The sequence below is a fragment of the Canis lupus genome, chromosome 10 (genome assembly GCF_048164855.1).
Source record: "Canis lupus baileyi chromosome 10, mCanLup2.hap1, whole genome shotgun sequence".
NCBI lineage: Eukaryota > Metazoa > Chordata > Mammalia > Carnivora > Canidae > Canis > Canis lupus.
Genome location: NC_132847.1, coordinates 2,049,253 through 2,193,431, shown reverse-complemented (window position 1 = coordinate 2,193,431; position 144,179 = coordinate 2,049,253). Strand labels below are relative to the sequence as shown.

Here is a 144,179-nt window from a genome sequence, read left to right as displayed (position 1 = left end):
TGGTTTTCAAGGAAATCTGTGCATTTCATCAAAATTTTCAAACTTATGAACAAAGTTTTTCAGAATATTCTTCTATTATTTTTCAAATATCTGTAGATATCTGTAGTGATGTCACTGTTCTCATTTCTGTTGTTGGTAATTTGTGTTCTCCTAAATTTCAGTGTGGCTAGACATTTATCAGTTTTATTTGTCTTCTCTATTGTTCTTTCTGGTTTTGGTTTGGTCATAGAACATGATTTATATGACTTAAATCTTTTAAAATTTATTAAAGACATGAATCTCAAAGCCATTGTGCTGAATGAAGAAGCCAGACTCTAGAAGCTTCAATGATTTCATTTACATGACATTTTGGAAAAAAGGGAACTATAGGAAGAAAGAACAGATCAGTGGTGGTCAGGAGTTAAGTATAGGGACTGGGTTTCTACAAAGGGGTGACATGAGGGAATTCTTCGGGGATGATGAAACTGTTCTGTATTCTAATTATAATTGTAGCCAGACTTTTCCAAAGCTGGACTCCTTCCTCCAATTACCTAGCCATTAAATATACCTTTATTTGGCTCCTATAATGTGCAGGGACTCTGGGCTGGGTAGAATGGGACACAAGGGAGTTCTACACCTTACCCCTGTGGAACATCAGACATGAGCAAATGGAGTAGCAAAGCATAAACTCCATAGTACCCAAGTGAGATGTGCCAAAGCCATGATTCCACTTTCTATTGTACCCATGAGGACCACTAGCCATGGGGAGAGAGTGTCATTCAGAGCCACAGGTTCCAGCTCAAACATGTAAGATGCTCCTGGAGACCACCAAAATGCAGAGGGCCAGGGTTGGAATTTCCATACATGGGAACCTGGCTTTCTTGACAGGGTAATGGGAAGGCTAACAGGCAGCCTTAGTATGAGCAGGGGGTAGGCACCAAAGCTGAACAAGAACAGGAGCCAGGCCAGCTCAAGCAGGAGCTGGGAGGTGGTACCACGGGCTGCCTCATTTGGGGGACTGGGCTACTTGTCCTCTATACCCGCAGGATTCACAGTCCAGAAGGGCTGTTCTGGTTGGCTTTGCTTGGGTCTTGCTCCTCCCAATCAGAGAGGCCTGAGTCCCGGAATCAAAGGTACCACTAAGACTGACCATGGGGGAGGAGTGCCTGGGGGGCACAATCGGTTAAGCATCTGACTCTTGGTTTCAGTTCAGGTCATGATCTCAGGGTGGTGAGATCGAGCTCCGCATTGCCCTCTGGGCTCAGTACAGAGTCTGCTTGAGATTCTCTCTGTCCCTCTGTATCTCCCACTCATGCTCTCTCTCAAATAAATGAATAAATCTTAAAAAGAAAAAAAACTAACCATGGGGCAAATGAAAGTGGAATGCTGTGACTGAAGCAGGATGAATCGACACTGGGGAACTAGTACTCACAATTGTACCCACTTTACAGATGAGGATAGGGCATTGAGTGAGGGAAGTCACTTGCCAAATGCTGCTATCTTGTTTGGGTTCTCCAGAAACAGAACCTGAGACAAGGATTTGTGTTCAAGCAGTGAAGCAGGTGCTACAGTAGGTTAGTTGGGTTCAAGTTCCCAGGAAGCATGGTGAGAGAGCAGGGAAGGGACATGGGAAGGAAGGCAAGCCCATTAAGGAAGGTGTTAGTGGGCAGGTTGCCAATGGAGCTCAGTCCCCCATAGGACCTCCTGAGAAACTTAGAAGCACACACCTTGTGGCATCCTGCTGAGAGGCAAGGGGGCTGATGTACTGACACGGCCGTTCCCATCCTGAAGCATCAGTCCCCAGCACCTTGGGCCTGCCTTGCTCAGAGGCAGAGATATGCCTGGAGTAACTGAATGACCATGGGGAGAGAGACCCAGGAGTGCCAAGTGACCTTACACAGGTCTGGTTAGGGCAACCACTGGCCACATCTGTATCATTTCACAACCAGAAAGTGGTGGGCAAGGGACCTAAGCAAGGTGATTGGCCTTTTTCCAATATCACATCACCTTCCCATCTTTATGGCAAAGCTGTCAAGTATCTTAGAGCACATGGCTGCTGATGGAGTTTGGCTTGCATCCCTCTCTGCAGAGCAGTTTGGCAATGGGCTGCTTTCACTGTAAGGAACAGATGCGCCCCCAAAACCAACACTCAAACCACAGTGGGATGGAATTTCAGTGTTAGGGCAGTCAGAGGCCACAAGATGCTGCTAAGGACCCCCAGACTCACTCTTCTCTCTATCTTTGCAGCTCCATTTGGTCCCCAGCCTTCCAGAGGCTCAGGGGCAGCCTTCCAAGCCAGGGCTCAGGGTTCAGAGCATGACTCGGGAGGGAGGCGCCTCTTATGTCCCCTTGGACAGATCTGGGTCTGTTCTGACTGAGCTAGGGATATTAGCACCCCTTCATCTTCTGGCTGCCACCTGGAGGGGTTCTGGACCTGAGGGAGTGACCACAGATGGGGCCTGGGTGACCACAGACTTCCTCTTTATCAGCCGATGCACCAAAGAGCCCCACCCAAGGCCAGTCTCACCTCTAGGCCTCTCCAGGTCGCAGGTGGACCAGGAATCCTTTCTCAGTACACACTCAGTCAGTCTCAACCTCTAGTTTCCCTGTAGGTCCCTCTCCCATTTTCAGGAAGAAACCAGGGAGAGAGTGCCCAGGACAACAGTACCTGCCGCCTGGCAGGAGGGCCTGCTGCAGGCCTGGCTAGATGCCAGGAGCCTGGCACACGTCCCTTCCTGCATTTGCCAGTGCCTGGGAGTAGCCAGGGGCTGGGCCTCAGGGAGCTGTCTATTTTGCCTTACCCTGGAGCGTCCCCAGCTTTGGCAGCCTCCAGGCTGGATAACACCCAACACCACAAAGTCTCTGAACGGCTTTTCACTTAAACTGTTAAGTTAATTTTAAATACTCAAGTGACAAGTGAGTACATTTTTCTTATGCAAATGAAATTATTTCAATAAAACCAAGGATTCCTTGACTGCTTGGCCCTCAGCGAATCCCAGGCCCAAGTGAATATTGTTTGGATTTGCTGACTCTCCTTGTGGACCTTCTCTATGTATTTATGGCACACATGTCCATCTGTAGTGTATATAAAGCATTTGTGTGTATGGGTGTGTAATAAATAGCATAATCAGTCCATGTAGTTCTATAACTTGATTTTCTCATCATCAACTGTCTTATTGGGTAGAACATATGTCAGTGCATGGCCCTGTATCATCCTTTTAATGTGCTTCCCAGGATGACTAGATTGGCTGGTATAGTTTCATTCCTACTGATGGGATATTTAGGATCTGGGAAAGATTTTGCAGTTCCCTTCCTTGGGTAGATGATTTCTCCTCCATTAATATGCAGTATCTCCAAGCCTATTTACCCCCGTACTCTTCATGTGCTCTATGGCTGTCTCCTCCACTACCTTGCCTTAGCTTTTATCTCTTGCCAGTTACCCGACATCTTCATCTCCAGTGTGAATTTCATCTGGCCACCTTTACTGAATAGCCCACAGGCATGACCACCAACAGACTGACCTCTATGTTTCACAAGAGCAGGGACTATGGCCAGTAAATATCTGTTAAGCCAGACAGTGTTGGTCATGCTTGAGTCCTTCTAGAAGAATTCTAGGATTCTAGAAGCCCTAGGTGGGCATGCTTACACACCGACCATTTCCCCAATTACCACTGCTTGAAAGCAGCCAATGCCAAGGTGAACTGGGATCCATGACCCCACCTGAACTGCAAGGAGGAGCCTTGCAGAAGGCAAGAAGCTGGGTTCACATCTCACCCTGCCACTCCCTGGCTCTGTGCTCTTGGGCCAATGAAGACCACCTCTGAGCATCACTGGTAACAGAGTGTACCTCAAAGGTAGGATTGAATAAAATGAGGCATCCCAAATGCTACTGAATGTTATTTCTGGTATGATCACATCAGTTTTCTTCCTCACCATGTTGTTGCCAAGATTAAATACAACAGAGCACAGCTAGGCACCAAGCACTGTGCCAGCACAATAGTAGGTGCTTACTGAATGCTGGCTTCCTTTATCTATTTACACATTTATCTTCAAATATACAAAGAATTAATTAGGGAATGATCGAATGGCCATCCCCTGTGACACCAAGCTAAAGAGTGGATCCTTGCTGACTGATAATCAATAGGCATCAATCAATGCCTGAAAGGTTGATGAGACATTTATCTTGCAGAGATCAATGTTGGAGTTACTAAGAAAGGAGCATCCAGATGTCCTGTGCCTCCAAGTGGGATGGGCTAGGAAGCCCCCAGCCCCGCCTCTGAGCTTCTGCCCCAAAACTGAGCCTGAATCCAGAGAACATCTTTAGAATTAACTTCTAGATGTGAGGATGAAGAGAAGATAGAAGATCCAGTTAAAGGACACCACAAGGCAGCCTGGACAAATTGGAGAGGTGGGACACTCTACAGGATGATGGATCAGGCTTATGCAGCAAATCAATGGCAAGAAAGGAAAGGTGTATGTGTGGACCCACTAGATTAAAAGAGAATTAAGAAACATAATATCCACATAACATGTATGGCTGTTGTATGGATCCTCTGTGAACAAGATAAGTGAGAAGAGGCCTTATTTTTGAGGCAATGGGGGGAAATGTGACTATGGAGTATACTTTTGATAACACCAAAGACTCCTTGGTCATCTAGTGTCACGATGACATTATGATTATGTAGGGAAATGTGCTTATGAGATATGGAGGGACAAAATAGAATTCACTTTTTAAGTAAAGCTATAATGATGGCACATCAAAACTTTAGTTATTTTGTGAAATATATCTGATTACCAGTGACCTCTCTGTCTAAAGTATAAGAATCTTACGACAAGCAATTTGTATTTCTAAAAATGAAAGAATAAAGTATTCGCAAAAATTTTGAAAAGTTAAGGATAAGAATCAGTGCCAATAACACTGTAATGAAACCAGTATATTCTCTTACTGATAGTGTATATAAGCACTGGAAGATAATTTGGCAATGAGCAGCAAAAACCCTAAAAATGTTCATATTATCTAGCCCAATCATCTCACTGCTGGGAATTTACTCTGATGAAATAATCTGCAGGGGTGGGGGTGGGGGGGACCTCTCACAACAAGGGCCTGGCTCTGTGACTTACATACTTTGGCTTGAGAGCTTGGAAAGCAGAGTGCTGAGAGCTGTCGCAACTTGGAGGCCCAAGCAGTGCTTTGGGGATGACAGTGGGATTACAGGCAAGTGGAGGCATGTGTGCCTGGCCCCTGGCCTGCAGGGAGCCTTGGAGAGGTGAGCTCTGCCCTTGGCCACATTTGGGGAAGGCACAGCTGCACTGGACAGGAAGTGGGGGGCCAGGGGTATATCCAAGCTGGTACCATGCTGTTTTGGCCACAGACATAATGTCTTGGGGAAAGGATTGTGAGCCTGGAGTGGACTGTGTTCACTGGTGAAAACTCAGTACTGTGGCTTTCTATGGGGCAAAAGGGCGGCTTTCAGGGCTCCTAAAAAGACCCCGTCCTTGCCCCATTTCTCCCAGGAGCCCCTCTCTGCAGTACTGGGACTCTGTGCTCTTACACCCAAAATCTCGGGTGGAAAAGGGGTGAGGATATGAAGGCAGGGTATCTGAGGAGGAAGGAGGGCCTGTGGAGAGGAGAGGGCATAGGGTTAATGAAGCTCATTGGCGCTCTTTGGTACACATTATCATACTGCCTCAAAACCTTCTTAGAACAAGACACTGTATAAAATGTTTCATCACTGTCTCTTCACCATAGTCCCAGTAGAAATTCTGTCTGCATTTCACAGATGAAGACACTGAGGCTCTGAGGGGCTGGCTTGAGGTGTAAAGTTGAGATATCAACCTTCATGCTAAGCGGGTTGTCTCTCTCTCTCTCTATGGTGTCCCCTCTGACTTCTCAGGAAACCAAGGCTGACACTTACAGGCTTTCACAGGTGAGCTCACTGCCAGCCTCCTTGATTCTTACCTCAGGATCTGATTTCATCCTCTACTCCCAAGTCCCATTTAAGTATGGCCTTAAGGCTGACCAAGTTTTCTGCCAGTTGCATTGGATCCAGACAGGAGACTCACAGGTGGGACATGCCCAGAGTCTCTCTCCAGGAAAAGGAACCATGACTTGAGCCCAGGCCATTAGAACAGGTATATCACATGGTAGATATGCATTTTACCATTTTTCTTATTGTGGTGAAATACACATGATGAAATTTGCTATTTAAATCACTTTTAATGCATACAGTTCAGTGGCAGTATGTACATTTATTTATATTGTTGCTCAAGCATCCCCACTATCATCTCAAATGAAAACCTATACCTGTTAATAGTCACTCCCCGTTCCTCCCTACCCCCAACCCCTGGCAACCAATCTATTTCTATAGATCTGCCTTATTCTGGATGTTTCATGTCAGTGGGATCTTGTGATATGTGTGCTTTGTGTCTGGCATGTTTCCCCCAGTCAACCAAGCTGTAGCATGGATCAGCAAGTCATTCCTTTTTTTAGCCAAATAATATTTAATTGTACAGTTGACCTTTGAACAACTCAGAGGTTAGGGCCTCAACTCCTTATGTAGTCAAAAACTTGTGTATAGCTTTTGACTCCCCCAAACTTAACTACTAATAGCCTCGTGTTAACCGAACACCTCATCGATAATATAAAGTTGATTAACACATATTTTGTATGGTATACGTATTATATACTGTATTCTTACAATAAAGTAATCCAGAGAAAAGAAAATCATAAAGAAGAGAAAATGCATTTACAGGACTGTACTGTATATAAATAGATCTGTGTGGTTCAAACCTGTGCTGTTCAAGGGCCAACTGTGTTCATACACCACCTTTTGTTTTCACATTTGGGCTATTATGAATAATGCTGCTATAAACATGTACAAGTGTTTATTTGAGTTTTCAATTCTTTCAGGTATTTACCTAGCAGTGGAATAACTGGGTCATCTTGTAATTCTGTGTTTAACTTACTGAGGAACCACCAAACTTTTCCATAGTGACTGCACTCTTTCACATTCCCACCAGCAACTTGCAAGGGTTCCAAATTCACAGCCTTGTTGTTATTGCCATTCTGGGGGCTTTCAAGTGGTATCTCACTGTGATTTTCATTTGCATTTCCCTGATGAAGAGTGACAGTGAGTATATTTTCATGTGTTCGTTGGCCGATTGTGTATCTTCTTTGGAGAGATGTCTATCTAAGTCATTCATCCATTTTGTAACTGGACTGTCTTTTCTGCTGATGAGTTGTGAGAATTCTATATATATTCTGATAGTAGAACCTTATCAAATATATGATTTGTAAATATTTTCTCCCATTATGTCAGGTGTCTTTTTACTCTCTTAAAAACTTAGCTAATTAATTTTTAAATTGAAGTATATTTGACAATTAAGAATTTTCTATATTTAAGATAATAAATTTAAATACAATTTGATTCTTTGAAATATGTTGCAAAATAATCACCACATTCAAGCTAATTAACATATCCATGTCTTCAGATAGCTACTACTTTGTGTGTGTGTGCATGGGCGCATGCATGGTAGGAACACGTATGATCTACCCTCTTAGCCAATTTCAAGTATTCAATTGAGTATTGTTAACTATACTCACATTGTTGTGTCTTAGATCTTCAACACTTATGCATCTTGCATAACCAAAACCTTATACTTTACAGATCTTGGAAACTAACCCTTTATCTGATACGTCCTTTGCAAATATCTTCTCCCATTCTGTAGGTTGTCTTTGAGTTTTGTTGACTGTATCCTTTGCTGTGCAAAAGCTTCTTATCTTGATGAAGTCCCAATAGTTCATTTTTGCTTTTGTTTCTTTTGCCTTCGTGGATGAATCTTGCAAGAAGTTACTGTGGCCGAGTTCAAAATGGGTGTTGCCTGTGTTCTCCTCTAGGATTTTTTTTTTTTAATTTATGATAGTCACAGAGAGAGAGAGAGAGAGCCAGGCAAAGACATAGGCAGAGGAAGAAGCAGGCTCCATGCACCGGGAACCTGATGTGGGATTCGATCCCGGGTCTCCAGGATCACGCCCTGGGCCAAAGGCAGGCGCCAAACCGCTGCGCCACCCAGGGATCCCTCCTCTAGGATTTTGATGGAATCTTGTCTCACATTTAGATCTTTCATCCATTTTGAGTTTATCTTTGTGTCTGGTGAAAGAGAGTGGTCTAGTTTCATTCTTCTGCATGTGGATGTCCAATTTTCCCAGCACCATTTATTGACGAGACTGTCTTTTTTTCCAGTGGATAGTCTTTCCTCCTTTGTCGAATATTAGTTTACCATTAAGTTGAGGGTCCACTTCTGGGTTCTCTATTCTGTTCCATGGATCTATGTGTCTGTTTTTGTGCCAGTATCACACTGTCTTGATGACCACAGCTTTGTAGTACAACCTGAAATCTGGCATTGTGATGCCCCCAGCTATGGTTTTCTTTTTTAAAATTCCCCTGGCTATTCGGGGTCTTTTCTGATTCCACACAAATCTTAAAATAATTTGTTCCAACTCTCTGAAGAAAGTCCATGGTATTTTGATAGGGATTGCATTAAAAGTGTAAATTGCCCTGGATAACATAGTAAACTCAACAGCAAAGAAACAAACAATCCAATCATGAAATGGGCAAAAGACATGAATAGAAATCTCACAGATGAAGACATAGACATGGCCAACATGCACATGAGAAAATGCTCTGCATCACTTGCCATCAGAGAAATACAAATCAAAACCACAATGAGATACCACCTCACACCAGTGAGAATGGGGAAAATTAACAAGGCAGGAAACCACAAATGTTGGAGAGGATGCGGAGAAAGGGGAACCCTCTTGTACTGTTGGTGGGAATGTGAACTGGTGCAGCCACTCTGGAAAACTGTGTGGAGGTTCCTCAAAGAGTTAAAAATAGACCTGCCCTATGACCCAGCAATTGCACTGTTGGGGATTTACCCCAAAGATACAGATGCAATGAAACGCCGGGACACCTGCACCCCGATGTTTCTAGCAGCAATGTCCACAATAGCCAAACTGTGGAAGGAGCCTCGGTGTCCATCGAAAGATGAATGGATAAAGAAGCTGTGGTCTATGTATACAATGGAATATTCCTCAGCCATTAGAAACGACAAATACCCACCATTTGCTTCGATGTGGATGAACTGGAGGGTATTATGCTGAGTGAAATAAGTCAATCAGAGAAGGACAAACATATGATATCATTTATTTGGGGAATATAAATAATAGTGAAAGGGAATATAAGGGAAGGGAGAAGAAATGTGTGGGAAATATCAGAAAGGGAGATAGAACATGAAAGACTCCTAACTCTGGGAAACGAAGTAGGGGTGGTGGAAGGGGAGGTGGGTGGGGGGTGGGGGTGACTGGGTGACGGGCACTGAGGTGGGCACTTGATGGGATGAGCACTGGGTGTTATTCTATATGTTGACAAATTGAACACCAATAAAAATAAATTTATAAAAAACAAAACAAAACAAAACATACTCCTTGACATCTCTCCATCTCTACCATTTTACTCACTGTTTCTATGAATTCTACTGTTTTATTTTATTTTTATTTATTTATTTATTTATTTTTTAATTCTACTGTTTTAGATTCCACATATAAGTGAGATCATACAGTATTTGTCTTTCTGTGTCTGACTTGTTTCCTCAGCATAATGTCCTCCAGGTTCACCTATGTTGTCACGATGTTTTCAAGATTCTGTTTTTATCTTCAATAGTTTAATTTTAATGTGTGTGTGTCAGTGTAGATCCTGAGTTTATCCCACTTGGAACTTACTGAGCTTCTTGGATGTGTGCATTAATGTATTTTATCAAATTTGGGAAGTTTCTGACCATTATTTCTTCAAATATTTTTTTGCCCCCTTTTCTCTCTTTTTCTGGGACTTCTGTGATGCATATGTTGGCATGTTCAATGGTGTCCCATGGGAAAAAAGAAAACATTCTTTTTTCTTTCTACTTGTGAGACTGGATCATTTAATTTGACCTATTTTTAAGTTCCCTGATTATTCTTCTGACAGTTCAAATTCACATTGATCCCTGCTAGTGAATTTTTTGTTTTAGGTATTGGATTTTTCATGTCTTAGTCCATTAGGGCTGCTGTAACAGAATAGCACAGGTTGAAGGCACCTGGGTGGCTCAGTCAGTTAAGCATCTGCCTTAGGCTCAGGTCATGATCCCCACATGGGGTTCCCTGCTCCACAGGGAGTCTGCTTCTCCCTCTTTTCTCCATTCATGCTCTTTCTTGCTATTTCTCTCTCTCTCTCTCTCTCTCTCTCTCTCTCTTAAATAAGTAAAATCTGGGGCACCTGGGTGGCTCAGTGGTTGAGCATCAGGGCATGATCTTGGGATCCTGGGATTGAGTCCTGCATCAGGCTCCCTGCAGGGGGTCTTTTTCTCCCTCTGCCTTTGTCTCTGCCTCTCTCTCCCCGTGTCTCATGAATAAATAAATAAAATAATAAAAAATACATAAAATCTAAAAAGGAAAATAGAATACAACAGGCTGGGTGGCTTATAAACAACAGTAATATATTTCATACAATTTTGTAGGCTGGAAGTCTGAGATCAGGATATTGGCAGATTTGGTGTCTGTGGAGAGCCCACTTTCTGGCTCATAGACTGCAGTTTTTCACTATAGCCTCTCATGGTGGAAGGGGCAAGCAAACTCCCTGGGTCTCTTTACAGACACTAATCCTTATTCATGAGAGGCCTCCTCCTTCAAATATTCTCCTCAAAGGCCCACCCTCCAAATATCACCACATTGGTGATTTGATTTCAACATGAATTTGGGGAGGAAAGGGACACAAAGACATTCTCTAGCCATCTTCAAATTTTCTGTTTGGCTCCTCTTTACAGTTTCTATTTCCTGACTGATGTTCTCTATCTGTTGAGACATCCTTCTGGTTTCCTTTCATCTTCTGTCCATGGTTCACTTTTTTCCCTTGAGTGTGGTTAAGACAATTAAGTTATGTCTGGTAATTCTAATGTCAGGGACACTTTCTGTTAATTGTTTTTTCTTGTGAAGAGGCCATAACTTTTTGTTTTGTTGCCCACCTAATATTTCGTTGTTGCTCAACACTGGGCATTTTGACTATTACACTATTGTAACCTGGATTCTGTCATCTCCTCAAGATGTGTTCTGCTTGCTGTGAGTTGCAGTTGCTTGTTTGGTGACTTTTAAAAACAATTTTGTAAAGACTATACTTTGATATAGGTGGCCCCTAATGACTCTGTTTTTTAGCATAGTCGGCAGTAAAAGCTAAATAGGGATTTCTTGAGATACCATGAACCGAGAGAGAGAGAGACAGAGAGAGACAGAGAGAGAGAGAGAGACAGAGAGAGAGACAGAGACAGAAAACACAAGCAAAAAGGAAAAGAATACTCTTGCGGATTTTTGCAGGTTGTCTCTGTGTTGGGACACACCTTTGGTGCTCAGCCAGGCCATTTTCAACTCTGCCTGAGACTTCACTTTCTGCTGTTTGAAACCTACAGGACAGCAAAAGGTAAAAGCTCTTCTGAGCACATGCCCTTGGCTGGCATGCACAAGACTTTCTAGATCCTTCATTACATGTGGGAGCTTTTCAAAGCATTTAGTCCCCAGCGTATCTCAACCTCTAACTTTTCCTTCTTTCTTTTTTTTTTTTTTTTTTTTTTTTGGTTACCTCTAACTTTTCTTCCCAAGCTTCTGGCATGTTTACTTTTTCCTCCAATTGTTATTCCCTCCCCCTTCCCCAAACCCAGGTGGCAGCTGCTTGTTCATTTGCCTTTCAATGTCTTTGAGCAATATCCTCTGCATAGCCACTTCTCCATCCTGAAAGAGTTCCAAGTTGGCAAAACCCTCACCTGGATCCTTCAGGGAACCTCAGACAGGACAAAACAAACACAGGTTCTTGAGAACAAAGTCCACTCTGCTCCCAAGTACCCACTCTGCTCCCAAGCTCCCAGTACGTGGACTGGGAAAGGGTAAGTTAGCTGCCAAAAAGCCCTCCTATCATATTTCAGTGGCCTTTCTTCTGGTTAAGCTCTTGCTTGCTAGAAATCTTTGATTATTTTCTAGAGTTCTGATAAGATTGCCTCTGACAATTTTTGCCAAGGTTTTTCAGTGTTTTTAGAGAGAGATAAGCCCCTGGAATTCCCCACTCCACTATTTTCAGTAACATTACCCATATTTTACTTCTTCTTCTTCTTCTTTTTTTTTTTTTTTTTAATTCATGAGAGACAGCGAGAGAGAGGCAGAGGGAGTAGCAGGCTCTACGCTGGGAGCCCAATGTGGGACTTGATCCCGGGACTCCAGGATCACGCCCTTGGCTGAAGGCAGACACTAAACCACTGAGCCACCCAGGCGTCCCCATATTTTACTTCTTAAGAAACTGTCAAATTGTTTTCCGAAATCACTGTGCCTTTTTAAATTTCTACCAACGGTTTTGAGAGTGCCACATATTTATTAAAACTTGGTATGGTCAGTCTTTCACTCTAGCCATTTGGTCTGATGGCCTCTTACCCTTTGTTGAGGGAGGAATAGTATGAGATGGCTGAACATACAACAGCTGACACTGGACAGACGAGATAGCCATTTGTTAGTTACATATACTCACAGCCCAGGGGAAGAGGACACTATACGCCATGCAAGGCCACAGGAAGACTGCACTCGGGAGCAGAAGGAAGCAGCAGGGGCTGTAAGAATGTGGACTGACCCTTCGTTCCTCTAGGAGGATATGTTGGTTTGAGCATTTCCATGGGCTAGCAGAGAAATGAACCTGTTAGATCAAGAACTGGGTGAGGTGTCTCAGGTCCAGTTAATAGGGGAGCTCCTGGGTAATGTGCCTTTCCCTCTGGATGGGGTAATATCTGGCAAGAGCAGGGAAATTTGTTGTTAGGCCTTGGGGCCCTGATTGAATCGATCATCTTGAGGAAAATCGACATCTTCATGACACTGACTCTTCCAATGAACAAACCAGGTATGTCTTTCCATTTGTTTGGGTCTTCAAAAATTTCTCTCAGCAATGTATTGTTATTTTCATTGTATAGATATTGTGCATTTTTTGTTTTACTTATTTATATTTCGTATTTTTGTTATCACTAAAAATGCTAGTTTTTAAATATTGTTTTCTTTTTATGGAGCTTCTAGCAAGTTCAATAAAGCAAGAAAAGGAAATGAAATCAATCCAGATTGGAAAAGAAGAAAAGCCCTTCATTCATAGACCGCATGATGGTCTATGTAAAAATCTGGTGGAATCTACAAAAAGCTACTGGAACTAATAAATGAATTTAACCAGAATTCAAGATACAAGATCAAAGTACAAAAGTCAATTTTATTTCTGTATATTAGCAATGAATTATTTCAAATTAATATAGTAATTTTCCTCAAATTAAACTATAGATTCAGTGTAATCCCAATTAAAATCCAATAGGCTTTTTTGTAGGAATGAAAACCAATTTTTGACAAATATGTAAAGGCAATTCAGTAAAAAGTGGATAAATTCTTTTAACAAATGTTGCTGGTGGGCAGCCCTGGTGGCGCAGCAGTTTAGCGCCGCCTGCGGCCTGGGGTGTGATCCTGGAGACCTGGGATCGAGTCTCATGTCGGGCTCCCTGCATGGAGCCTGCTTCGCCCTCTGCCTGTGTCTCTACCTCTCTCTCTCTCCCTCTGAATAAATAAATAAGTAAAAATTTATTTTGTCCAATGAATATTTGGACACATGTATGGAAAAGCAAAAACCCCAACATATACCTCATATCTTATACATCAATTAATGAAAAATGGATCAGAGACCTAAATGTAAAATGCAAAACTGTAAAACTTCTAGATGAAAACATAGGAGAAAATATCTGTGACCTTGAGTTAGGCCTAAGACTGAGTCATCAGGTATTTCCCAGTATTATATATAAGTATATATTATTTCTTCTGGGTTTTTAGTTAACGATGGTAGATTGAATACACACAATGGACCTCTGCTCCATATAGGCATCTCACTGAAATTAAAATAAGTATGACTTTAAAAATGCAAAACACAGCAAATTAAACTCAAATAAAATAGAAGGAAGGAAATTATACAGATAAGTACAAAAATGTGTGTAAAAGAAACATACACATAGTGAGAATTTGAAAACTTGAAATAGAGCTATTTGAAGATTAAGACATTGATAAACCTCTAATGAGATTAAGGGAGGAAAAGGGAGGAGACACAAATAACCAGTAATGAAAAAAAAAATGTCACTGCATGTTCTTTTACTGAAATAAAAATTGTGTATGCTTACAGAGAACAATATGACATTTTGATATGCATATACATAGTAAAAGGATTACTAGTCAAGCTCATTAACATATGCATCTTCTCTCATGGCTACCATTTTGTAAGTGTGGTGAGAGCAGATGATATCTACTCTCAGCAATTTTCCAGTATCCAACACAATGTTATTAACCATGATCACTGTGCTGTACATTAGCTCTCTAGACTCATCATACATAACTGTAACTTTGTACCTCTTAACTAATGTCTCCTCATTTTGTCCCACTTCCTTGTCCCTGGTAACTATCATTCTACTCTGTGTCTATGTATTCAACTTCTTTAGATTCCACATATCCATGAGATCATGCAGTATTTTTCTCTGTCTGACTTACTTCACTTAGCATGATGTCCTCTAATGCATCCACATTGTCACAAATGGCAGGATCTGGGATCCCTGGGTGGCGCAGCGGTTTGGCGCCTGCCTTTGGCCCAGGGCGCGATCCTGGAGACCCAGGATCGAATCCCACGTCGGGCTTCCGGTGCATGGAGCCTGCTTCTCCCTCTGCCTATGTCTCTGCCTCTCTCTCTTTCTCTCTCTGTGACTATCATAAATAAATAAAAATTTAAAAAAAAATGGCAGGATCTCATATTCTTTGGACATTAAAAATGTAAAATGTTATATAAAAGGTCATGATGATAAATTTGAAAATGGAAACATAATAGATTCCTGGGGAAAAACTTAGCAAAATAGGATGAGGAAGGCAGAAAATCTGATATTAAAGCAATTTAACCCATAATTTAAGACCTTCCTACAAAATACTGAAAGTCTAGATGGCTTTGCTGATGAATTGTCCTAAACATTTAAGGAAGACATTGAAACCATCTCACTAACTCTTCCAGAGAATATGAAAAGCGGGAACACATTCATGAGAAAAGGTAACAGCCTGGACCATTTCTTCACAGAAGTAAGCCTGACTGGAAAAATGACCTGGAGTTGTCTTCCTTGGAACAGTGTTTCCTTGGAAGATATGAAATCAAGATACAAGTGGAATGCAGTGCATGGGGAATTGGTGATGGACCCTTTTTATTATGAATCCCCCAGTCTGTGTGACTGTGCCAGGACCCAGAGAGCTGTGAATTGCCATGAAGGCCAAGACCCCAAGTGCCTGGAGGGAAACCAAGTTGAAGTGTGGTAGATTTTCACTGTGTCAAGTTAGCTGAGCTAGAACTATTTCCCAGAATTCCTGTCCCTGCATAGTTCCAGATCCACATGGACCAGAGACATCTCACATGAGATTATGGAGGTGGAAGTGAAGCTGCTGCATATTCCTTAATGCAGAGCCCCATTGGGGCTTACACAGCACACTTACCTGCTGGTTCAGTTGGTTGGTGTAGACAGCTGCTGCCAGATCCTCTTTTGGCTTCTCAGGCTCCTGGGCCAAGTACATGTTTAGCATCATGATGAAGGGTGCCAGCTTCTTCAGCAGGTCACTTTCATCATCAAAACTGAAGACTTGAAGACAGTGATTGTTCAGCATAGGTTCCAGTCCATTCTTATAGGCTCCAGTTCATGCCTACACGTCCCAGCTTGTCCTTGTTTCCCTCTCTTCACATCTAAATCTCTTCTGATTTCCTGGTCTGCTGACTTTAGGCTCCAGTACCAGGCACAGAAGCAAGAATTCACAGAGATTATTTAACCAGCTCCCACATCACCTAAGGTCCAACTCCTCTAATAAGTCCCTATAATCATCTGCAAGTTCTGCTTCTCTGATCAGATCTGGACTGATACACAGAGTCACCTTGACGTCCTCTCTCACAACCACAAATACTTCCATGCAAGTGGGAGTGGGTGGTCAAGAAGCTGCATGCACAAGCAGGTGCCATGTCCTTCCCAGTGCAGCATACCAGGCAGTACACGCTGTTGACCTGTCTCATCAATGCTAATGTCAGCCTTGGTCAGTTTGTTAAGGTGGTGTCTGCCAATTTTCCCCACTATAAAGTTACTATTTTCCTCTTTGTATTTAATGGGCAGCCTGTTGGGGGAGACTTCCAGATTACTAATTTTTAGCAGCAATTAATATTTCCTTGCCTGTGACAATTATTACAGTGGTGCTTGCCAAGTAATGATTTTCTATTTCCATCATCCCTTCTACACTTATGAATTAGAACACTGCTATAAGAAAGAGCGTTTGTCCCTCATTTAATTATATATTTAAATATTTATATCAGATTCATGGATATTTATTTTACCATGTGAGTTATAACCTATTATTTATTTTGTGTCCCAAATAGTCACATTTGGTCATTGAGATCTCTTCAAGCTGACTCCTCTGTCAAAGAACCATCTTCTGATCTGTTGATTTCCTCTATTGTTTACATATTTGCTGTTTTATTGGATTCTGGGCCAGTGATGAGATCCTTTACCTTTTAACTTATTGCTTTCCCTCATGACTTTTGCAGGCAGAAACTTACAAAATTGATTTTAAGCTTTCACTCTTGTATAATATAATAATTTAAAGTGTTGGGGAGCAGGCCTCCTGGGTGGCTCAGTTGGTTGTACGTCTGACTCTTGATTTCAGCTCAGGTCTTGATCTCAGAGTCTTGAGTCAAGCCCCACATTGGGCTCCATTGTAGCCTACTTTAAGTGTTGGGAAGCAAGAATTCCTGTTCCCCTAAAGGTCCTTCCAACTGGACTAAGAAACAAATTACAGTGTGAGTTAGACTAACAGGAGAAAACCAAATGTAATAGGCGTACATACATGGAATCTACAAAGACATAGAAATTTCAAAGACAGGCAAAATGAGGTATATACATGATTCAAAACTAAGGAGAAAGGGATAGGAATCTGGGATTTAGATGGGAAAATAATGTACTTTATAGGATGATAAGAAGAGCAGATTTTTGGTAATTAAATTTTGCCTTACCATAGAGATGGGTCACTCAGATAATATTTATCTCTGTTAATAACTCTTACTTTGGGAAAGACTCTAAATTTAGATTCTTCTGTGCAATTAAAGAAAGATAAAACTTTCTCTTGAGCTTGCAGGATCTCAAGTGCCTTCAGCTCAAAATAATCCACATACCAAAGTGGCACATTTGGGAGGGAGGGGATCTGTCCTGAACCCCTACAAAAGCTATAAATTTCCCTGTAAGTTCTGCTATAGCTGCATTCCACAAATATTGATATTTTGGCTTTTTTACCCTAGAATTCAGTTTAAATGCCTTTTAATTTTCCACAGTATTCTTTCTTTGACCCATTCATTTTTTGATGGAAATGTTCTGGGAAATTTAAAATATTTAGTAATTTTTTAGATTTTTTTTGTTTTTGTTTTTGATTTCTAATTTAGTTCTGTTGTGGTCAGAGAATATCCATTGTATGATTTTAATACTATTGCATTTAGTAAGATTTGTTTTATTGACCAACAAGTGGTCTACTTTAATGAAAGTTACAACGTTACATGTAAACTTGAAAAGAGTTTATATTCCAAGGTTGTTTAGTATAGTGTTCTAAAAGTATCAGATTAAGTTGGTTGACAGTAATGTTAAAAGCATTCATTTCCTACTGACTTTTTTGTCTACTTTGGTTTATATCAATCACTGAGGGAAAGTGTGAAAATTCCTAACTATAATTGTGGATTTGTCTAATTCTCCATTAGATCTATCAGTTTTTGCTTCTTAAATATTAAAAGTTCTCCTATTAAGTGTATACACATTTATAAGTATTATATCTTCCTGATGATTTGAAGCTTTATCATTATGAAATGTTTCTATCTCTGGTAATAGTCCTTGTCCTAAAATTTACTTTGTTTAGTCACTCTAGTTTCTTATTTTTTTTAAGACAATTGACTATTTGAAGCAAGTAACAAAAACAATGTAATGTGGAGTTTACAACATATATGAGTTTTAAAAATGTAATAACAACAGTATGAAGTATAGAAGAGAGTGAAAGGAAGTATACTATTTTAAGTTTCTTAAATTATGTGTGAAAAAGCATAATACTAATTCAAGGTAGCCTGTAATAAGTTGAAGATGATCATTGTAATCCTTACAACAATAACCAAAAGTTTAAAATAAAAAGGCACTGCTAAAAAAAAAAAAAAAAAAAAAAAGAACTGCTAAAAACCCAATAGAAGAGACAAAAAGGAACTTCTAAAAATATATAATTAGTCCAAAAGAAGGCAAGAAAGGAAGAGAAAAGAAACAAAAAATCCATGGGACAAATGGAAAGCAAATAGAAAGATGCTCTGCAATAAACCCACTATATTGATAATTAACAGAATGTAAATGAACTAAGTGAAAGGCAGGGCTTATCAAACTGAATAAAGCAAGATCCAACTGTGTGCTTTAAATATATGGTGTTTGGATATACAGAAGGAAAAAACATGAATTTTTTAAAATGAGTTTTTTAAAAAGCGTGAAAGATTAACTGTATGATATCACTTATATTTAGAATATTAAAAAGCTCAAACTTAGAGATACCAAGAACATATTGGTGGTTGCCAGAAGTGGAGGGTGGGCAAAATGGGTGAAGATGGTCAAAAAACACAAATGTCCAGTTATAAGGTAAATAAGTCCTGGGGATGTAATGTACACAATGGTGACTGAAGCTAACAACACTGTATCTTACATTTGAAAGTTACTAAGAGAGTAAATCTTAAAGGTTCTCATGATGATAAGAAAGTTGTAACTACATAGGGTGATGGATATTAACTAGACTTTTGTGGTAGCCATTCTGCAATGTAGACACATATCAGAACACACAGTACACCTAAAGCTAATGTTATATGTACCATAGTTTAATAAAATTTGGAAAAAATTAGAAAAAAATTGGCCATTACTCCTTCAAATATATTTTTGGTCTCAATACTGCTCTCCTTCTAAAACTCTAATTACATACATCTTAAGAGTGCTAGCTTCAGGTCATTGAAGCTCTACTCTTTTGTTTTTCTCTGTGTACAGTCGTTTAGATTGTTTTTACTGACTTGCCTTCAAGTTTGCTAATCCTTTCTTCTGTACAGTTCATTTTCCTATTAAACCCATTCTGTGAATTTTTAACCTCAAGTACTGCATTTTTTAGTTCTAGAATTTTAATATTTTTCCCTTTTCACGTTTTGACTTCTGTGCTGGCCGCCATCTTTTCCTTGAATTTCTTGTGATAACTTTTGTCTGCCAATCCCAGGATCTTTGTCATATTTGATTGGTTTCTATAGACTTTTCCCCCTCTTTTTATGGGCTTCTTATGCTTAGTAAATTTTGATAGTATGCTGGACATTTTTATCCTACATGTTTGTGGAACAAGGCTACGTTATTTTCCATTAAAAAGTATTATGTTTTGTTTATCTTTGTGGTGTCCCATCTGAGTGCTTGACGTTCATCCAGTTCTTTTTCTTTTGGCTCTTTGGAATTACAATTCCTTCCAATCTGTGTGACCTTGGGAATCTCAGTTCAGCTCAGTTTCCTAATTATTGTTCTCCAAGTGGCCTCAAAAAGTCTCACTCTCAAGATGCTAGCTCAATATTTGGCCGAAGACTCAAAGAGACTACTGTGCACATTTCTATGTATCCTTGGCTGCCCAGGTTCCTCCCATCTTTTATTCTGCCCCAAAGATTCTAGCTGCTGTAGCAGCTCTAAACACAAATCCCCATTTCATCCACCCAATAAAACCAGTGCCCCCTGTTTCAGCAACTGTTTGTGGTATGGAAAGTGCTCCCAGATGGAAAGCTGGAATGGATGTAGAGCTTATCACATTTCCCTTTTTTCAAAGGTCACTTCATATCGTGTATAGTGTGATAGCTGTCTAGGGGAAGAAGGTAGATCCAATACTTGTTTGTTTGTCATGGCTGGAACTAAAAATCCCCCATTCTACTTTTCCCCATTTTAAATGTGATCGGAAAGTCAGAGACCATGACACATGTGACCAAATTTTTCCTCTATCAAGTCAGGATACCAAAAACTAACAAGCAAACAAACAAACAACTTGAAGGAGGCAGAAACCATGCATGGAAAGAAAAACTTTTAAAAAAGCAACCATTATTAATATCCTCATCCATGATCCAAGAACAGAATTTTATATTTTAAAAAGATGGGAAACCAGAGGGGAAAAAAAACCTTTGCTTTTATAAAATAAAAATTTGATCCCAGAAATATAAAGTTCAACAAAGAGATGGAAAATATAAAGAAAAAATTTAAATACATAATCCAGCCCAAGAAGTCTAATGTTTGAATAACAGGAATTTCAGAAAGAGAAAACAAAGGAGAAAGAGAGACTGAAGAAATAATTCAAGAAATTTCCCAGAATCATGAGCCTCCAGAAAAAGAACACACCTTGTTCAAAAGGTACTCTGCACAATTTATGAAAATACACCGACACCAAAATATATCATAATGAAATTTTAGCATACTGAATAAAGAGCACATATTTTAGAAGATCCCAAACAAGAAGGAAAAAAATTTAAAAAATGATCAATTAGAATGGCTTCAGATGTCTCGATAATGACTCCGCGAAGGAAGCAGACACCAAGTGGAATAAAAGTTTAGGGATGAGTACATAGAGAAAGAGACGGCAATCATTACCTTTAGTGCAAACAAAAGGCTGTTCTAGAGAGGAAAAGCAATTATGGCACCACCTGTTCAGCTGTGAATAGCATTTACATAGACATAATGATACAACTCCTGAAGAGCCATCTGGCCAAAATGACAATAAAACTGCATATATGGGGAAAACGAGGGATTAAAAGTGGGTATAGCGGCTGGGGAGAGAAAAAGAAGGGACGTGACCTAAGTTTTCATCTTGCACTGTGGAAATGCAAAAAATGAACTTAAAATGAAACAATCCAGAAGTAGCAATATAAGTATGCTATTTAGGGGAATCCCTGGGTGGCGCAGCGGTTTAGCGCCTACCTTTGGCCCAGGGCGTGATCCTAGAGACCCAGGATCGAATCCCATGTCGGGCTCCCGGTGCATGGAGCCTGCTTCTCCCTCTGCCTGTGACTCTGCCTCTCTCTCTGTGTGTGACTATCATAAATAAATAAAAATTAAAAAAAATAAGTATGCTATTTAGAGATATTAAACATTAATGCATACAGAATCAGCTAGAAAACTTGACCATAACATGGAGGGACTGCTGTTCTTGATATAATTCTTGCACCATTTCTTATGTGTCTCTTTTGTATGCATGCAAAACTTCAATGACCAAAAATAAATTTAAAACAAATAAAGTGTGATGAGTACTTCTAGGCAGAAATTTATTTTTATTTTTAAAGATTATTTCCAAAGGGCAGATTCATAGAAGTGGAGGTGTTAGGGCAATGGTGTTAAAGTTCTTGCCATATTTTGCCAGATTTTTCCATAAAGGACTGTCCAGGAGCCATCTCCTCTGACTTAGATTTGTTTAGTGCCTCTGCGTGCTGCTCTGGGCTCTGGGGGACAACAAGCGTTGAGCATCTCTGCTCCAAAAGCCTGATGTTTGACTACTGAGCTGTGTGTTGCAGGACCCCAGTGGAAAGAGGGAGCCTTCTCAGAGGCTACTGACAAAGTGACATTGAAACAGATCTAAAGGAGTAAGGAAGAGTTTTACGTGTGGGGAAGTCAGGGAAGGATTTCTGGTGAGAAGTGAGAGAAAGATGTTTCATGGATTTTTTTTATGTGATGGTCAGTCAGGGGTAGCCACAGAGGAGTCCCAGGAGAGGCTCAGAAAAATAAAGTATTATACTCACTGGTTCTGAAGACAGGGGCATAGCACACCATGCAGGGCCACATGGGAAAGACACCAGTGCGGTCAGGAGGCAGAATACAAGAAAGAGGGGAAGGTCTGGGCCAGAGCCTTTCTTGAGGTCTCAGGGTGAACAGTTTAGGATCTGCTGGTTTGGTTCTAAGCTATAGGGTGGTCCCTTGTTGCCAGTCACCTGGCCTGGGATGCTTAAGGCAGAGGAGCACTGGGCTTCATGGACCAGGTAGAGCAGTTACTGGCACTGGAACAGTTAATTTTCAGTTTGCATAACAAAGGCATGCTCTGGGCTGGGCCCCCCGCCCCCATCTCCAAGGGCCAAGGGCCCTTGGAGGGGAAGTCTTCCCAGAAAGGTTTTTTTTCAAGATGTCAAAACCTAATAATAAACAGATAATAAAAAATACAAACAATACAGAAGCCAACTCAGATCAGGAGGGCAGAGAGGAGGAGACTTACAGAAAACTGGAACCAATGACACCGGCTCTTTTTTCCCTCCTCCTCATCACATTCTGAACGTGTATAGGCTTCATTCACGCAGACCAGCTTCTCTCCAGGTGGAGACGTGGCAGCCTCGGTTCCAGGATCAGAGGGAAAGCCACATCTCTCTGTTCCAGGTGGAAGGAGCTCCCATGGACCTTGGCTCTGCCAACACACACACCTCAGATCCCTCTGACCAGGGGTGACTACTGTGATCGAATCAGCAGGTGTCAAGGGCCTAAATCTGTGGCTGATGGGGGAGGAGGAGGAGGGGTCACTCAAGGGCATAGCTAAGAACAGACCCCCTTCTGGGTCTTGCTCTTGGCCTTCCTTCTGCCTGGAAGCCTCTTCCCCAGATAGAATGCTTCCCTCTCTTGCTCTCCCTAGTCTCTGCTCAAATGTCCTCGTCTCAACAGGACCTTTTCTTGTCCCTCTCCTGCAACTGGTGCTCATTGTCCACTGACCTGGCCTTTGGTTTCTCCATGGCATGTTCCGCCACCTGGCTCCCATTTCTGTCCCTGTCTCCCCCTCCCCACACTGGAATATAAGCTCCTTGGGGCAGAGCTTTTGTCCAGGTTGTTCACTGCTGTATCCCTAGTGCCTAAAACAGTGCCTGGTGTGTAGCAGGTAATCAGCAGACACGCAGATTGTGTGGCAGAAGGCAGCAGTGTGTATAGGAGAAGTCTCTCAAAAGAAGGAGGAATAGCACAAACATGGCGCTGGGGTATTGTTGAAGAAAGGTGAGTGGTGTCTCCTGTAGCTGAGGTCTAGGAACACCACACCCTGAGCTAGCAGAGTCTTCTTGGGCTTCAAGGCCTGCACCCTATTGGAAAGGCTCCTTCCACTTATTCTCCCCTCCCATGGACAGAACTTCATATGGGTGCTCGGAAGAGAGATGAGCAGGAAGGGAAGGGGTGGGAGCTGTGCCCATAGAAGCAATGGATAGCCATCTAGCTGGCCCCTTGCAGGAGTCAGTGGTAAAGCCACATGGACTTCTGGACACCCGTCCTATCTGACACATTCCTCTCTTGTGGACAGGAAGCTGTCTTGGGACCAGCTGGGGATGGGGTCATGGTGGGGAGGATGACATTATGTTAGGACTCAGAGTGCCCAAGACAAGACCCTGAGCTCTTGGGAACAGACTCTACTCTGGGGAAGGGAGGGCAGGTAGAAACAAAGAGTGGTATCCCTCCCGGTCCTCTGCCCTGCTTGGTCCTGCTGGTGAGGTGGCCTTTCATCCTTGATGCTCCAATGAAGACACAGTGTAGCTCAATCCTAAACACCCACGCCCTAGAAGACTAGCTCCAGGGGTCCATAGATCTCTCTCCTTTGTTCACAGAGGTGTCCCAAGAGTGTGGCATGGGGTGGGCCCTTCATTGATATTTGTGGGGCCATGGGAAACACCTGGGTTTGCTAAGCAATCGATCTGAAGGGACAGTTGAGTATCCTTTGGGGTAGCCCCAAGACCAGAACATGGTCAATGTGTCGTCTTTTCAGAAGACCACTTTCCAGCAGCAGGGCCGCCCAGGATGGGGGAAGCCAGCTGGACAGTGGTCAGATCCTGACTCTGGGGTGCTGAAGAGGGCTTTCCACTTTGGTAGGCTTATCTCTGGTGAGTTCCAAGGGCTTTGCACTTGGGAACACTTCTGTTTCTAGGCTTACCTGTCAAAGTGTGAGTGCTGCTGCTCACCTGATGCTGGGGAAGTTCTGTTAGACTCACCCTCCTGCCCCACGCCCAAGCTCACAGGACCCCCAACGTCCTGACCTGCAGAGGTAAGAAAGAAATCTCTCTGAACACAAGTAGCCTCCATGACAACAATCTTCAGGAGAACCCTATAGTTCATCTCGTCAGATGATTATACCCCAATTGTCCTCTCACTTCATTAGCACCTGAGTCCCCTGGGAGCTTGTGAAAGACTCAGATTCCTGGACCTGGGAGTCTGCTTCCTTAACAACCACCCCATGGAACTGGGAGTGTGAAGGCCATGTGCTTCAAGGCTCTGCATCAAGTGGAACCAATGTGTTCCAGCCATTCACCAGGAAGCTACTCAGCCTGGAACTACTCACTACGCCTTGGGGAGCCTCTCAGGGAGAGTGTGGGGTTGACACCTCAGTCACCCCCAACTGGAGGGTGGGGTGTCCCAAGGAGCTGCCTCCTCCTAGGAGCCCAATCTTTAATACCCACTGTGCCAAGGGACCTTCCAGCTCCAGGACCAGGGGTCTCCACATGGGGGTGGGAGTGGGGGAGTGTGGGTGGTAGGCTGAGTAATAGCCCCCAAAGATACCCAGATCCTAATCCCTAGAACCTATTAATGTTGCCTTATATCGAAAGAGTCTTGGCAGATGTGATTAAATTAAGGATCTTAAAATGGGGAGAACATCTTGGATCCTTGGGGCCAGCCTAAATGCAACACAAGTGACCTTATAAGAGTGGGCAGAGGAAGATTAGACACAGAAGAGGAAGAGGTAATGTGAGCACTGAGGCAGAGACCAGAGCGACACGACCACCAGCAAAGGAATGGCTGCAGCCACCAGAAGCTGGGAAAAGCCAGGAACAGATTCTCCTTGGAGCACCCAGAGGGACCCAGCCCTGCCGACACCTTGAATTCAGCCCAGGGAAACTGATTTCAGGCTTCTGGCCTCCAGAACTATAAGAGAATAAATGCGTCTGGTTTTAAGTCTCCAGTTTGTGATAATTTGTTACAGTGGCCACGGGGCCTCTCTTCCAGGAAGCTGTGACCTGGTGCCTGGCTGCTCTGTCAGCTGGCGGGTGGAGGGATCAGCAGGGCCTAGAGAGGAGTTATCCTGGGGGTTCAACTCAAAGCCAGCAGCTCCAAAGACCACCACTCCCCTTCAGGGTATTGTTTTCAGTCATCTGACAAGCTGGGGGCCCAAGAGCAGATGTCAGCCTATTGGCACAGTGGGTCCCCAAGTCCCTGGGCCAGGTGGGTAAGGGCCCCCCAGGGCAGCCTAGCCTGGCCTGAACAACTGCTGAAAGTCAGGGTCAGGTCTAATTGGGCTCCTACATCCACTACCTCTCAGGGATGGGGTGAGCCTGAGTCTTTGTTCAATGAGGGGTCCTGTAGACCCCGAGAAAGCTGATTTATTCAGGAAAGCTTCAGGACCATATTCCCAGTCTCACTCCCTAGCCTCAGGCCCCCTCCTGTAGGCCTCTCTCTTGCCCACTCCTAGAAGCAGATCTGAGTGTCAGCAGGAGGGGAAGCCCTGGTACTTCACTCTGGGAAGCCTCCCTGGACTTGTCCAGAACCCTGCTTAGGGCTTCTGGTACCATCAGCAGATTCCTTCATTTCTTGGCTCAAGACCCTGCCTCCCCCTCCTCTCCCTGCCCTCCTGCACACACACACTTCTGTCCACCCAGCCTCCACCTAGAACTTCTCCTGTGAATTTGCATGGCCACGCTCCTCTCCTGTCGGGAATCCAAGCTCTGGTCTCAGCCTGCTGGGCTCTGAGCCTTGCTGTGCTCTTCCAGGCAGGGGCATAGACTGGACCCAAGACCAAGGGCATTCATTGTCTGGGTTGGCTGAAACCCGGTGGGCAGACAGCAGGCATCCCTGGTCGGTGGCTGGTACCTTGATCCCCAGGCCTGTGCATCTCCTCACCACCCTGCCCTCTCCCCACTCTGCCCTGGCTTCATGCTCAAGCAGGTCCCAGGCATTGAGATGTCCTGTGCCCAGCATAGCAAGCCCACAGGAAACAGTCCCTACAAAAGTCCCTGAATGGTGGGACTTTTGCTCCTGGGTTGAACCTCTGCCCACCTCAGAAGCAATAACTTTGGCAGGGAGTGGAATTCTCTGAGTCAGCCTTTGGGTCTGGGCCTGGTGCCTGTGGGTGCTGGGAATGGCGATCTCCCTGGAGCTTCATTTACCAAGAGTGGGACCAGGGAGATGCCTGAGGGAAATCTCCTGTAAGAGGTAGTGGATGCTGGGTGGGCAGAAAGAGCAAATGCTTCGCCAGAAGATGCCCACATCTGCTGCAACCTCTTATGGCACCCTTTGGCACTTTCCGCCTTCCCACCGCCAGCAGCTGCCCAGAACTGGCTCTGGGGTTGCGCCTGGCCACCGGGTATGCTGTTTGGACTATAGGGCTTCACCAGCGCCTGTCTTGGTCCCAGTGCAAACACTATCTTCCTTTGTAGGGACCAGACAGAGCCAATCAAGTCCTGCCATGGGACTGTCCTCACCTTCCCCAGCTGGAAGAGGCCCTAGGGGGCAGCAGGACAGACAGAGAGACATGCCTGCCCCTTGAGATGGGAGAATTCAGTGTCAACCTCCCTAATCTCAAAGTGATGGGCAGTAATCCTGCTTACCTGCTTGCACCAGGGTGAGGACAGCCATGGAAGGAGGCTTTGCAGGCTAGACGCATTGCTGACATGTGAGCTGGCCCACGGCCTCCCATGGCAGTTCCCCTAAAGCGACACAGAGCTTGGAGTTTGTGCCTGGGCCAGGGTGTGGTCCCCAGATCCCACCCCATGTGAGGTCACTGGTGGAGGGCATTCTGGAGACTTCTCTGCCCTGCCTCTAGCCCCTTGGCAGGGCTGGGAGAAGCAGCATTTGTCTTGGTTTCCCTGGCTGATTGGCATCCCGCTCAAGCTTAAAAATTCTATGTTTTCAGGCCTAATCCATTCTGAAGGGAGCAAGACTGGGGGATTGAGAGTTCCCAAATGCTTCCCACAGCTCCGCTTAGGCCACAGTAGTTGCTCATAAGTGTCTCTGATCTGTTCCTAAGAGCAGGAAGCTCTAAAGGGTTCCTCAGAGCCCACCAAGCCTATTGGCCTGTGTGTAGGGGAATGGAGAAGAGGCTCATGGCAGCCACCAAACACTGAGCACTTGGCCAGGCATAAAGGGGAGACTCCACACTCCAGAAAGCACCAAATCAGTGAATGGAGTTTTGCATAAAGCCCAACATTATCCAGTGCAAGTGCTATCTTAAGTGGCACAGTCCTCAGAGGAGGAGAGAGTCCTGGGGTTTGGGGTCATCAGGGAGGCTCTCCAGAGGACAGAGCTGGGTCTGGGGCTGAAAGAATGGGTAGCAGCTGAGGGTGCCTGCAGATGAGGCCAGGGTGTGGCAACTTTGACTGGAGTCAACATGACCGTGGAATTCCCCTAGGGCTTTCCAGATGCTGGAGAGCAAGGGCGGAGTGGGTTGTCCCTCCTGTCTTGTTCCTTCTGTACCAGCCACAGCTGGGAAACTCTGGGTGGTACCTGCTGCCAACTGGCACATTCTATCTTTCCCGGAGACTGGAGGTGGGCTGAGAAGAGTGATGGAAAAGTATCCTGGATCTGTGCACTCAAGATAAGAATGGAGGTAGTCAAGGGGAGAAGGTGATGAAAGGGGCTCCCCCCTCCACTCCTGCCACCCAGATGTTATGCAAGGAGAAAGGCATGCCTCCTGTCAAATTTTCTGGTCACAGGTCAGCTCCAGTGGGTCTCCTCCCCACCAGTCCAGAAGATCTAAAGTGGGGAAGGTGGGGGAAGTGTTTCATGTTCATTGTCAGAGAGGAAGCTCCCTCACCTCAGTTCACAGACAAGAAAACCGGGCTCAGAGAATAGATAAAGCTCCTGAAAGGCTGGGCAGGTGGGAGCTGACTAAGAGCAGCCTAGGGTGGCTGACTGCTGACCCCCTACGGGGTGGAGGAGAGGCTGGAGGGGCCCTGGAGGGACAGGGCAAACCTCAGGAGCAGGTGTAGTTACTGATCTGGAAGATCACATCTGAGAGTCACACCATCTGACAGCGGTCAGGGCAGAGAAGCTGACGTGGGCTTAGATGGGGCTGTAGCAGATCAGGGTGGGGAGAGCCTGGCTGAGGACTGGGCTAGAGGGCAGGGGAGGCATCAGGACCAGAGCAGGTGGCCCAGCAGTACCACCGGGATCCAGCTGAGAGGTCTCTGGGGCTTTCTGGGCCCGGCCTCATTATCTTTGGCTTTTACATCCCAGAGCCCCTCCAGGCACATTCCATGATTCCCATCTGGGCACCTCAATCTCTCTGCTTTCCATAAGCACGTTCCAGCATCATCTCACAGTTAACCCTATCTATGAGTCTCTACTCACAAACTACAGCTTACCCAAACTCAGAGCTTTACCCCTCTTCCCGCTTTATCTCTGGAAGTATTTCCTGAATTTCTCAGGGTCCTGGAACGTGTTGGCCAGTCACTAGACACGAGCAGAAACACAAATACGCGGTGGGCACCTGCTACCTTCACAGTGTAGAACCCACAGTACTGGGGGAAGACAGCTGACCACCAGGGGAAGGAGCAGATACACGGTAGTAACGCTGCTATCTGTGACGAAGGAAAGGCTCAGTGTGTCAACAGGGGGTGAACAGGGAGGGGAGGCCTCTCCAGCTGGGGATGCAGGGGAGGAGCTGCTATGATCTGCAGGCCACCCCAGCAGGCCTGGGAAGCAGGAGGATGGAGCGAGGCTGTCACGAGACACAGCGGGGAGTGACCCAGTCAGAGTAGGACAGGTTGCTGGGCCGGACTCACACACACTGGGTACCTAGTGGCAGGTTTGACTTTGTGCTTAGCGCCACAGGAAGCCAGCAGTAGAATCCCAGCAGAAGTAGGGGGTAACCGACTTGCCTCTAGGAAACTTGCTCTGGCTGCTCTGGGCAGAGGGAATTGGAGAGATCGACCGTACTCTAGGAGACCCCTTCGAGGTCATGGCAGTCATGTGGTCCAAGATATGCTCTTGAGAGGGAACGCTGGGAAGAAGAAGTGGATGGATTTGGGGAGCAGGATCAAGTTGGCTTGGGGGATGAGGAAGGGGAATTGCCCAGGAATAGCCTGCATCCAGTAAGGGGAGGCTGATACAGCAGGGAGCAGTGGGAAAGAAGTCCATATGTTCTGGGGGGTTAGAAGCAGCAAAACAGATATGAGATGCCAATCTAGGTGTGGGTGGACAGGCAGGTGGACAAGTTGTCACAAGGGTTTGGCTACTCAGAGGAGGGGCCCTTGGCAGGTGACACAAGCCTGAGAATCCCCATGGCAGCAAGGACACTTGTTTGAACCACAGGCAAGTTCTGGTTCTCATCACAGAGTCAGAAGAGCTGAGTTGAAGTCCACTCTATCACATAATTGGCTTGGTTACCCAGACACCCTCACTGCTACTCACCCTCCTGGAGGGATTTTTATCTGCACTTGAATGATTACAGGGGAACTCCTGGCTCCCACTGCGGCACCTCCCACCCCCAGCCTCAGGTACATGCCCAGGTCCTCCCAGACAGTGTGCCTGGGTGTCCTCAGGTACCCCCGAATCCCATAAGCCCGAATGAAACTTACAGAATTTCCCCACCTGCACTGACTCCAGTGGTTCCTTTCATCCACACCTGCTAGGTGGTTCCTCTTGCATCCTCTCTCGGGGTGATGGTCAGCACTCTGGACCAGAGCTTTTGGACGTCAAGGTACACATCAATCACCTGGAGGTCTTATTACAATGCAGTTCTGGCTTAGCAGGTCGGGGAGGCAGGAGAGTCTGCATTTCTGACAAGCCCCCCAGGTGCTGCAGCTACTGTTGATCTTGGGAGCACAGTTGGAAGCTTGTGTTTTTTCTAGGCCCTTCTCCCTTGGCTCCTGTCCCCCTCTGCATCCTGCATCCTTTCTGAATCTGTCCCCAGTATTCTCCTACCATACCCCACTGTCTTTAATCTAGATGGTTACAGCCACCTTCTCCACCAGAATTCCTTCGGTTCCTGTTGCTGATGGGTGTTCCCAGGAGAAACCAAAGGTTCTAGGATCAGTATGACTTATCCAGTTGCCTTGGCCGAAGCCGACATCAGAGGGATGAGGGTCCATGCCTTCACCCTATGGCCAAGGCAGGCTGCAGAGTCCAAGGAGCTCCTCACCCCTGGCACTGTGCATGGGGCTGGGAGATGCCCACAGAGCAGATTCTGGAGGGACTGCCAAAATCCAGGCCCTGAAATGTTCTCTAACAGGCTCATACCATTGATCCCAGGGGCGCATGTCCGATAGTGGGCCTAAAGGTCTGAGGCTAAGGCAAGGAAGAACCAAGGATGAGGCCCTACTCTAGGGGGAGGGAGGTCTGGGCCCCTAGTGCTCTCTATCAGTCGTCTCAGATTTTCATCGTGTGGACTAAAATCATAGCTGTAGACCCAGAGGTTTTGATTCTGTCTTCCTGGGGGAGCCATTATTCTCAAAGAAAAAACAACCAACAAAACTGACTCAAGAGGGCAGCCCCGGTGGCTCAGTGGTTTAGCGCCGCCTTCAGCCCAGGGTGTGATCCTGGAGACCCAAGATAGAGTCCCACGTCGGGCTCCCTGCATGGAGCCTGCTTCTCCCTCTGCCCGTGTCTCTGCCTCTCTCTCTCTCTCCTCTCTGTGTTTCTCATGAATAAATAAATAAAATCTTAAAAAAAAAAAAAAAAAAAGACTCAGAGACGCAGATGCCCACCTGGTAGAGCGCAGCCACTCGGGGTCACTGATGTCAATGGCCCCACCTGGCGGCCTTTGGGTGAATTACATGGTGTCCCCAAAGGAGGGCTCCCAGGGCATCCCGTTTGTCCCAGGATGATCTTGCTATGCACAGGATCTCTTCTGATAGCTCCAACAACCCTTTCCCCATGTCACTGATGGTGAAAAAGAAACTCAGAGAGTGGAGGTGATGGCTCCAAGTTCATGCACCTGGAGGGCAGAGGAAATCAGGGTGAGATTCCAGGTCTGTCTGAACCCCAGCTCTGTCATCCATGCCAGTAGCTTGCAAATCTGGCGGGGAGGCAAAATCACTCAGGGACTTTTTTCAAAGTAGAGGTGAGGACTTTAGGATCAGCCACATTCATGCAATTACTTCTCCCAGGCAAGGGTGCCACACAGAACAATCATAGGCAAGGAGACCATGGCCACCCAGGACAGAGGCTGGCCTCAGTGCTGTGATGGGCTCTGGAGAGCCCTCCCTGCTAAACCAAGCCTTACCCCATCAGTTTCTGGATCATTTGGAGTGCCTGGGGGATCTCAGGGAAGGGGTGAGGGCTGTAGGGGACACTTGGAGGCTCAGGGCAGCATCTATTTACCAACCAGTGGTAGGGGATGTATTTTAGTGTTTTAGCAACAGACATATGTGTGTATACATACACACACACACACACACTCACATAAATCTGCATGCATGGGGAGAATAGATGGGAATAGACAAGGGAGCAACAGCAGTAATACCATTTAAGAAGTCAAAAAGCAGACACTTGAGTGGCTACTGACCTACCAGTATGCATTGGGTGGGTGTCTGCTGGTTTCCCAAAACCCTATTAACATGAGCCTAAAGGAATAAAGGCCCTATGGGTCCCTAATACAAAGAAAAGGGGGTGTCCACAGCTAAAGGTTTCCACGGAGGAATCAGGAGTGGGTACATTGAGATTCAGGGGCTCCCAAGGGCCACCCAGCCCAGAGGGAGTTCTGGTGCCTAGGCCACAACTGCCTTCTGCAACCCCAGTCTCCAGGCAGAGCTGGCCCCATGATGGTGACTGCCAGCCAGCAAGCCCTGCCCCCCCCCCCCCCAATATCCTGGTTGTTTCTTTCCCTATATGTGAACGGAAAAACAAGAGCCTCCGGACACGAGGAAAGCCAATTTCCTGACAGAGAGAGATGGAGAGATAGGAACCTGCACGGACTCCTGGAGACACAGGGATAATCCTGGGAATGGGCAAGGGATCAGAAAGGAAAACTCTAATTAGAATCCTCAGAGAGAGGGGCATCTGGGTGGCTCATTTGGTTAAGCATCTCCCTTCAGCTTGGGTCATGATCCCAGGGTCCTGGGATGGAGCCCTGAGTCCCCAGGGTCCTGGGATCAAGCTATGCATTGGGCTCCCTGCTCAGCAGAGTTGGCTTCTGCCTCTGCCCCTCCCCCTGCTTGTGTTCATGCCCTCCCTCTCTCTGTCAAATAAATAAATCTTTTTTTAAAAAAAGAATCCACAGAGAGGTCACAGACAATAATACATATTGTATTGTCACCTAAAAGATTGCTACAACTTGCTTTTTCTTCTCAGCTGTGTTTTTGAGATTTACTCATCGTAAATAAATCAAGTAGTTAAATTTTTCGAAGTTCCTTTGTGTGTATATCCCACAATGTATTGAATGACACTTAGGTTGATTCTGTTTTGCTTTGTATTGGTTTTTCAGTTACAAATAATGCTTAATTGCCCTGCACCTTTTGGAAAGTTGCTTTGAACCTCTCTGGGCTTCGGTTTACAGACACTTTCTCAGTTTACAGATACTCGTCTACAAAAATGGGAACAGTAGAAACTACCAAATAGGCTTCTGATGAGGATTCAATGCACTCATAAATGTAAGCCAGCAGTGGATCTCAGTCAAGGGCAATTTTGTACCCGGGACGTTTCACAATGTTTGGAGACGTTTTCGGTCATCATAACTTGGGTAAGGAGGCCACAGCTATTACTGGCATCTTGTGGGTAGAGCTCAAGGGTGCTACTAAACTTATCCTACACTGTGCAGGATAGCCTCCCACACAAAGAATTACCCAGGCCAAAATAGGAGTAGTGCCCAAGTTGAAAACCCTGGAATAGTGCACAGCACCAAATAAGCATGAAGTAAATATTAGTTATTTCCTGAGTTGCAATGCAAATTCTTTTTCTTATCTTCTATATACAAACATAAGAATCTCTCACAGAATGATTACTGCCTTCAAGTACTCATGGAACATTTGCCAAACTTGTTTTATTCAGCCATAAAGAACACCTCAGTAAATTCTAAAATGTAGACATTATACAGAGTATTTTCTTTTTTTTTTTTTTTATATACAGAGTATTTTCTTACCATGAAGCAATACTTGAGAAATTAACTACAAAAGGAAGGCTTATTCCTGCCTCACTCCTATTCCCCTACACCTTCCAGAATTCCAGAGCCATCCAGAATTTTAAAAAATTTCATAGGTAACTATTTTTAGAGAAAAAACATGAAGTAAAATATTAAATATCAATGATAATATCATATATTAAAAGCTATTTCACATAACCCAACTTATAGGAAAAAAAACACAGTCTTGTGTAAGTTTATAAAAGAAAAAAAAAGAAAAAAAGAAAAAAATTTGAGAAAAAAAAAGAAAAACAAATGAGCTAAGCATTTACTTCTAGAAAGAAAATAAATAATAAAACAAGTACCAACAGAGTAGGAGGAGGAAACTAGTAAACTTCAAAAAGAAATTAATAGGGAGCCTGAGTGGCTCAGTCACATGCATCTATCTTTGGCTTAGGTCATGATCCCAAGGTCCTGGGATCAAGCCCTACATTGGGCTTCCCTGCTCCGTGGGGAGTCTGCTTCTCCCTTCCCCCTGTTCATGCTCTCTCTCTCTCTCACTCACTCTTTCTCTCAAATAAATAAATAAAATCTTAAAATAATTAGTGAAATAAGAAGCAAGAGTAGCCCCAATAGATATTCCCTGAAAACCAATAAAATGGACAAAACTCTGACAAGTATGTCTTCAAGAGGGGGGCGGGAGCTAGAAACAGAAATGGGCAATATTAGGAATGAGGAAAAGGATGTGACCATAGATATGTAGGAAATTAAATGCCGTAAGAGAGAATTCTGTTTAAGATAGAGTGCTGAGTACACCCATCTGAGTTCATTCTTATGGAACCACACGAATACTACAGTGACAGGATGAGGAGAGAGGTAAATAGGCCCACAGCACAAAAACAAGGAGGACAGTGAGGGGAAGCAGCAATACAAATTTGACCAGTGGAAAGCAGTTATTGGAGTTATAACTTATCTAGACTTCAGACAGCAAAAAAGTAACCCAACTGTGGGGAAAGCAGAAAGGCTGGATTAAAACCTCAAAATCTAGATTCTGCACCACAATGCAGGGCATTGGATCCACTGGCAACAGCAGAGCAGCAAAGTCTCCAGCCATTCCAGCTTTCATTCCATAAACAGAGCACTGGTGATGGGGCAGGGGCAGCAGCAAGGCCTTGGGCAGAGTGGGGTCCTGGGCCCCTCTGGGCAACCAGGGACTGGTTGGTCCCCTGCAACTGCACAGCAAAGCAGCTACATCTCCCCACTGTGTGCCCAGAGCCATTAGGAGATTCAGGTCCAGTAGCTTCTGTTCACCCCTATCCCCTATAAGCAAGTCACCGAGAAACAGCAGTCAAACCCAAGAAGTGCCTCCTGCCCTTTGAAAGGGTAGCTGGGCAATGAGCAGGAGCCCAGAAGCACCAGAATAAAGCCAATCAGAATAGCACAGTAAGGACTCAGAAAACAAAACTGTCCTTAGAACTAAAGCCTGCAGGGACGCCTGGGTGGCTCAGCGGTTGAGCGTCTGCCTTTGGCTCAGGACGTGATCCTGGATTTCTGGGATCGAGTCCCGTATCGGGCTCCTTGCTTGGAGCCTGCTTCTCCTCGCTCTGCCTGTGTCTCTGCCTCTCTTTCTGTGTCTCTCATGAGTAAATAAATAAAATCTTAAAAAAAAAAAAAAAAAGAACTGAAGCCTGCAAAAGGAGATACATTCGGCATTCTAAATTGGGCGACCCCTGCTGACACAGAAGATACAAGTGGATGAAGAGTTCTCAAAAAAAAAAAAAAACAAACAAACAAACAAAAAAAAAAAAAAAAAAAAAAAAGAGTTCTCTCACACAATAACCAAAATATGAAGGGTATTATAGAAAATCAGCTGTCATTCCCAGAACATGGAAAACCACAACCCAAATGAGAGAAGGCAATGAACGGAGGCCAGTACTGAGATAAATCACATGTTGGAAATATCTGACAAAGATTTTAAAGCAGCCAGCATAAAACATAAACAAACAAACAAACCATGATTTGACGGTCACTTACAAATTCTCTGGAAACAAATGAAAAGAAAGTCCAGGCAAAGAAAAAGAAGCTGGGATCCCTGGGTGGTGCAGCGGTTTGGCGCCTGCCTTTGGCCCAAGGCGCGATCCTGGAGACCCGGGATCGAATCCCCCATCGGGCTCCCGGTGCATGGAGCCTGCTTCTCCCTCTGCCTGTGTCTCTGCCTCTCTCTCTCTCTGTGTGACTATCATAAATTAAAAAAAAAAAAAAGAAAGAAAAAGAAGCTATAAAAAGAAAGAATTGAATGAAAATGATGGAACGAAAAAAAAATACAATATCCAAAATAAAACCTCACTGTATACACTTAGTGGAAGAGTGGAAATGAAAGCGGATAGGCTCAGTAAGCTTGACACTAGTAGAGCTAACTCATCTGAGCAATGGAAAAAAAAATAGGCTGAAAAAATAATCAACAGAGCCTCAGGGACTATGGGTGCAATAAAGGACATCATAAAACTCCCAGAGGATAAGGAGAAAGTGTGTGCAATGGAAAAGGTATTCATAGAAATAATGGCTGAGATTTTTCCAAACTTGGAAAAAGACACAAATCTAGAGATTCAAGAACTGATGAGATCTCCAACTATGAAAACCCAAAGAACTCCACACCAAAACACGTCATAATTAAACTCTGGAAAAAAATCTTAAAAGCAGTTGAGGAGAAACAACGTACTGCCCCATGAAGGAATAGCAATTCAACTGACAGCAGATTTCTCATCTGAAAGAAAAACTGTCTACTTGGAAGGCTACATCTGGCAAAATTGTCCCTCCTAAATTAAGGGGAAATAAAGACATTTGCAGATAAAGAACAACTAAGAGAATTTGTTGCTACCCTTAGAGAATGGCTGGAGTGCCTGGCTGGCTGGCTCCGTAGAGTGGGTGACTCTTGATCTCCGGGTTGTGAGTTCGAGCCCCACATTGGGTGCAGAGATTACTTTAAAAAAAAAAAAAAAAAAAGACTGGTTAAAGGAAACTTCCCAGAAATGAAAAAAATAAAATGATGACAGAAGAAACCAGAGCACCCAGAAAGGGGAGGAAAACAATGGAATGCGCAAACAGAATAGGATAGCCTTCCCTGGTGAGTTTTCTTCATCTTGTTTTATGTTTGGAACAAAAGTTATACCACAATCTGATATGGTGCTCAATGTATGTAGAGAAAACACTTAAGAAAATTATATTTTGTAAATTGAAAAGATCAAGGAACCTAAGTGGAGGTAAGTTTTCTATAGTTTGCTCAAAATAATAGAATGTTGACACTAGCAGGCTATGATTAACTTCCTCCTGTGAGCACATATGATAACATCTAGAGAAAATGACTAAGAAAAGTATACAGTGAAATACTCAAAAAATCTATCAGTAAATCAAAATGAAATTAAAAAATGTTCAGGGCACTGAAAGGAAGCAAGAAAAAAGAAACATAGGAAGAAAAAGAGACTGTGAACATGCAGAAAACACAAAACAAAGTGGCAGACTTAGCCCTAATGTATCAATAATTGCTTTAAATTTAAATAGTTTAAATACACCAATGAAAAGATCTGGAAGAAAAAAAAAAGATTTGGAAGAGTAGCTTAAAAATAATAACCCAACTCTATTGCGTATAAGAAATTCACCTCAGGCATAGGCAGGTGCAAAGTTAAAGAATGGGAAAAAATAGTATCTCTATCTCCAAGATTGTTTGACTGGAGTATTTTACCAAACATTTAAACAATTAACACCAATCTTACACAATCTATTTCAGAAAACAGGAACTGAGGGACACTTTGGAACTCATTTTCTGGACCAGTATTACTCTGATAGAAAAACCAGACAAACCTAACACACGCAAGAAAACTACAGACCTACGTCCCACATGAAGTTAGGTGCAAAAATCCTCAAGAACATTTTAGCAAATTTAATCCAAGAATACATAACAAGAGTAATACACCATGATCAAGTGGGATTTATTTCAGATATGTAAGGTTGGTTCAACAATTGAAAATCACAAAGGAGTCTATCAGTTTATACAGAAAAAGCACTTTCTTGAATTCAACCACTAAATCATGATAAAAATTCTCAGTACACTGAATAAAGAAGGATTTCCTTGGCCCTGTAAAGAACATCTGCAAAGCCTATTGCTAACATCATTCCCAATGGTGAAGACTGCATTCTCCCTCTCCAGGATCAAGAACAAAGTAAGGATTTCTGCTCTCACCAGGCTTATTCAGCATAGTACTGTTAAGAACTCTGACACTGTTCTTAAGAACAGAGCACTGTTAGAACTGTGACAAGGCAAGAAAAAACAAAACAAAACAAAACAAAAGGCATACAGATTGGAGTGGAAGAAATGAAAACATCTCTACTTGCAGCAGCATGATTGTCTACATAGAACATTCCAAAGAATACGCAAAAAATCACCGAGAACTAATATATGAGTCTGGTAAGATGACAGAATACAAAATTGCCGCACAAAAATCACTTATATTTTTGTATACTGACACTAAAAAAGTAGGAATCAAAACCAAAAATACCATTTAAAATTGCTTCAAAGCAATGAAGTGCTTAGGAATAAATCTAGCAAAACATACACAAGATCTGTTGGATAAATTTCTAAAATGCTGATTAAAGAAATCGAAAGAGATTCGAGGGACATACCATGTTCAAGATTTGAAAGAGTCAATAGAGTCAAGATGTCAATTTTCCCAAATTGATCTATAGATTTACCTCAATTCCTATCAAAATTTCAGCAAGGTTAATTTTATAGATATAGAAATGCTTATTAAAAATGTTTATTTTTTATATGGAAAGGGAAAGGCTCTACAATGGCCCAAACTATTTTTAAAAAGAAACATAAAGCAGGAGTAATCATTCTTCAGATGTTAAGGCTTTACTAAGCTACAATAATCAAAACACTGTGATATCAGCAGAGGGATGGTCACATAGATCAATGGAACAGAAAGAGAGTTAAAAAGCAGATCCACAATTAATTTTTGTCAATTAATTTTTGACAAGGGAACAAAAGCAATTCAGAGATGGCCCACCTTTTCAGTAAATAGTACTGGAACAATTGTGCATTCATAGCCAAAACATAAAAGCAAATAAAACCCTTGAACTGAGCCTCCCATTTTATATGCATTTTAACTCAAAATGGATCATGGACTTAAATGTAAGATGTAAAGCTATAAAACTTCTAAAAAAATAAGAGAAAATATTCTGTATTCGTATTCTGTAGTCTGACAAAATATTCTGGCAAAGCGTTCTTATATTTGATATGATTCATAAAAAGACTAACTGGATCTCATCAAATTTTAAAACTTTTGCTCAGTCATAGACCCTGTTAAGAGTATGAAAACACAAACTGTGGACTGGGAGAAAATATTTGCCAGTCACATATCTGACAAGGGACTTGCACCTAGAATACACAGAGAACTCTAAAAACCTGACATTAAAAAAGACAAACAATCCAATTAGGAAATGGGCAAAAGACACACAGAGGCATTTCATCACAGAAGGCATAGAGAGGCAAATAAGCAGATAGCTAATGGAAAGATGTTCAACATCATTAACTGTTAGAAAAATGCCAACTAAAACCACATGCCTATCAGAATGACCAAAATGAAAACTAGTAATAACACAAATGCTAATAAAGACGGGGAGAAACTGGATCACTCCCCAGTGAGGTATGAGTGAAATAATGTGAAATAATACAGGATAATATAATTTTTTAAAATGCTGTCTGGCTAAAAAAACGCTGGCTGGAGGCTAATCAGTTCTCTTGGAGCATCCAATTATGCCTGCACCCCAGCCACCCTCTTTATTGAGCTATCAATCTTCTGCCCACTATACACCTGCCTTAATTACCCCGGGGCCAGGTACCAGACGACCAAGGACAGCTCCTATGCCCCAGAACCCACCAAAATGATTCAAATAAGCTAATCCAAAACTCATTTAACCTTGCCTTGCCCATTTTTTTCCTGCAGAAATCACAACAAACACAATTGCCCATAATTGCCCTCTTTCTGCCTCCTGCCCAATCCTGGTGCTTCCCCATGTAGCCCTACACCTAGATGGTGTATTATATTCCTCCCAATGAGCCTGGGTCAACAATACCATAAAATTCTTTGTTTTTTCTCTTTTGATCTGTGTCTGGCCTCCCTGTACCTCACCCAAGGTAATACACTTGAAACATATGGCCACTCTGGAAAATGGTTTGGCAGTTCCTTTTAGAACTAAAAATGTATGGGCAGCCCCAGTGGCCCAGCAGTTTAGCACCACCTTCAGCCCAGGGCGTGATCCTGGAGACGAGACCCAGGCTCGAGTCCCACATTGGGCTCCCTGTGTGGAGCCTGCTTCTCCCTCTGCCTGTGTCTCTGCCTCTCTCTCTCTCTCTGTGTCTGTCATGAATAAATAAATAAAATCTTAAAAAAAAGAAAGAACTAAAAATGTAGTTATCACATGAGCCAGCGATGACACTCTCCAGCCTTTATCACAGAAGAGTGAGAGCTCATTTTTAGCGGAAAGTTGTATGTGAATGTTGTGCGTGAATGTTCTAGCAGGCTTATGCATAATAGCCCCAAACTAGGGATGACCTTAATGCCTTTCAACTGATGAATGGTTAAACTGTGGTATATCCATATCCATAAATACTGTGGAACAGTATTTAGTAATAAAAACAACTATTGTTACAACTCAAATGAACCGCAAGGAAGTTATGCCAAGCCATCACCAAAGGATACATGCTGCATAATTCCATCTATATGGCCCTTGTGAAAGAACATAATTAGAGAGATGAGGTTAGTGGTTGACCCGGGCTAGGGACGGGTGGGGAAGGGGAGGACGTGTCTGTAAAAGCACAGTGCAGGAAGTCTTGAGGTGATGGTATAATTAAGTATCCTGACCGTGGTGGTGGTTCCATGAAGCTACACACATGACAAGATTGCATAGAGCCACACATACATGTACGCTTGCATAGCCAAGTATATGTCAAGTGGTACAATCTGAGTAAACTCAATGATTTGTGCCTCATGTCAAGTTTCTGGTTTTGATATTGAACTAGAGCTCTACAAGATGTGAGCATCAGGGGAGGTTGGGTGAAGAGTGCATGGGACCTCTTTGTACATTTCCTTGCAATCTCATGTGATTCTATAATTAATTCAAAATGAAAGTGTTTTTTTTTTTTAAGCTGGAAAGAAACTTCCATAAAGGAAAATAAGCACAGCAAAACTTCAAAATCTTCAAAAGTCTCAGAAATTGGCATCAGCTACATATTCAACTGAAAATTATGTTGTTGTTGTTGTTGTTGTTTAAATGTAAGAGAGGCTAAAACCAAAAGTGAAAGAAAGCACTCAGAAGAAATCAGACCCCAGTTTCCCTCCCCTACTCTGCTCAGCCAGGTGTCTGCCCCTCCCCCACTCTGGGGTTTTTATTCTCTGATGAGAGTAAAGCAGAGGGTGTCTCAATATTTATTCCTACACAGCTGTAAGAATGCTGGCAACTGAAGGGATGTTGGAAAATTTCATCTTTATTCTGGAAGAAGAGTTATCCTGTAGTCGCAGTACAAATTAGCCATTTGGCCTCTTTAAAATAACTTTAAAAAGAGGAAAATGGGAGGATGGTTAGCTCTACAGTAGTCACTGGTTCTTGCCCATCTGGTTTTCTAGGAACACTTCTCTGGAGGTAGAGTAAGTTATTGGTCAGCCCACCTGGCAGACCTTTGTCTACTGGCCTCTACAGCTTTACCCCTGCCTTCTACAAGGTACGTTATCTTTCGTGTTCACATTAGACTTGGGAATTAGAGTGCCTGCCTCCGGCTGGTGCAGATTTGAGAAATTGGGTGTTGCTTACAGGGTTAAATAATTGCGGAGTCATGGGCCATATTGGTGGTTCCCTTGGCAATATATTTCCCTCCAAAACCTACTAGGCTTCCATTCTATTCATACTTTATTAATTCCATATGAAAGTACTCATAGCCAAAGATATTGCTTGGACACAGTTTTAAAATCTTAGGAATTGAGTCATTTCTTTATTTGCTTTTGTGGTCTGCTCATTACCAAATTTCACAACCTAATGAAACTGAGGCTATTTTTTAAATAATCAACTCAGTTTGAAAGGCAACACTCTCAGTCTACCTTTCTCCCAGCAAGCTTTTGGTTTCTGCATGATGGGGCATCAATCTTATCTCCAGCCAAAGACGCACCTTGATTCTGGAAGAATTTAGCCTTGAGCTGGTATTGTGTATCTCCGTCATAAAATGCTCAGCAACTAGGTTTCTTCCAGCTTCCATTCTTATTCTGACGTTGTGGGCTCATTCTCATGGTCAAAGATGGTAGTAGCTTCAAGTTCCAGGCAGCAGGACAGCAGGAGGGCTAAGGGAAGGAGGCAGCAATAGATGGGGGCCTCCTTGGGGTTGGTAAGAGGAGGCTCCCTTTGTTAGAAGAAGTATGCATGTGGATATCTGGTACACAGAGGGATGACCGTGGCTGAGATGGTCATCTGTTCAACAAAATTCATGCTGTTCCTTCCATTTGTATAGGTTCATTGCTGAGAAGCAGCTGCTCAGACAGAATCAAGTTCTAAGCTTGTGAAATCTTTCCCAAGGCTTTTTTGCATTTCGTGGGATACATGACTAGTTCTCGCCAGCAGAGCATGGGAAGGAGTGCTATGAGTAACTTCAAGCTAAGCTAGTTAAGAAGCACTTAGGCTTCTCTCCATCTCTGCCCTGTTTACCAGGTGGATACAGAGGGCTCCAAAGCCTAGGGCAGGGATTCTTAACGTTTTTTATGCCACAAGCCACCTTGGTAGTCTGGTAAAGTCTGTAAACCCCTGTTTTACAGAATAATGACAGAATAATGTCTTCTAAAGACATCATAAAGACAGAATAATGTCTTCTAAAAATCATTAAATATGATACATAGGATTACAAAGGAAATCAGTTATACTGAAATATGGTTACCAAGATATTCTATTATGACATAATTTCTATGCATTTGAATAGCATATCAAATCACAAGATCTACTGAAGGCTCTAATAGCTACTGCATTTTTGAAGTAGTAAATGAATGAAAATGATATTTCAGGATATCCCCAACATTTTCTGTTAGGATGAAGACAATGTTTTCAAACTAGAGAGAGAGGGTTACTCAACATTGTGAAAGCACAAAATATCATTGAATTGCAAACTTTAAAATGGTTAATTTGGGGTGCCCAGGTGGCTCAGTCGGTTAAGCATCTGCCTTCTGTTCAGGTCATGATCTCAGGGTCCTGGGATCAAGCCCCACATTGGGCTCCTACTCAGTGGGAAGTCTGTTTCTCCCTCTGCCGTTCCCTCACTCTCTCAAATAAATAAAATCTTTAAAAAATGGTTAATTTTGAGTTATGTGAATTTCACCCCAATCAAAAAAGAAACAATTAACTGGGGGAGGGGAGATCTCCCCAACTAATAGGATAGAATATTAAACTGTCAGGCTGGGGTTTCCACTGGTGATACAGGTACTACTCATTCTACTGGGATTGTTACCTAGATTCAAAATGGCAGGAAATGTGAAAATTTTTTCATCTGGTTCACAGCATCCTACCGTGAGGTCTAGGCACAGATCCCTAAGGAGTACCTGGACCGCCCCCCACCCCCACAAAAACTCTTGAACTAGGGATGACAAATCCACAAGAGGAAGGAGCTTGGGTCCCCAGGTCCCTGAATCACTACAGGCAAGAAACTCATCTGCTGATAGAGTTGTTACATGAGCAAGATATTTTGTATTTATTATAGCAGCTAGCATTACCCTGAGGCAGTAAGTTCCCATTTCTGCTTAATTATGAGTCAGGCTTCTATTCCAGACACTGAATAAATCCTAACAAATTCAGATAGTGACCATAAATCAAATTACACATAAAGACTCTGGAGACACTGTCACCTCAGCCCCTCCCAGTGAAGCCCCATGGCCCCTACCATCTCTGGAGAGACCCACAATTGGTCTCCTGCCATCACCCCGACACCCCATATGTCCCATAATAAGTAGCAAAGGAACAAAATATTTTTCACCCAGGGTAGTATCAGTGATGAATCTGCCCATAGAATTTGAATCAAATAACCCTAATGTTTGGACTTGCAGTCTCAGAGTCAGTAAGCACCTCATCCAGTAAGCATATTTGAAGGTGTTTTGCTGTGTTTGTTTTGTTTTGTTATTTAAGGCCAAAGCTTTGTAATTAATTCAAATCTCTAGAGAGTGTGGCTGGAGTAGGGCCAGAGATGAGACATTAATTTTCTTCTTCATGCCGTTCTGCTGTTTGGTTTTATTTTTTATTTTTTTTTTTTTTAATTTATTTTTTTATTGGTGTTCAATTTACTAACATACAGAATAACACCCAGTGCCCGTCACCCATTCACTCCCACCCCCCGCCCTCCTCCCCTTCTACCACCCCTAGTTCGTTTCCCAGAGTTAGCAGTCTTTATGTTCTGTCTCCCTTTCTGATATTTCCCACACATTTCTTCTCCCTTCCCTTATTTTCCCTTTCACTATTATTTATATTCCCCAAATGAATGAGAACATATAATGTTTGTCCTTCTCTGACTGACTTACTTCACTCAGCATAATACCCTCCAGTTCCATCCACGTTGAAGCAAATGGTGGGTATTTGTCATTTCTAATAGCTGAGTAATATTCCATTGTATACATAAACCACATCTTCTTTATCCATTCATCTTTCGTTGGACACCGAGGCTCCTTCCACAGTTTGGCTATCGTGGCCATTGCTGCTAGAAACCTCGGGGTGCAGGTGTCCCGGCGTTTCATTGCATTTGTATCTTTGGGGTAAATCCCCAACAGTGCAATTGCTGGGTCGTAGGGCAGGTATATTTTTAACTGTTTGAGGAACCTCCACACAGTTTTCCAGAGTGGCTGCACCAGTTCACATTCCCACCAACAGTGTAAGAGGGTTCCCTTTTCTCCGCATCCTCTCCAACATTTGTTGTTTCCTGCCTTGTTAATTTTCCCCATTCTCACTGGTGTGAGGTGGTATCTCATTGTAGTTTTCATTTGTATTTCCCTGATGGCAAGTGATGCAGAGCATTTTCTCATATGCATGTTGGCCATGTCTATGTCTTCCTCTGTGAGATTTCTGTTCATGTCTTTTGCCCATTTCATGATTGGATTGTTTGTTTCTTTGGTGTTGAGTTTAATAAGTTCTTTATAGATCTTGGAAACTAGCCCTTTATCTGATATGTCATTTGCAAATATCTTCTCCCATTCTGTAGGTTGTCTTTGAGTTTTGTTGACTGTATCCTTTGCTGTGCAAAAGCTTCTTATCTTGATGAAGTCCCAATAGTTCATTTTTGCTTTTGTTTCTTTTGCCTTCGTGGATGTATCTTGCAAGAAGTTACTATGGCCGAGTTCAAAAAGGGTGTTGCCTGTGTTCTTCTCTAGGATTTTGATGGAATCTTGTCTCACATTTAGATCTTTCATCCATTTTGAGTTTATCTTTGTGTATGGTGAAAGAGAGTGGTCTAGTTTCATTCTTCTGCATGTGGATGTCCAATTTTCCCAGCACCATTTATTGAAGAGACTGTCTTTCTTCCAATGGATAGTCTTTCCTCCTTTATCGAATATTAGTTGCCCATAAAGTTCAGGGTCCACTTCTGGATTCTCTATTCTGTTCCACTGATCTATGTGTCTGTTTTTGTGCCAGTACCACACTGTCTTGATGACCACAGCTTTGTAGTACAACCTGAAATCTGGCATTGTGATGCCCCCAGATATGGTTTTCTTTTTTAAAATTCCCCTGGCTATTCGGGGTCTTTTCTGATTCCACACAAATCTTAAAATAATTTGTTCTAACTCTCTGAAGAAAGTCCATGGTATTTTGATAGGGATTGCATTAAACGTGTATATTGCCCTGGGTAACATTGACATTTTCACAATATTAATTCTGCCAATCCATGAGCATGGAATATTTTTCCATCTCTTTGTGTCTTCCTCAATTTCTTTCAGAAGTGTTCTATAGTTTTGAGGGTATAGATCCTTTACATCTTTGGTGAGGTTTATTCCTAGGTATCTTATGCTTTTGGGTGCAATTGTAAATGGGATTGACTCCTTAATTTCTCTTTCTTCAGTCTCATTGTTAGTGTATAGAAATGCCACTGACTTCTGGGCATTGATTTTGTATCCTGCCACGCTACCGAATTGCTGTATGAGTTCTAGCAATCTTGGGGTGGAGACTTTTGGGTTTTCTATGTACAGTATCATGTCATCGGCGAAGAGGGAGAGTTTGACTTCTTCTTTGCCAATTTGAATGCCTTTAATGTCTTTTTGTTGTCTGATTGCTGAGGCTAGGACTTCCAGTACTATGTTGAATAGCAGTGGTGAGAGTGGACATCCCTGTCTTGTTCCTGATCTTAGGGGAAAGGCTCCCAGTGCTTCCCCATTGAGAATGATATTTGCTGTGGGCTTTTCGTAGATGGCTTTTAAGATGTCGAGGAATGTTCCCTCTATCCCTACACTCTGAAGAGTTTTGATCAGGAATGGATGCTGTATTTTGTCAAATGCTTTCTCTGCATCCAATGAGAGGATCATATGGTTCTTGGTTTTTCTCTTGCTGATATGATGAATCACATTGATTGTTTTACGGGTGTTGAACCAGCCTTGTGTCCCAGGGATAAATCCTACTTGGTCATGGTGAATAATTTTCTTAATGTACTGTTGGATCCTATTGGCCAGTATCTTGTTGAGAATTTTTGCATCCATGTTCATCAGGGATATTGGTCTGTAATTCTCCTTTTTGGCGGGGTCTTTGTCTGGCTTTGGAATTAAGGTGATGCTGGCTTCATAGAACGAATTTGGAAGTACTCCATCTCTTTCTATCTTTCCAAACAGCTTTAGGAGAATAGGTATGATTTCTTCTTTAAACGTTTGATAAAATTCTCCTGGGAAGCCATCTGGCCCTGGACTCTTGTGTCTTGGGAGGTTTTTGATGACTGCTTCAATTTCCTCCCTGGTTATTGGCCTGTTCAGGTTTTCTATTTCTTCCTGTTCCAGTTTTGGTAGTTTGTGGCTTTCCAGGAATGCGTCCATTTCTTCTAGATTGCTTAATTTATTGGCGTATAGCTGTTCATAATATGTTTTTAAAATCGTTTGTATTTCCTTGGTGTTGGTAGTGATCTCTCCTTTCTCATTCATGATTTTATTAATTTGAGTCTTCTCTCTCTTCTTTTTAATAAGGCTGGCTAATGGTTTATCTATCTTATTAATTCTTTCAAAGAACCAACTCCTGGTTCTGTTGATCTGTTCCACAGTTCTTCTGGTCTCGATTTCGTTGAGTTCTGCTCGAATCTTTATTAACTCCCTTCTTCTCTTGGGTGTAGGATCTATTTGCTGTTTTTTCTCTAGCTCCTTTATGTGTAAGGTTAGCTTTTGTATTTGAGTTCTTTCCAGTTTTTGAATGGATGCTTGTATTGCGATGTATTTCCCCCTTAGGACTGCTTTTGCTGCATCCCAAAGATTTTGAACGGTTGTATCTTCATTCTCATTAGTTTCCATGAATCTTTTTAATTCTTCCTTAATTTCCTGGTTGACCCTTTTATCTTTTAGCAGGATGGTCCTTAACCTCCATGTGTTTGAGGTCCTTCCAAACTTCTTGTTGTGATTTAGTTCTAATTTCAAGGCATTATGGTCCGAGAATATGCAGGGGACAATCCCAATCTTTTGGTATCGGTTCAGACCCGATTTGTGACCCAATATGTGGTCTATTCTGGAGAAAGTTCCATGTGCGCTTGAGAAGAATGTGTATTCGGTTGAGTTTGGATGTAAAGTTCTGTAGATATCTGTGAAATCCATCTGGTCCAGTGTATCATTTAAAGCTCTCGTTTCTTTGGAGATGTTTTGCTTAGAAGACCTATCGAGTATAGAAAGAGCTAGATTGAAGTCACCAAGTATAAGTGTATTATTATCTAAGTATTTCTTCACTTTGGTTAATAATTGATTTATATATTTGGCAGCTCCCACATTCGGAGCATATATATTGAGGATTGTTAAGTCCTCTTGTTGAATAGATCCTTTAAGTATGATATAGTGTCCCTCTTCATCTCTCACTACAGTCTTTGGGGTAAATTTTAGTTTATCTGATATAAGGATGGCTACCCCTGCTTTCTTTTGAGGACCATTCGAATGGTAAATGGTTCTCCAACCTTTTATTTTCAGGCTGTAGGTGTCCTTCTGTCTAAAATGAGTCTCTTGTAGACAGCAAATAGATGGGTCCTGCTTTTTTATCCAGTCTGAAACCCTGCGCCTTTTGATGGGGTCATTAAGCCCGTTCACATTCAGAGTTACTATTGAGAGATATGAGTTTAGTGTCATCATGATATCTATTCAGTCTTTGTTTTTGTGGACTGTTCCACTGAACTTCTTCTTAAAGGGGAATTTTAAGAGTCCCCCTTAAAATTTCTTGCAGAGCTGGTTTGGAGGTCACATATTCTTTTAGTTGCTGCCTGTCTTGGAAGCTCTTTATCTCTCCTTCCATTTTGAATGAGAGCCTTGCTGGATAAAGTATTCTTGGTTGCATGTTCTTCTCCTTTAGGACCCTGAATATATCCTGCCAGCCCTTTCTGGCCTGCCAGGTCTCTGTGGAGAGGTCTGCTGTTACCCTAATACTCCTCCCCATAAAAGTCAGGGATTTCTTGTCTCTTGCTGCTTTAAGGATCTTCTCCTTATCTTTGGAATTTGCAAGCTTCACAATTAAATGTCGAGGTGTTGAACGGTTTTTATTGATTTTAGGGGGGGATCTCTCTATTTCCTGGATCTGAATGCCTGTTTCCCTTCCCAGATTAGGAAAGTTTTCAGCTAGAATTTGTTCAAATACATATTCTGGCCCTCTGTCCCTTTCGGCGCCCTCGGGAACCCCAATTAAACGTAGGTTTTTCTTCCTCAGGCTGTCGTTTATTTCCCTTAATCTATCTTCATGGTCCTTTAATTGTTTGTCTCTTTTTTCCTCAGTTTCCCTCTTTGCTATCAACTTGTCTTCTATGTCACTCACTCGTTCTTCCACCTCGTTAACCCTCGTCGTTAGGACTTCTAGTTTGGATTGCATCTCATTCAATTGATTTTTAATTTCTGCCTGATTAGCTCTAAATTCTGCAGTCATGAAGTCTCTTGAGTCCTTTATACTTTTTTCTAGAGCCACCAGTAGCTGTATAATAGTGCTTCTGAATTGGCTTTCTGACATTGAATTGTAATCCAGATTTTGTAACTCTGTGGGAGAGAGGACTGTTTCTGATTCTTTCTTTTGAGGTGAGGTTTTCCTTCTAGTCATTTTGCTCAGTGCAGAGTGGCCAAAAGCAAATTGTATTGGGAAAAAGGGAAAAAGAGAGGAGAGAAAGAAGGAAAGAAAAGAGAAAGAGAAAAAAAAAGGGAAGAAAAGAAAAAAAAACGAGAAAAAAAAAAAGAAGAAAAAGAGAAAGAAAAAGAAAGGAGAAAAAAAGGGGGTGGGGAAGGAAACAAATCAAAAAGCAAAACAAAACAAAAACAAAAACAAAAACAAAACAAAAAAAAAAAAAAAAAAAAAAAGAACCACAGGGGAGTATCTTCTGATTCTGTGTACTTTAAGTCCCTTGGCTTCTCCTGGAAGTTGTCAGTCTAGCTGATCTTCTGGGGGAGGGGCCTGTTGTGCTGGTTTTCAGGTGTTAGCAGTTGGGGGAGCCGCTGTGCCCCTGCCTGGTGCAGGGCTCGGTGGGGGTTGTTTACCCCGTGAGGCCGCAGGAGGAACAGCCCCAGTGGCGGGGCAGCTCTGGAAACCTGGATTCAGCTCCGGCAGGAACTCCGTCTGCAGGGCCTGGAGGCTCCGGGCGGGGCCGCTGATCTGCTCAGCTGGGGCAGGAGCGTCCTTGCTGTCCTGGGCCCTCCCGGCTTCTGCCTGTCCCGGGGGAGGCGGGATCCTGGGCTGTGTCCCGGCGCCCTGTGCTCCGGAGCCTGCGCTGGTGGATTCGCGCTCCCGGGCCGCCGCCGCGCAACCCCCTCCGCGGAGCCGCCGCCCGAGCCCCTCCGAGCTGCTCCTGGAACCGCGCAGCCCCCTCCGCACGGAGCCTCTTCCTCTGCCCGAGCCCCTCCGAGCTGCTCCCGGGGCCGCGCAGCCCCCTCCGCGGAGCCGCCGCCCGAGCCCCTTCAGCTGCTCCTGGTCCCGCCGGGTCCCGCCGTGCGCGCTGCAGCCCTTAGGGAGCTCGGCGCACTCTCCTGGGCGCGCAGTTGCTCTGTTACTGTCCCCGGGAGCCCGAGGGCATCCCCGCCCTCCTGGGTCCTGCTCCAACCCCCTGCGAGCCCCTTTCCCCCGGGAAGGTCGGTGCAGCTCCTGCTCCTCCGGGACGGGGCTCTCCTGTCCTGGGGACACTCGCCCCGGCCTCAGCCCGGCTCCTCGCGGGGCCCCTCCCCCTTGGAGGCCTTTGTGTCTTTATTTCTTTTTCCCCGTCTTCCTACCTTGATAGAAGCGCGAACTCTTCTCACTGTTGCATTCCAGCTGGTCTCTCTTTAAATCTCAGGCCGAATTCATAGATTTTCAGGATAATTTGAAGGTTTTCTAGGTAGTTTGGTGGAGACTGGTGATTTGGAGACCCTACTCTTCCGCCATCTTGCTCCTCCCCCAGTTGCTGCTGTTTGGTTTTAATCATTTTTGAAGTTTTTTGTTTTTCTTAAGATTTTATTTGTTTATCCATGTGAGACACACAGAGAGAGAGGCAGAGACATAGGCAGAGGGAGAAGCAAGCTCCCGGTGGGGAGCCTGACGAGGAACTTGATCCTGGACCCCTGGGAATCACACCCTGAGCCAAAGGCAGATGTTCAACCGCTGAGCCACCCAGGTGTCCTGGTTTTAAGCATTTTTGAAACCATGACCGCAAATTACTTATACAACAAGGAAAAAGGGGGTTTAACCTTAGAAAAAAATACACTTGAAAACAGAAATGGATTTGCAGCCTTTGCCTGTTCCCACTACTTCTTTACAGTGAGTCTTCAGGGAGAGCATCCAAGCTCTGAAATGGGAGAGCCCCACCCTGTCTCCCACATTCTGAGGCACCAAGGCACTTTCTCCTCACTGTGTACTGGTAGTTGAACCAGGACTGGATGGGTTCCCAGAGAAGCAACTAGCAGGAGGTCTGAGCAGGTACAGCTGATACAGAGGCCTTGGACCTCTGCTTCTTTCTGCCTTTCTACATCTATTCCTTTCTTCGAGAAACAGCAGCCTCAGTTTTTTGGGGGGAATTCTCTCCCCCCACCAGTTCTTTTCATATATGCTTTGAGTGATGTTGAAGATAATCCAGGTCCAAGAGTGGGCATGTGACATCTTCCTGGCCAGGATGGAACATTGCCCTGAATGTGGCATTTGGTTCAGGGATGAAAATGAGGCAGGCCCAGGATGTCTATGGAGTCTGGCAGGAGCTGGCATCCATTCTGCTTCAGTGTGGTCCCTGATGATAAAAACCAACATGGAGGTGAGCAGAACTGAGTGGCATTAGCCCCCAGATCAAGCCACACCTAAAGCTGATGTCTATTTCCTGGCCCTTTAAAGCTGTTTAGGCCAGCTAATTCCTTTCTTGTCTTACAGCTGTTTGAGTACAGTTTTCAACCAACCGCAGGTTAAAACAATGGACAAGGGACCTTTGTGAAGAAAACTGTGACCTGAAGGCCTTGAGAAAAAGAGAAAAAGAGACAGATGACTAGGGTGGATCCATGTCTTTGGGGAGTCAGAGATCTTGGTCATCAGTTCTGGTCCCTAGCCAGCAAGTCTCCACCCTGAGAGAAAGCATCAGATTATCAAAGCTGAGTGGCCAAGGTTCTCGTAACAGAGAGGAAGAAACTGGGAAAGCCTGCAGGTTGGAAAGCCTCAAAAGCAATCCCAGTTAGTGGCATGGAGGCGACAACGTGAGTCAGACTTATATGTGAGCTCACAGCATGGCAGGAGACAAGAGCATCTTCTGCTAAGTCCCCTAATGGAGGGACAGAGGGTGGAGAGCTGAGGAGACAGTGACCAACTCTAACCAGGGAAGCCTTCTCAGAGGTGTGAGATGGAATCTGCTCCTGTTCTTTAGCTGTCCTCAACTCTCCCCGAGGAATCCCTTGCCCCCTCTTGATACATTTGGTTCATGTAGGGCTGACCTCATGCCTTGTTACACAGAGATGGGGCTTAGGCCAGGCCAGTGAGAGACTGTCCTGGGCTTTTTGCTGGAACAATGAGGAAAGAAGTACTCTATCCACATGGAGAAACTGGTAGAATCTGGTAGAAGCAGATGCTGGTGGCCATCTTCCTTGCCTGGTCAAAAGTCTGTGAGGACACTAGTGTAGAGGAGCAGACCAGAGGAGCAGAGTGAGGGAGTCAGATCGATTTTTGGGGACATCTTATGATGCCTGAACTTTTCAGTTACATGACATCTGTGTACATAAATGACCTCGTTTTGTTTGTTTGTTTGTTTTTCATAAATGACCTCTTGCTGCATAAAGCCTATTTGAGTTGGGGTTTTATAACTTGCAATGGGGAAGTCTTGCCTAACACATGAGGCTCTTTGATCTGGATCTGTAAAGGTGAGGCATTTGGTGGTTTCTCTTCACAGAGAACAGGATGTGCTTAGGGAAGGCCACCATTGGTACCTTCTCTGTGGTACCTAGCCTAAGGAGATGGCCCTGAATAAGTCCATCCTCCCTGTATGTGCATGCAGCTCCTGACTTACTTATATCTTCTCTTCCTGAATCTGGCTTGGGCTTGTGACTGCTTTGACCAATAGAATACAGAGAACATGATATTCCGCAGAAGGCCTGCCAGCTTCTTCTTCCTTCCTCATGGAGCGCTAGGTTGCCAACTAGGACATCTAGAATGACCTGCTGGAGGAAGAGGCCACAGAAAAGCAGAATGAAACATTACACAGAGATACAGGTCTCACCGGGGGGCCCTGAGATGGCAGACATCCAATCCCTAGCCACCACCTCAGGTATAGGCATGAGAGACCTCCAGTGAGACCAGTAGAACCGTCTAGCTGGACAGGAGAATCATAAGATATAAAAAAGTTGTCTTATGCACTAAGTTTTTCGTTATGATTTCTCATTCTCCATATACCCTGTGCCAATTATAAAAAGTAGCTCCCTCTAGGAGGATGAATTACCAAAAGGCACCTGTCTGTCCAGGCTACAGCATCAGTTGCTAGGGCACAGTGCTCAAGTGGGGGGAAGAGACCTAGATGGCTATCAGTCCCTCAGGTAGGTGATACTGAATAGCAGGAGCTGGACGCCAGTACTTGGTGGTCTGGGGTTGGAGCATATGGACAGGAATGCTTAGGGGTCAGTCTGCACTTGTCTTATCAATCCCTCGCCCTTGCTGGGCTTTTGGTGCTGCCCAGCCCCTTCCAGTGTCCTCTGGCACTTGAGGACTAGGCTGTCACTTGACTTTTTGGAAGAATACAGGTAAGGACCATCCCAAGGCCATGCTGGAGAAACAAGCACGGAACTCCAGCAGCTTCAGTCCTTCCTCTTTTCCTCGCTCTTCCTACTCTCCTCTGCACCTCAGCGGCAAGCAGCCATCCATTTCCCATAACCTCCTAGCCCAAGTCCATCTTCCCTGAGGGGGTGTCTCACTTCTTTGCTACTGTTAATTTCCGGGACCAATTTCACAGCCGTTTATTTCTTCAGGGTTGACTTTTCCAGGAGCCAGTGACCCATCCCTGCTTGCCTATCCTTGGTAGGTGGACGGACGGCCATCCTTTCCCCATGCATGCCCCTCTAAAGAACGTTTGTTGGACGTCTCTCTCGGCCTAGACGGGGAACTTACTAGGGCCAGGGTGGGGCCGGATTCCTCTGTACAGTCTGGCTCCAGCACGGGGTCTCAGCCACCTGTCAGGAACGTGCCCCGAAGCAAGCACCATGCCCAGTGATCTCTGCTCGCCTTCCTCGCCACCTAAGGACAACAGCTTGATTTCTTTTTAAAAATATTTTATTTATTTATTCATGAGACAGAGACAGAGACAGAGAGAGAGAGGGGCAAGGGACAGGGGCAGCGGGAGAAGCAGGCTCCACGCAGGGAGCCCGACGTGGACTCGATCCCGGGGCTCCAGCATCACGGCCCGGGCTGCAGGCGGCGCTAACCCGCTGCGCCCCCCGGGCTGCCCGACAGCTCGGTTTCCGAAGGCAGACCTCGGGCTGGGGCTCTGGCTGGGACCCCTCCACCACAGCCTACTTACTGTACTGCGCGGCCCTGAATGGGCCGAAACGGGGCACGAGTTCATTTTTTCCTGCCCGTTCGAGGCAAGCAGCAGGCGGCTGCTCAGGACCGGAGGCCTCCTCGGGCAGGCCACGGCGGCGGCTGAAGTCAGGTCGCGGGCCGCCCCGCATTCCCACCAACGGACAGCGGAACGAGGGGAAGGAGGCGAGGAAACGGTGGGAAGACAGCACACAAAAGTGGACAGCCCGAGACCAGACCAGAAAGAGAGGACGGACGGCAAAACGGAGGGCAGTGGCGGGAGAGAGCAGGGACCCAGCGGGACAGAACACCGCGCGGGGCGGGAGCGGGCGGGAGCGGGCGGGAGCGGGCGGGAGCGGGCGGGAGCGGGCGGGAGCGGGCGGGAGCGGGCGGGAGCGGGCGGGAGCGGGGCCCCGGAGAGCGCCGGGCCGGCCCATCGCCGCGCAGCGCGGAGGGGCGCCGGGGGGCGGGGCTTGGGGAGCGACCCCCCCGCCGCACGGCGAATGGTCGCGCCCGGCAGCGGCGGCCAATGGGCGGCCGGGATGTTGGAGCGGCGGCGGCGGTCGGGGTGCTCGCTGGCTGGGGGACGGGGCCGCCGCCATGATGCTTGTTTGCTTTCAATGAAAACGAGGGGGGCGCGAAGGAGGCGGCGGCGGCGGCGGTGGAGGCGGCGTCGGCGGCGCGGAGGCGAGGGCGGCAGCGGGCGCAGCGCGGAGGGCGAGGCGGGAGGCCGAGAGGGCGGGAGGGCGTAGCGGTGGCCCGTCGGGGCGGCTGACGCGGTGGCGCTCGAAGGGGGAACAAAGAGCGGCGGCTGAGGCGGCGGCGGAGCGGCGGCGGCGCTGCAGCAGCGGGCGGGACTGGTATGGTGGTTCCACAGGTCAGACCCCGCTGCACTCACAGGGAGGAGGCGGCGGCAGCGGCGGAGGAAGGCGGCGCACCCCGAGAGGTGAGCACGGCGGGCCCGAGGCCCGGCCGGGCGCGCTCCCCGCACTGGCTGCGCGCGGGGCCCGCTCGGTCGCGGCGCGCGGGGCCACGGCGCGGGCGGTTTGAGTTGTGAGGCTGGCGAGCCCGCGGCTCGGCCGAAGCGGCGGCTGTCGGGGGCCTCCGAAGTGCGGCCGTGCTGATCCGGCCGGCTCCCAGGCCGCGCCCCCGCGCCCAGCCCGGGGGGCGGGGGGTGCTGATTGACGGCGGGGCGGGGCGGGGCGCGGGCGGGGCGCGGGCGGGGGCGGGGCGCGCCGGGGGCGGGGGCGGGGGCGGGGGCGGGGCGCGGGCGGCGAGCCGGGTGTCCGCGCCTCTCGGCCGGGATGGGTGGCAACTCTGGCGGAGTGGCCGTGTGGGATTGTGCGTCGTGGAGTGTGGAGCTTCGCGGTTACCGCAACGCGGTAAACCAGCGGTTGACCCCCTACCCCGAAAGTCTTTCGAATTCATCTGAACGCAGATTGGGGGGAAGTGGGCGGGAGTGACGGGGACCTGATTCAGAGGCCCTTACTTAGCCCCCGACGGAGAGATTCCTGGTATCGCTCAGAACTTACTGGAAGCAGTTTCCTCCCGTAACCCCAACCGCATGTCTCCCTTTTTATTTCTAAACACCAGTCGTTATTTTCTTTGGAAACTTTTTCTCTTTGACACTTTTCTCCCTCCCTTTCCCCCCAGAGAGCCTGCTAAGGAACACCTGTGATCTTTTCTTTAACTGTTCCCGCAGATGACAGCATTGTGCAGGTACCCTTGCTTGACCCATCTTGCGTGTACTGTGTTGAGCTGAGGTAATTTAAATAATCTGCTTGACTTTGAGTTCCCATACTTACTGTTTTCTAGGTGCGTTGTCTCATTAGTGCTAGTATGGAATTTCTTACATTCTTGTGTCTGGAAATTTCATTTTAGGGAGGAAGAGAGGGAGTATGAACTAGTGAAAAATAAAACGGCGGGTAATGGCACTGATTGTTTTTCACCGGACGCTAGGGTTTGCCATTCCAGAACAGTTCTGCAGGCTTTCCGGGCTGATGTGGTCATAGATCAAAAGGTTTTGAAGATTTTCTTTGTAATTGCTGTCAGAACAGTTGTCACAGTCTTCAGAATGTGATGTCTGTTAGAGTTAAAATTGCTTCATATTTTTTTGACCAGTGATCTAGTCTAGTCAACATGCTTTAAACAAAATATTTGAAAAGCTATGACTGTGGAAACAGACCTAGAAAGGTTCAAGTGACGTGGCCAACGTGCTTGCAGTGAAGAGGGAAAGCACATGAGTCTATGTGGTATTTGCTGGAGATTAGTTCTTTTGGGAGGGCAGAAGGTGTTTTAATGGGTAGAAATTATTTGTGGTAGTTGTGTCTCTTCAGTTTGCAGTTAAACAAGATACTAAAGTAGTCAAAACAAGAATGGAATAGAAGACAAGTTTTCTTGTGAGACTGAGAAGATTTGCTCTGAGAGTTGATACGTGCATAGTTTCAGAAGTGTCTCAGTGGTAATGTTGATGAAGAAGCCCTTTGTTTTTTTTTTTTTAATTTTTTTTTTTTATTTATTTATGATAGTCACATCAGAGAGAGAGAGAGAGGCAGAGACACAGGCAGAGGGAGAAGCAGGCAGGCTCCATGCACCGGGAGCCCGACGTGGGATTCGATCCCGGGTCTCCAGGATCGCGCCCTGGGCCAAAGGCAGGCGCTAAACCGCTGCACCCCCCAGGGATCCCTGAAGAAGCCCTTTGAATACATACTTGGTTTGTAGGTGTTTTCAGGTTTCTTAAATCTTGGTGGCAAATTGAACCTACAATTTTTGTGAAATTTCAGACTGTTTTTTTTTTTTTTTTTTTTTAAATTTCAGACTGTTAAGTTGATTATAGAACTTGGTCCTTGCTGCAGATAAAGGCATTAAAGGAATTTGCCCACTGTACTTGTAGTGATAAATTCACATTTCGGTCAGTGCTTAGGCATTCCACTAGGTACATGTTAACCTTCTTACGTTGTTTGAAGCATAAGCGTTTTTCATATCCTAGTGCAATGAAAGGCATAATGTATGTAAGGCATACTGGAATAAATGGTCAGTGGTGCTCACAGCTGTAGACCGTGGGTCATAAGGGCAAGAGACCAATATTTGCACACTGGCAACTTCCCCATATGCAGAGTAGACTGGTTGGGAAGCCCTTCCTTTTTTTCTTTTTTTAAGATTTTATTTATTTATTCTTGAGAAACACATAGAGTCAGAGACATAGACAGAGGGAGAAGCAGACTCCCTGTGGACTCCATCCCAGGATCAACCACTGAGCTACTCATGAGCCCCTGAGAAGCTCTGCTTTTAAAGTGTTTATCGCTTTGGAAAGGTCCAAATAGGTTCAGCTAAGGACATGTATTTTAATGCAGAAAAGGCTTGGATTTGTAGGTATGCAGTGCTTGTATACGCTTTATTGTTGTGAATGGAACTTAACGTTATTGTCTAGAAAAATGTTCCAATTTCAGTGTTAATCCTTAGCTTCCATCTTGATGTACTTGTTTCCTTAAACTTGGCTGCTACTCACTTTACCAAGGTAGCCATTTTACAACAAAGTGTGATTAAGAAAATGCTATATGAAATTAAGAAATACTGAATAAACTGTAAACTTATGTATACAGAGCCTGGTGCATTAGAGTACAGTGGAATGCACCATATTTTAGTATTTGAACAAATATTAAAGAGGAGAAAGTTACTTGTGTCCAAAATGGGGACTTATACATACGTTGCCTTAACCTTACCGCTTCTCTGGCCTTTACCTCTCCTTCATCCATCTGTATTTTCTTGATAACTTCATTTATGTGTCAAGGAATAGCATATTCTGGGTACAGCGTTGGACTCAGAGAATTCAAAAATGAATTCTACGCAGTTTTTGCCATGTAGTCTATAGGCATAGAAGGTGTACATAGTGCAATGAGAGAATAGAAGAAAGGATCATTAAATTTGTGGAAGACGTGTGAGCAGCTTTACAGAAAATGACCTGGAATAGATGTTTGTCAAACTAGGGAGAGGGGATCATTTTAAATAGAAGAGAGTGGTGAGTGTACTGAGATGACAAGAGTTGGGGTAAGGCCAGTAGTGAGGTGTACTAGAACAAGAGAGTGACTGGATAGGTGTGTGTCCTAGGTTTTGAAGGACGGTGTTTGCTCAACTAAACATGAAGTTTATCTTTATCCCAAAAGGGAGGAGCCGAAATATTTTTATTAGGGGAGCAAGGTGATTTAATAGACCACTTTGACATCTAGTGTGGAGGATTTAGTGGAGGCCCTACATATAAAATATAAAGTCACTTTTGAGACAGTATGGAGTTAGTGACTCTCAATCTTTTTAACCTGGGTATAGTGTCTGTTGTGTTCCTTATATAACGAACTTGAGGGTTTGGCCAATTGCCTTATAACAGAGGGTTATTTGAAATCAAAATGTCAGGATGTTTTAGAAGTTAAAAGCAGTCAAAATGATGAAACCCATAAAATGGTACACTTGAAATTTCGGGCATTTGTTTTTTGAGCTAGGCTTAGGCAGACTGTAGAGCTTAAGCTGGAGAAAACCACCCTCTGCTCACTAGAAGTGAGGGACACCAAGTTTAAAGGTTGTGACTGTCCTAATAGTCTGCTGGGACATGGGCTGTATGTATGTGAATCTTGTGGGAGGCCAGAATTTTCTCTCCAGTAACTTACTGCAGTTGGAATATTGAAATTTTCTTAAAGTCTAAGAGTTCATCATAGAGCTGATAGTTTATGTAGCCCACTCTGCTGTGAAGCAGCATAGAGGTTCATGAAAGTTACCATGCTATGCAAAATTGTGCAGTAAAAACTATAGGCCCAAAGGAAAAAATGAAATCAAAACACAACACTAAAAAACTTAGTGGCTTATTGTTAAAAATAAACCTGATGAAAATGGTAACACGGTTTTAGACATGTGAAATGGTTAAGGAATGAATATATAAATGCTGTAATAAATGGGACACTTTACATTGAGAAAGTTTTGCTTGTGGAGACGGGCATGGAAAGGTTTGCTGCTTGTGAGTTTCTGTGAAATGGTAGAAGGCAGGTTACCTGAATGGTAACATGGTTACATGGTTACCTGAAGGTTAACATGGAATGTTAGAGTAACACCAGATATGGGTGGGTGGGTGTGGCTTATCACACACATAGCGAACTCATGGGGCAGATAGTGTTTGAGGTATGTGTGTTTTGTTTGTTTCTGCACAGCTCATTTCAGCTAGGTGCAGTTTTCTACCTTCATCTAGTGCATTAGATGCAGATAAATGGTATGCAAATGAGGATTTCACTTTGTGCTCACATTCCCTGATATATCAATCACATTGGAACGAATTCACATTTCAGAACAAGCAATATAGCAGAACTAATTATACGTGAATACAGCATTTTAAAATAGTACTAAAACTTGGTTCCAAAAATACTCAAACACCCATATGTCAGGCGCCATGTATAGATTTGCTATCCTTATGGGGCTTATGGTCTTTTGTCCCAAGTGGATTTATGGTGGGGTATAAAGACGAATGAACCAATAAAGCACTCATCAGATTATACAGTAATGAGGAATATACAAAGCATTTGGGCCATACTGAGGAAGGAACAGCTGATTTTTTTTTTTTTAAGATTTATTTATTCATGAGAGACATACAGAGAGAGAGAGGCAGAGACACAGGCAGAGGGAGAAGCAGGCTTCATGCAGGGAGCCTGATGTGGGACTCGATCCGGGGTTTCCAGGATCATGCCCTGGGCCGAAGGCAGGCGCCAAACCTCTGAGCCACCCAGGGATCCCGGAATAGCTAATTTTGTTTGGGAAACTTGATGGAGTCATCTTAGAGGTCTTTGAGCCGAGTTTTGAAGGGTGAATAGGCACTTGTCAGGCTGAGTAGGACTTTTCCTGGAGAAGGGGAAGCATGTGCAAAGTGAGGTTACATACAACTTGGACTGTGAAACAAGATGCAATGATGAGGACAGGAGGGTTGGCCAGAAACAGTCAGTGAATAGTCTTAGGCTTTTTCTTTAAATGTTAGGACTTCTGTCTGTCTATAATGGGGATCCATTGAGAGGTTAACTGGATAGGAGTGGGGGAATTGTGACACGCTTTTTTAGGAGACACATAGTAAAAATGTGGAGGTTAGATGAAAGGGGTCAAGAAACTGAGGTCAGAGAGTTCATTTAAGTCCTTGTGAGAGGTCAAGGACATAATAGGAGCTGGAAAAGAATAAGATAAATTTGGGGCACCTGGGTGGCTCAGTGGCTGAGTGTCTGCCTTCGGCTCAGGTCGTGATCCTGGGGTCCCTGGATCCAGTCCCACATCGGGCTCCCCATAGGGAGCCTGCTTCTCCCTCTCCCTATGTCTTTGCCTCTTTCTCTGTGTCTCTCATGAATGAATAAATAAAATCTTTTTTTTTTAAAGGATCAGATAAATTTGAAAGATAACAGAATTAGGGATAGATTAGCGATGAGTTATAAAAATAGTGTACCATTCAGAAGTTTTTTAGCTTGGATAACTTGGTATGGTTTAACTTGGGAAGTAGAGGAAGAAGAGCAGGTTTAGACAAGGAAAGTGGAATGGCTTGCTTTTGATTCTTCAGTTTCACATGGCCTGCTGGATATTTAGGTAGGTATGTCTAATAAGTATTATCTGGACCAGAGAGTGCTTAGGGATTTTATAGATTTGACAACTATATAGTTAGTGTTGGAACTTAGAGCATCACTTGGGAAGAGTGTATGAACAAATGCTTTTCACCTTTTTGGGGGTGGTAGGGTTCCCATTTGAGAATCAGTTGAGCATTTTGGCATGTGCTGAGAATGAAAGTACATGTAAGTGTGAAACTTACTCATGGAGCTCACGTTAATATAGAAAAGGAAAAGGAGAGGACCAAGGGAACCCTTAGAAACAGCCAATATAAAAAAAAAAGAAAAGAAACAGCCAATATTACATTTTGGACAGGACTGCAATAAAATGATTAAAGAGATAGGAGAATAGGAGAGAGCAAAATTACAGATGCTAAGAGAAGTAGAAGCGCTGAGCAAGAGGGTGTTTTCTTTCTTTTTTTTTTTTTTTAATTTATTTTTTATTGGTGTTCAATTTACTAACATACAGAATAACACCCAGTGCCCGTCACCCATTCACTCCCACCCCCCGCCCTCCTCCCCTTCTACCACCCCTAGTGCGTTTCCCAGAGTTAGCAGTCTTTACGTTCTGTCTCCAAGAGGGTGTTTTCAGTGGTGACTAGTGATGGCCAGGTTTAGGATAGGATGAGCTCTGAGAATGGTTTAGGATTTGGCGGTTAGGTGAATATAAGCAGAGAAAATTTTTCTGAGACTTGGGAGCGTGGGAGTCAGACTCTAGGTTAGGTTTTGAGCAAGTGGGAGGTTAAGAAAAAGTTTATAGACTGCTGTTTGAAAAACTTAAAGTGGAAAAGAGGGAAAGAAGGTAATAGTTTAAAGAAGAGACGGGATTGAGAGAAGGTCGACACCTATATTATTTTTCAGTCTTATGTTTTCTTTAAGTCCAAAACCGAGGAAATGAATTTCTAATGTGTATATATATATATATATATATATTTTTTTTTTTTTTTTTTTTTTTAAGGCTTTTCCCTGATATGATTGGCTGAAATGATTGACTTTGTTTGGTCACATGAAGGTATTTTCTTTGTGATTTCAAAAACAAGAAAATTTTCCTCATTGGAGGTAGATCTGATGTAAAATCATAATGTTAGAACTTTCAGTCTTAAATTACTGGAAGACTAACATTTGCTTTTCATACCCCTTGCTAGGTTTGTGTTTGTCCTGTGCTCAATAGTCCAGAGTTGAACGAAGTGTCTGATGCACTTTTATTTTTATTTTATTATTATTATTTTGGTTTAGAGAGAGGGAGTGCAAGTAAGAGTGTGAGGAAGGGGCAGAGAGAGAGAGGGAGAGAGAACTTTGAAGCCAACTCCCCTTTGAGCACAGAGCCCACACAGGGCTAGATCCCTTCACTCTGAGATCATGACCTGAGCTAAAAATCAGGAGTTGGTCACTTAACCAACTGAGCCACCCAGGTGCCCCTAAATGTAGAATAGTATCAAAGAAGGAATCATTAGGGATCCCTGGATGGCGCAGCGGTTTAGCTCGGCCTAGGGCGTGATCCTGGATACCTGGGATGGGTTCCCCACATCGGGCTCCTTGCATGGAGCCCGCTTCTCCCTCTGCCTGTGTCTCTGCCTCTCTATCTATCTCTCATGAATAAATAAATAAAAATCTTAAAAAAAAAAAAGAGAGAGAAGGAATCATTAGGCTTAGTCATTTTCTTTCAAAGTCATTTGCTACAAAAATATACCTTAAAAAGTAAGCATGTGGAGATCTAGCCAAGCAGAAATTAATCCGTGATCTTTTATCCAAAAAAGAGCATTACAGGTGATTCTCTCCATTCATCTAGCTGTTGTATATAGATTTTTTTAACTAGGCAGATTTTGAGTGGGGGACGTGTGAGTGGGATAGATGAAAAAGGGTATTAGAGGAGTCCCTGATAATTAAAGACCAAGAAGAAATGAAGATGAATTCACGTTAAGTCAAAAATATTATTTGCACTGAGCTTTTTGGGGGGCAGTTTTTTTCTTTCACAAGATGGTATAGTTAGTTCTATGTAAATACCACAGCATCATAAAGCAGTATCTGATGAAGCCAACTGCCATGTTTTGTGGACCAACAGCTTTTCATATATTTTCATTTAAAATTGTTGAAAGTGAAAACCGTACTTTATTTGGGACATTTAAAGAATTACCATTTGGTTTCTAATTTTAGGGAAACTAGAGAAACTCAGACTTAGGGATTTGTAGTCACAGGGAAAAAATAGCTTTGTTGAATGCTACTAATGTACAAGACATTGTGCTTTACATGTGTTATCTTATTTAATCGTCATACCAAAATTGTGAGATAGATAGCTTCTTTGTAAATGAGGAAGCTTTAATCTTTTTTTTTTTTTAATTTTTTTTTATTTATTTATGATAGTCACAGAGAGAGAGAGAGGCAGAGACACAGGCAGAGGGAGAAGCAGGCTCCATCCACCGGGAGCCCGATGTGGGATTCGATCCAGGGTCTCCAGGATCGCGCCCTGGACCAAAGGCAGGCGCCAAACCGCTGTGCCACCCAGGGATCCCAAGGAAGCTTTAATCTTAAAGGTGAATGTAAACACATCTTTCTTGAGATAGGTCTGTTTGACTCTAGTTTGTGTTCTTAATTTCACTGTACTTCCCCCACTTCTGTCCTGACACACACTCATGGTGCTGTGGCTTGGAATGGACCTTTGATACAGATTTGAAAAATACAGGGAGACACAGTTGCTGCCCCAAACTTATAACCATTTACACTGGTGGCTAATCATGTTGATAAAATAGAGCTGCTTGGCAGATTCTTATTATTTTTGATTCTGTTTTAGGTTATAAATAAAAAACCTCATGAAAGTCCACATAAGAATACTATTCATGCTGGTCCAAAATCCAGTTTTTTAAAGCATTTCAACTGTTTTAGGAAAAGGCAATCACATATGCTGTCAAAAAAGCCGTGTATAGTGGAACTCCATTTGGACAGAGTTGCGCTAGATTTCTTTCCAAAGCTTCTGAAACATCGTTCAGTAGTTTTAGAGCAATATTCTAGTGTTATTAAAGGCTTCTTGATGATTTGTAAGGTCAATATCATGAATAATTTTCTTTTATTTTTTTATTTTTTAAGATTTTATTTATTCATGAAAGACAGGCAGAAACACAGGCAGAGGGAGAAGCAAGCTCCATGCCAGGAGCCTGACGTGGGACTCGGTCCCAGGACTCGAGGATCACGCCCTGAGCCAAAGGGAGGCAGGCGCCAAATTGCTGAGCCACCCAGGGATCCCCAATAATTTTCTTTAAGAGGAAAAAAAGAATGAGTGGGTTAAAACCTCCCAAGTGATTGTATTTATGAATTAGCAGCTAGAATAAATATTGAGTGCCTCAAGAGCCCCAAATCTTCACTAAATAGTGGTAGCTATACTATTACAAGTCATTGTAAAGAGAGGGAGAAGCAAATGGATTATGGAAAATCTGAAAAAAAAAAAATAGAGAAATGAAAAGATTTCTGTTCGCTTCCATCAGCTGTTATTTGGTGCCGAAGCTGTAAACCGGATGGTTGTTGGTAATCTCATGCTAAGGAGCACACTTAGGATTGATGGCATCACTTGTCTTATCTTTTTGATCTTGGTGAGGTTTTACCACACAAATCATGGTTTTGACTTAACACCGTATTAAGTGAACACTCAGTTTTTGCTGATTAGATGGCAGATCACATTTGTCTTAGTATGTTGTTCTGTACTTTATGTTTGACTTCAAATGTAGAAGATAAAAATCTAACCTAGCAAATATTTGTATTTATTTTGGGTTGAAATTTGTGAGTGGCCTATACTTGGTGTCTTTATGGTTGTATTTTGAGTTAATTTATTGGGTGGAATGAAATTGCTAGAATTTGAACCGTTTTGGCCTTTAAAATTGGTGGCTTCTTGAGGTTATCACATAGGAAACTTCTGTGTACTACTCTCTGTATTCATTCATGTGTTATTGGGCACATGCACATGGTTAGAATTGTGTTTTAACAGCAGTGTAGTCCGTCTGTTACAGGCGGTCTGTTCTGGGTTGGGCACTGTGGATACAGATGGGTTTGCCAGTCTTTTCCTTTTAGAGATTGGTATTGACTGCTACATCCTGCTGTTCAGCTGTGTTTTTGGAGGAATATTTTACCATAATTTCAAGATCCCTGTTTTCAAGGAGACCTTTTTTTTTTTTTTTTTTTTTTTTTTAAGATTTTATTTATTTACTCATGAGAGACACAGAGGCAGAGACATGGGCCTTGGGAGGACTCGATCCCAGGACCCTGGGATTATGAGGGACTTTATGAGGGACTTTATGAGGGCCATGTGGGACTCGATCCCAAGCGCTTTATGAGGGCCATGTGGGTGGGACTCGATCCCAGGACCCTGGGATTATGACTTAAGCCAAAGGCAGATGCTCAACCACTGAGCCACCGAGGTGCCCCAAAGAGGTCTTACTGATTGGAAATTTTAGTTAAACCAATTTGTCCTGAAACTTATTTTTGTACTACTTAAGGATTTATTAAGGAAATTGTGTATGTGATTTTGGGGGGAGGAGGAGTTGGCTATAGTTCTTAGAGATATTACTAAGATGGTATTTGTCTTTTTCATTCTTACTGTCTTACACGTGTACAGTGGACTTTTCCAGAAGCCAAAAAAAATGATGTGTGATATCTGATCAGATTCAGAGTAGATGTGCAAATCCAGCTATCTTTAAGTATGTCATACATTAAAGAGATTTGCAACAATGTAAGACAGTGTCATTCTTTTCATGAAATTTTACTTTGTTTTTGAAAATAGTTCTCATAAATTGTTAACATATGGTAGATTTATTATATATAACAAGTTAATGGATATTTTGAATTTTCTTAGTTCTGGTTTCTAGGACAGCAAATGTTGACAGGTATAACCCACATAGATGAAAGCTCTTTGAGGTACTTGTGAATTTTAAGACTGTGTAAGCATCCTGAGATGATAGTGTTTGACCTCTTCTGTCTTAGAGTATTAGGCAGAGTTTGGGAGTAAAGAAGGCAGGTGTGGACTAGCTCTGGAAGATGATACGTCTGAGAAGGAAACTGGAGGGCTTATGGTCTCAGCAATACAATATTTGGAGATGGAACATGAGATCTTGGCTTTATCAGTGATAGAATTCTAGAGTTGGTGAGGGGGCTTTGTGGCTAGATTTTACTAGGTTCAAACCCCCAGCTCTATTACTTACCAAGTGTGTGTGACCTTGAGCAAATTATTTAAACCCTATGTCTTAATTTAAAATAAAATGAGGATAGCATCTACCTTATGGGTTGCTTTGAGAATTAAATTGAGAATAATACAGGTAAATGACTAATGGTTGAGAGCACAGACTTGTGGATCAAACTTGGATTTAAATCATAGTTGTGCCACTAGAATCTCTGTGACCACAAGCAAGTAAATTATTCTCTGGACCTTCCCTGTGTTTGTAAGGAGAATGATAGTATTTATTTGCAGGAGTCCTGAGGGTTAAATGATATAATGTACATGAAAGGGCTGCATAGCCCTGTCACGAGAATTAAATGCTCAAATAACATTGGTTGTTCCTGCCTAGTGCCCTGTGGCAGATAGGCTTGCAGCAGTTTTGCCCTTACCCCCATTTGTTCGGGATTTGCCCATATTTTGCTAGAGCATGTCACTAAGGTTATGTTTATACAATTCAACCTTAAGTTTGTCTCCTTGATTCTTATCCTAGGCTATCCTAGAACCAGTATTCTCAGTTTTTGGTCCTTTCTGTCTGATTTTTCTAGATTTTGCCTTCAAGATTAGAAGCCTAGGTATTAGTTTTTCTTATTGCTGGTAAAATTGGCACTGCTTCTGTTGATACACCTGTCTCTTACAAAATATTGCACTTTTTTTTTTTTTAACTATCACATCTTCTTGAATTATTTGAATTAAAATTCAAATTCAAAGAATTATTTGCTTAAAATTACTCATCAAGAACTTATTATTTGCCAGGCTCTGAAGAGATAAAAATATTTAAAATATAAATACAAGGAGCTGTATTAGAGTAGGTGAGATGTTAAAAAAAAATAGGGTGGAGTTAAAGATACTCTTATAGAAATATCTTCAAGGTTCGGAATAGCTCAAAGCAGGGAATGATAAGCTCCTGTGTTTGGGAGGGATAGGGGAGAAGAACCTTTTTGAAGTTGGATATCTGATTGGCATTTGAAGATGCCTAGAATCCCTAAGGTATCTGGAGGGGAGGAGAACAGCATTTCAGGCAGAAGCAACAGCGTATGCTAAAGCCTGGAGTGTGGTGAGAGGTAAATGGGAATTGGATAAGACTGGAGAGGCATGCAGGGGTTGGGTCAAAAAACTGTTTTTAAAATGAGTGTGGGTCTCCTCTGTGTAGTTCAACACATTTTTAAGCCTCCTTTATGTCAGGCACAGTATCAGTCTACGGGTACAAAGATGAAGGAGATGTGGTTTTAGGACCTGGAGGTAAGTACTTGTATTTTTAGGAGGTCACACTGGGTGGTGTTTAGGCTGCATTTGAGCTGAGGGACAGCAGAAGAACATGGATCTGAGACTGTTGGGTTAGCTCATATCTCAGGGAAGAAAGAGCCTAGGAAATTGAGGCAGGCAATTGAGAGGAAGATTTAGGAGGTTAAAATGGGTTGGGGGACTGGATGTGAAGGCTGGGGTTGGGTGGGAAAAAGTTAAGGATTGTACTCCTGTTTCTGGCTTTGAAAACTGAGGTGGGGATCATAGAGGAAGGGCAGGTTAGTAGACCAAGATGACAATTTCAGTTTTTAGTAAGATCCTTTGGGTACCTTGTTTTTTTCCACTAGCTTTTTATTCTCTCTCTCCAATTCAGATACCTGTTTGAGAAATTATCATGAGTTGTAAGATACCTGCAGTAGTATCATTAGTTATTTATGAGAGTAGCCCTTGAACTCTACAGATCTACAGTTAGGAGTTAAGTTTGCTTTTTGGATTAGGATAGTCCTCTTTTGCAGAGGTTTTTATTTATTTTTTTAATTTTTATTATTATTATTTTTTTTGCAGAGGTTTTTAAATGCTTGGTTGGCCACAGTGAAACTAGACGTGGTGGTGGTAGTTTTGCCGCTAAGGACAGCTCCTGAATGAGGTTTATTGTCTGTGTGAACTTTTAATCAGTCATGGTGGAAAAAGAAAACGAATAGTGATGACATTGAGAGTCAGAATGATTGAGGTTTAAAGTGAGCTGTAGCAGGTCTAAAGGAGACTTAAGAATCTAGTACAAGGGGGCTGGTGGCTTTTATTAACAGAGAGTCCAATGTTTTTCATGTTTAGAATTCAACTAATAAACCTGGAAAAAACAGAAGGTAAGTAATTTACAGGGTGTGGTTAGGCCTGCCATCTCAGCCATAATTACTATTAATTTAAAATTTCAGAGTTTTGGGCAGCCTGGGTGGCTCAGCGGTTTAGTGCTGCCTTCAGCCCAGGGCCTGATCCTGGAGACCCAGGATCGAGTCCCATGTCAGGCTCCCTGTATGTCCTGCTTCTCCCTCTGCCTGTGTCTCTGCCTCTCTCTCTGTGTGTCTCTCATGAATAAATAAATAAAAATCTTTAAAAAAAATAAAATTTCAGAGTTTTTGTTTTTTTAAGGTATCAAATTATTGTGTTACTGTGTTTATATAACTTTTTTAAAAATTTTTTTATTTATGATAGTCACACAGAGAGAGAGAGAGAGAGGCAGAGACACAGGCAGAGGGAGAAGCAGGCTCCATGCACCGGGAGCCCGACGTGGGACTCGATCCGGGGTCTCCAGGATCACGCCCTGGGCCAAAGGCAGGCGCTAAACTGCAGCGCCACCCAGGGATCCCGTTTATATAACATTTTAAATGTCATACATGCCTTGGTAGGAACAGAATCCAGGTTAAACTTGTATTTATTGTTATGCACAATTTTTCAGTGTACCTGTGGATAAATTGTTTGGATTATAATCAGAGGGGAGTTTTTTCTTGGTTTGAGTTTTTTTTTTTTTTTATCTTTTTTTTTTAAAGATTTATTTATTTATTTGTTCATGATAGACAGAGAGAGAGAGAGAGGCAGAGACACAGGCAGAGGGAGAAGCAGGCTCCATGCCTGGAGCCCGACGCGGGACTCGATCCTGGGCCTCTAAGGATCATGCCCTGGGCTGAAGGCGGCGTTAAACTGCTGAGCCACCGGGGCTGCCCTGTTTATTTGAGGTTTTTGTTTTGTTGTTTTTGTTGGAGTTGTTTTTTTGTGGCATTCATGTAACGGCTTGGTGTTTTTGTAATAATTGGGGAATAGAAGGAAGATAGTGGAGTATATTTGAAGGATGGCAGTTGTCTGCCAGTTGTATTGAAAGAATAGTACTGGAATAACGTCTGGAAAGTAAGTATTTTAAATTCTAAACTAAGATGTTTGAATATTTTCTAAGCAGTGGAAAGTTGAGGGAGGGCCAGTGATGGGAGAGAGGGTGCCATAGAATCATAGTTTTAAGCTTGTATATAGGACCAGAAATCATTCCAGACGACTTTCCAGTTCTTTACAAAGAATAGCTCTTTTTCCTAAATTTTGCAAAAGTGTAATGAAAACTCAACTTGAGGAAGAAGAATTTGAGAGTGGTACCTAGGTTAGTTGTAATTTTAAGGCATACATTCCAAATATAAGAGGCCATTATATTAGTTGGAAAAAGGCAGGTAAAGATCTTAGATACAGGTACACTTAATGAAAGTAATGCCTATAAAAATGAGGGATGCAGTGTAATTACATACATGGTTGTGAAACTTTTGTTTGCTCCCTTAGTGGATTAAGCTCCACAATCACATATTTCTTATTTATTCTTTATTCCTAGCACCTGGCAGAGTACTTGGCACATAGAAGGTGATTAGAAAATATTTGTTGAATGAATGATTCTGTAGAGAAAGCTAGCTAATGAAGCATAATTCAGATGTGCTTAGTTGCTTTTGGATTTCTCTTCTAGGAAAACCTGCTTCTGGATCATGAGAGAAAGAATGTTTAGTCCAGGTCATTAGTGTAATGTGCTAGAGCTGACGAGACCCTGGGCGATGCCAACCTTGTGGGGTGATAGATGCTGGAGTAAATGTCCCGTGTGCAGGGGAGGGGAAATGGTGAATGTGTGCTTTTGTTGGGAAGAGCTTACAAAGGCTCCACCACATGGCTTGAGTTTGCTTGTCAGCTTGGTGGAGTAGGAGTTTAAGGTGAAGCTTGTTTGGTGAAAGGATTAGCACATACTGAGAAACTACACCTTAGAAGTAGGTTTGCTCTAATCAATTTAGGACCTTATAGGGTGGCATGTGTGTAAGTGGATGAAGAAAGGTGAAAACGTGGTTGGCTAAGTGTAGATTGTAAAGGACTTTGAAGTTTGGACTTTAGGCAGATGGACCATCTTAGTTTAAGCAGGAGAGTGGACGGACTCCTTCTGGGACTCTGGAAGGTAGATGTAGAGGATATTGTTTAATACTTGAAGCTGAGAAATGACGAGGGGCAAAATGAACCAGTAGCAGTGAAAATGGTGAAGAGAGATTTAGAAATCCTAAAGAGGTAAAAATCATTGGATTTAGTGAAAAATTGGATTGGAAGAAATAAATTGACACTAAGGTTAGTGTCACTACATCTTCATATAATTGACTCTTGGGACGATGCCTGGATGGTTCAGCAGTTGGGCGCTGCCCTTCGGTTCAGGTTGTGATCCCGGAATCGAGTCCCACATCGGGCTTCCTGCAGGGAGCCAGCTTTTCCCTCTGCCTGTGTCTGCCTCTCTCTTTCTCAGTCTGTGTCTCATGGATAAATAAATCTTTTAAAAATATATAATTGACTCTTGAACAATACTGGGTTTCAATTGCATAGGTTTATTTATATGTGGATTTTTTTTTTACAGTACAGTTATGTAACTGTATTTTCTCTTACGATTTTCTTAACATTTTCTCTAGTTTACTTTATTGTAAGAATACAGTATACTACATACAACATACCAAATATGTGTTATATGTTTATGTTCTCAGTAAGGCTTACAGATGACAGTAGGCTCTTAGTAGTTTTCGAGGAGTCAGAAGTTACATGTGGATTTTCAACTATGTTGCTCAGGGGTCAACTGTATACTCTAACTTGTAGCTCTGAGAGGAGCCTGTTGAGTTGAATAAAAGGGTTTTTCTGGACATGAGTTTATTTCTTCCTGGTTCCCTTCCTTCCTTTCCTCTGTCCTTCTCCTTTTTTTCCTCCTTCATGTTTGAGAAAGAAATAAAACATAAAGAATGGAGGAGAAAATGTAAAAGGGAAAAGAGAGATGTTAAATTTAGCATTTTATTTTGTCAGTTGAGAATGGCTGTAACTCCCATTTCCTTGAAAAAGATCTGGCCAATATAATTAAAATAAATTCTTTAACTTCAGAGTGCCTTTTAACAAACATTTTTATATATAGCCAAAATAACATGATTTCATAATTTCTCATTAATATTTTAAATATGAACTGGGTATTAAATGTTTTTCCAGCTGTTCACAAAATGTCTTTCATTGCTGATTTGTAGATGCTATATAGGGACCATTTATTGCACCTGATTATATCCCTTAATTCTCTTTAAATCTAAAGTAGTCCAGCTTGTTGAAGGTAGCAGACCAGTTATCTTGCAGGATCCTGCATTCTCATTTTGTCTTATTTTTTCCTTGGTGTCATCTGGTCAATTCCTCTAGTTCTTAAGGTAAACCTGCTGATGTGTACTTCATGTTCTGTGATGTCGTTTTATTGAGAAACTCAGTATCTGGTTAGTGTTGCGAAAATTAATGAAGCAGGTAACCTTTTATTCCTCCTTTGAACATTTTCTATCTTACAATCAGAAAACAGTTTGGGTGATGGTATTACTTTAGCATTACACCACTGCCAGTGATTCATATAATGGTTTTAACACAATTTGTAATCCTTGCCCAGAAAAGGAATTACAAAATGATGTTGCTTTTTTTTTTTTTTTAATTTTCATTCTTCATTTATTAGTTGTCATTCTTTTGTAAAGCAGGACTATTGTTCGACTGGAGCTGTGTGGTCACCAGAAATGTGGTACCCGCTGAAAAGATGAACACTCAAATATTTCTCTTTAGTTACCAGTTTTCTTAGTTTAAAAGCTGCCTCAGATGGTGGCTGACATGCACCTATTATGGCTTTTTCTTTCCTCCCTTCTCCCCTCCCCTCTTGCTTTTTTTTATGTCTTGATTAGTGCTGTAGTTTCCTTCTGCTACTAATCCTGCTTGCTCTGTTTTCTGCAGCACTAATAATGATCATGTTATTCAAAAGTTTTGGATTCAGTGTATTTCATTCCATTATAATTATGATTCTTTTTGCTCAAATTGTCACAGCTTCAGCCAGTGAGGACCCCTTTTAGCTGGCTCCTGTGTCATATTGACTTGTGTTCTCGGCACTAAAGGATGTGTCAGGCTTTACACATTTTATACATTTCCTGCCCCAAACTTGTGATTGGCCATTTTACACAAAGAACTTTGCTTTCTTGTTAGTAGAGGTCAAAACTGAGGATTAGGGGTGTTATTATTCCAGAAAAATAATATTTCTAGAACATGTCAGTGTGTAGTTAAAAACAAATTTAAAGTAATGAGTTCAGGGGCGCCTGGGTGGCAGAGTTCATTAAGTGTCCAACTCTTGATTTTGGCTCAGGTCGTGATCTCAGGGTCCTGAGATCGAGCTCCTCTCTGAGCACAGAGCGTGTTTGTCTTCTTCCTCTGTCCCTCCATTGTGTGGGCTCTGTCTCAAATCAATAATAGAATCTTTAAAGAAATAAAATCATGAGTTAATACTGATATTCTCAAGTCAATTTGTTGTTTTCACTTAATTTCCTTGATTTATAAATGTTTTCTTACCCTGAAAATCTTGGGTCCTAACATCTTTAACCTAAGTATTCTTATTTCCTTAATCCTAAACTGTGAGGTGAACAACTCAGTATGATACCAGTAGTTAATATTCTTTTCACATCTGCATGATTTTCCATAGTATGGCTGCATAGTAACTCATTTAACCATACATTCTTATTAATGGTCACTTAAATTGTACTTTTATCATAAACAATACTGTAATGAGCAATTCAGAAAAGTACATGAGGTTGTATGTTGTTGGTAATTGCTTGTCTGAAAATGTCCTTTTGTCTTCACACTTGACCAAGTGTTTGAGTTCAGAATGTTTTTAGCTAAGGGAAAGTTTATATAAAGTGAAATATATAGACCTTAAATGTATAGTTTGAGTTTGATAAATACATATATCAGTATAAATCACCCTCATTTAAGATCCTGAATACTTTCATCAATTCCTATAAGGGCAGTCACTGTTATCACTGCAAACTCATGTACATGGAATCTTTTGGGTCTTTTTATATTCGGTGTAATGTTTGAGATTCATCTATATATGTGTATATGTGTATGTATCAGTAGTTGAATTTTTTTTATTTGCTAAGTAGTATTTGGATATATCACAATTTGATTTTCCTTTCATTGTTGATGGTTTCAGTTTTCAGTTTTTGACAACTATGAATAACACTATTCACATTTATATAAATGTATTTTTCTGGAAGTACATTTTTTATTTCTCTGGTAAATACCAAAGGGTAGGTATACTGAGTTACAACTTAGGTAATTACTCTCTTAGATATTACATTATCATCTCTTGTTTTTCCATAAAAAAGTGTGTTTGAGTTTTGCCAACGTTTGCCTTTTGTGGGAATTATGCTTATGTATTCTGTGACTTTCCTTTATTGCCTAATCTTGTTTTAGAGATTCTAATATTCAAATACTTCTTCCCCTGATAGATCTGTACTCTTTTTATTTCAGTTTGTGTTGTCCCATAGTTGACTTCTTTATTTGTAATTTTTGTTCATCATGTTTTCTTTAGCTTCTTTAAGCACAAGAAACAATTTTTTGCAGAATATTTTTCTATTTCTATTTTCTATTTCTTTTTCTATTTTTTTTTTTCTATTTTCTCTTGTAGTAGTGATTTTATATGATCATTGTGCTGTGTGTTACACTTATGTTTGACCAGTCAGTATTGACTTGCTTTTTATTCAGATGTGGCATGGGTGGGTTCTTAGGCACTTCTGTTGGTTTCCCCTCAGATTGAAGATTAGGTATGGATTGGGAGAGGCAGGCTGTTGGCACACCTTTTGACTATGGAACATTATGATTAGTGGATTTCAGCTCCCAATTGACAGTTTTTGTAGTTACACACTCTTTTCCCATGGGGAACATTCAGATATTTGGTTGTCCCCAATTTTGATTGTGAGTATAAGTTGATTCCTGGCAGAAAAATAGACCAGAGTCTCCTATCCCTTTCCTTATGTCCCTGTCTCCAGTGGCTGTTCCAGTCTTAGCCAAAGAATGGTTAAATTTGATTTACTATAAAAGGCTGTAACTAGGGATCTAGGAATCTAGAGCTGGAGCTGTGAGATGTTGTAGAACTTTTTGCAAGGACCTTTGTGAAGGTATTATTCTAGTCTGCTTCTTTAGTTGTTTTTTCTCTCTACCTTAGATTCTGATAAAATCCCTTATAAACCCTCCTTATGATTCCTCTCATAGCCCCCTCACTACATCTATACACACACATACACAGCATTTCTGGAATTGTAGGGTAGAGAATATGTGGATTCCAAATTTTTTTTTTCCCTATTAAGATGACAGTTTTTCTAAGTTTGTGCTATGCAGATAGAGTACTCTTAGTTTAAATGCTCCAGGATAGTTTTATTAGTTATGTTGTGGTTCGTAACTCTGCTTTGCAACACTAACTTTCCCACAATGGTTATAGTTCTGTATTTTTAAGCCATTTCTTAAAATGTTTAATTATGAAAGCATATCTTTCTGTGTTGGTAAATAATGTTCTGTTTCTTTAAGGTGAATAATTATTCTAAGATAATGAAAAACTTTCTCTGAGATTTACAGTGGGGATGGATTTTATGCTGCCAGGATCAGTTAGTGACGCCTGGCATTAGATTGGAGGAATAGGGGATTATGAAAAGTCAGGTGCTACATACCTGCTGACTGGCGTAGCTATTTTTAAAAGTCTTTTGTAATCATTGGCAGTTTTCAAGTCTGTTTTGGAAACCTTTTAGTCTTTTTAGATAAAAATATGGTATGTCACTGCAGATTGTTTAGAGGAGAGATCTGCTTGTTGATTTCAAAGTCTTGGGAAACATTCTAAATTGTATGCATTCTTACATCTTTTTCTCTACCAATGCTATGTTTTTGTCATACTCCCCAAAAAAAAAAGTGGGAGTAGGGTGTTGCTCAGTGAGCAGATGTGTTCCTCTTGCTGCTCCAGGAAAAAGTTTGTCCAGTTTGCTACCTTTTTTTTTTTTAATTTTTATTTTTTGACTATAGTTGACACACAGTTATATTAGTTTCAAGTGTGTACAGTATAGTGATTAGACAATTTACATGCTATCATTTCTTATATGCTGTCATAATCCCCCCCTTCCAAATCTTTACTCTCAGGGATTGGAAAATAAAGATGATCTCCTTGCTGCATCCGAGTTTAATGACCTGTCTCTGAATTTTAAGGCCACCCATGTCACATTATGAAAAAACAGGAAAAGGAGTGGCTGGCTACCTAGGCAAAATTATGACTCTGGTGCAATGATACCAGGTCCATAGCTGGTTTTCAGATTTCTTAGTTCAGTAACACTTCTGTCCATTCTCTGAAGTGTGATCAAACTCTAGACCTTGATTTAAACTAAGTAGGCGGGATCCCTGGGTGGCGCAGCGGTTTAGCGCCTGCCTTTGGCCCAGGGCGGGATCCTGGAGACCCGGGATCGAGTCCCACGTCAGGCTCCCGGTGCATGGAGCCTGCTTCTCCCTCTGCCTATGTCTCTCTCTCTCTCTCTCTCTCTCTCTCTCTCTCTCTCTCTCTCTGTGTGACTATCATAAATAAATAAAAAAAAACTAAGTAGGCTTGCATGAGGTTGATAAATCAAACTTCTCAACTTCTTTTTTATTTCTTCTAAAGATTTTATTTATTTATTCATGAAAGAGAAGAGACATGGGCAGAGGGAGAAGCAGGCAGGGAGCCAGATGTGGGACTCCGGGATCATGCCTGTAGCCGAAGGCAGGTACTCAACCACTGAGCCGCCCAGGCGTCCCCAGACTTCTCAACATCTACTGAGAAGTCAAATGATTAATAATAAGACCAAAATACTAACCTCAGCCTGACAGAGCCAATTTCTTACCATTGTTAAATTCTATTGGGAAAAGTCAATGAAGATCAGATGGTTTTGTTTTGTTTTGTTTTAAGTAGAATTTAGTTAGAATAATAGTGTTTGGGTGATCTTAAGGGCTGGTCTCATCAAGCTCTGGTAGCCTGACACAACACTTTATATTTTCTAGGTTATTACTGAAATATTCATATCATTCAGAAAGGACACTTGCTTTGCCAGATTGTCCCTCTATTCAGGAACAGTTTCTGACTTCATAGCTAGCTCTCTGTATTAGGTATTTTGTATCATCAGTGGAAAAACTTTAGTCATTGTGTTTCTATTTTCAAGAAGTTAACATATAAGAGAACAGTTTGTTTTATCAATAATATTTAACAAAACAAAGAATAGATGTGTTATTTCTTGTGCTGATGATTAGTCTCACCATTTATATTTCTTCAAGCAGCCTTTTAAGGATTATTTTACCTCCTGTGTTTTGGCTACCCAATCAAAGCCCATTTCTGTTTCAAAAATAGCTTTACTTCCCATCAGTAGGGAGGCAGCAAAGCATAATGAAAGTTGCTTTGACTTTTTTCCAGTCTTTTTTTTTTATTGTGGCAAATACACTTGAAATTTACTATCTTAACCATTTTAAGTGTAGCATTCAGTAGTATTAAATACATTCATAATGTTGTGCAACCATTACTACCATCCATCTCCGTAATTCTTTCATAATCTGAAATTACCGTTCTACTTTAGTACCTCATATAAATGAAATCATACAATATTTGTCTTTTTTTTTTGTAATTGGCTTATTTCACTTAGAAACTAGCTTTAACTTTTAATCAGACACAAAGCCTGACTGCTACTTCTCAGCCTTAAAATGCTGGTTAAATTGCTTAAATCTTTTTTGGGCTTCAGGTTTCTGTCGGTAAATGGAATTAATTCTCACTCTGCAGAAAGAACTAGCAAAAGACTAAATCTAGTGAGATAAAAGGAAAACCAAGATAAAAGATCCTGGAAGCCAAGTGAATAAGTATGTCTACAAATGAGTGATCATCTACATCAAATACTGATCATAGGACAAGCAAAAGGAGGTCTAAGAAACAATCATTGGATATAACAATATGAAGTCACTGGTTTTCTTCTTGGCAGTTTTTGGTGGAATGTTAAAAGCACACACTGATTTGAATAACTGGGAAAAGAGAACTAGGAGACAGAGCATATACAACTCCTGAGGATAATTTTTTTTGTGAAGAGAATGAGAAAAAAAATATAACTGGTGGGGGAGTTGGGGTTAGGACTTTTAAATAGAGGGGATAATACCATGTATATGTATATTGAAGGTAAAGATCTAGTATAGAGGGAAAAAGTGATGTAGGAGAGAATCACCAAGTAAAGTCTTTGAATAGGCAAGGTGATGCGGTGGGGTTGATTGTTCAGAGGGCAGGCAATTTGTCCTACTAAAAGAGAGTGTAAATGGGTGGAGGTGGGAGTTCATCGAAAGGCCTCTTGCAGTGGTTTTCTGTTTCAATGAGAAAATAGATGTAAGAAAGGGAAGATGGAGGAATACGAGTTAGAGGTTTGAAGAGCGAAGTTGTGTAGAAGGGACTAGGAGAATTTACAGTTGATTTCCTGGCAGCGTAAATAGTCTGCTTGAGGTAAATGAGTGCTGACTGGCTCACTTTAAGTTCACATGGTGATAGGTTTTTCTCCAGCTGTATTTATCCAGAGTAGGTGGAGAGTTGGCTAAAGTGGATTTGGGTTCATCCCAATGCATAAGGTGAAGTGAGACTTGGTCAAGGAAATTTGGGGGATATGCAAGGGTGTGAGACTTCATTTCACCTAATATTTTGAAATGTACTGATAACATAGGTTTAAGGAAATAACCACAAGTGAAATGAACAGTAGTCTTTCAGTATCAACTTAATTTAGTACTTCTAATTGTCTGATTCTCAGAAATGTCTTTTACACTTGGTTTATTCAAATTATACTCAAACAAGGTATATATAGTGCATTTGATTGCTTTGTCCTGTAAATTGTTTAATCCATGTCAATTGCCTCTCCTCTTTTTTTGTGTGTCATTTATTTGTTGAAGAAATTAGATCTTTCTCATGTAGCACTTTCCATATTCTGCATCTAGCTGGCTATATTTTTGTGGAGTTAAGATTTTTAAAAAATTTTAATTGTGGTTTAAATATAACCAAATTTATGTCTTAATTACTTTTAAGCATACAGTTCAGTAGTGTTCAGTATGTTCACATTGTTGTCTTGTGTTATTTTTAACATGTTCCTCTATTTTGTTCAGCTGGCACTGGAAGTACTAGCGCTTGATAGGATTTATGTTCAGTTTTTTATTTTTAATATGTTTGGATGAGGTGTCAAGGGCATTGTAGTATTGTCACATATCTCATCCTAATGATGATATTGACCATTGGGTTGAAGTCTCATAGCCTTAGTTATCCATTGGATTTTTTTTTTCATTAGGGGTTGCGAAATAGTGATTTTTCTAATTATCTAACTCTTTATGCATTTATTAGCTGGAATTCTGTTAAGAACATTCCCTTACCTAGTTTCAGCCAGAAATGCAGGATAAATGCTTGATTCTTTCTTTTCCCAATTCTTAGGTGACGGAATTTTGTTTTATTTTTTTTTTTTATTAAAGTTTTGAATTCATGCAGTTTATAATGACTCACAGTCATTCTTTTGATGTTTATGTGGTCTTACGGGTGGCCAGTGGGAGCTTCTTCATGCAGTCTGTTGTGTCTTCCACAGTCACAGCATCTTTGTTAGCACCCAGCACTTTTTTGTATTTTTCTGATCCTGGGCCTGAAATCCTCCATTTCTCCTAGAAATGCCTAGTTCTTTTTAATGGGAAATGGTATTTAGAGATCATAATATGTGTACTTACTTTTAAAAAGATACTGTTTTCAGTTATGTGGTTCTTCAGAATGCTGATTTTTTTTTTTTTTTTTAACTCAACAGGCATGCCCAAAGAAAAATACGAACCCCCTGACCCTAGGAAGATGTACACAATTATGTCCTCTGAGGAAGCAGCAAATGGAAAGAAATCACATTGGGCAGAGCTTGAAATAAGTGGTAAGACATGGCACATATAAATTTATGGTATGGAAATCAAGATATGGTAGAAAATTAAGATTTCTAATGCCAATGCACAAAAGAGGCAATGTTCTATTTTGCTAGTGCTAATTTATCTTAGAAGTAGGAAGGTTCAGTGGAAATAACATGGTTTCAGTCAAAGTTCAAAACCCATTTATTACTTATTCTTTCAGTAGAAGTGTCCTTTTATAAAATGTGGATAATAACAAGGATGAAATGAAAAAACACTTGTGAAATGCCTGGTGCACAGAGGTTTGTTCTGATATGTAATTCTCTGATAAAGTAGAGTCAGGCTTTTGTATTGTCAAATTACAGATTCCAGTGGGGTGGGAAATGCCTATCCTAAGTACAGGTTATGTAATAGATTTGTTTCTCCTTATTTTCTTCATTTACTTTTCAGTCTGAGTCTCCAAGGATGGGCTTATTCAGAAACATGAAATCTTAAAAGAATTTAAAGCATATCCCAAAGTTCCCTTCTACCTTAATGGCAGTCTAGACACAGTCAAAGAAATAGATGAGCCTCCAGAGATATCCCCATCATTCCTGCCAGTGGGCATGCAGCTTTTTTAATACTTCAGAGGTGGTAAAAGGACATTATAACCTCTCAGGGCAACCAGTGCTATTTTTAGTTTTTATTTAGTTTTATTTTAGTTTTGTGTTAATGTTGGTCTGATTGGCCTCTCCATACTTTTCTTCCAGTCTGTCTTGATTTTTGCCTTCTGAAATAATGAACAAGTTTTCTCTTCTTTTTTTCTGACTATCCTGGATTTTTTTTTAATTTTTTTTATTTAATGCAGCAAACATACTGACCATGTGCTGTGTGTAAAACATTTTGCCAGGTGCTGTACTAGGTATATGGAAGATACATAGATGGGGAAAAAAAACACAGTCCCTGCCATTCTGGACCTTATGCATATTAGGGAGTGAGAAGAATAGAATATACTTGTATAGATAACTAATAGACAAAATATAACTGCCATTCTAGATAGAAAAATATTTACAAGAAGCCAAAAAGGAAGTAATGATAGTAATATTCTTCCCTTGTCAGCTCAAAATTTCTGGTTAACCTATTCAGTAAACCTAAACATTCCCTGGGATATGCACATTAATCTGGTTTCTCTCTCTTGGTTTTTAGAATGCTAGTGGTAATTAAGTTGAGTTTCTGTTTCATAGAGTAGGTGTGGTAGTGTAAAATTTTTCTTTTTTTCCTCCCTCTCCAGTCATATTTGACTTTCTGGGTCAGGGTATCCCAAAGGGAAATACACTTTCTGATTTATCAGTTACCTTCAGAGCTTAGGCAATCACCCATTCCTGCTTTCCCCTTTTAATTTCTTCAGGTTTGTATTTAATTGTATTTTTCTCTTTTCAGTCTGTATTAGCAGTTTTTGAGTTGTAAGTCATTTGTTTGTAGGGAAGTTTCCTTTTTCTAGTAATGTCAGAATAAGCTTAGAAAGTACTTGCTTAGGGGATCCCTGGGTGTCTCAGCAGTTTAACGCCTGCCTTTGGCCCAAGGCGTGATCCTGGAGTCCCAGGATCAAGTCCCACATTGGGCTCCCTGCATGGAGCCTGCTTCTCCCTCTGCCTGTGTCTCTGCCTCTCTCTCTCTGTGTGTCTCTCATGAATAAATAAAATCGGTTTTTTTTTTTTGTTTGTTTGTTTGTTTTTTAAAAGAAAGTACTCACTTAGATTATATCTCTGAGGTTATGGGGATTCTCCTCCACTGTTTCCTCTCTCTACTTCATGTTGGGAACTCCTTGGCAAATTTAAATAACTTTTCTGCTTACTGTGAGAAAGAAATCTTTATACAAGACAGGAAGAAAGTATCATGTTAGTATCATGGAAGATAAACTATTGGTTGAAATAGGTCAGTGGAACAGGGCTTTGTAATAAACCCACTATCAGGAAGGTCACTTTATTGTCTCAGCCAGTCTTTAATACATAAGCTCCAACATGTGTAAATTGTCAAGGCTGACTTCAGTTCATGCAGACGGTTCATATATATACTTTAGCACCAGTTCTTTAAGATTCTGTGATGCAAAGTCCTAGGGACCTGAGGTCATTGACTCTTGGACCCTCAGTTTTCTCATGTACTCCTTTGGTTCCAGGGGGAATGGGTGGTGAGTTCCTTTTGCCATTTGGAGGTAACCAGATAAGCCAAATAACTATTAATCATTTACCTTTTAATTTATTTTTTAAAAATAAAGATTTTATTTATTCATGAGAGACACAGAAAGAGAGGCAGAGACATAGACGGAGGGAGAGGCAGGCTCCTCACAGGGACCCCAATGTGGGACTCGATTCTGGGACTGGGATCACACCCTGAGCCAAAGGCAGATGCTTAGCTGCTGAGCCAGCCAGGCATCCCAATCATTTACTTTTTAAAGAAAGCCTTTTGAATGAAACACATAAAACCACAAAGACAAATCTATTAATGAATTATTATAAGGCCTAAGCCTTGTAACCACTATCCAGGTCAAGAATTAGAACTTTTTTTACCTCCCCCAGCTCTGTCCATCGTGACAGCCAATCATAACCACCTCCCTGCTCTCAAAAGTAACCATTATTTTCTTACTTTTCCAGTAATCACTTTCTTTGTTCCCTTACAGCTTTGATACCAAATTGTGTGTATCTAAGCATTATGGTTTAGTCCCCATCCTCTTTTTATTTAGTATGTCTTAATTTACAGGTTCCCTCTCTGTGTTAAACTTGGGGTGGTTTGACTTGTTTCACCACAGGCTCTGTTTTGCTTACGGAGACTCATGCAGTTGAACATGTTTTTCATCCCCTACAAATGGGCATCTGGATGCAAAGGCTTGGTCAGGCTCAGATTTGACCCCTGGGCAGGGCTTAAGATGATGGTTGCTTTTCCGTCAGATAGCAGATAAAATCTGAAGGTCTTTTCCACTAATGTTCAGTGCCTAGAGCCATTAATTCTTTTAGGGTTTGCTAAATAGTGATATTCTAATTCTGTCATTTTTTTTTCATTTTTTTTCTTTTTTCTTTTCATTTTTTTCATTAAGTGAGCTGCATCTATAAAAAGATGCTTTTCCTTATTTATTGATTGATGACCCAGTATACAGTTTATATAGGAAAGGCAGAAAAGAAAGCTTGTTCCTTTAATTTACTAGTTTTCAAGATAAATTGTCATCCTTTGAGGGTGACTAGTTAGGTTTTTTAAAATGTCATTATTAACTACTGTAGCTAAACATTTGGGTTTCAGGTGTAAATCATGAGTTGTAATTATTACTTTATTTTGTTGCTTAAATTGTCCGGTTGTTGACTAATGGGAGAGCTTTTTAAATGATTTCTGAGTTTCTGATACAACTCTAATTGTCTTTAGTAGTTTCCTCGCTATCTGGTATAGCAAGATTTTCTTGGCTTATCTTGTGTATTTCTTGCCTCAAACCTGGAATAATATTTTTTCCAAAAAATCTGTTTGTCTTTTTTTTTAGTTGGAAATGATATTTCAAGACCAAAATATCTGTTGCTAGGGATGCTTGTTGCTATTGGGTGGGTCATTGTTTCTAAGTGTTTCCACTGGACAGAGCTAGGAAATAGGACTATATATATCTTCATATGTGTGTGTATTATATATATAGAGAGAGAGAGTTGACAGATATATATTTGTATATGTATACATGCTTAATATGATAAAATATTTTTAAATATATAAAATACATTTGTATATTTACAGTTATAAAATGTCTTATAAAAATATACTGATACTTTTGATTTGTATTTAGAATAACAGGGATTTTATTTAACCTTTTCTATAATTACATGTGTATCTCCTTTAATGCTGCGTGTCCTAGTTCTCAGGGATATGGGATGATGGAATTTGAATATCCTGTAATTACTTATTTGGTTTATCCCATATTACATTGCAGTCTCAGAATAACAGTACTAAAAATACTACCACTAATATGAGTACTGAAAGCAGGTAGAACTGCTTGGAATATCGTTCCCATTCTCCACCCCACTCCTGTTAAATAGTTGTACTCTATATTGTGAGAGTGTAGTCATGACATACTATCAGCCTTCCCATTTAATGTGGATACAATCCCCACTTGGACTTTGTTTTGTTAGTAAGTATTTAAATTCAGTGTCTCCCACTAGTTCATTTATCTCTAATAATTTTGGACTTCTGGAATCTTGTTTTATAGATGTTTCCTTAGGAAGGGCTCATGGTAGCAATATTCTCTGAGTTTCTTGCACATTAATAACAGTTTGTATCTTTATATTCAAATGTCAGTTTGGCAGAATATAAAATAGGTGGCTCACATTCTTTCCTGAAATATCCTGAGTATGTTACTTCCGTTTTGCAACAGGCTTTGATGACAGTTCAATTTTCTTTCACTTATTAGTTAGTTGCTCTTTTTGCCTACATGCCCAAAGGATTTTTTTTAAGTCAGTAATTTTATTGGAATATATCTTGGTGTTGGCTTTGTTCTACCTTTATATTCTCAGGTACGGTATATTAAGAAAAACATGTATGTGTGTAGTTTGAATTTTTTTTCTTTTAATTTCAGGACAGTTTGGGTAATAACTTTTGGTATGCTGGTTCCTTTGGGTTTTTTCAGAGATTTATTCTCTAAATTTGCATATTTGTCTCGAATCGTTTTTAAAACTTTTTTTTTTTTAAATTAAGGTATAATTTACAGGAAGATAAAAATAAAATACAGTAGTAAAACTCACCTTATTGTTGTACATTTATATATACACAGTTGTATAACCACCACCACAGTTACAATATGAGTTTCATCACCTCCAAAAAACTTCCCCATGTATCATGTATCCCCCCCACCTTTTTTTTTTTTTTTTCTTTTTTTAGATTTTATTTATTTGAGTTAGGCAGAGAGCATGAGCAGGGGGAGAGGCAGAGAAAGAGGGACAAACAGATTCCCTCCTGAGCACAGAGCCCCATATGTGGCTTGATTCCAGGACCCTGAGATTATGACCTGAGCCTAGGTCAGAGGCTTAACTGACTGAGCCACCCAGGGGCCCCTAACTCCCATTTAGGCAGACTCTGCCCCAGCTTCCAGCTCCTGGCAACCATTGTTCTGTTGTTTTTCTTTTTTTAATTAAAAAAAAATTTTTTTAAGTTGACTGACTCTACACCTAGCATGGAACCCCATGTGGGTTTTGAACTCAGGACCCTGAGATCAAGACCTGAGCCAAAATCAAGAGTCGTATGCTTCGCTGACTGAGCCACTCAGGCATTCCTAAAATATCCTTTATTTTTTTAGAGCAGCTTTAGGTTCACAACAAATGTGACACAGTACGGTGCATGACTCCTCCACAACCAACATCCTCTACCAGAATGGTGCATTTGTTACAGTTAGTGACCCTACATTGACTGACATTATCATCCTAAGTCCATGCTTTACCTTAGGGTTCATTCTTCATGCTATACATTTTATGGGTCTAGACAAATACATAATGGCATATATCCACCATTATAAATCATAAAGAATATTTTCACTGCCCTAAAAGTCCTCTGCTCTGCCGATTCATCTTCATTCCCTCTCCCTTAACCCCTGGAAACCAGTGATCTTGCTGTCTCCATAGTTTTGCCTTTTCCAGAATGTCACATAGTTGGAATCATATAGTATGTAGCCTTAAAGATTGACTTCTTTCACTTAGTAACATGCATTTAAGTTCCTCCATGTCTTTTCATGGCTTGATAGCGCATTTCTTTTTAGTGCTAAATAATATTCTATTGTCTGGATGTACTACAGTTTGTTTATTCATTCATCTACCGAAGGCTATTTTTGTTGCTTCCAAGTTTTGGCAGTTATGAATAAAGCTGCTATAAACATCCATGTGCAAGTTTTTCTGTGGACGTAAGTTTTCAGTTCTTTGGGTAAATGCTAGGGAGTGCGACTGCTGGATCATATGTTAAGAATATGTTCAGTTTTGTGAGAAACTATTAAATTCTTCCAAAATGTCTGTATCGTTTTGCATTTTTACTGACAGTGAATGAGACTTCTTGTTGCTCCACATCTTTTCCAGCATTTCATGTTGTCAGTGTTCAGGATTTTGATCATTCTAGATGGTATGTATAGTGGTATCTCATTATTATTTTAATTTTTCATTTCCCAGATGACATGATTAAAGAACATCTTTTCATATGTTTATATACCATCTGCATATTTACTTGGGTGAGGTGCCCACTTCTTTTGCCCATTTTTAATTGTGTTGTTTTCTTATTGTTGAGTTTTAAGAGTTCTTTGTATATTTTGGATATAGTCCTTCACCAGATAGGTCTTTGCAAATGTTTTCTCCCAGCCTGTGGCCTGTCTTACTCTCTTGACAGTGTCTTTTACAGAGCTGAAGTTATTAATTCTAATAAAGTCCAGCTTATTATTTCTTTCATGGGTTGTGGTTTTGTTTTGTTTTGTTTTAAAGATTTTATTTATTGATTCATGAGAGACCCAGAGAGAGAGGCAGAGACATAGGCTGAGGGAGAAGCAGGCTCCTCATGGGGAACCTGATGCAGGACTCAATCCCAAGACCCGGAGATCGTGACCTGAGCCGAGCCTAGGGTAGACGCTTAACCACTTGAGTGACCCAGCCATCCCTGGGTTGTGCTTTTGATGTTATATCTAAAAAGTCATTGCAAATCTAAATCATAGATTTTCTTCTGTGCTATCTTGTAGGATTTTTATGGTTTTGTGTTTTACATTTTAGGTCTGTGATCCATTTTGAATTAATTTTTATGAAGAGCGTGAAGTATCTTCTTTCTTTCTTTTTTTCTTTTTTCTTTTTTTTTTTTTGTCTTGTGGATGTATTGCTTTTGCTCTTCTGTCAAAATCAGTTGACTCTGTGGGTATTATCTGGGCTCTCTCTCTTTTTTTTTCTTTAAAGATTTATTTATTTATTCATGATAGACAGAGAGGCAGAGACACAGGCAGAAGGAGAAGCAGGCTCCATGTCAGGAGTTCGACGCGGGACTTGATCCCGGGACTCCAGGATCGCACTTTGGGCCAAAGGCAGGCGCCAAACCACTGAGCCACCCAGGGATCCCTGGGCTCTCTATTATGTTGATCTGATTGTCTGTTCTTTTGCCAGTTACTGTAGCTTTATAGTAAGTGTTAAACGCAGCTGGTATCAGTTCTCCAGTTTTATTCTTACTCTTCAGTTTTGTGTTGGGCTGTCCTGTGGTCTTTTACCTCTGCTTTTAAACTTTAGAATTAGTTTATTAGTATCCATAAATTAACTCGCTGGACCTTTAGTTGAGATTGCATTGAATCTATAGGTCTAGTTGGGAAAAGCTGACATCTTGATAATATATTGAGTCTTCCTATCTGTGAATATGGAATATCAATTTATTTAGTTCATTGATTTCTTCAAAGTTTTGGTTTTCCTCATACAAATCATGTGTATATTTTGTTAGAATTGTATTTCATTTTTGGGTTGCTAATGGTATTGTTTTTAATCAAAATTCCAGTTGTTCACTGTTAGTATATAAAAAAAGGATTGATTTTGAATCCATAGTTCTTCGTTTACTTGTGATTTTTAAAAATGTCTTCCTTTTCTGAAAACATTCTCATTTTGTGATTATTCATTATTAAGTTCTTGGCAATTTAGTTTTCCTTAACTGAGTTTTTCTAATTCTTCTATATTTTTATAACTTTCTTAATGCCAATTTTTTTAGCTCAGTTTGAAGTTTTAAGTAATAGTTTTTGGAGCATGTTTGTGGTATGCTTTCCTTGTCTGTAGGGAGTTATTCTGGTAACCTTTTTTTATTTTTTATTTTTTTTTAGGATTGGTTTATTTATTTTAGAGCATGTGCATGCACAAGAGCACATGAGTGTGTGTGGGTGGGGGATAAGGGGAGAGGGAGAGAGAATCTCAAGCAGACTCCCCACTGAGCAAGGAGCCCAACCCAGGGCTGGATCTCATGACCCTGAGATCAGGACCTGAGCTGAAACCAAGAGTTAACCACTTAACCAACTGAGCCACCCAGGTTGCCCCTATTCTGGTAACTTTTAAAAATGCTTAATAACTTTTATGAGACTTGAGCATTTAACGTTTCTGTTCATTTTTATTTAAACTTAGTTTTTCTGAAGTTCTAGAAGTTATGATTCAGGATTGTTTTTCTAACTTCAGAGCTCCCTCTTCTGGTCTTTGCAGTGAAACTTTCTGATTCTGTTCCCTTCTCTCATTTTTATTTCGACCTTTTTCTCCCCCTTCATCTCTTTTACGCCTTTCTCACTAAATCTTAATTCTATTTTTGGAGGGGTTTTTTTCTCATTGAGGAGCTTTGGTTGGTCAGTTTGGAACTCCTGCTTTCAGATTTATTATGAACACTTTTCACTCATAATTAAGTTGCACTTAACTCCTCCCAGTTACAGTGATGTTCTCAGAAGGGTGCTTTCAGTGATACTGTTGGTTTCTCTTTTTAATTGTTAGTTGGGTTTAAATATGTTGTCATGTGATTTATATTCTATTTTCCTATCTGTTTTTTGTTGCCTTTTCTCTTTTTTTCCTTTTGGATTAACTAAACATTCTAGGTAAAATTCCATTTTATCTCCTTTGCTGACTAATAAGCTCTAATTCTTTGTTCAATAATGGTTGCTTTAGGGTTTATAATATAAAGTGAATCAAGAATATTCATATTTAGCATGAATCTTAACAATCTGTTTCTTCTGAAGTTTATGCTATTGCTGTCATGTTTTCCTTATATATGTTATAAATCTCACACTATAATATTTTTCCTTTAAAGGGTGAAGTATTAAAAAAAGTTTTTATTTACCTGTGTACTTACTGTTTCTAGTGTTCTTCATTCCCTTGTGTGTAAGCAAGTTTCTATTATTATTTTCCTTCCAATTGAAGAACTTTCCTTAATATTTTCTGTAATGCAGGTTTGCAGGTGATTTTTTTTTTAATTCAAGTTTCATGTTTGAAAAAGTCTTTTACTTTGCTTTATTTTTTTGCAAGATAATTTTTCCAGGTATAGGATTCTAGGTTGACAGTTTTCATCTTTCAGTATTTTGAAGATCCTGTTCTACCATCTTCTTGTTTGTGTTTTTATGAGAAGTCTGCTGTTGTTCCTATCCTAGTTTCTTTTATGTATGTCCTTTTTCTGTAGGTGCTTTAAGATTTCTCTTTATTGCTGGTTTTTAGCAATGTGATTATGATGATGTACCTTGGTGTCTTTTTTTTTTTCCTTGTGCTTAGGTTTTGTTGAACCTCTTGAATCTGTAGGTTTATAGTTTTCATGATATTTTAAAAAGTTTAGGCCACTCTTCAAATAATTTTTTATGTTCTCCCCTATCCCACCCATCTTTTTTGGAATACAGTTACTTGTATCTTAAGTTGTCTCACAGCTCATTAATCCTTTGTTTAAATTGTTCCATTCCTACCCACCCCACCCCCCCACCTTAGGACAGTGTTTATTGCTTTGTCTTTGGTTTCATTAATTTTTTTTTTTACAGTATGTAGTTTGCTGTTCATCCAGTATTGGTGTATTTTTCATAACTGGAAGTTAAAAGTGTTTTTGTTGTTTTTTTTTTAATCTTCCATGCCTTTACTTAACATTTTGCCTCTACCTTTTTTGAAGGTATGTAATATATAGCTAGAATAATTTTTAATGTCCTTATTTGCTAATTCCATCTTTTTTCATCCTGAGTTGCTTCAATTCCTTTCCATGCCCCCTACCCATTCTCTTTTTCTTTCTCTCTTTTTGTATGCTTGGTAATTTTTTATTAGACACATCATGTTGTGAATTTTACTTTATTGGGTGCTGGATGTTTTTATACTCCTATAAATACTCCTGAGCTTTGTTCTGGGCTTTAGTTAAATTACTTGGAAATAGTTTGATTCTATCAAGTACTTGCTTTTAACTACTACCTTTCTGAATTCTCTGACTTATAAAATTTTCCATCTGGTGAGACCACAAACTATTCCTGGTCCTGTATGATCCTAAGGGTTGTTCCCTCTGCCCTTTTCACTTTGTCCTCACTTCCCCATTTCTGGCCTAAGGTTTATTCGCTTATCACTTACTCAGCTGAAGACTCAAAGAGGGTCCTCAGATCTCTAGAGCTTTCTTTCTATGTGGTGCTCTCTCCTCTTTGGCACTAAACACTATGAACTCTAGCCACTTTGGCGTTTCTGGAATGCCAGCTTCATATCAGTTCATGTAGTAGACTGCCAGACTGCATCTGGGTTCCATCTCCCTGCACTCCCAGGCAGAATGGTCTTAAAGGCTTACCTTGTTTATTTCCCATCTGTCAATGATTACTCTCTTGTGCTGCCTAGTGTGTGATGTCTGATATTCAGTATTTCATATACTTGTTTGGTTTTTATTTGTTTTATGTAGGAGGATAAATCCAGTCTGTGTCACTCTATCTTTGCTTAAAGTGTATGTCCATCATAGTTTTTTATTTAAAAGATTGTTTGCTAATTCCAGTATTTGAATCTCCTGGGAGTTCTGTTTTTGTTGTTTCTCTTTTCCTTTTCCTTTTTTTAATTTTTTATTTTTTTTTTAAGATTTTGTTTATTCAGAGAGGCAGAGACACAGGCAGAGGGAGAAGCAGGCTCCATGCAGGGAGCCCGATTATGGGACTTGATCACGCCCTGGGCCAAATGCAGGTGCTAAACCACTGAGCCACACAGGGATCCCCTGTTTCTCTTTTCCTTTTGGTTTTCAATCCTTTGGGAGTTTTCATTGAATGCTGGAAATTATATGAAACAATGACTTGATGGTCTGTGGGGTTGGTGTTCACTTCCTTTGGAACGGATTTACTTTGGTCCTTGGCAGGTAGGAGCAGCTCTCCATAGTCTAATTCATCTCATTTGAATTATTTAAGGTTGTTCAGTGGGTTGGCTTACTGCAGGTCACACTTACTCAATTAGTAGGTCCTAACTGGAATCTTGGTGGTTCAGCAGGGTCTTTTTCCTTAGTGTTTCCTGCATTCCTGTGTTGTTTCCCTAGTGGCGGAAGAGGTATTAAAGCTTCGCTTAGCCCCTCAGCCTCTCTGCTTTTGCCTTATCTTCTTGCGTTTGCTGCTTGTGATTTTCCATATTTTGCCAAGGGTAATGAGGGGACTGTCTTGCCTACTACTACTCATTGCTTTTCGTCTAAGTTCTTTGTCTCTCATTTCTTTGCTGTCTTTGTAGTTCTCCAGTGCTTTTATATTCATTTTTGTGTTTTGTACCCTGTTTTCAATTAGTTTTTCTCTCAGGAGGATGATTGGTCAACAAATTATTCTGTCGTTCCTGTAACCTTCCTGTTAGTGGAAATTCAGATGCAGACAAATTTTTAAATTCTGCCTAAAGAATTTGCAGATACCAAACAACTTTCATGTTCCTCTGGTTGTTCTTCCATTGTGTGGCAGTAGCATTGTAATTGCCTGCTTTTGAGGTACATCTGTAACCCCCAGCAGCTACTTGTTCCAGGCCCTGGAGGTGGCAGTATAGGGTAGGGAGAAATATACTAACCAGAGCCGTCCTGAAGAACCTTCCAGGAAAAAGGGGCCTTGGGTCTGGACTGCTTGGTAGTCTTTTTTTTTTTTTTTTTTTTTTTTTAAACTTTCAAGACTGCATATATTTGTTTCTAGAAGGGAGCCCTGGGCTGGCCTTTTCACTTTTCATACATGGGGGAGCCAGTGACTCAGGACTTCCACTTTTAGGAATCTGTCCAGACTCTTGGTTGGGGAGATAACTCCAGTTGTAGACTTGTCACACTCTGATGACAAGTGTATGCTGACTCACCACTGCCACCATCTGAGCAGAGCCTTTCCTCCTCATTCTTCAAGCCCACAGTATAGCTGGCATGTTGGGTGATGTTTCTTGATAGCTTTCTAGCCAAGGACACAGACGTTTCAGAAGTACTGTTGCTATGGTTCTGGTCCTCTGGATTTTGTTTCTCAGAGTCTTTGGTTCCTCTGAAAACATCACTGATTATATATAATCAGTTGTACCTTAAAAGATATCACCTTTGCTAGGTTTCCTGCTTTGGGGAAGAAATGGCACAAGTGTCTTCACTTTGGCAAAGCCCAGGTTGAGGTTTTTTATCTGCTCATGCTCCTTGGTGTTGGCCATGCACAGCTGCTCCACCACCAGTTGGAGCTCCTTGGTAGAAGAGTGGCCTCCCGAGGGCAGCCACATGAGCTGGCAGATGGTGACCAGCTGGGGCAGTGGCCCCAACTGTTTCCACAGCATGTCCTGCAGCTCTTTGGCCTGCAGGGCTCACAGAAGAGCAGGCACAGGTGCTGCGTCCATGGGAGGTGGGGTGGGGAGGTAGGGGAGACAGCAGGTGTCCTCAGTAGTCTTGAAATGATATTTGAATCAGGTGCCTTAATTAGCTCTAGGGCCACACGTTAGCCTTTTCTAGTTTGTGACATTTTCTGACATTTTGAAGTCTTCAGTTGAATTTGAGTTTAAGTTAAGTTTGAGTATGCTCTATTCATGTTTATCCATGGAAGAGTGGCAGACCATGTCTCTCAAATTCTGGATCAAGTTCTGATTTTTTTTTTTTTAAGAGAATATTTAGCTCTTTTTGATGAGTGTAGCTTTTGGTAAGTGTACCCCGGAGACAAGCAGCTTTCAATACGTTAACCTGCTTGTGCAGCTGTCTGCCCTCTGGGTGACCCTAGTGTCTGCTTTGAGGAAGTTTAGAGTGGGGACAGGTAAACAGGAGCGGAGGGAACTCAAGTGGAGGCAGGACATCCAGAATAGGAGTTTTGAGGTCATCACTTACTACTGGAAATCACTTACATGTTGTTTACTCATTTATTCTTAAATTTCTAATGTGGCAGATGATGGGACATAAGATTTCAGGAATCTTGCAGGCTATAGGAGAAACTCCCAAGAAGATAATTATAAAACTGTGATAAACACAGGACAAAAAGTCTGACCTATTATCTTTTCTCTAAGACGGTCTTAGCCAGCCTGGCAGGATCAGGGAAAGCATCCTAGAATAGCTGACTACTGAGTTAATGATATTAGCCAGGGGAAAGTGGAGTTAAGGACATCTCAGGAAGAGGAGACATGGAGAACATAAAAAAGCATACAGTGGAGATCTCTCTTCCACCCCCCTCCCCCACACACACACACATATTATAGCTCCCAGCATGCCCACACATATGCATTCACACGGAATTAGTAGTTTCTTCTGCATTATTCTGGAGTACTTCACGATATACAAAGCCAAATACAGATTCTCATTCCCCACCTCATTTTTAATTTAAAAGAGAATATACTGTATACGTATTTCTGCACTGTGCTTTTTTCTTCATGTAATACTGTATTTGGAGAGATAAGTATAGAGACAACTCTCTTGTACTTTTTAAGCTCCATAATATTTGTCAATGTGGTGGTACTATAGTGATGATCAGCTTGTGGCAAATAGTGCCACAGTGAATAACCTTGTAGATTGGTTTGCATCTCTCCTAATAGGTCAGAAGGGATATATATGCATTTATAGTTTTGACATATGATACTCAGCTATTTTTTTAATAATGAAATGCAGAATCAACTTATCTAGTCTTGGCATTTTTATCATGATCATGTTATTTTATAAATTTGGGAGATTTATAGGAGTCTTTCCATTTGTTCCTCTTTGTATCTTTAAGTCTAATATACTTGTTAATAGATTTATTCCTAGGTATTTTACCTCTCGGTTCTTACTATAAATAGGATCTTCTACTGTTTTTTCATCTGACTGTTGTATACATACAAATTACTGTTTTCTGTATATAATTTTGTTTTCTCTTATACTATAAACTTAATTTTTATATAACAGCTTTATTGAGATATAATTCACATGTCCTACAGTTCATCAGTAAAGTACACAGTTTGGGGGTTTTTTATTATTTTTTTATTATTTATTCTTTTATTAACAGAGTTGTGCAACTATTACCACAATCACTTTGAAAACATTTTTAGCATCCTAGAAGAAACCTTGTACTTATTAGCAGCCCCTTCACATTTCCCTCTAATCCCCTAGCCATAGGTAACCAGTAATTTATTTTCTATGTCTATAGATTTGCCTATTCTGAACATTTTATCTACATGGAATCATATAACATGAGGCCTTTGTGACTGCCTTATTTCATTAGCATTATGTTTTCAAGATTCATCCATATTGTAGCATGTGTCAGGATTGCGTTTCTGTTAGCAGCTAAATATTCCATGTGCAGGTATCATAACATTTATTTGTCTGGAAAAATACACTCCTGTGTGTCTCCTCTGCTTTCAGTACTCTATTACAACACTACTTCCACGCATTACAGCATTTTCCACACGCCAAGCAATTCTGTGACACCATCTCAGCTGGGTATCCTATGATTTTAACTTAGTTCTGACAGTAGTGTCAGGTACCACAAGTTAGGGGTTCAGTCCCATGGTACTGTTTCCCTCAACTTCAGACAGTAGCCACAAGTCCAGGTCGTTATATTGTGCTTCTGACTGAGGAGCTATAAATCCAGAGCTTCCCAGGACCCCTCCTTGGGTTTAATTTGTTGTATTGGCTCACAGAACTAGGAAAAGAGTTTACTTACTAGATACTGGTTTATTATAAAAACTCAAGAACAGCCAAATGGAAGGAGATGCAGAAGGCAAGTTGTAGGGAACAGGCAAGAAGTTTCCATGCTCTTTCTGAACCCCTCACCCTTCGCATACTTCCCTGTATCTTTTTTTTTTTTTTTAAGATTTTATATATTTATTCATGAGAGACAGAGAGAGGCAGAGACATAGGCAGAGGGAGAAGTAGGCTCCCCACAGGATTTGATGCAGGACTCGATCCCAGGACCCTGGGATCACGCCCTGTGCTGAAAGCAGATGCTCAACCACTGAGCCGCGCAGGCATCCTACCTCTCTGTATTCTTCATCTTGGAATCTCAGAACTCCACAGTTCAGGGTTTCCTTCAGAGGCTTCATTAGGCACAGTTGATTAAATCTGGAGATTGATATAACTTTTCCTGCCCCTCTCTCCTTCCTGGTTGTTGGTGGGGGTGAGATTTTGGGCTGGTGGGGACTGAAAGTTTCATCCCTCTCATCTTGATTGGCTTCCCTGGCAACCAGCCCCCATTCCTGGGGCTTTAGAAAGTCACCTCACTTAAGGTTAAAACTCTAGTAGTGTCTTTCAGGAGGGTACCTGTGATAACAAAAGATACTTCACTGCTTAATCACTTAGGAAATTTCAAGGGTTTTAGGGCCTCCACGCTGGAAACAGGTGAAGACCAAACGTATTTTTCTTTTATTTTTTTTTCAAGATTTTATTTATTAGAAGGAGAGAGAGATAAAGTGTGTGAAATGGAGGGAGGGAGAGGTACAAGTAGACTCGGAACTGAGTAGGGAGCCCAAGCTGAGCAGGGAGCCAGACACAGGGCTCAGCCTCCAGACCCTGAGATCATTACCTGTGCTGAAACCAAGCGTCTGATGCTTAACCAACTGAGCCATTCAGATGCCCCCCAAATGTGTATGTATTTCTTGCTATAAGTCACAGACTGTTTCTACTTGGTTCTAAAGAATAGTGCTGCAATGAACAGTTGTGTACAAGTTTTTATGTGGGTATTTTCATTTCTCTCAGGTAGATACTTAGGAGTGGAATTACTGGATCATATGGTAATTGCTTAACTTTTTGAATAACTGCCAGACTGTTCTCCAGAGTTTCTGTATCACTCTACATTCCAAACCAACCTTGTAGGAGGGTTCTAATTTCTCCACTCTTTGGTAAAAATTGTTACATATGTCTCTTTGATTTAGTCATCTTAGTGGTAAAAGATGTATTTCATTATGGTTTTCATTAGCATTTCCCTGATAGCTCATGAAATCCAGAGTACGTTAATTGGCCGTTTGTTTATCTTCCTTGGAGATGATATAAACTTGATAATGAAAAAGGATGTAACGAGTGGATGAGGAAAGTTAAAATGATGATCTGTTTCTCTTTCATTGTAGGGAATCAAGTTTAAAAGTGAAAATGCAGTTAAAACTGTAAGGAATCTTCTTTTTTTTTTTTTTTTTTTTTTTAAGATTTTATTTATTCATGAGAGACACAGAGAGAGAGGCAGAGACATAGGCAGAGGGAGAAGCAGTCTTCCTCGGGGGAGCCTGATGTGGAACTAGATCCCAGGACCCTGGGATCACGACCTGAACAGATGCTCAACCACTGAGCCAGCCACCCAGGTGCCCCAAAACTGTAAGCATCTTAACCTTTAATGTTTTTAGAATCTCTCTTAACCTTAGATCAGTGTTAGAAAATCTTTTACAGCAAAAAAAAAAAGTTTGAAAGTCCATAGTTCCATCGTTTTTTCATTTTTTTTCTTTTTAAAATCACATTTAAGAATCATGTAGGGACACCTGGGTGGCTCAGCAGTTGAGCAGCTGTCTTTGGCTCAGGGCATTTGCAGTTGTATTTTCCTTTTGGATGAAACTTCCATTTGTTAATTCATGTGCTTTGTTGTGTTCAGTAAAATTCCTTCCCCATCAACTTTACTATGTTTAAATTAAGCACTATCTATGTATTTAATCTGCCAACTGTTCTCTTTAGTGCCCTTCATGTAATTCAGTTAGGCTCTCTCTCCCCCGTAGTACAGTTTGTCATTCTCACAACACAGTCTTCTTCCTTTTCCCAAGTTGCAGTTTCCCTAGCTACGAGCCTGAAATCCTGGTCTGGACACTGGATTCTGGACACTTTAGAATGGAATTACTTCCCAAAACACACCTCTTAATTGAGGTCAGGATAATCCCACCTGTATGGCTGATGTATTTATACATGACTGTTTAGACTTGATTCCCCTCCCCCCCCTTTTCTTCTTCACAGACTACTTAGTTTCTTTTCTGGCTACCTTTTTGATTGAGAATTTTGTATGCTTCTGTTAAGTTCAAATATAAAAATGCATTTTTCAAGCCCTTTTTTTTTTGTTAAGTAGCATCTTGAGGCTGAAACACATGCAAAACATGCACTCAGTAGTTTGTGTTGTTTTAAGTGCTTTACATAAAATGTGACAACCGCTTTGCAAAAAGAGTTTTGAGTTTTTTTAAATGTTAAAACATAACAGTTTTACTCTTAAGTAGTTGCCTAAGAGAAGTTATACCCTCTACAAAGAATTGTACATAAATATAGCTTTACTTGTAATAGCCAAATACTAGAAATCATCCACATTATTTTAATAAGTAAATGATTAAACAAATGCTGGCATATCCAGATAATGGAATAGTAAAAAAAGAATCACCTATTAAAAATCAACTACATGGATGAATAATCAAAATAAATACAGAAGCTAGACCAAAAAAAGAGAAAGTATATACTATGTTACTCCCTTTATATAAAAATTCTACGGGATCCCTGGGTGGCGCAGCGGTTTGGCGCCTGCCTTTGGCTCAGGGCGCGATCCTGGAGACCCGGGATCGAATCCCACGTCGGGCTCCCGGTGCGTGGAGCCTGCTTCTCCCTCTGCCTGTGTCTCTGACTCTCTCTCTCTCTCTCTCTCTGTGTGACTATCATAAATAAATAAAAAATAAAATAAAATTAAAAAAAAAATAAAAATTCTACAAAATATAAACCAATCCTATGGTTGAAAAAAGCAGAACAGTGGTTGCCTGGGATTGGGGAAGGGAATGGACAAATGAAGGAGGTGGGGAAAAGGAATTACAGATTTTAGGGAATGATGGATATATTCCTTGAATGTGGTGATAGTTTGAAAGATGTACACACAGATCCAAATATATCATCACATCATTCACTTTACATACATGCTAATTAATATATGTCAACTATACCTCAGTACAGCTGTGTAATAAAATCGATCTTGATCTGAGAAAGTGATTTTCCTTATTGTGTAATAATTAGAGTAGAATCTACAGCATAGCCTATTTATAAAACAAATTTATTTATTTTTCAGTTCATAGAACTGCGGCATACAGCTAATATTCCATGTAAATAAAGCATTTAAAGTTGTTTTGAATTTTGTAAGGCCTTTGAATTTCCATATGAATTTTAGAATCAGCTTGCCAGTTTTCAGACATGCTGGCATTTTGATTGTGACTGTGTTGACTCTCTAAACCAGTTCAGGGAGCTCTAATATCTTAACAATATTGAATCTTCTGATCTCTAAACACTGTATATCTCTCTACCTATTTAGGACTTCTTTAATTTCTTTTGGGGTGTTCCGTAGTGTTTAGTACCCAGGTCTTGCTTGCATGTTTTTCTGTCCGATTTGCTTCTGTGTCATAATTTTGGTGTTATTGTAGATGTTATTTTAAATATGTTTCTGATTGTGTGTTGCTATATATAAAAACAGTAGATATTTTGTATATTGATATATTATTTCTACACTCTTGCTAAAAACTCCCTGATTAGTATTTTTATAGAATCTTAGGATTTTACATAGATGATTGTGCCATGGCTTTACTTCTCTCTTTCCACTTCAAAGTTTTTCTTGTCTTATTGAATTGGCTAAAACTTACAGCATAATTTTGAATGGGAATGGTGATAGTGGACGTATCTTACTTTGTTTCTGATCTTAGGAGAAAACATTAATTCTTTTATCATTAACCTTATAGATGCCCTTTATCAGGATTGAAGAAGTTCGGTTCTAAGCTTACTGAGAGAGCTTCTTTTTTTAAATTGATGATCTGATTTGATTAGGTGCTGATTCTAAATGCTATTTTGTCAAATGCTTTTTCTACATCTCTGTAGATGATTCTCTTTTCTATTGAATAATTGAATATTTTCTTTTGAGTAATTTTTTTTCTAGTACTTAACAAACCTTGAATTTCCTGGGACCAGTCTTCCTTGGTTATTATCCTTTTAATATATTGTTAGATTTGATTTGTTAAAATTTGCATTTATGTTCATGAAGGATTTGATTTGTAGGTTTTTTTGTACTGGTATCAGAGTGATGTTGGCCTCATAGAATGAATTGGAAAGTATCTTTTTGTTTTCAGTTTTCTGGCTCAATCTGTGTAGAATTGTTCTTCCTTAAAAGTTTGGTTGTATTCACCAGTGAGCTCTTCTGGTTTTTGAATCTTGTTTGTGGGAAAGTTTGTTTTGTTTTGTTTTTTTAAAGATTTTATTTATTTATTCATGAGAGACACAGTGAAAGAGGCAGAGACACAGGCAGAGGGAGAAGCAGGCTCCATGCAGGGAGCCTGATGTGGAACTCAATTCTGGGACTCTGGGATCATGCCCTGAGCCAAAGGCAAATGCTCAACCACTGAGCGTCCTGTGGGAAGGTTTTTACCAAATGACATTCATAATGTTGTGCTACCCTTGCTACCATCCATCTCTATGGCTCTTTTTATCTTGTAACTTGCCTTCATTTTTGAAAGATATTTTTGCTGGGTTGTTAGACTCTGAGGATTTTTTTCCCCCCTTTCAGTACATTAAAGATTACTGCTGTCTTCTCTCACATTTTTTTTTATAAGTGGAAGTCCGCAACATTTTATCTGTTTCTCTGTGTAATTATTTTTCCTCTGACAGCTTTTAAGATTTTTCTCTTTATCACTTGTTTTCAGCCATTTGATTAAGATGGTGCCTTCCTGTAGTTTTCTTTCTTGCTCTTCATGGAGTTTTCACGCACTTGGGTTTCATGAGCTTTTTGTGTCTAAGTTTTTAGTTTTCATCAAAAGTGGAGAATTTTTCTGCCTCTTTGTCTTCATTTTTTTCTTTTTGTAATAGCTTGAGATATATCTTACATGATTAACCACTTAAAATGCACATTCAGTGATTTGTATATTCATAGAGTTGTGCACTCATTACCACAATCAATTTGACATTTTCATTGTCCCCAAAAGAAACCCTGTACACATTAGTGACGTTCCTCATTTCTTCTCAATTAGCCAGCCCTTGGGTAAGCATTAATCTTTTTTCTGTCTCAGTGGATTTGTTACTGTCCTGGACATTTCAAATAAGTGGAATCCTATAATATATGATCACCAGTTTTTTCCATTTAGCAAAATATTAAAGTTCATCCATGTTTTAGCATGTATTAATATTGCATATACTGTTGTAGGAATATACCATGTTTTATTTATCCATTAATCTGTTGACAGATATTTGGATTGTTTCCACTTCTTGAACTCTTAATAATTCTGCTATAAATACTCATGTATAAATTTTTATGTGGATACATGTTTTTCTTTCTTTTGTATATATATGTAAGAATGAATTGATGGCTTATGCAGTAACTTGTGTTTAACCTTTTCCGGGAGCTGCCATACTATTTTCCAGAGTGGCTTTATTACTTTATATTCCCATCTGCAGTGTATGAAGGTTCCAGTTTCTGTACTCCTTGCCAATACTTGCTGTCATCTGTGTTTTTTTGATTACAGTTATCTTAGTGTGTATGAAGTAGTATATCATTGTATATCATTGTGCTTTTTGATTAACCTTACCTTACCATACCTTACCTGTCTGGCGATACTGAGCATCTTTCCATGTGCCTGTTGGCCACTTGTATAAGTACCTGTTCTTTGCCCGTTTTTAAATTGAATTATTTGTCTTTTCTTACTGAATTGTATCAGTTCTTTATATGTTCTGGATACAAATGTCTTAATAAATTTATGATTTTTAAATATTTTCTCCTATTCTGTGGGTTATCTTTTCACTTTTTTATTGATGGTGCCCTTTGAGGCACAAAAGGTTTTAATTTTAGTGAAGTACAATTAACATATTTTTTGTTGCTTGTGCTACTAGTGTCCTATCTAACATACCATTGCATAATTGCGTGTTTTCTTCCAAGAGGTTTTGAGTTAATTTTTGTATATGGTATGAGGTAGTGGTTTAACTTTATTCTTTTGCATGTGGATGGATGTCCAGTTGTCTTTCGGGTTTATTTCTTAAGATTTTTTTTTTCTGTCCCCAACACATACCTGTTTTCAGGACACCAATTATGTATATATTAGGCTGTTTAAAGTTGTCTAAATGTGAATTTTTTCTCTTTTAATTTGGGTAGTTTTATTGCTGTATCTTCATTTTAGACATGGTATTCAACTTTAGAAGTTCACTTTGGGTGTCTTTGCTATCTTATATCTCTGCCTAACAAGTTTAGTCTTCTAGTTTCTTTTTTTTTTTTTTTTTTAAGATTTATTTATTTATTCATTCAGAGAGAGAGAGAGATAGGCAGAGACACAGGCAGAGGGAGAAGCGGGCTCCATGCAGGGATCCCGACGTGGGACTCGATCCCAGGTCTCCAGGATCACGCCCTGGGCTGCAGGCGGTGCTAAACCTCTGCGCCACCGGGGTTGCCCAGTCTTCTAGTTTCTGACCATATAGAATACACTTAGAGTAGTTTCTAATGACTTAATTTTATTGTCCTTATCTCTTCTGGACTGGTTTTGATAGATTGCTTTCTCTCTTCATTATGGCTGTTATTTTTCTGCTTTGCATGCCTAGTAATTTTTTATTGGATGCCAGACATTGTGAATTTTGCCTTGTTGGGTGGAACATAGTTTTGTGTTCTTATAACCAGTATTGAGCTTTGTTTTGGGATACAGTTCGGTTACTTAGAAGCAGTTTAACTCTTTTGAGGCTTGCTCTTAAACTTTCTTAGCTAAGGCCAGAGCAGTCTTTTGTCTAGGGCTAATTTTGTATCGCTAAGTCTGGCACCTTTTGAGTTATGAAATCTTCCCTCTGGTAGTTGGGAATATCAGCCTCAGTTTTGCATAAATCTGGGGATTGTTGTTTCTTTTCCTTTTGGGTGTTCCCTCTGGCTCAGGCAGTTTCTCACATATTTATAATGATAGGTACTCAGCTCAAAACTTGAGGAGGGATCTCTTTCCTATCTCCAGACTTCTTTTTCTGTTCATCTCCTTTCTGGTACTCTGCCTTTGTAAATTCTAGTCATCTTGGCTTCCCTGTCTCCAGAACTTGGGGGAGATCACTGTGCTGCCCCTAGGATCCCTTCCCTGTGTTACTGTCCATAAGCTGCCTGGTTTGTGATTCTTCAGGGGTGGGGTCACTCTTCTGTGCTGGTTGATGTCTGATCTCTGAAGTCTGTTGATTCATGTATATTGTCTGGTATGATAGTTGTTCAGGTAGGATAGTAAATTTGGTCCCTGTTACTCTATCCTGATTAGAAGTCTCAAGATTGCTTTTTCAGCCAATAGAAAATCAGTTCCTAAAGACTAGTGTATTTCCAGTACATCTCTGTTTCATTCTTTCTCAGACTAGATTCTGGACCATTAAAGAGATTGGGGGGAAGTTCTTAGTTCTTCAACGGACTGTAGAAAAATTAGCATCTTATCAAGATGTTACCGAAGTACTAGTTTAATGTTGCATTGAAGTAATTGTTTTCTGTTACTAAATCCTGTGTCTACTATTGTTTGATTATATATTTATGGTTTCATATCTGTAATGTTTCTGGGTATTTTTGCTTGTAATTATTCGGTACAGCTTAACTCTGCTAATCTGAGAGTATATTGTGTACCTTTTGTTTTCAGGCAGAATTCTTATTTTCTAGAGTAGGAATAGCTTCTCAGATACTGGATTTGATTTTTTTTTTTGCCATAATTCCAAATTAATTATGGTGAAATACTGGATTTATCATTACTATAAATTATTCGTACCTTTTCTTGCATGTCATAGCTAAGTAGCAACTTTAAAGAATAGAGTCTTAACTATTGTGCACTTAAAAATAATGGTGCACTCTAAACATTAGATTTTTTAGTTTGTTAAGGAGAGTTTATAACCTAATAGCAGCGCATCCTTCTGGAATAGGTAATCTTTCTCCTGTTAAACCCTTCCTTACAATTTTTTGTATGATAAATTATTATTATTACTCATAGAAACATTTAAATGTCCCTTAATCCAGGGACCAAACTATAGAGAGCATTATATAATCCTTTCCCAATTTTTTCTTCTCTTACAGGAAAAGTAAGAAGCTTAAGCTCATCTTTGTGGTCACTAACTCACTTGACAGCTTTGCACCTGAGTGACAATTCCCTGTCCCGCATTCCTTCAGACATTGCCAAGCTTCACAATCTGGTGTATCTGGACCTGTCCTCTAATAAAATCCGGAGTTTACCGGCAGAACTCGGAAACATGGTATCACTCAGGTGTGCAGACTTTACTTCTTAGATGACTTTATACCCCCTAAAAACAAAATAAGGCATTTATTTTGCCCAGAAACAGCAGAACCAATTAAATGGTATTTGAACAAAAGCAAACCTAACTATAACCTTTACATGAAGTTTTCTGAGAAACTTGAATGTCAACCAATAAATAATAAATCCAGTAGTTATCTTGCCTAAAATTTGTTTTATTGCTACATTTTGTATGATGTACTTTATTTGGACAAGTGGGGATAGACAGATAGAAGGCAGTTATGTTATCTCACATACACACTCACCTATGACAGACAGTTGTGGTACTTTCCACCCCTAGATTCTGGGGCATCATACCCTGGTTAACACAGGGTCCAGGAAACCACTGTTAATGAGCCATCCGTGGGCTTATATGCATGATGGTAATAAAGCCTGGACTTGAAAGAAGCTAGAATTAGTCACTGGGTTTGGGGGACTATCATGTGGAGTATAGGAGGTAGATAAGGCATGGAGTCACTCAGTTCTTTTTGGAATCCTGACTTTATGAGGTGTTGATTTTGGGCAAGCTTCCTAAACTTGCTGAGCGTTTTGTTCTCTGTAACGTTGCTGTATAATAGTTACCTGGCCAGGGCTAAAATGAGAGATAATTGTAGTAATGAGTGAGAAACTACCAGCACCCTGCCTGACACAAACTGTATTTAATGGTAATTGCTATTTATTTTATTATCTCTGTTTTATAAGGTAGATGGGATCTACCCAAGTTGAATGTAAAGCTAAGTTCCGGTTAGTATGCTAATCCTAATGGAAAATCTTGCCCCATTTCATATTACCTGCCTTTTCTCTTGATTCCACTGGCTTTTTTTGCTGCCTTCTACCATTTGCTGCATAGTAAAAAGAAATAAGGACCTTGTGAGAGTTTCTTTACCTTTATTGCTCCCAGTCCAGCTTTTTGACATTGTTTTAGGCTTAATTACTGAGTATAAACTATGACCATTTTTAATCTCCTTTAAAGACCTCCTTTCCTATGTGATATATGTGGAAATAAATTGAAACTAGTTGTTCCTGTTTGGTTTATGGACTCACCAGCCTCTGGTTCATTAAGTAAAAACGAAGGTACATTTAAATTCCAAGAACCAGGGGATTATAGAAGTAGTTCTTATTTACATTTAAAGTTGATAAATAGGGATACCTGGGTGGCTCAGTGGTTGAGCATCTGCCTTTGGCTCAGGGTGTGATTCTGGAGTCATGAAATTGAGTCCCACAATGGGCACCTGGCATGGAGCCTGCTTCTCCAACTCTGCCCATGTCTCTGCCTCTGCCCCCATCTTTCTTTCTGTGTGTATGTGTGTTTCTCCTTAATAAATAAAAATCTTTAAAAATATAAAAAATAAAAATTAATAAACTTATTTAGAAAATTTTAAGTATCTCAGTGTTGGTTGGGTCTTTTTTTCCTACTAAAGACTCCTTTGATAGTTACAATATGGTTATCTGTACAAAAGAATCATTAAAATAATCATTAGTGGTTAACATAGCTGACATTTCTAAAGCAAAACTTTAATTTGGAGAAATGTTAATGATAAACTTAATTTTGCAGCTGTCATGAACTATTTACAGTTGGTGCTACATGATCATTTTAATTCTTTAACAATTCACAAGTTAGGCTGTTTTATCATTTCTTCTTTCTTAAAGCTGTAGTAGACTCCACATGTGTTGGTTCAACTCTGCTCTTGGGGTGGTCTGTGGACTGTGCCAGTTTGTAAACTGTGTCATCAACCTGCAGTGAAATACACAACATGTGAGAGTAGTTTTGTATCTGTTGAATTTAATACTTTTTTAAAATAAGGGGTTGTGTTTTGTTGGTCTTTTTTCCCCATCTCATTTTTCTCATAATTTAATTTTTTCTTGTATTTTAAAAATGTATCAGTTTGTGGCAGTCTGGGACTTTTTTGTTGTTTTATTTTTTACTATATATCGTTGAAGAAGTACTGTTCTGGACATTGGAATGTAATATGATTTTGTCATTCTTAGAAGATTATATTCTTAGAAACTATATTGCTGGGACACTTGGGTGGCTCAGCGGTTGAGCGTCTGCCTTCGGCTCAGGGCATGGTCCCGGAGTCCCTGGATCAAGTCCCTCATTGGGCTCCCTGAAGGGAGCCTACTTTGCCCTCTGCCTATGTCTTTGCCTCTCTCTCTCATGAATAAATAAATAAAATCTTAAAAAAAAAAAAGAAACTATATTGCTAATTTTAGCTATGAGTTAAAAGGTAATATATATACTGACATGGAATTTTTACATCCACAGGGAACTCCATTTAAATAACAACCTGTTACGAGTTCTACCTTTTGAGCTGGGAAAACTGTTTCAGTTGCAGACTTTAGGCCTGAAAGGTATGATTTCCCATATTTGTGTTTCTTGTGGTTTGTATGTATGTCTTTGAGTCTAAAGAAGCTATACAAGGGAATCCTTTTGCCAGGAATTATCAGGCTCACTCTTCTCCAAACTTCATCAGTTTATTAGATATATCCCAGGATTTTTTGTCTTGTCCACCAGTAGACTGTTTACTAACCTTTGTATTCTTTTTCACTGCTAGCCCAACTTTGCTTTCTAGAAAGCCTTTGTTTCAGTCAGTTCTACGTTCTGATGATGCATTCTTGAGGTCACACTTTGTTTCATCATACTACGAATGGCTTTTTTCCCCCCCTTTTATTCAAATCTAAAAAACCAGAGACTCACAGAATGCAGAAATCAGTGAGTGAAAAATTGTGATACATTTGAACCTGCTAATAACTAATAACGATCAGTTTTTGAGCATTTTTAAAAACTTGGTTTATGAGGACTTCATTAATCGATTAGAATTTGAGGACATAATTGATCTAGTGAAAACTATTAGGAAATACGTATTTTTTTAATCAGCAAAATTTAAAGTCATATTTTTTTTAAAGATTTTATTTATTTGAGAGAGCACAAACAGGAGTAGGGGCAGAGGGAGGAGGAGAAGCAGACTCTCCCGCTGAGCAGGGAGCCTGATGTGGGGCTCAATCCCAAGGACTCTGGGATCTTGACCTGAGCCAAAGACAGATGCTTAACCAGCTGAGCCACCCAGATGCCCCTAAAAGTTATATTTTTAATAATATGTCAGTACCTAGAATTTTTTTTTATCACATTAAGTGGTTCTTTACCAGTCTTGTATCTACCTTACTCTATAATCAATTCCTAAAAAAATAGTCACATAATAAAGTCTTCAAGAATTTTACTCTTATTTCTTAAGAAATAAGATTTTCTTTCCTATAAATCCATTTCATATCATAAAAGTAACAGTAATTTCACAAAAATAAGTAAAATAGAAAATACAAAAAAAACATTTACAAATGTATGTAAAGCCATATTCAACAAACATCAGCTTTATAAATGATTCTTTGGAAAGTTTTTCTGTATGGGCTTGGCTTGGCTGAGGCTCCTTAAAATAAAGGTCAGGGAAATGTGAGCGAGCTATAGATCTGTTCTGTCTCCCTATGGTGAGTGTACCTTTTACATTTTCTTGTTTTAACTTTGAGAAACAAAAATATAAAATGTAGCAATGTGTATCTATATATTAACCATAAGAATTAACAGTATTTTGTGACTTTTGTGTCTATTTTCTAATGCAAAAGAAACAGGACATTATAGAGTGTGAAAACTCTCTTTGTTCTTCTTCAGGTCCCTTGCTCATCCCAGAGGCAGCTACTATTTTTATGTCCTTTTAGTAGTTTCAGGTTTTGTAATCTTGCAGTATTTATCTTACAGACCTTTGACTGTATTCATTTCTGTAAGGATTCACAATTGTATTTGAAGTGAGGGTCATCAGTCACAGATTTTCACATTGAGTTAATATGTATGAAAGCCTTTGAAGTGTGGGAAGGGGTAGGCCAGTCTTGTGGCACCTTAGTTTTTGAGGATCCCTTGTTCTTCTTTTTCAGAAAGATCCTCTAATGTTTGACATCCAGGTTTTATGTTTCTTTCCTGGAAGGATTGTTTCACTGGTTGCACTTCTTTTGGGACAAATTCTATTATTTTTCTGAGCTTGCCCCAGCTTACTTGTTAACTTCAGACAACCACTGATAATCGTCCCCATTTCTACAGTTTTGAAATTTCAAGAATATTGTATAAGTAGATTGTGCTGTATGTAACCTTCTGAGATTGGTTTCTTTCACTCAGGTTAATTTTTTGGTGATTCACGCGGGTTGTTGCGTGTTTGCTCCTTTACATTGATGAGCAGTGTTCCATGGTATGGATGTATCATGATTTGTTTAACCAGTGACCTATTGAAGAACATCTGGCTTTCCAATATTTGGCAATTATGGATGAAGCAGCTATGAACAATTCTGTGTACAGGTTATTGTGGAAACATAAGTCTTCATTAAGTCCTCATTATTCTAGGATAAATGCCCAGGAATGCAGTTTGCTCTGTCATATGTTAGTGTCATGTTTAGTTTTCTAGCCAAACTGTTTTCCAGAGTGGTTGTACTATCTGACATTTTCACCAGTGATAAATGAGTGATCCAGTTACTCTGAATCGTCACCAGCTTGGTGTTGTCACTATTCTGAGGTGTAGTGATATCACTGTGGTTTAATTTGTGTTTCCCTGTTAGCTGAACCCTACATAAAGTGAAATAATGTAATATTTATCTTCCTCTGATTTATTTCACTTAGTATAACATCTTGTAGGTCCATCCATGTTGTAGCAAATGGCAAGATCTCTTTATGGCTGAGTAATATTCCATCGTATGTGTATACCACATCTTTATCCATTCATCTATGGATGGATACTTGGATTGCTTCCGTATCTTAGCTATTTTAAATAATGCTGCAGTAAACAGGGGTGCCTAGGTCTTTTTGAATTTGATTTCTATATTTTTAACTTGTATCCTCCACCTTACTGAATTTACTTCTAGTTCTAGGGTTGCTTTTTTTTTTTTTTTTTTTTTTGTACAATTTTTTTGGGGAATTTTCTGTGAAGTAGAGAATTATGTTATCTGCAAAGAGGGATGATTTTATTTCTTACTTACCAATATTGTCTGCTTTTTCTTTCCTATTCTTGCTTTATTGTACTGACTAGAACTTCTAGCACTATGTTGCATAAGAGTTGTGAGAACAGACATCCTCTTTTTCCTGATCTTTTTTTGAAAGTATTTTGTCTTCGTTGTTAAGTATAATGTTAGCAGTAAGTACTTTATAGATTGTCTTTACAAATTTGAAGAAGTTTTCCTCTATTCCTCTTTTTCTGAGAATTTTTAATTTTGTCAGGTGCTTATTTTGCATCAGTTGATATGATTATATAATTTTGCTTCTTAAAATTTTGCTTCTTTGCTTTGACTTTTGTGTATTGAACCAGCCTTGTATTCCTGGAATAAATCCCACTTGGTCACGGTTCTCATTCTTTTTATTTATTGCTTACTTCTGTATGCTAATATTTTCTTAAGGATCTTTGACTCTGTATTCATGAGAGGTATTTGTCTTTAGTTTTTTTTTTTTTTTTTTTTTAAGATTTTATTTATTTATTAGAGCGAGAGAGAGGGGGGGGGGCAGAGGGAGAAGCAGGCTCCATGCAGGGAGCCTGACATGGAACTAGATCCCGGGTCTCCAGGATCACGCCCTGGGCTGAAGGCAGTGCTAAACCACTGAGCCACCCAGGCTGCCCTGTCTTTAGTTTTATTTGTTTTATGCTCACTCTATCTGGTTTGGTATTAGCTTTATAAAATGAATTTGGAAGTGTTCCCTCTTTCTGAAGGAGTCTATAGAATTAGAGTTAATTCTTTAAGTGCTTAGTAGAATTTTCCAGCAAAACAATTTGGGCCTGGGTATTTCTTTTCTGGGAATTTTTAAGATTTTATTTGTTTGTTTGTTTATAGAGTATGCATGAGTAGAGGGGAGGGGCAGAGGAAGAGGAGGAGAGAGAATCTCAGGTCATTCTGTGCTGAACAGAGCCTGACTCAGGGCTTGATCCTATGACTCTCAGATCATTCCCTGGGCCAAAATCAACAGTCTGACGCTTAGCCAACTGAGCCACCCAGGTGCCCCTCTTTTCTGGTAGTCTTTAAATTATGAATTTGTTTCTTTAATAGGCATAGGGCTATTTAAATTACATACTGAGTTTGGTCAGGTTTTTTTTTTTTTTTTTTTTTTTCAGGGAAATGGCCCATTCATATATGTGTTTAAATTTATGTATGTAGAATTCTTCATAATGTCTCTTATCCTTTTGATTTCTGTAGGGTTTGTAGTGATAACCCCTTTCATTTTTTATATTGGTAATTTTTGTCTTCGTTTTCTTTGTCAGTCTTGGTGGTGGTTTACTGATTTTATTGATCTTTTCAAAGAAACAGCTTTTTTTTTTTTTTTTAAGATTTTATTTATTCATGAAAGACACAGAGAGAGAGGCAGAGACATAGGCAGAGGAAGAACCAGGCTCCCTGTGGGGAGCCCAGTGTGGGACTCGATCCCAGCCAGGATCACACCTTGAGCTGAAGATAGATACTCAACACTCAACCACTGAGCCACCCAGGCATCCCAAGAAACATCTTTTTAAAAACTCCTTCTATTTTTCCTGTTTTTAATTTCATTGATTCCTGTTCTTTAGTATTTTTAATCCTTCTATTTGCTTTTGATTTATTTTGTTCTTTCTAGGTTCTTAGGATGGGAGTTTAGATTATTGAATTGAAATTTTTCCTTTTCTAATGTATGCATTAGGTGCTCTAAATTTCCCTCTTGGCTCTACTTAAGTTGTGTCCAACCACAAATTTTAATAAGGTGTGTTTTCATTTTCACTAATTCAGCACATTGTAAAATTTTCCTTAAAACATCCTTTTTGACCCATGGATTATTTAGAATTTTCCAGCTGTTTGCAGATTTCCCTTTTGTCTTATCAGTACTGATTTTTTGTGTGATTCCCTTGTGAGTGAAGAATTATGGAGGATTTAAGTTCTCTTAAATTTGAGGAAATTTGGTAGTTTATGGCCCAGGGTATGGTCTATACTAGTTTATGTCTCTTAGGCCCTGGAGAATATGTATTGTGCTATTGTTGGATAGAATGTTCTCTAAATCTCAACTGGATCTTATATATTAATCTAGTTAGTGCCCATTAGATTGATGGTGTTACAAGGTTTTTTCCTAGTTTTGTCAAGTTGTTGAGAGAGGAGTGTTAACATCTCCCACCATAATTGTTGATTCTCTATTGTCCTTTCAGTTCTATCAGTTTTTGCTAAAGTATTTTTCAGTCTGTCATTTTGTGGATGCATGCTTAAAATTGCTATATGTTCTCCATCATTACATAATGTCACTTTCTGTCTCTAGTAAATTTATTTTCTCTGAGATTGACTTTATCTGATGCTAATTAGTCACTACTGCTTTCCTTTGATTAAGGTTTTCATGACCTCTTTTTCCGTCCTTTTCCTTTCAGCCTGCTTAGAGTGTTGTATTTGAAGTGAGTTTCTTATGGACAATATATATAACTTATCAAGTCTACTAGTGCTTTCATTTTATCATTTTGAATGAAATACAGGATCCCTAACTCTCTTTATGACTTTTTATTGGCTCCCATCATCTTAAATATTTACTCTACATATATTTAGAACCAAACCAGTGTTACAAAAATATTTTAACAGCTGAACATGAGTTAGAAATCTTAAGTGAAGATAAGGCTATTACATTTGCCCCCTTTTGAAGACCATAGTCTTCTTCCTTTCTAGTGTTTCAGGGTTCCTTTCTTCATCATTTATTTTGGATTTGGAGAACTTCTGATTCTTTTAGGGTAGATCTGCTGTTAGTAGATTCTCTTAGTTTTCTGTCCTCTGAGAATGTCTTTATTTTTCTTCTCTCCTAAAGGCTATTTCCAGGGGCGTTTGGGTGGCTCAGTTGGTTAAGCATCTGCCTTCGGCTCAGGTCATAATCCCAGGGTCCTGGGATGGAGTCCCGCATTGGGCTCCCTGCTTCTCCTTCTCCCTCTGCCCCTCCTCCTTGCTCATGTTCTCTCTCTCTCTCTCAATAAGTAAATAAAAACTTTTAAAAATAAAAATAAATTAAAAAATAAATAAAAATAAAGGCTATGTTCATTGGGTATTGACTCTGGGTTACGAGTTCTTTTCTTTCAGCACTTAAATATATTGTGTCACTTCCCTTTGACCACCCATGGCTTGTGATGAGAAATCTGTTACTGTTCAAATTGTGTTCTCCCTAGAGGTAAGAATTTTTTCTCTGGCTGCCTTCAAGATTTTTTTGTCTTTAGTTTTCAGAAGTTTAATTATGGTGTGGCTTGCTGCGAATTCTTTTAAGTGTATCCTTTTTGGGTTTTATCAGATTCTTGAATCTACAGGTTTGTGTTTCTCTCCAAATTTGGGGAGTTTTTGAGCCATTATTTCTTTGAGTACTGTTTCAGCTCAGTGCTGCTTGTTCTCTGCTTCCACAACTCCAAGGACATGAAACTTAGAATTTTGTTGTGGTCCCACAGGTCCCTAAGGCTCTGTTCAGTGTTCTCAGTTTCCTTTCTGTTGTTCAGATTGGGTAATTCTTACTATTCTGTCTTCTAGTTCATTGCTTCTTTCCTCTGACCCTCTATTTTGCTGTTGAACCCATCCACTGAACTTTTTATTTCGTTTATTCCATTTTTTAGTTTTAATATTTTCATTTTTAAAATGTGTTTTATACATTTGTTCCTTTTCTTTGTAGAGGCTCCCTGTTTTTTCATTTACTTAAAACATGTTTGTAATTTCTCATTTAAGTATTTTTGTCATGCCTGCTATATTTAGATCAGATCATTCTAATGTTTTGTCATTTTGGTGTTGGAATTTTGTTTATTTTTCTTCATTTAGTTTTGAAATCTTCCTAGTTCTTGGTATGATGAGTGATTTTTTACTTGAAACTGGACATAGTCATATTATGAGACTCTGGATCTTACTTAAACCTTCTGTTTTTGCTGGCTTTCTCTAACACTCCTCTGGCAGAGAAGGGGGGGGCAACATCTTTTGAAAATCTTTTTTCATTTGACATGGTTAAAATCTTATAATCACTTTATGATGATTTATTAATCATTTTTCTTCTTCAATCTTTAATATTTATTAGTCTTTCTTAAAGTGGAGCTGTAGCATCCAGAACAATATATATACCCCTGTGTGGCATGGATAGGAACTTTGATGTTCACAGCAGTTCATTGTACTGTTAATTTTCATAAGTATGTAAGATACCCTTCTGAAAGGATTTGAGACTCTTGTAGAGTAATGTAATTACTTGTAGAGCAATGTAAACCATTGCATTTGCTTTCATTTGTGGCACTTATGAAACAGTTCTTGAATTTACAGATGGCTTACAGCCCTGGGGTTTTCCCCTTTCCTCGGAGTGACTTAATCTTAAACCAAATCTGTTCCATCTTGTTATTACTTTATTTAGTAGAATTTTTAAGAATCTTTTTTTTTTTAATTTTTATTTATTTATGATAGTCACACAGAAAGAGAGAGAGAGGCAGAGACATAGGCAGAGGGAGAAGCAGGCTCCATGCACCAGGAGCCCGATGTGGGATTCGATTCCGGGTCTCCAGGATCGCGCCCTGGGCCAAAGGCAGGCGCTAAACCGCTGCGCCACCCAGGGATCCCGAATTTTTAAAAATCTTAAGTGCAGACTACATTTGTCATTAGGATAACTTCTTGTTAGCTTTATGTTGTATTCTTAAGTTTTGATTCTCTGATTTATTATAGTAGCTGTCCTCTTTCCCTTGTCTGACCCCTCCTTCCCACTCTTCCCCTTCTGGTTTCACTTGGGTTTGATTGTCGTAAAAATGTTGAGGCAGGGCCAGATATAGAGCACTATTAGATCTCTTCTAGATTGACATCAGTCCACAAGAGTCACTTTCTGGATACTTCTATAGAACATGGTATGAATCATTTTTATTCTTTACATCAAGAACTGGAAAAATACTTCCTCTAGTTTGGTGTATTAGTAGTAACTATGTACATTGTTATAGATGATCTGATAATTTTGGTATGTTTCTTACTTTTGAAATATTTTGTTACCTTTCTTGGTTTCATTTTACCTACTTAAAATATTTCCAGGAAATCCACTTACCCAGGATATATTGAACCTCTATCTGGAACCAGATGGAACAAGAAGGCTACTGAACTATTTGCTTGATAATTTGGCAGGTACTGCAAAAAGAAGTAAGTGGTCATTTGTTCAAACGATTTTTTTTAGGAAGATGTGTAAGAATATTGCTTAATTTTTTGTTTTATATTCAACTAGTTTCAACAGAACAGCCACCTCCACGATCTTGGATTATGTTACAAGAACCAGACAGGACAAGGCCAACTGGTTGGTAGCCTTATATTTTTTTTGACTTATTTTTACTTGGCATTATAAACCTAACAGTGTTGTTGGCCTGAGTTAGATATTGGACTGTGTGACAGTTGAATGCTTAAGGTTTATTTGGTTTGAGAGGTAATAATAAAGACTTAATCATTACTTATCTGGCCTCCCTACTATGCCATAGGTATGCTGTAGAGCAGTGCTTCTCAACCAGAGGCATTTTCATCCCCCAAGGAACATTAGCAATGTCTGGAGACTTTTTTTTATTGTCACAGCTGGGGGAATTGCTACTGACATCTCAGGGTTAGAAATCAGATGTTGCTAATATAGCCCTCACCCCATAGCAAAGAATTTACCTACCCATGATGTTGTTAGTGCCACAATTGAGAAGCTCTGCTGTAAAGTATTGACCAAACTCATTTATCATGATAAATACACCAAAATCTTTATATTGGAAGTTTCCAAACCCTAGTATGTTCCAAATGTATTTGATAACTACAGAATTGTGAGACAGCCAAAACACTTACTTGAGAGAGAAATTGAATTAATGACCTCTGATTTCCTTTTAACCTAACTTGTATGAAAATAGCTTGGGACTTATATGAAAATAGCTTGATGGATATAGTAGGATTTGGTCTGTGATACCTCTTTCTTTACCATGAATTAATAATAGTTGTTCTATAGAAGAAAATTAGCCATGCCTATTAGGAAAACTGTCAATTTCCCACATTCTATATTAGCAGTTAGCAGAGTGATAGAGGAAGTATAGACATGATAAACCCTGGTCTTAGAAGCAGAGGGCTTAAGATCTTGGTCTTTGAGCTTCAAACCTTCTATGGGTATCTCTGTAACTAGTAACACATCATATTATGGTTTGCTCAGCTATCTGTCCTTCCTTCCTTATTCAACTTTATTTATATCTTCTATGCCTGACATTTAGTAGCTTTTCAGTGAATATATATTGAATGAATAAAATCAAACCTAGCATTTAAGTGAAAACTACTGAAATCACCTTTTTTTTCTGCCACGTGTGTGAATAAGTAAAGTTATCTTTCCTACAGCCTTGTTTTCTGTCATGTGCTATAATGTTCTTTGTGATAAATATGCGACCCGGCAGTTATACGGCTACTGTCCGTCTTGGGCACTAAATTGGGACTACAGGAAAAAGGCCATTATTCAAGAAATTTTGAGCTGCAATGCTGATATCATAAGTCTTCAGGTAAGTCATCAGAAGAGTGTAAATTGCACAAATGCCCCAGTGTTGATAAGCAAAGGACAAATTGGGAACACATTACCCTGACACATTTGAAATTCCAGCTCAGCAATTCTAAAAATATTGGCTCTATTTTTAGCCAATATTCTTTGCCAGATTCTGGTAAGAAATTAGCTCCAAATCCTGGGAGCATTTACTACCTGCTTTGTTTTATAGCACAGTGCTGCCAAATGGTGCAAATTGGTTAATTTGAGTTTTAGGCGTTTGCTATGACAGTCAAATATTCATCTTTTCCTTCCAAATGCCCTTGCACTATGTTTTAATTGGGTGACAGGGTCACTGAAATTGTGGCATTGTAAAAGTATGGTTTTACTTTATCATCAGCAGTAATAGAATAATTAGGACATAGCAGAGAGCACATTGAGCCTGATGCATACACAGTAACTTTAGGGTCTCAGTCCTACTCTTACAATAATTTACATGACCTTGGGCGAGTCACTTTCTCCCTGTGGTCTGAAATTAGAATCTGCGAAGTTCCTTCTACCTCTCTGATTCTTATTCCCCATCAATTCTAAAATAAAAGAAAATATACACACATAGAGGTGTATGTCTTTCCATGTTGAAAAGATGTGACATTCCTTATTCTGCAGATTAGTCCTTTGCAATTATTGCAGCCCTTCAAACTGTACATGTAAAGTTAATGCATAGTACTGATTTTGGTCTTATAAAATAACTTTGCCATTTGCAATTTTTCAGGAGGTTGAAACAGAGCAGTATTACAGTTTTTTTCTGGTAGAACTGAAAGAACGTGGCTATAATGGATTCTTTAGTCCTAAATCTAGAGCTAGGACAATGTCAGAACAAGAAAGAAAACATGTCGATGGCTGTGCAATATTCTTCAAGACAGAAAAGTAAGTCATGTTTAAAAAAGAATTTTCTCAGTATTTGCAGGGAGTCCAGGGTGTGGAAATTAGTTGGCAAATTGGAGAACGAAGCATTGTATTACTCAGTAAAGCAACACTGTTGACTTAAAGTGTTTTGAAGCATCAGAAGTGATCTTACTTTGGAGACTTGTTGAAAGTGCTGCTGTTTCTTCAGGTGTTCACTAGGGTTTAACTCCAATTGTTAATTGAAACACCTTGTAATTAACATTCCCTCTAGAATAGTAGAGGGATTCTTAAACCTGTATTTTGGAAAAGAATTATTTAAAAATTACAAGATGGAATATTCCAACATGAAACTTAAACAGAGGATGACTACATTATCTTACATTGTAAAAGGATTTCAAGATGTTATTGGTATCAGTAACAGACTGAGAACAACTTGAAATGGATGTGGGAAGCATGGTGTAAAGTGTGGAGGATTTTCCATGATGTGATTTACATGCCATTGTATTTGTTACAGAAGCTTGGGAAAACTGCATTTCCCACAAAGCTAATACTTTGGTATTCCCAATTCTATGTTTGTGTGTGTGTTTTTGTTTGTGTTTTAGATTTACTTTGGTTCAGAAACACACTGTTGAATTTAATCAGCTAGCAATGGCAAATTCAGAAGGGTCTGAAGCTATGCTGAACAGAGTCATGACAAAAGATAACATTGGAGTTGCAGTACTGCTAGAACTTCGAAAGGAATTGATTGAAATGTCATGTGAGTGACCTTTTCACTTCCTGTAAAATTGACCTCCAAAATTTAATAGAAAGCAGAAAATTTGTTCTAATATTAATAGTCTTATCTAACACCTGAAGAAACTCAGTGAGAACTTAAGTCATTTCTATAATATCCTATCACTTTTTCTCTACCACAAAGCTTAAGATGACAAAGCAGTGCCCATAAAAGTGTTTGAAACTTTGAAAGGCATAAAGCCAAAGGAAAAATTAGGGGTTTTTTTGCTCCTAATAATTTTTTACATAAAAGAAATGTTGAAGTAAATATTAGTTAAAATAAGAAGAACTCCATATGCTCCTGTAATTTCTTGGCACAAGGATACTCTGTAAGCTAACTTCTCTTCCTGACCTACTTGTAATCATTATTTGAAATGTTTTGAGTTTTGGATAAATGGACCACTGATTTCAAATTAAAAGTATATTTAGAGTGATCATCATGCCAAAAACTGAAACTTCTATCACTCAAGGAACAGTTGGGACGGGAGATGTTTAACCTGAAGGAGAGAAAAGAAAGATGAAACTTAGTGCCTATATTAAATATATCAAAGAGAAAGGATATAGATTTAATTTTGTGAGACTCAATATAGAACATCTGAATGAAGTCAGAAGTGTCAAGGAGACAACCATTTAAAAATAAGCCATCCCAAATAGAATGGGATGTGTGTGTTCAAGTAAGTGAATGCCCCACTTTGGGTTGTTCACCCAGCTTGTAGAAGGCTGTTTCTCATGTTTGTGGTACAGCAGATGTAGACATCAGGTGCGTGGTTGTTAGGTAAATATAGGGTCCCTTTTTGTACCTGAGACTCAGATACTACTTGCTTTCAGCTAGGCTGATGGGCGGGTTTTGTCTGTCTCTTTGTTTTCTTTTTTACCTAATATAGCCGGAAAGCCACATCTTGGAACAGAAAAACAACTTATTCTTGTGGCTAATGCTCATATGCATTGGGACCCCGAGTACTCTGATGTGAAGTTGGTTCAAACTATGATGTTCCTCTCAGAAGTAAAGAACATTATTGATAAAGCCTCACGAAATCTCCAGTCCAGTGTATTGGGAGAATTTGGAACTATTCCACTGGTGTTATGTGCAGATCTTAATTCTTTGCCAGATTCTGGTAAGAAAAGATATTTTATAGAATGCCTTTTTGACTTAAAATGTTTTTGTAATCTGTTGTTTTCGGTAATTCCAATTCAATCAAAATGAAAATTTAGCTGCAACACTGCAGCTAAACTGTGAATCAGGTTTAATATTTAGGTGTGTGTAGTAGGAAGACTATTTTGAAAATGAGATGATGTTATGAAAACCAGAGGAGGAAGGACATTAATCATCTTTAATAATCATGTAGTCAATAACTTGAAGTAACTTGTTAAAGAACACATGATTATATTTCATTATCCCCAGGTCACATATAATCAGACTCTGAGAAGGTTATTAAGCAAGCTTCTCTGGGATTCCAGCATGTAGTAATAGGCAGTTTAAATTGGCTATTTTCAGGATATTAATATTGGTGGACTTGATACCAATATTACTTAGGTGGAAATTGAGATCCTTTATTTACAGAGATGAGGCTAGCAATTTGAACAAAAAAAGAACAGGGATCTTGACTTTTATTACAGTGTAGAAGAATACAGAAAGGCTTATTCTTGAATACTTTTCAATTGGATAGTACAGTGAACAAACCATAGTTCTTATAATATCAGAGTATTCCTTTTTGTATTTCAGCTCCTCGTTTATACTCTCATTCACACAGAGTATTTTCCTTGCCTTTGCTTATGTGCCTGGGCACCCATGTATACACACACGCACATTTGGAGTGGTTAAGTTCACCAGCACACACATCGTTGACACCATGATGGATGAGAGCCAGTAAGAAGATAGAAACTATTAAAATGTATTTTTAGGGCAAGTAAAGGTATCTGAGATCCATAACTCTTCAGCCCATCTCATCCAGCTCTCTGGGGACACGGCTGCTGAAGCAGTGGGGATTATTCTCTGACAGTTTCTCCGCATGTGTTCTGCCTTCTGTTTAACTACAGAGCATCTGAGGGGCAAAAAGAGAATCTACTCAAATAATACTTATTAAGCCTTATTTCAGTGTTGAAAAAATACAGTATTTTAATAGCAAACACATGAGAAGATGTCCAGCTTTGCTAACTAGTTAAATGAAAAGTAGAATAACTATTTGCAGAGCCCATCTAGCTGGTAGCATTCTCTTCCATTGTTGGTAATATGTATAACACCACATTTAATCATAATCTTGGTATTTCATACCAAGTAAATAATTCAACATAGGTAGAAACCTAGATACTAAGATGTTGATTATGGAGTTAATTCTTTTTAAAAAGTAAAACCACAGGAATTTTTTAAAAAATAAGGAACTACTATAACAACTATGAAACACCACAGCAAAGTATAAAATATTCAGTATACTAGGATCAAAACCGTGTAAAAATAGATTTAGATAAGTTCTGGGAAATGTGGGAAAAAAAAAAAAAAAACAGACCAAAAAACAAGACATTTTAGAAAGGGGGACTGTGTGGCACAAAGTATTTACTATTATATTTTTTTAGTTTTGTACACTGCATATTATACTTGACAGTTTTCAAAATACCTGTGTTTTCATTATAGGTGTTGTAGAATATTTGAGCACTGGTGGAGTAGAAACAAATCATAAAGACTTTAAAGAACTGAGATACAATGAAAGTCTTACAAATTTCAGCTGTAATGGGAAAAACGGGACAACCAATGGAAGGATCACTCATGGTTTCAAGTTAAAGAGTGCCTATGAGAGTGGCCTGATGCCTTACACAAATTACACGTTCGATTTCAAGGTGACTTGAGATTGAGAAACTTTTCAAACCTCCATTTTTTGGAGAGTCTTGTAACTTTATTATGTCTTTGAAATGTTGATGTGTGTTCAGACTAGAAGTAAACCATGTTGAATTAGTTGACAGCAGTATTCTCTTATTATTCTTCTGTGGAATTCTGTGTGATTGGTGTCCCATTCCTACTTGGTAGGTACCTATTAGAGTCAGGGTAAGAAATCAGATGAAATAATGATAATAAATCCTGAGTTTAACTGTCACTGTTTGGGGACAATTATGTTATAATAATGTTCATTACTTAACAGCTATTCAGAAAGTACCATAGTATCTAATTTGGTGTCCATTGGAGTGACATATTTCATCTCTCATATTTTAACTGAAACTACTCTTTGAGTGCCAAAATGTGGTTTATATTAGCCATTTAATAATATAATTTATATTTATTTATATGCCTTCACACACAGTTAATTAAGCTTACAATGTAGAGCCTTGCCTTAGTGCTTCTCCTCATTTTTAATATCATTGGTTGCTTAGGACTTGCATTCATCTGTTCTTTTTAACCATTTTTTGCATTTCTGCTCTTAAATCTTAGTTTTCCATTTCTAAACTCCTGGGAAAATCATCATTCAGGTTAGATTGTGTGTTAGAGTGTTAAATACTACTGTTAACTGGTTCTTAATTTTGCTGTTAAGGGCTTTTAGACTTCTTTGAGAAACTGTGGAAGAACTTGAAACTTTTTTTATTGGACTTTGGAGGAGCCATAGTACTGTAGATAATTTAACCCTTAGATAATTTAACAGATAAGTGCGTGGAGGTGAAGAGAGGCTGGAGCAGACTCTGGGGAAAATGAACAATAAATGACAGAAGAGTAACCAGAGGGAGGAGGAGATCCAGGACAGTGTAGGAGCCTAACTGCCAAGACAAGAAGGCCTTTTCTAGGGAAAAAGAAGCATTATGTAAGCTTCAAAGAGCTGTTGGTGAGGGAGGCTTCACTGGAGGGGTAGGCAAGAAGACTAGAATGTGGCGAAGTGAAGGATATTACTGGGCAATGAGGTAGTAAAAACCAACTTTGAGATTCTTATTTGAAGCAGAGTGATTGAAAAAGAGGGGAGGAGTGATGATGACCAAATGGTGGGAGACATTAGGGATTTTGTTTTCTTTCTGTTCCTGTTGCTGATAACAGAAATAAAAGGAAGATACTCGAATGTGCTTAAATATTTTTAGCTGAAAGCATGTCTAGGAGAGGCTGAAGTTTTACAAGGAGGAGAGGGGCAAACTGAGAGGTGGTCAGCTGGGTGCCCAATGCTGGGCCTGGGTGCTGCTGGGAACAGACAGGGCAAGATGTCCCGGCCCTTGTGGAGCTCACAGTCTGGTGGGAGAGACCCGTCTCCACAGTACAAGTGAATGTGTAGTTATACCTTGGGGAGTGCATGAGCAAGAAAAGAGACTTAGAGGTGCTGGCAAGTAGTGAGTGCATGAGGGCAAGATTCAGGAAGGACTTTTGAAAGTGTTTGAACTCCACATGAAGGCTGAGAAGAAATTAGCCAAATGACACATAGAAGAAAGTGTTCCAGACAGAGGGCACAGCGTGTGTGGATGCCTTGGGGCAGGATGGAGCTTGATACCTACAAGGAATGTCCTTCTCCCCACCCTAAAAAAATGGCTAGCATGCTAATAGGGTAGTAAGCATGGGAAAATAGTACAAATCAAGTTAGGAAAGAAGCCAGGGGGTTTCTGGGTGGCTCAGTTTAATGTCTGCCTTTGGCTCAGGTCATGAATCCCAGGGTCCTGGGATGGAGGGAGTTCCCTGCTCAACGGGGAGACTGCTTCTCCCTTTCCTCTTCTCACTCGTTCTCTTTCTCTCTCTCTCTCTCCGTCACTGCCTCTCTCTTTCAAATAAATAAAATCTTTTAAAAGAGAGAGATGCCGAGGCCATACCATGAAGGACTTGTAGGTCTCATTAAAGATTGTGAAAAGGCGGGGATCCCTGGGTGGCGCAGCGGTTTAGCGCCTGCCTTTGGCCCAGGGCGCGATCCTGGAGATCCGGGATCGAGTCCCACATCAGGCTCCCGGTGCATGGAGCCTGCTTCTCCCTCTGCCTATGTCTCTGCCTCTTTCTCTCTCTGTGTGACTATCATAAATTAAAAAAAAAAAAAAAAGATTGTGAAAAGGTCCAGAAAAGAGGAAGAATGAATGATAATCATCCCTAAACTGTCTTCATTCTGCTGGATTTGACACCTGGGGGACCGTTTGGTTTGTGTAGTACCTCTTCCCATGTGCTAATCACTTTCTCTGTTTACCCAAGATGACTGCAGGGTATGTCTTGAGAGCTCTCGTGTTTCAGTATTATCTTATATAAACCCTCATCTTTTTTTCCTTCTGTTTTTCAGGGTATAATTGACTACATCTTCTATTCTAAACCTCAGCTGAACACTTTAGGCATCCTAGGACCTCTGGACCACCATTGGCTAGTTGAGAATAATATCAGCGGCTGCCCACACCCACTCATCCCCTCCGACCACTTCTCACTTTTTGCACAACTGGAGCTCTTACTGCCTTTCCTGCCCCAAGTTAATGGCATTCACCTTCCTGGCAGGAGGTAGTCAAGTACCTTCAGAGGACGACCTCAATTTCACTTTTAAACTCAAAATCTGAATATAGGGGAGTGAGGTATGGCCACCAGGGTTGTCATTTTTTTTTCTTTTTTTTCCTTTTCCTTGATGATTTGAATTTTCAATCTTGATTATTTGATAAGGATATAGTATGAAAGCCAGGTGCTAGCAACAGACAAATTCTGAGCCCAATATGCTTTATATACTGTTAGACAGGGATTGGTGTGTTTACACCTATCTTTAATTTGTTACAAGTAATTTTCCTGTTTCTTCTATCCAATATAATATTTTCATGCCTTGAAATAGGAAAATATTTGAACAGCATATTCTCTTTGCACAGAAATCTGTAGCACTACTTTTTTGAGGCCAGTAATAACATCCAGAGACCATTCTTCCATACTCCACTCCCTCCCTTTTCAGACTTGTTTGTAAAATAGAGACTTTGAATTTAGCCTTTATGATTGTATATGATCCACAGAAGACCTGATTTATGAAATTTTGTACTAAAAAAAATCAGATTTGGAAATGATTGTATTGTAAACTAAGGCTAAGTTTTTTTACTGTTTCATGTGTTATAAAGGCCAGCTTGTAAAAGAAGTTGCAACAGACTTTCTCTGCTGATGATTTGCACTGTTAGGGTTTTTGTTAGCCCTTTTGTACTACTTTATTTTTAAACTGAGAACATTGCTCTTTAAATCTAAATCTGCTTAAAGCTTTGGACATTTTCTCAGACCAGAGGCAACTTACCCATGAATTCCTGGGTTTTTACAAAAACTATCTACTAGGACAGATAAGCTGAGCAGTGAATAATCTGTAGGCATTTATGGACTGAATGTAATGGTTGATATATGTACATTCTGATATTTTTAAATCTTTAACTTTTTGAAGTTAAAAAATTACAGCTGCTTGGATGCAGCTTCTTAACTCCTTTTGGAGACATTTCCTGTCCTGTCTCTACTGTGCCTGCCTCAGTTTGTTCTCACCAAGCACTGCCTGTGCATGCAGAGAAAATCTGTGCATCCTCTTTTATATTTTTTAAATACTGTTTAACATTTGTGAGAATTTTATGAAAACGCTTTTGTATAAGCTGTGGCTTTTTCTCCCATTGTGAAGCATTGAATATCACATTTTGGAACGTGTTCCATAGGGTGGGTCCCTGGGTCTTGGCTCACCAGACCCAAGCACTGCTTCATGGTGTCCTTGCACAGTGCTGTCCGTCACCCAGAATACTACTATCATGTGAATTCTTTTTGTTTCCCATATATTCCTTCGTCTCTATGTTTTTTTTTTTAATCATTCCTTTTTTTTAAAAAAGCAATTTTCCATTCATGAAGCAGTGTAAATGAGATGTGTTTTCAAAACAGGTCCCTAAGACAATTCTTCAGATCATTTATAAAGTGACTAAGACATAATAGTTCACCCAAGATAAAAGTTATATTGTACCTTGTATTTTCCCATAGTGTCAGTGGTAGATTAGAGATTAAAGCCAGCTTTTAACTTTGCAAAGTTAACTTGTATGTGTTCTGTTCTCATTCATTCTCTCAAAAATCAAATGAATTCAGAGGGAACTCGGTCTAACTGCTTTTGTTTCAACTGCAGGCAGGGGAGCAAAAGGATAACATGTGAGCATTAAGAACATGTTGAAATGTTTTTAACAATTTTTATACAGAAAATGAGTCATTTTGGATAATGACTTAAAATTTTATGAAAAATATTTAGCACTTAAATGTGCTTATTCTGTTTTTAAGAGAAAATAAAATAACATACCGTTTAAATAAATGATTTTTTTTTTTTTTTAAGAATTTTCCAAAAGGCTTTGATCTTGAATCTTTGTCTGGGACCTGGTTTTTCCTTTGAGGTTTTTAAAGATTTTGTTGTGATGGGTTTTTAGTTTTTGCTTTTTGTTTAAGTTGTGCTGACACCAGACATATCCAGTTTATAATCAATACATTGGAAAGCTGGTATTATTGATGTAGAACCAATGCATAACTTTTTATGGGGTTTTCGTTTTTATTTTATTTTTTGTAAGGTGTGAATAAAAGATGTGTTTACTCATTTTTCCTAAACACTGTGTTGGTAATGTGCATCATGACAATTTCCAGTGAGGGCAAGCTGGAGCTGGTTGGACTGATGAGGCAAGGGAGACCACTTTTCCTATGATCTGCATTATGGTCCAGAGAGCTTTATGGAAGGGGAGCGGAGAAGCACTTACTCGTTTGTCTTTGTTAATAGAGGATGTATTCTTTTCATAGATGCTGGAACTAGAGTGCACTTGTTAGATGCTAAAGGTTTGAGCTTTACACAAAATGTTGTCATCTGTATTTGTTATTGTCTGCGATATATTTGAACTTGGGGGCAGCATAGTAAGATATAAGGGCCTGTTATGTCTTGAAACTATTTGTTCTTGCCTCTTCTGGGCACACTGCATTCTGTGGATATGTTTGAACTGCTACTCCATCTTACATAGTGATAAATTGAACCAAGAGTGTAGACTTAAAATTGTAACCTTCAAAAGAGGAAGAAATATTTTGGGTCTGTAAAGAATAAACAGTCACCAAAATAGGCTGATAACTTTTGTGAAGCAAGGTTTTGTATTCTAAACATTTTCAGTGTCCTGAAGAATTTTCAGTAATTCATACTCCTTAAAATGCAATAAAACTAGTACATTTCCTCAGTATAGATTTTTTTCAAAATTCTGTAACAATATATTTAATGTGATGTTGCCATAATGTAATTTCAGTGTTCTTGCTGGGGATAAGTCCATTTTATGAATGTTCTACAGAAATTTTGGGGGTATCTTTTCTGTTTTTACTGATCAGAAATTTGGAGGCACACAATTCCTTGTTGTAAATCTCTTGAAGTACATTTTACCGTATTATTGGTAATTGTTTATGCATTGAGAATTTAAATAATGTTCATCAAAATTAATTTATGGCATAATTTAAACTTGTAGAAATAAATTGTTGATTACAGCTTTCATAGTCCTATAAGACAGGCAAGGAGAATCTCCAAGAAATGTGTTTTTACTCTTGATTTGGTGACAGCCAGGAAAACTTATTTTGAGTTAGCACTTTGAAACCTAAAGACATTATTAATTTGGGTGTAATGCACTTCTAAATGTTGGAATTAACATTTCAAAGCTCTTCTAAGATTCAGGTTTTCAGTAATAAATTCCAGTTGTAGTAGTCCATTTTTTACTATTTAAATTCATGGAATTCATTTCCATAGTGACTTTTAAGGTTTTGGGGTCATGTAATGTATCAGACAAATCCAACTTAGGCAAAACAGTTAAAGCAGTCTGTTCCTTTAACAAATCAATCAGAATTTTCAGTACAGGTGCTGCAGATAATTCAAAGAACACCTTTAGCAAGTGTTTCTCCCCTGCTCGTAAACAGTATTTTTTAAGATGTTCATTTTGCTCTTCTTTTTGGTTACATAAAATTTAATAACCGGTATGTTGAAGTAGTGTCTAAAATAGAGTAGTCTTTATTCACAGTACATTATATTGTGTAATGCACTGGACTAATTTTTGTTTACCATTCATGTAACAAAACCCAGCATATTATCTGCACTAAAGCTCAGAGAATGTCGCATTTGCCTAGGCAGCTCTTTGATAAGGGTGATGGGAAACCGAATATGTACCTATGGACTAGTGGTAACAAGGGCTTTTACTGTTCTTTTCAGTGGAACCTTCTTGGTCAAATTGTAACTAGCTAGTATTATATTTATATACAGGGTCTCTTTTCTTTACTGATGTATTTTCCTACTCATAGCCAACCAATAAATTCAATATCTGTTTCAAATTTTTAGAAGTGTAATTTGTATAGTTGTAGTACTAAGGTTTGAGAAAAATAACTGTTAGTCAGCAGACCACATACTTAAAATTCTGGATTATCTGGGACAGGGTTATAGCTCACCCTTTGAGAAGGGGGCAGAGTGGATGGGGGACCAGGACCATGATACAGGGAAATGGTGCTTTGGTTGTGTTTTTCTGTATAACACTCTATCTTTGCCAAAGTTCAGTTTTATATTTAGGCACCTGATGGTGCATTTGCATTTAGGAATTTTGTTGTTGTTACCATATACCTCGTTAATATAAGAAATGGGCTCATATGTCTTCCGTCTTTTGGAAGGAGTTTGATATATTTTAAATAAATGCTTTTAAATTCAGTAACAAACATTGTGTTGGTGGGGTTATACTAATTCATTAGATGTTCTACTTTTCACATGTATATTTTATTGTATGTATAAACTTTAAAAATGTGACTTCCCAGCTCTTCAGAAAAAGTCCATTTGTTTTTTAGAAACTACTTCTATAATTGTAATTTTTAGTGTAGATGCTAGAAGAAAATCATTTAAAATCAGACGACAATGAATTTTTGCCAAGATGTCCACTTTTTAATTTTTTTTAATTTAAAAAAAATTTAAAGTATTTTTTAATTTATTTGTGAGAGACACAGAGAGAAGCAGAGACACAGGCAGAGGGAGAAGCAGGCTCCTTGCAGGGAGCCTGATGTGGGACTCCATCCCAGGACTCCAGGATCACGACTTGAGCCAAAGGTGGGTGCTCAACTGCTTAGCCACCCAGGTGCCCCATTGTCCACTTTTTCAAAGTACACATCTTCTACCCAATCCTTAATATATAGTTTTATCTCTGTAACAAGTTTTGTTTCTCCTTAAAATTGCCCAAAAGTAAGTGTATAGAAAAGTACTATGTCCGTGTTACTTTATCATTTCTAGTTTATGTTCTTTAGAGGAACCAAGTACCTAAGGGAACGTAAAGTGAAATATATTCAGAATAAAGCTTTTGTGTTCTAGGTAATGATGTTATAGTACTGAGAATTCCCATTTTGGAATATTATCTAGGCGTTCAAATTTGATTTTATTTTTTAAATTGATTTTAAAATAAGGTTTCATAAGCACTGTGAAGACAGTTTTAGTAAACAGATTATGTGTTAGGAGAATCTTGCAGAGGATTGTTTTTACTAGAATTTTTATGAGACTTGGAGAAATAGCTAAGTTAATTTCCTCCAAATAGTGAAACAAAATGTTTAAATTGTTCCCCAAATGACTGATCAACCAGTTTGTAAGAATTGGGAAAACTGCTGGATTACAAGATGGCTTGTGAACCGGTTTCTGTGGTTTCTTCAGCAACATTAACATTTCAAATCAAATAATTAAGGAAATGGCCTTTTTTTAAAGTAGGCAAACTTCAAGTCATTCTAATGTATTTTAAAGCTGTTAAATTATTTTGAGCTTGTCACAAGAAATTGTGCTCACCACATCAACATGACCGGAGGTGGGCAGGCTGGAGAGTTCTTAATGCCAGATACTTGTCAGTCTTTGTAGCACAGTGAATAAGCTGCAGGCCCCAGGGAGCCTGTCAGCACAGCACAGCTGTGTCTTAGTTAATGTCTCATCCACCAGCCCGACAGCCCTGTCGGTTGAGCATCTCCCCCTGTGTGGCAACCCTACGCGTACTGTTTCTCAACGTTGTGTAACTCTTGAAAACCTGGTCTGTTAAGGACATTGAAAAGGAATGATAGTGTGACCAAAGCAGGATGCAGGGCTTACTTCCCTTGTAATACTCATGCTGATTCAGGTGGCTGGTTCTCAGGGCAGTGACATAGGTGTGTGGGGGACATGTACTCAACATAGCTTTGTGAGTTACCAGAGCCCTTCTCTCCTCGACCACAATGCTTGCCTGCTGTAACTCTGAGCAGCTCAGATGGTGAGGGCACTATGTGTAGTTGGTCCGTTTTTGGTGATCAGAGTTATTAATGTACCTTTCTTGGTCACATAATGAATTTCTTCTTCTCAGACACTGCATTATGATTGGAAATAGAGACTTAATCAGCCATGATCTCTGACTTTAAGTTGCTTATCGATCATTAAAATCTAATATAACATGTACTAAAGGCATAATAGTTAAGGAGGGAGCAAATTTCTCTACATGAACCTACAAAATTTTCCAGAGGTCACCTTAGAGCTACTTTTAAAGGACTAAAAACCTGTTTCCCAGCTGAATAATAGCTATAGTAAAACTCTTCATGGAATCGTGGGTAGTTATGAGTTTCAACATGAGGTGAATCTTGAAGTGGGAAGCACACTAACAGTGGAACACTGGATGCCTTTGGAACCTTGAACCATATAAAGTTTGAACTTAAACCTGTAGGTGGTGATAAAGAGCCATATAACGCTTTTAAGTAGGTGCAACATTACCAGGTTTATATTTTAGAAAGGTTATTATTAAGCAGTGCTTTGGAGGGTGAGTTAAAACTGTAAAACTAGTTAACTGGCTCTGGCATGGTCCACTTGATAGATAAGCTGAGGATGGCTTGCAGGGCAATAAGAGAAAAAAGGAAAGGGAATTTGAAATGTTCAGAAGTCAATAAGAACCTCGATTTGTCCCTCATCCCTTGTGGGTGAAGACACGTGAGTTTTGTTCAGTCACTCATTACTTTCATTAGACAAACCCTGACTCACCATGTCTTAAGAAGTATTTGCCACCAAGGCCCTCATTTGTTCTTTAATGACCTCACGAAAACACTTAGGCAAAGAATTGTTTCTCAAGCTACACTACTTCATTTTGCATTATTTTCATAGTTTAGTTTGCAAAACAGATCCAGTGTGCTTCTAACTGGATAGTTAAGTAGTTACTAGGTGTTAGGAGATACTTTCATAGAGCAGCTTATAACAAATGGAAGGAATCCAGGAATTCTAAGCCTTGTTAAGTTTCCTGTCATGCAGCAGATTAGACCTATGTTCAATATGGCATCCTTAGCCACATGTGCCTTTTGAGCACTTCAGATATGGCATGTATGACGGGAACTGTAAGACGTTTTTTGGTTAAATGAACCTTTATTGTGATAGGACCAAATTTCCCTTTATCTGAAACATTGTATAAGACATGAAACCCGTAAACACATGACCAATTGATGTCAAAGAATTGACTCCTCCTAACAATATTTTACTAGCCAGAGTAACATTATAATGTGTTTGAATCCTTTCTGCTAGCACCATGAGTTACTGTGCCAATGTAGACCATTAGTAATTGAGATGCCTTTTTCATTTTAATATAAATTATTTTTCTGGTTTAAAAAATAAGTACAGACAAATTGTTAACTTTAAAATCAGTGCTAATACAGAAGTAAGCTAGTCACACAATTGGAACAATAAAATCTAGAATGTCTATCACGAATTTCATGATGAACAATCGCAACTTGTTGCATCAGAGGAAAAGGAAAAACCTGTGTAAAGAAATAAAGTGAGCAACATTAAGATACATTTTCTTCAAATACTTAGTGAATTTAATGTTTCCTGCCAACAGTTAAAAAAAGAATAAATGAAATTAATCACCTGAAATAATTAGAAGTCTAACAGAAATGTCGTTTTTTAAAAACTCTTTATAACAGGATATGAGCTTATAGATTTGGCGAGCTGTAAAAAGGCTTGTATTCTTCCACAGGAAAAAGCCATTTTAATAGAGGTGCAGTATAAAAAATATATTTCCATTAAGGAAATTTTGTTAGAAAATGACACAAAGTATTTTACAAAAATGAAATAGTTTCAGTTATGCCAGCTGTTACCTATAGAATATAAGACCTTCCTAGTACTCTTAAAGATTGTTCAAAATTTAAAAGTTGAAAGTGCTTACTAGCTTTAGATAAATTGTGTGATACAAAAGACACTAACCAGTTAATACTTTGTGTATGCTTTTTCTTAAAGGACTTCCAATTTACAAAGAAATGTGAATTCTCAGCCTAAAATCAGACTTAAAACCTAGATATATTTGCATCTTTTACATCTTCCAAAGGATTTCTTCTAGTTATGAAGAAAGATCGCTTCTGTCACTACAGATAGTGTTCCAGCTGCATTAGGTCAAAAATCTGGATTGGAATTTAATGAGTTTGGATTCCCTTTGTTGTTTTGTTTCACTTTATGATGCATATTGAAAATAGTTGCACTTAATTTCCTGAAACAAACTGAAAAGTGTCATAATTGCTAAAATTAAGGATAGTTCGAAAGCAAGGAACCCTCACCAGCTTGTGGAGACTATTCAGAAGGACAGAAGGCAATTTAATGGTCTTATCTTTACTAATACTCATTGGTTGAATTATGAAGAAACTTTAACAATGGTTTACAGTTCTTTTAATAGCGATTTAAGATTATTTTGCAACAAAAATGCTTGCAAAATATGCAGTAATTAAAAGCAAATCATGTCAGTATGATACACATTTTCTTAGTAGTATCAAGCTGCAAATGAGTGAACCAAAATTGAAGCTCCAAGAAGAAAGGGTATTTGTGATCTTCACAGACAGGGACAAGAATTCATGTTGAACTTCACAACACAAAGTTGTGTGAACACCAAGAGTGCTGCTTCTAACATTTTAAGTGTCATCACATTTTGCAAATTGGCTGCTAAAACTGCAAGTAAAACCTGAAGAATACTTTGTTGGTATCTTGGTAAGTTAGAATTGCTTTTTAATATATGCAAATTTGAATTGGATGTTACTCAAGCTGATGATTAGTACTTGAGCAAAAATGTTCTTAACTTGGAAAGAAGTTGATAAACTTTTGCTACGAAGTTAAATAGATTATAAAAGAATTAAACTGGCTTTGTTGATGTTGTTTGAAAATTTTTTTAAAAGATTTTATTTATTCATGAGAGACAGAGAGGCAGAGACACAGGCAGAGGGAGAAGCAGGTTCCCTGCAGGGAGTCTGATGCTGAACTCGATCCTGGGACCTGGGATCTGGGATCATTCCCTGAGCCAAAGGCCAATGCTCAACTGCTGAGCCATCCAGGTGTCCCGGTTTGAAATTTTTTTTAATGACTTTTAATGATTCAGTTATGAGAAAACAAGTATATTTGGGATAATTTGGATATATGAATCTACTTTTTCAATTATGTTTTATGTAATTATTTAAATATTACACTAAAAATATTAATGCAGAAAGTAGGAGAAATAGGTATGAGACTGAACAAAAAAGTAAAATGATAGGCATAAGTCAATATTAATGTGAATGGATTAATAAAGGTCAGGCTAGATAAAAATAATCGAACCATATGCTAACTACAGAAGACACATTTTAGATTTAAAGACACAGGTTGAAGTAAAAGGATGGAAGAAGGTGTGCAAACATACCTTGGTGTGGCTATACTAATAAGACAAAACAGATTTGAAAACAAAAAAAATTACTAGAGATAAAGAGGGACATTTTACAATCATGAGCATTGCTAAACGATAACCACAAACTACATGAAGCAAAACTGACAGAATGAAATGGATAGATGATTGATGTTAATCATTGCCCAAAACACTATTCCCAGTGGATTGAACACTATAAACCAAGAAGACATAACAGTATAGAATACTCTACCTAACCATATCAGAGTACAGAGTCTTCTCAAGCACACATGGGACATTCTTCAGTAGACCATCAGCTATGCCATAAACCAGTAAGTTTAAAGAATGGAAATCTTACCAAGTATATTCCCTGATCACAATGAAGTGAAACTAGAAAGAAAGTTGGGAAATTTGTTGGAAATATGTGGAAGTTAAACTGTACTCCTAAATACCAACGGGCCACAAGAAAAAAAAATCTGAAGATAAATTAGAAAATACTTTGAAATAAATGAAAAGACACCATATACAAAACTTACGTGATGCAGTGAAAGCAGTACATAAAGGGAAATTTGTAGCTATGAATACCTACATTTTAAAAGATCTCAAATCAGTAACCTGATCTTCCACTTCAAAACACTGGAAAACAAAGAGCAAGGTAAACTCAAAGCAAGCAGAAGAAAGGACATAATAAGGACAAGTGAAAAATAATGAAATAGAGAATAGAAAAATCGAAATCAACAGATACAAAAGTTGATTCTTTGGAAAGATCAGCAAAATTGATGAGCCTTACACTGAGCAGAAAAAAAAGATTACTAAAATCTAGAATTGAAGGAGGGACATTACTACCAACCTTCTAGAATGAAAATTATTATGGAATACTATGGACAGTTGTAGTCTAATGACTGAGATTATGTAGGTGAAATAGACAAATTCCCAAAACTGACAAGAAATAGGAAATCCAAATAGGGGATCCCTGGGTGGCTCAGCGGTTTAGCACGTGCTTTCAGCCCGGGGCGTGATCCTGGAGTCCTGGGATCGAGTCCCACATCGGGCTCCCTGCATGGAGCCTGCTTCTCCCTCTGCCTGTGTCTCTGCCTCTGTGTGTGTGTGTGTCTTTCATGAATAAATAAATAAAATCTTTTTTTAAAAAATCCAAATAAATATTTAACGAGAAATTGAATTAAAAATGAAAAGTATATAGAAAAGCCCAGGTCCAAGTGGTTTCACTGGTGATGTCTTCCAGGTACTGAAGAATAAATAATTCTTCACAATCCTTTCCAAAAATTAGAAGGAACAACTTAGCTCATTCTGTGAGGCCAATATTACTCTTATGTAAAAGCCAGACAAAGACGTTGCATGGAAAAAAACTACATCAAAAGCTAATGTTGCTTTTGAATACAGCTAGGAATATTTTCAGCAAAATAGAAGGAAACTAAATCCAGCAATATGTAAAATGATTATGCAACATGACCAAATGGGATTTACCTTAAAAAATGCAATATGGGCATAATATCCCCAGTTAATGTAATACACTCTATCAATAGTTTGTAGGGCAATTCCACAAGATCATCTCATTAGCCTCAGGAAATAAATTGACAAGATTCTATGACCTTTCATTTGAAAACAAAAACACCAAACTAGGAATGGAAGAGAACTTCCTCAGCCTAATAAAGAGCTTTTACAAAGAACCTACAACTGACATCCTACTTAATGGTGAGAGTGAAGGCTTTCCTTCTAAGATCAGAAAAAAGACCAGATGTTCACTCTTCTCACTTCTCTTCAACATTGTACTAGAAATTCTAGCCAGGGAAATAAGGCTTGAAAATGAAATAAAAAGTAAGATCAGAGAAGTAGAAGAAAAACTGTATTTGCAGATGACATAATCTTGTACATACATAGAAAACCCCAAGTAGTCTACACACCAAAAACCTATTAGAACTAATAAATGAATTCAGCAAGTTTATTAGGAATAAGCCCAATATACAATAAACATTGCATTTCTATTCACTAGCAAAGAAAAAAAAGTAATTATATTACAATAAAAATAAATACTAGGAAGAAATATAACCAAAGAAATAGAAGATTACACTGAAAATTATAAAGCATTGAAAGAAGACTCCTAGATAAGTATTAAGACTTCATGTCCATGGACTGAAACACTTAATACTACTAGGATGATGATACTCCCCAAACTGACCTATAGATTTAACTCTGGTCCCTATCATAATTCCAGCTGGCTTTTTGTTTGTTGCAGAAATTGACAAACTGATCTTAAAATTCATGGAAATCCAAGGAACTCCAAAGAGCCAAAGAATATTGAGAAAGAACAAAGTTGGAAGACTCAAACTTCCTCAGTTCAAAATGTATTACAAAGCTTCAAAAATCAAGAAGTGTGGTTTTGGCCTAACAATAGCATATAGATCAATGGAATTGAATTGAGAGGCCAGGTATAAACCCTTATATTTATGGTCAATTGATTTGAGACAAAGATAACCAAGGCATCTTATTAGGAGAAGGAATAGTGTCTTTAACAAATGGGGCTGGACAACTGAATATCCAGAAGCAAAAAGAATGAAGTTGGACTTCAGTCTCACACCATGTACAGTAACTAAACGGAATTTTTAAAAAATCTAAATGTAAGAGCTAAAACTAAAATCCCTTAGGGGGAAAAAAAAACAGGTATGAATCTTCATGACCTTGGGTTGAGTAATAGTTTCTTAGATAAGACATCTTAAAGTGCAAGCTTGGGGAAGAAAAGAGGTAAATTAGATTTCATCAGAATTAAAACTTTTGTGCTTCAAGGGAAAAGAAAGTGGAACCACAGTCCACAGAATAGGAGGAAATATTTGTAAACCATGTATTTGATGAGTCTGGTTTCCAGAATATATAAAGAACAATTATGACTCAACAATGAAAAAGCAACCCAATTTAAAAATGGGTAAAGAATTTGAATAGACATTCTCCAAAGAAGACCTGAGTTTCTTTTTGGAGTGATAAAAATGTTCTGAAAATGCATAGTAGTAATAGTTGCAGAACACTGAATACTCTAAGAATTCCCCTGAATTACATACCATAAATTTTATGGTGTATATAAATTATCTCAAAAGGCAAATGAAATCTTTTTTTTTCTTCTGGGACTTGAGTTACTTGAGAGTCACTCGTGTTAATGCATGTAGTGGTAAGCTGCATTGTGATTTTGCATGGTATGAATATTCCAGTATCTACCCTTATTTGCAAGTATCTTTGAGTTGTTTCTAGTTTTCTTTGCCCTTCCCCCAGCCCTTACAAATTATTCTGATCTGAACTTTCTGGGAGGTGCCGCTGTGTGCAAGCTTCTCCGGAGTGAAGTCCTGAGGGTTGGAATGGTTAGGGGTTGGGGCATGTGTGTGTTTGACTTTACTAGAGATGCTCACTTCTGTCCAAAGTGTTTCTGTCCCCTCTCCCACCAGAAGTTTATAAAATGTTACTATTCTCCAACCTTGCCAATACTCAGTTTTTTGTCTTAGTTTTTGGCAATCTGATGGATATAGTGGTAACCCACTGTGATTTCTGTTTATATTTCCTTTATTAATAACAGGCTTTTTTTTTTTTTTTTTTTGCTACTTCAGGTTCCCCTTATGATTTTATGCCTGTTGAGGATTTTGTCCTTTTCTGGTTAATTCATGATTCTTTATGTACCCAGCATACTTACTTACCCTTTAATCAATCAACGTGTATTGCATATCTTTTCTCAGTTGTCTTTTAATTTTTTTAACTTTGCACTTTGAAATATTCTTCAGTTTTCAGAATAATGAATTTATTGTGTCCTCCAAAGGTTACCAAACAGGCTGTCCCCCCGCGCCCCACCCCCCGTATCAAAAACATGGATTTAAACATTTGATGAGTGTCATCATTACACTCACCACCATTATACTCCCTATCCTTGGCCAGTGTGAGACTTACTCAGACTGGTCTCTGTGTCTTTTTGGCAGAATCCTGGTAATCTCTATTAGTTTACTTCTATTCTGGTATGAAAAGATATTCTAGGTTCACCTTTCACATTTCCTGCTCCATACCTGGAACCAGCCATTTCTCCAAAGAAATTTCTCCTTCAGTGAGAAATGGTATCTTGAGGCCACAATCTGGGTGCAAGGAAAGAACAAAATTGGAGAACAACTGGAGAACACTGCCCCAGGATTGGCCCATTTCTAGATATTTTCAGGGGGTAGAGATAAGAGATATTGTCCCTCTACAGCTAAATACACCAGGCAATTATAATTATACTTTATGTTCAAATTTTGAGTTCTATCAACATTCCCTTTCCACTTTGCCAGATGTCTCAGGTTTGTCACCCTTGGGCTGTTAACTGCCTCTTCCAAAATGTCGAGTTAAATTACTATTTTTTCATGTTACTTGAAATAGTTACTCTTTTCTTCTTAAGTTTTTTTGTTTGTTTTTACTAATTTCTGCATTTTGTGTGGGACTAGAACTCTTGACCCTGAGATCCAAGAGTCGCACAATCTTCCAACTCAGCCAATCAGGAATACTCTTTGGAGATTATAGCACCACTAGATTGAAAGTTAGGTTTCTTTTCTCATTTTTTGTTATCTCTATTTTTAGAAGTTTTTTAAGAAAAAATTTTATTTGGCCTTTTAGAATCATGTGAAATAATTACATAGTTATGGGCAGCCCCGGTGGCGCAGTGGTTTGGCACCGCCTGCAGCCTGGGGTGTGATCCTGGAGACCCGGGATCGAGTCCCACATTGGGCTCCCTGCGTGGCGCCTGCTTCTCCCTCTGCCTTTGTCCCTGCCCCTCTCTCTGTGTCTGTGAATAAATAAAATCTTAAAAAAAAAAATAGTTACTAAGTCAAATGGGCAAAATAAGATATTTAAGGAAATCCTACTTTCCACCATATTCCCTCTTTCCCCAGGATTATGGTTGGTTTCTTCCTAGGAATCTACAGGGGAGAGGAAGCTAGCCATTGCAATTAACCTCAGGACTTCTTTTTTTTTTTTTTTTTTTAAGATTTTATTTATTTATTCATGAGAGACACACAGAGAGAGGCAGGGACATAGGCAGAGGGAGAAACAGGCTCCATGCAGGGAGCCCGACATGGGACTCGATCCCCGGTCTCCAGGATCAGGCCCTGGGCTGAAGGCGGTGCTAAACCGCTGAGCCACCTGGGCTGCCCAACCTCAGGACTTCAGATGTTACTCATGGTCTCCCTCTGCTACTAAGTTTGGTGATCTCCCTTCCCTTGTTTCCCTGGGAAGGCTCCAGCAGTAGAAGGTCCCAGGGCCATCTCAGGAGGGGTCCTTGGCTGAGGCCCCAAGCCCACCGTCATTTCCGACAAGCTCCTGTAGCACACGGCGTTCTTCCAGTGATCCCCTTGGACATTTTAATATGGTGCATTAACTGAGGAACATATGTAATGTTGGAAGAAATTGGCTTGTGGTCATGTCAGGTCACATCATGTCCCCACTGCCTTCTTCACCAGACATGCACAGTGATTCATCTCCTTATTGGTTTATTTTTGTCCAGACTAGATCCTTACACAAAGACTCAGAACACTTGAGAATCTTGGGGGCTGTGGTGTTGATGAGAGATTTAAATTTAATCTGGTTCCTGATGAGCTCCCTGTTCTAGGTTGACCTGTGAACTTGTCAAAATGCACCCTCCTCCATCTATAATCCCCAAATATCCTTGTCAAAATAGAGAAAAAAGCCAGACCCTTGTTTTCATATAAAACAGATACAAATGGATTCAGATTGTCCCTGGTGGGTTGGTAGTCAAACCAGGGAGAGCCCCTCCCAGGAAATGTGAAGCAGAGCTATCCTTTTCCTTAACTTATAAGTTGTCAACAAAAAAGGAGTTTTCTGGGAAGTTTCTTCTGAGACATCAATGCCTGGCTCCTGGCGCCTTCCCATCAATGCTGGGGATCTGTCCAGAAACGTGGGTCTTCCAGTAGAACAGAAGCAATCAAAGCCACTAACTTATTTCAGTGAAACTATCAGAAGCCCCAGGGAAACATCAAATTCCTGCTTCATTCCAGGGAATAAAACAACTTTGAAATATTTGCAACAAATCGCTTTGTTTGGAGGCTTGTGCAGAGTGTAACAGGTGATTAAAAAAAATCCCAGTTTTAACTAACACATACTTGCCTAACGCCTGCCACCTTTAAATTACTAGCTCTATGTCACCTGCCACGTGTCAGAAGGGTCTGTCACACACAGGCACCCCGCCCCACCATGATCCCAGCAGTGCCCCTCCGGAGGGGGGGGGGCATCCCACCGCCAGCCCCTCTCTAGCACCACCACTGCCAGCAGGGGAGGAACAGGATGGTTAGCAAGGCAAGAAGTCAGCCCCAAAGCTGCTCTTAATCAATGTTTATCGGGAGAGTTGGGGAAGCACTCGAATGGTGAGCTGGGCAGCAGGTCCCCAGTCTGCAGATGGCAGCATCTTGTCCCCAGGCAGGGATACTCCATCCTCAGCTCAGCGAGGGCACGTCAGGGCCCCCCGCCCACTGCCACTAAGCAGCTGAGGGGGCCCGGGCGGAGTTCCTGGAAGGGCCATGCCCCTGGGGCCCTCTGCAGCCCCCCTGCCCTTCATATAGGGTCAACCCAGTTCCCACCCGAGGCTGACCTTCCCCTGGGGTTGGGCAGTGAGCTTTCCCTGGCCGTCTTTGTAGCATTTTGAGGAGCGGGGTGTTTGCATTCAGTGGGGGGAGGGCAGCGGGGAGCGGGTGCCCTCCCTGGGAGGGCCTGCAGTGCCCACATAACCAGCCGCACCTTCACGGCCCCCATGGCCTCAGGGCCCAGCTCGGCCACACGATCCTGGAACCCTCCATGAGACGCTCTGGTCCACGGCCAGAGGGACGAGGACCCCTGGAGGCAGTAAGCAGAGGAGTGGCCAGGTGCCCAGGGCAGAGGCAACAGGGTGCGGGCCGGCTACGGTTGGGGCCCCGGACGAGCTGGGCCCTGCCGCCGCTGCCCGCCCCGGTGGCAACGAGCTGGGCGCTCCCTGCGGTGGCAGAGCACCAGGAGGGCAGCGGCGAGCCCCAGGGCGCACTGGGCTCCACGGCTGCTCCTGAGCGCAGAGCTTCGTGTACCCCGTCTTCACCCGTGCCCCAGGCGCAGCCTCACCCACCACGTCCTCCCGAGAAACACGCTGTTTGCTCCGCTAATAGAGCCCTGGCCAGCACAAGCTGGGGGGCCCTGGGAAGCCCGTTCCCCCACCCGGCCTGGGGCCCAGGGACTTCCTGCTGGTAGGATCCCCTGGGCCAGAGGCCGGGCTCTTCAGCCAAAGCATGAATGCAGCTATGCTTTGTGGGCATGAGGCCCACCCAGGCCTTTGCCTTTGCAGAGAGCTTTCTATTTTGACCCCAGCTGGTCTTCCAGCAGTGGGCCCGGGTGAGGAAGGGGCAGAAGTGGCCCCAGTCCATCCCTCCAGCTGCCAGACCATGGAAATGTTGTACAGTGGGGGGTCCTGGCTCCCCAGGTTAGACCTTCCTCCTGGTGGGGCCACAGGCAGTTACCTCTTCAGGTGCTCTGCACTCCCCGCCTACAGATGTGGGGTTTAGGGTAGCCATGATGAGCGTGGGCACACACGAGTGGTCTTCACCCAATCCTTATATTTTTCCTTGGCTATTGGGGGGGGGTCTTTTGCATTATAAATCTATGTTTTGTTGATCATTGAAGTAATTGCAATAGGAAACGCATTTTCAACTTGTGAAACTTCACCTCTGGGAGATTTTTTCCTAAGGGATGCTGGGACACAGTTCGATGGGAGTGCCAGATGGGGTGAAGGGTGCAGCCAGGGGGAAAAGCAGCTCACCCTGCACCGCACCCGCAGTGCCCCCAGCATTCACCAAACAGATGCTTTCTCTGGCCAGCCCCCTCTGGCAAAGCCTGGGCTGGCAGCTGGGATTACGTCCTCCCACCAGTCAGGGTGACTGTGCCTCCTGCCATGGGAAAGGGTGCTGGGGCTGAGGAGAAAGCCAGAAAAGTTTGTGGACACAGCTAGGAGGTCTCGCCTTCTGCTTCAGCGTTTCCTGGCAGTGTCCCCTGCTGGGAACATTGCCTCCACTTGGCTGAGGAGATGTAGCTTAAGGAGAAGCTGCAGAGAATCGCCAGGGAAGTGTGCCAACTGTGTGCATGTGTTGGGTGGGGCGGGTGGCACTGCTGGAATGTTCTCACAGGCCTCTTATTCCTTTGAGGCTTAGACACATGGATCCCAAAAGAGCAGGCGTGGCTCATCCTGGTTTGGGATTGAGAGAAAGCCTTAGCAGCCCCAGGGCCAGCCAACCGCTGGGGTACGGCCGCAGCCTGAGGACCCCAGGCCCACTGGAGCCTTGGGGGTGGGGGTGGGGAATCTCAGCCGGAGCCTCGTGGAGAAATGGAGAGCCAAGGTCAGGCTCCATTCTCTGTGGGGACCTGAGCCACGACTTTCCAGTAACATTTGGTTGTGGGAATTGCAGATGGAGCTGCTCTCTTGTTGGTTAAACCCTGGACATGGTGGCATTGCTGGCTTCACCTAGACTCCTCAGCCACCAGTCGCCGGAGCACACCCCTGACCGCAGAGCTTGGGCAGCACTGAAATAGAGCAGGATTCTGGGTCAATGGGTCCTCAGAGTCGACTTAATTATTGACCCATTTCACAGTTCTGGGGGCTGTATCTCGGGAGCAGATCTCAGGATACAAAGGAGCCATGGACCTGCCTCTGATAGCGGGCGGTCAGGAGGTCCTGATGGCTCTCCCCGCCTGGTCATCCACACTTTTAGCTGTTAGACAGAGTGGGTTTACAGAAAAAAGAACAGGATGGACCAGATTTCCTGCAGGCATAGGAGCTGTGTGGATGCTTGCGCCTGGCCCACTGCTGCCCCCAGAGACAATGGCTCCTGCCAGCCTGTCCGTGTCCTGTGTGGCTGAGGGGTCCTGCTCATTGGTAGTCCCACTGCTCCTTGACTTCTATCCAAGTGGCTGTGGTTCAGCCAGTGCTGGTCCTCTCTGCCCCTTGGCCCCTCATCTTTCATGGGTACAGTCCAGGGAAGCAGCCCCTCGGGCCCACAATCTAGACTCCAGGCTCTGGCCCAGGCTCCAGGCTCTGTGGGTCAGGGCTCCAAGTACTCTGGCATTCTGTTCTTCTCTGCTGTTCCTCCCTGGGGGTCACAAAGGGAGGGCTGAATCAAGGCAGAATTCCTTGGGCTCTTGGGCAAGACCCACCTAATGGCACTACAAGCATAACACTGGGGGACTGGGGCAGGTGGCTTTTCTTTGAGCTTTATCTGACCTTCTCAAATGCACTAAACGAGAACTGGGTCCCAACCAGAGAAGATGGTTAAGAGTTGACGCAGACTCATGGAGCGAAGATACTTGGAATCTGAACTTTCTTGACCTTCCTCTCCAGAGCCAAACCATGTCACTGTGTCCCCAACTGGGCTTCCATCTTTGCTTCTGGTGCCCAGGGCAAGTGCCCCCTGCAAATATTCAATTACATCTGAGATAAGAGGGAGCAATAAAAGTAGTTCATGAGGTCACGTTTAACATTTTTTTGGTAAATTTTTTTCCTGATATCAAACACAAGTGCCTCGTACTTTTATTTTCCAAGTTTTGTCTACTGCTTTTGCTAATTCTTCCCAAACTCCCCAACAGAAGGTTTCATTGGGATCCTCTATAAGATGAGGACATTTACAGAGACACCCCTTCAAGTCTTCTGTCCTTCTGCTCCATTCTGGCGAGAGGGCCCCAGGGGCTGCCCCATTCTGAGAATTCTGTCCAGGAAATTACCTCCTCCTGAGTTACATGTGTCCCACTCTCTCCTCCAGTTTTCCCGAAGGATCAAGGTCAACCTCAGGCTCCAGCCAGGATGAGACTGGGTTGGTCACCAGCTGTGTAGGGTGTGGGAAGGCTCCCTGGGCTTCAGCTGCTCTACTCATAGGACCATCAACCAGTAAGCCCGTGTCCATCCCTTGCCCAACCTACCCGTTCAGAGCCCTACATGGGGCAGTGTCCTCCCAGACCATGGGGTTCCCCTTCCTTGGCACTGCCAATCCCTCCACCTACCACTCCCCCTGGGAAATTATTGCTCTATTGTTTGTCTGCTAAAGTTAAATTCTTATTGAGATGAGATTCACGTAACATACAATTAACTATTTAAAAGCAAACAGTGCTGTGCGACCATAACCTCTATTTAGTTCCAAGACATTTTCATCACTCCAAAATGAAACCCCATACCCATTAAGTTCCTGCCCATTCTTGCCTCCTCCCCACCTCCTGCCAAACCATCACACCGAGGTCTGTCCCTATGAATTTGCTTATTCTGGGTGTCTCATATAAATGTGATAATACAGGGGCACCTGGCAGGCTCTGCCTTCAGCTCAGGTCTTGATTTCAGGGTCCTGGGATCAAGTCCCATGTCGGGGTCTCTGCTCAGCTGTGAGTCTGCTTCTCCCTCTCCTTCTGCCTGCCACTCCCCCTGCTTGTGCTGTCATAGAAATAAAAAAAAAAAATCTTTAAAAAAAAGTGATCATACTATACACAACTTTTTGTGTCTGGCTTCTTTCAGGGAGCATAATACCTTGAGGTTTATCCATGTTGTCGCAGGTGTCATTGCTTCATTCTTTTTTGTGGTTGAGTGTTCTATGTACACATCACCACCTGCTTACCCACCAATGGGAGCTATTTACACCTTTAGGTTCTTGTGAATAGTGCTGTCATGAACATGTATATGCAAGTACTTATTTGAATACCTGCTTCCACTTCTTCCAGTAGATACCCAGGAGTGGAATTGCTGGATCATGTGCTCATTCTATGTTTAACCTATTGAGGAATGCCAAACTGTTTCTACTGTTTTTTATGTGAGGTTTCCAATTCTTTCTCATCCTCACCAATAGTTCCTGGTTTCCTATTCTAAGCATCCTAGTATGAATAAAATTGTACCTTAATTATGTTTTTGATTTGCATTTCCTTAACGATGGATGGCTGTTTATATATCTTCTCTGGAAAAATGTCTATTAAACTCCTTTGTCTATTTGTTGGGAGTTGGGTTCTTTGTCTTTTTGTTTTGAGTTATAAGAGTTCTTTATATATTTTGCATACTAGACCTTTGTCAGATAAATGGTTTGTAAACATTTTCTCTCACTCTGTAGGTTATTTTTCTTTTCACTTTCTTGATAGTGTTCTTTGATGCATGAAAGTTTTTAGTTTGGTGAAGTCCAATTTACCTGCTTTTTCTTTTCTTGTTTGTGCTTTTGTTGTCATATCTTAAAAATCCGTTGCCGAAGCCAAGATTTGTTCATGCAGATTTATCCTGATATTTTCTTCTAAGAGTTTTATGTTTTTTGCTCTTATATCTGGGTTATTGATCAATTTTGAGTTAGTTTTTGTATATGGTATAATGTAAGAGTTCAATTGCATTGTTTTTTTGTTTGTTTGTTTCTGCATGTGAGTATCCCGTTCATCCATTTTATTTATCATTTAGAAAATTTTTGGCTTGTTTTGTCATTGTTGTTTTCTGGCCAGTTTTCTTTGCCTTTGTGGGTTTACAACTTGAAATAATTATTATTAGTCCATTTTTAGTAGAAATTTGGGAGAGAATAAAGTAAGTGCATATGCTTAACGGGAAATCATAAGAATTAAATTTGAAAAGGTCTCTAGTATCTTTCTAATCTCACTGATGGGAGCTAACCTTCTAATTTCTAATGACCATTGTCAAGTCAAGCACAGAGAAAGCAAGCACCATGTTTTCAAGCAAGTAATGACTAAAATTGTTTTGAAATTTCTAATGATTTGATAGAAGACAAGAGAATACTTTGGGACAAAAATTACCAGTGTTTACAAAGTTCTGTAGAAACAGAAATCCCTAGTGGTGTTTAAGAGGCCTCAGAGATCAAGCATCCATCTTGTAATCTCCTTGTGTACAAATCTCATTCTAGAAATTAATCCTACAGACGTAACCGGACATGTCAACAAAAATGCCTTGTGACGATGTCCATGACATTATTATAAAAGGAAGCAGGTCTGTAGTATGGCTTTTGTGGGGTCATCAGTACTTCTGCTTTGGTAGGTGGATATCTTCTTCCATAAATTAAAAAAAAAATTAAAAAATAGGGGCACATGGGTGGTTCTGTTGGTTGAGCATCTGCCTTCAGCTCAGATCATGATCCCAGGAGCCTGGGATCGAGCCTCATGTTGGGCTTCCTGCTCAGGGAGGAGTCTGCTTCCGCCTCTCCCACTCACCCTGCTTGTGCTGTCTCTCTAATAAATAAATAAATAAATAAATAAATAAATAAATAAATAATCAAATAAATAAATATCTTTTAAAAAGTAAATATATATATATATATATATATTTCATGGCTGCACTGATCAATCTCAGCTGGATCCACTATTATACATATTCATTACTATTATATTGCTTTTTAAAAAAAATTATTTAAAGAGAAACTAACATGAAAACCTTTTCAAGGCCTTAAGTGCCTCACCAGCTCCTGGCTCTGGGCCTACTGTCCCTAGTGCAGAAGCCATCTGCTTCTATTGGAAGTAACTGGGGACAACTTGGTGCATAGTCACGGAAACCACGGGCTGTCTTCATAATGTCACTGCCAAAAATGATGCAGGAAAATGTTGTGCATCTGGACTGGGCTGGGGTATGTGGGGGATCACCTGCTCCTCTGCACTCCACTCTGGCTGTGATGCAGCCTGGGCACTCCAGCATTGCCCAAGCCTGTGTAGCCTGGTCTGGTGGTCGCTGGGTCAGAAGGCCAGGCACTAGGGCCTAGCGCAGGGCCTGGCTCTGCCCTGACTTTCAGTCAAGGTCACAGGCTGTTGATCAAGTCCAACTTGTGCTTCCCCACAGAGGGAAAGCTGACAGAAAAGGTGAGGGTCCTGTTCTTTGTGCGGGGAGAGCTCAGCCTGGCGACCTGGTCATGCTTGCTTCGCTGGCCTGTTTGCCTTCAAGTCCACCTCAAGTACAGAGACAGCTACCATGTTTCTACAAGGTGCTGACTAGGGGGAGTCGGCACTGTGCCGGGTGGGAACCCCTGCATGCCAGGACCTTATCCAGGCTCCTGTCCTGGAGCCTCAGACGTGCTGATCTGTACCTGAGCAGTCTTTGTGTGGGGCCTTGGGACTTGACCCGGGGACACCTTTCACCATGCAGATATGACCAGAGAAGGCTGACAGCCAGCAGAGACTGGAGTGAAGCCAGAGGAGGTAGAGGCTGACAATCTGTGAGTTCCTGGAAGCCCTGGCTTCCTGGTGGCGTTCCAGCAGTACCCCCGCATCCCTGTCCTGAAGTTCTCTGTGTCTAGAGCCCCCACCCCCTCTTCTGTGCCCCCTTCTGGCTGATGGTGGTCAGAGTAGACCTATTCCTCGCTTCCCATGAGCCTGTGCGCAGTGATGGTAGGCCTTCTTCAAATGCACCCCAAGATTTCCAGCTCCAGAAATAGCCCCCCACAGCCAGCCAGCAAAGTGTGTGTCATGGGGGCCCCGTGTTACAACTGAGGCTGAGGGACTGGCCTCAGGTCCCTAAATTGTTAATGGTCAAGGTCAGGACTTCTTTGCGGCCTACCTCACCCTTCGCCTCATGCCCCCACTCCCCACCCTAATCCTCTGCGAACCTCTGGCAGCAGGTGGTGGTGGTGGTGGGTGGGGAGCTGAGGGTCTGTCCTGAGCCTGGGGTGCTGCAGAGCAGGGGATGCTGACACTCCGGGAACAACTCACCACGTACTTAGTGGCTGAAAACAATGTACTTTTATTTGCTCATTGTCTGGAAGCTGGGAGTCCAGTATCTCTGGGTGGAAATGAAGACTGCTGTCAGGGCCAAGCTCCCCCCAGAGGCTCTGTGAGCCTCTCCCAGCTTCTGGTGGCGGCTCAGATCCCTTGGCATGTGTTGGTTCCACTCCCATTTCTGTCTCTGTGGTCATGTAGCCACTTTGTCTTCTGTGTGTGTGTGTGTGTGTGTGTGTGTGTGTGTGTGTGAGAGAGAGAGAGAGAGAGAGAGAGAGAGAGATCTTTATGCCTCCTTCTTTGAGGTTACATGCCATACGTGCATTCCGGGCACCAGGATAGTCTCCTCATCTTCGTTTCAGGATGATTAACTTCATCACATCTGCCAACACTCTTTTTCCATATAAGATTAACATTCAGAGGCTCAGGAAATAGGATCTGGATAGTTTTGGGGTACTTCTCCACCCTCCACACCCTCCAAGCTCTGTGTAGCCTCCTCCCCGTGTCAGGCCAGCAGAGGGTGTCCAGAGGGGTGTCCGAGCCTCACCAGCATGAGGAGAGGTGCAGGATGGACAGCAGCTATAGTACACACCTGGGCCTTCCCAAGCGGCTCCAGTACACACCTGCCTTCCGCTGCCAGAGGGGCCACTGACACTGAGGTGCCACTCCTGCAGGTGACACGGTCAGCCTGTCCTGGGCAATGTTCGCAGGACCTCTTTTGGGCCAAAACAAACATTGGCTCGCTCCTCTGGGAATGAGGTGCTGAAGGTGGATGAGACCTTTGGTGGCCTTGGGTGTCGGGGTCAAGTACCGACTTTTGGGCTGCAGAAGGACCATGAAGCCCACCAGACCCCAGAGCTAGGTGCTTGGGTGGGAGGGAGCTCTGGCAATGCTCTGGCAGGGAGCTGGCCGTGTCTGCCGGGGCCCCATGGCTCTGACTTCAGCAGCACTGACAGGGGCTTCCAACAGTCGTCCCTGTGCTGTGACACAGGCGACAGTCCCTTCACATCCGGGTGGGGCCACCTCGTACTGTCCGCTCTATCCCTGACATCCCGGGAGCTCCCTTATTCTCTTATTCCCTTTGTGCCAGGTCAGCGTCTCTATTTCCAAGCCCTGCCTCCTAGCCTGGCTAAGCAAGTGGAGCAAGCTGCAGTGGGCCCTGACACCAGTTCTGTCCCCTAGCAAGGAGCATGGTACTCTGGGCACTCCTGTGGGTGGGTCGAGCCCCCGGTGCAGGCTGAGGCCTTGGTTACCGCACATCACCAGAGCGCCCTGGGTCTCGGGGGGTCCGCCATACCAACCTTCTGCTTTTCCTACAACAGCTCACTGCCGCGGGGTCCCCTGATGGCCACGCACATTTGGGGGCTGCTGAGGCCAGCCCTGGCAGTGTTCCCAGGCTCAGGACAGACCCTCCGCCTGAACCCCCTGT

At 40.8% G+C, this 144,179-nt stretch overlaps 2 protein-coding genes and 1 pseudogene across 8 annotated transcripts; 1 reads left to right on the top strand and 2 right to left on the bottom strand.

Moving 5' to 3' along the window:
• Nucleotides 1-49,864: 49,864 nt before the first annotated feature.
• On the bottom strand, nucleotides 49,865-55,145 carry LOC140642009 (uncharacterized). The gene is made up of 5 exons (XM_072842618.1): nucleotides 55,131-55,145; nucleotides 53,409-54,584; nucleotides 53,000-53,125; nucleotides 51,909-52,059; nucleotides 49,865-50,651 (listed from the first exon to the last, which is right to left on the bottom strand). Exons 1-3 carry the CDS (start codon nucleotides 55,143-55,145, stop codon nucleotides 53,054-53,056), a joined length of 1,263 nt encoding a protein of 420 aa, XP_072698719.1. The 3' UTR covers nucleotides 49,865-50,651; nucleotides 51,909-52,059; nucleotides 53,000-53,053.
• On the top strand, nucleotides 54,147-123,716 carry CNOT6 (CCR4-NOT transcription complex subunit 6). 7 transcript variants are annotated; one of them, XM_072840423.1, is made up of 14 exons: nucleotides 54,147-54,353; nucleotides 55,061-55,126; nucleotides 55,936-56,124; nucleotides 78,145-78,258; nucleotides 101,100-101,286; nucleotides 103,580-103,665; nucleotides 111,352-111,456; nucleotides 111,539-111,607; nucleotides 112,663-112,820; nucleotides 113,571-113,725; nucleotides 114,307-114,461; nucleotides 115,360-115,590; nucleotides 117,105-117,307; nucleotides 119,692-123,716. In XM_072840423.1, the coding sequence occupies exons 4-14, from the start codon at nucleotides 78,147-78,149 to the stop codon at nucleotides 119,902-119,904; spliced, it is 1,674 nt and encodes a 557-aa protein (XP_072696524.1). In that variant the 5' UTR covers nucleotides 54,147-54,353; nucleotides 55,061-55,126; nucleotides 55,936-56,124; nucleotides 78,145-78,146; the 3' UTR covers nucleotides 119,905-123,716. The 7 variants fall into 7 exon arrangements, with proteins under 7 accessions (XP_072696524.1, XP_072696522.1, XP_072696521.1 ...); XM_072840421.1 differs by lacking the exon at nucleotides 55,936-56,124; XM_072840420.1 differs by lacking the exon at nucleotides 55,936-56,124 and having other exon boundaries at nucleotides 55,061-55,170.
• LOC140641986 (factor in the germline alpha pseudogene) lies at nucleotides 89,874-90,507 on the bottom strand (annotated as a pseudogene).
• Nucleotides 123,717-144,179: the final 20,463 nt, after the last annotated feature.

Coding starts and splice junctions, on each gene's coding strand:
- LOC140642009 (XM_072842618.1), bottom strand. Junction 53,126..53,408: donor ATTCAGGGCCGCGCAGTACA/GTAAGTAGGCTG, acceptor TGTTGTCCTTAG/GTGGCGAGGAAGGCGAGCAG.
- CNOT6 (XM_072840422.1), top strand. CDS start 78,147: ATGCCCAAAGAAAAATACGAACCCCCTGACCCTAGGAAGATGTACACA. Junction 78,259..101,099: donor GGCAGAGCTTGAAATAAGTG/GTAAGACATGGC, acceptor CTTCTCTTACAG/GAAAAGTAAGAAGCTTAAGC. Junction 115,591..117,104: donor TAATTCTTTGCCAGATTCTG/GTAAGAAAAGAT, acceptor TTTTCATTATAG/GTGTTGTAGAATATTTGAGC.